At 36.0% G+C, this 113,147-nt stretch overlaps 4 protein-coding genes across 10 annotated transcripts; 1 reads left to right on the top strand and 3 right to left on the bottom strand.

Annotated features, from left to right (window-relative positions):
* Positions 1–927: 927 nt before the first annotated feature.
* pdpk1a (3-phosphoinositide dependent protein kinase 1a) lies at positions 928–25,985 on the bottom strand. Of its 2 annotated transcripts, XM_068217664.2 has the most exons (14): positions 25,871–25,985; positions 15,690–15,902; positions 13,348–13,390; positions 13,058–13,195; positions 12,802–12,946; positions 10,320–10,417; positions 10,023–10,098; positions 9,867–9,935; positions 9,368–9,464; positions 9,103–9,276; positions 6,860–7,056; positions 6,016–6,073; positions 5,708–5,860; positions 928–4,431 (listed from the first exon to the last, which is right to left on the bottom strand). In XM_068217664.2, the coding sequence occupies exons 1-14, from the start codon at positions 25,892–25,894 to the stop codon at positions 4,339–4,341; spliced, it is 1,578 nt and encodes a 525-aa protein (XP_068073765.1). In that variant the 5' UTR covers positions 25,895–25,985; the 3' UTR covers positions 928–4,338.
* Positions 25,986–32,206: 6,221 nt separating this feature from the next.
* Positions 32,207–55,823, bottom strand: il21r.2 (interleukin 21 receptor, tandem duplicate 2). 4 transcript variants are annotated; one of them, XM_073934658.1, is made up of 9 exons: positions 55,632–55,823; positions 49,484–49,602; positions 49,276–49,396; positions 44,488–44,654; positions 44,232–44,380; positions 43,942–44,113; positions 39,354–39,441; positions 38,815–38,899; positions 32,207–33,508 (listed from the first exon to the last, which is right to left on the bottom strand). In XM_073934658.1, the coding sequence occupies exons 2-9, from the start codon at positions 49,548–49,550 to the stop codon at positions 33,227–33,229; spliced, it is 1,131 nt and encodes a 376-aa protein (XP_073790759.1). In that variant the 5' UTR covers positions 49,551–49,602; positions 55,632–55,823; the 3' UTR covers positions 32,207–33,226. The 4 variants fall into 4 exon arrangements, with proteins under 4 accessions (XP_073790759.1, XP_073790749.1, XP_073790751.1 ...); XM_073934648.1 differs by lacking the exon at positions 55,632–55,823 and adding an exon at positions 55,020–55,182; XM_073934650.1 differs by lacking the exon at positions 55,632–55,823 and adding an exon at positions 51,764–51,813.
* Positions 55,824–60,078: 4,255 nt separating this feature from the next.
* il21r.1 (interleukin 21 receptor, tandem duplicate 1) lies at positions 60,079–79,147 on the bottom strand. Of its 2 annotated transcripts, XR_012396561.1 has the most exons (9): positions 78,993–79,135; positions 78,009–78,132; positions 77,009–77,117; positions 76,697–76,893; positions 74,006–74,151; positions 73,655–73,911; positions 69,350–69,440; positions 61,253–62,535; positions 60,079–61,065 (listed from the first exon to the last, which is right to left on the bottom strand). XR_012396561.1 is itself a non-coding variant. In NM_001113510.2 (8 exons), exons 2-8 carry the CDS (start codon positions 78,109–78,111, stop codon positions 61,867–61,869), a joined length of 1,572 nt encoding a protein of 523 aa, NP_001106982.2. In that variant the 5' UTR covers positions 78,112–78,132; positions 78,993–79,147; the 3' UTR covers positions 61,314–61,866. The 2 variants fall into 2 exon arrangements, 1 of the variants encoding a protein (NP_001106982.2); NM_001113510.2 differs by lacking the exon at positions 60,079–61,065 and having other exon boundaries at positions 61,314–62,535; positions 78,993–79,147.
* Positions 79,148–82,755: 3,608 nt separating this feature from the next.
* On the top strand, positions 82,756–91,194 carry ube2ia (ubiquitin-conjugating enzyme E2Ia). 2 transcript variants are annotated; one of them, NM_131833.2, is given in 7 exon segments: positions 82,769–82,897; positions 86,615–86,709; positions 87,150–87,233; positions 87,628–87,700; positions 87,813–87,922; positions 90,098–90,177; positions 90,275–91,194. In NM_131833.2, coding segments are annotated over 6 exon segments (474 nt in total). In that variant the 5' UTR covers positions 82,769–82,897; positions 86,615–86,643; the 3' UTR covers positions 90,336–91,194.
* The last annotated feature ends 21,953 nt before the right edge of the window (positions 91,195–113,147 follow it).

A 113,147-nucleotide genomic window follows, 5' to 3' on the forward strand; every position in this document is an offset into this window, starting at 1 on the left:
GGGCGGATTTTGTGATTTGGGGGCCCTAACAGGGGCATTGCTGGACATAAAGCTCTAATGGGGCACAGCACCCCCTTCAAATATATATATATATATATATATATATATATATATATATATATATATATATATATATATATATATATATATATATATACATATACTGATGATCACAGAGTGCTGAACAGATCTTTTAATCCCAGTTAATTTGCGCACATATTGTCTTGTGGGTATGATTATGCACGTTACTATGGAGATAAGTTAATATGCGGCTGTCAATCAAATCAGTGTGCAGGGAAACTGCACTCCAACATCACGTTGCGGTGGGCCTCAAAATGGGAGGGAATTGGGTCCTATTTTAACATCAGGAAATTTATAAGAGACTTATTGCGTTTCTATACTCCAATTCGACAGCGAACACACTATACCTACATACAGTTCTGTCCAAACAGCTACCAAAAGATGATTTTCATCAGAGGTGCCCGTTAAAAACAACATCAGCACTATTTAATTGACTGTGAACAATGTACTTCAATAGTCATTGGCTCCTAATATGATTCCCTTATAGAGAATGTACAAATTGGAAGGTGAAAAGTCCAAATGTGCGAATATAAAAATCAACTTTACCTCAATCAAAAACAGCACAGTCAACAGCAGATATTTTTTTTTAGCTGTCTACAACTCAACAGTCCTGTTATTGCTAAGCGAGAGCAGTGTGAAAGCCTGTGGAAAGCCGAAAAGCGAGTTGATTCAGTACGACCTCATTTCAGCGCCGCGAGTTGCTGAGAAATGTAAACAGCCAGCATGCATGAGAGACCCCACTGTAAAAGACAGATGAAGTCTACTGGGAGCTGTTGTCTTAGCACTGCTGTCTTGCACATGCTACCAACAGTCTGTCAGGAACAGAAACACACACACACATGTATATATCACTCTTCATATATACGCTTTTATTAGGAGACCCCCAATTAAAGGTGCAAAGGAATAAACTCTGAATCTGATATAATTAACGTGGCCTGATTAGGACACTAATATTTCGTTTCAACATTCAAAGGGCTCTTAATATTTACAGCACTTGGCCCCTGAATAGGAGTCGATTCAAATCTCTGAATATTAGACTTTAAATAACAGCGAATAATCTTATAGAAGAATAAACTTATACAAGGTGCAAATCAAGTAACAGCTTGTTACTTTCTGAATAATACATCATCTGTACATCACAGTTATGTTCGGTGACAAACAATCGGTCGAGTTATAAATACACAATCGAACAAAATGCATGGAGAAAACTTAGTTACAGCATTTTCGTTAGCCTGTGCTGGATCGACACCCCTTTAGATGTACGACAACAACAAAAAGAAAATAAAAAATGCATCTCCTTATTTACAGTTGCGATTCTCTTCACAGCTCAATTCCCAAAGGTAAAACACTGCAAGAGAGTGACACGAACAACACAACGTGACCGTCGACAGCTGGTCACTTCTGCTGCCGCTCGCTCACTCACTCGCAGTGCTTATGTTGTGTAACGTACCACATCAAGTACTTTCTTTCACTCTAAACCAATGTTTATAAATAAAATATAATAAAAAAAAAAACAACATCAACAGCAGATTTAACGACCTCCGAATGGCTCAGCAGTGATTCTGTTAGTAAAATTGATAATTTCATTAGCTATTATACATGAACAAGCTGACTAAGAGAATAAATATATTGTTGATTTGTGAATTATTGTAATATTTGCTTGACCTGTAGGATCATTTGAGTGTCCTCTATATAGTAGCTATCCCAAACGCATTTGAGTAAACATTTATACATACAGTACCTGACAAAAGTCTTGTGAGAGCAAGAAATAATAACTTGACTTCTAGTTGATCATTTGGAAAAGCGGCAGAAGGTCAATTTTTTTCGATGAATCATCTGTTGAACTGCATCTCAATCATCACAAATACTGGAGAAGACCTATTGGAACCTGCATGGACCCAAGATTCTCACAGAAATCAGTCAAGTTTGGTGAAGGAAAAGTCATGGTTTGGGGTTACATTCAGTATGGGGGTGTTTGAGATATCTGCAGAGCGGATGGCAACATCAACAGCCTGAGGTCTTTGCCTTTCATATAAGCCACTTCTGATACCAAATGATCAACTAGAAGTCAAGTTATTATTTGTTGTTCCTAAAACTTGGATAGTTGACAAGACTTTTGTGAGGTAGCATTTATACATTCCATCCATGGTCTGTTGAAATTCTTGTTGACTGGCTGAAAGATGTGCAATAAAATCTAATGTCACAGGTAGCTCCAGTCAGCTTTGATCACAGTTCAAGATAAATGTGCTGTCCTCATACATAAGTAGTAACTATTGTCACTCAGTGACAGTTGCCGGAATCTCCATTCATTTTTGTAATCTCGTGGACACCAACAACTTCCCCAGAAGCTGATGAGGAATAACCAACTCTCAAATATGCTCAAAATATTTGCAAAGAGGTAGCTAACACATGTTACTATGAGCTGTTATTAGATATGCCTGTGTCATATGCACACATACAATCCCTCTCTCTTCTGCACAGGCTCTGTATACCTGTGACTGCTGATTCAAAGCGGAAACTAGGAGATCTAACATGTCACAACTGATGACAATTCTGTCAAATATTGCACTGCAATGAGCAAAACTAGTTTAAATTTGTCTAGAACTTAGCAAATAACTAAGGAATAAGCGGGATAAGCAATGGCGATTCACGTCAGGTAGTTTTTTGCCTCCGCATCATGCATTTAAATGCACGAAACATTGTTTATCACACATAAAGTCATATACAGTATATATAGTAGAAGTCAGAATTATTAGCCTCCCTTTGAATTTATTTACTTTTTAAAAATATTTTCCAAATGATGTTTAACAGAGCAAGGAAATTTTCACAGTGTGTCTGATAATATTTTTTTCTTCTGGAGAAAGTCTTATTTGTTTTATTTCTGCTAGAATAAAAGCAGTTTTTAGTTTTTTAAAAAACATTTTAAGGTCAAAATGATTAGCCCCGTTGAGCTATATTTTTTTCTTGATAGTCGACAGAACAAACCATCGTCATACAATAACTTGCCTGATTACCCTGACCTGCCTAGTTCACCTAATTAACTTATTTAAGGCTTTAAATGTCACTTTAAGCTGTCTTGAAAAATATCTAGTGAAATATGATGTGCTGTCATCATGACAAATGGTAAAGATAAAATAAATCAGTTATTAGAAAAGAGTTATTAAAACTATTATGTTTGGAAATGTGTTGAAATAAATCTTTTTTTTCCCGTTAAACAGGGAGCTAATAGTTCTGACTATATATAATACATAGTGTACAAGTTGATGATTTGATTGATTTTATACTTCACATTTTGAATAGGACAAAAAAAGCTACAACCAAAACCAAAAAATTTTCAAGAATTTCAGTATTTCTCAGTATTTTGTCTGTTTTTTTTCTTAAAATATCAGAATGTTCTTAAATCATTATGCTTATATTTATATGTATTGCATCATATTGGGAAAAAAAAGATAAATCAATCTGTGATTGAAGTAAGAAACACTTAATACAAAGCGAAAACAAGATTTTTTTTCTGGCCCATGCATAAAGCACCTTCCTCCCATTTTTTTGTTTTCCTTTTTAGCATAAACTCACTTTATTTTCATGTATTTTTTTCAGAAACAAGACTAATTTACCCAAAAAGGAAACATTTTTCATGATTTACTCATCCCTGACTTGTTCCAAACCTGTTAGAGTTTCTTTCTTTTGTTGAACACAAAATAAGATATTATGGAAAATGTTGGAGGGAAGCAGCCATTGACTTCCATCCTATGCTTTGTTTCCACCATGGATGTCATTTGCTGCTTTTTTAGCCATTATTCAGAACTTGTTTGATGTTGAACAGATAAAAAGAAATTCAAACTGGTTTACAACAAATAGAGGATGAGTTTAGAACCACTTGATTGTAAATAAATAATGAATACATTTGTATTCAATCCCTTTAGGGGCCAGAATTCTGAAGTAATCCATCGGATGTGGATAGATTTATGAGAGAACTAAAAAACATAAGCGCGGTTAATTTTCATCCTAATGTCACCTAAATCAGTGTAAATTAGGTTTTAATCAAGCAAAATGTGTGCATGTGTAATCTAACACCAGCAGTAATAGTGGAAAACAAGACAAAAACTACAAAATAAGACAATAATTTCTACAGTTTATCAGTGCACTTGTCCCATAACTGAACAGTTGAGTCCCATTGGGACGTCCTGTTTTGGTAGCTGAATGGTGGAGGGCTTGCCTTTACTGCAGTGGTCCTGTAATGCCCCATCATGTCTGATGTTAGTGATATACTGTTCCCCACACCTCTTGAATCTTCTTGCACCATTTGTCTGCGTTCCCACTGGGATCCATTAGATAATATGTCCTGTTTGGCTGCATTCAAAGAAATCAAAGAAAGAAGTTAGCAAAGCCTCTGTGTTGTTATTATCTATTCTTTTTGTTGTAGTAAAAAAAAAAAGTTGGCTACATAGTAATTATTAGGCTTTTCACACTTTACAAAGTTAACGATGGGTCATTTGAAACCTCAGGTAAACAAAATCCTGAGATCCTGTTTCATGGTTTTCCTACTCAAAACTACCAGTTAATCTGGATTTTCCACACGGATTGACACAATATGATATAAACACTGGGTTAACGTCATTGTTTGAATATCTGCAGTGTCATTGTTTGCTTTTAGGATTCCAAAAGATATATGCTTAAAGTGCTAATCAATAACTGGGTTTCCATCAGTGTGTTAATGCACATTTTGAAGTACTGCAGAGAAGAGAAATGAGAGATGGAAATGCCAAAATCAGAATAAAAGATCTCTTCATTTGCAATAATATTAATAATAATAATAATAATAATAATAATAATAATAATAATAATAATAATAATGCTCCCTTGAAGTGTTCATTCAATAACTTTCCTTCGGCTAAGTATGGAAAGCATCGTCAATGCACCATGATGCACAGAGATTTCGAATTGAACTGAATCGATGATATCATGATAATCATAACCAAACCAAACCAAACCATGAGATCAGTGTAGGTTCACACCTCTAATATTTACCCTTGAGGTATTAATATGGAACTTTTAGGTACAAATTTGTACCTTTCGAAAAGGTAGCACCCCAGGGACAGCTCGCTTGCCTTTATTTCTGAGAGTATACTGAGAGAAGAGCGTTTCTACAGGTGGTTTGTCAGGCCCACTCACCTGTGTGAAGCCCAATTAAAGACAAAATGATGCAAAAAGGTGTATGGTGACAGGCTCATATTTCCTACAAAAACCTACCAGCATCACTCAAATGAGAAGACATTAATACACTGTGAATTGGTATAAAGGAGACAGTTTTGAACATTGGCTGTTTATGTACTCACTGAATTTTAGATCATACTTAACTAAAACAAAGTTAAAGATTGTAGCTTTAAATATAGCTTAATTTGATTACAAGAGTATTGTTTACTGTTCTTGCCATATTCCTTGTTTATTACAAAACCAACTTCCTCCAAGCATACAAAATCTGTGGAAACCCAGATCCAGTTTGATGCATTTATCAAATATTATTTACCATGAAAATTGATTTAAAACCATGACTAAACTGCTAGAGAAGATGAGTGTTACACAAATAATATGCAATGAGGAAACTATAAGTATATCAGTATTTTACCGTGTGGACAAAAAACGTCTTGAAATTCTTGGCCTCAGGACGCAATTCTGGAGACCACGGAATTTCCCCCTTTAGTACTTTATTAACAGGATCCACATAATACAGATGCGGTCCTTCAGTTAGTAAAAGCTGACGGCGTCGAGCAAACAGCCCCTGTGACAACAACAAACAAGAAAAAAGCTGTTATTACCAACTGCAGTCAAAAGAGGGCGCTATTTATTTACTCACTCGACTCTTTAAAGAAATCAAGCAGTCATGCACCTGTTTTTGACTCTAGATATGAGAGACAAAGAAAAAAAAAACGTTACCTTTCTTTTGTCAACTGGTCCCATTTTATATATCAAGTTATTTTCGACAAACTGGTGCCTTGAAGACAGAAAAAAAAGACATGTTAATGAATAACAAGCCAGCAGTTAGTGGCACTTGTGTTGTTGACCGATTGAAAACAGAACTATAATGATCAAGAGTTCCTTTTACAACATGCTATAAAAAGCTAACAGGAAATGTGAGAGATAAAGAGATCATTATTAGCACATACGCGCATGCACGCGCCCCATTACTGTGTACAATAACAAAATGTGCTGTCACTACAAGATGACCCTGCTGAAGAAAAACATACAAACAATAGAAACCATCATATATTTATATAGGTTATGATGGAGGTATATTGGTCTATACTGAAAATATTTTGCACTTTATTGGTGTCATTAAAGAAATATTTCAGCCAAACATTTCATTTTCTCTTTATAACACAAAAGATGTTTTGAAGAATGCTGGAAACTGAAGCAACTGAAATCCATAGTAAGATTAAGAAAAATAAATATTATTGAAGTCAAATGCCACTGGTTTCCAAATTTGTTTTTGTGTTTAACAAAAAAAAAAAAAAAAAAAACTCAGTAAGTAAAAAATGACAGAATTTCATTTTTTCGGGGGGTGAACTATCAATTTTTAACCAATAAATATGACTCAAGACAAAAAATAAAACATTATAATGAGTAATGTGTTCAAGTTTGAAGGTTTGTAAGGTTTCCAATGGTATTTGTAGTGAAAATCATAAGAAGTTCTATGATGGTCTGTTGTTTTAGCAGAGGACTGTTTAATATTAAACCAGAATGAATAAAAACAAATTTGTGAATGAAGCTGATAACACACCAGGGGTTGCCGCTTGTTTGCTTTTGCAGGAGTAGTCGTTTCTCCTCGCTGGAGAACTGCAGGTCCAGCTCAAAGGAGTTGCTGTCCAGGTCGTGGATGTACTGCTCGATGTTGCTGCAGGGTCTGGGTGGGACGATCTGCGCTGAGCTGGAGGGAACCACCTGCAGGCTGCTGAACTGACTGAGGAGATCTTCATACTGTGGGAATGAAACAAGCAATTGAGTAATGCACAGTAACAAAACCCTGAAAGCCGGTTCACAATTTTTATTCATAAATAGGAGAAAGGGCTTTTAAATAGATCTCCTCACCATCACTAGCACACAGTAGGCTGATAGTTGGAGAGGTGTAAGTTCTAGTAAGATCATTGATTAATTGTGAGACTAATTATGTGTGCTGTTTTAATAAGTTTAATAGGTCTGTTTTAATAAGTTTTTTTTTAACATTGTGTGTATCTTGCAAATGAAACAAACAAAACAAAGTGACAAAAAAACACAACAAAAGCAAACACGGCTGCATCAAAAATAAACAAATCAAAACTATAACAAACACAACAGTAAACTAACAAACAAAAAGGTAAACAAAAAACACAAAAGCAAAAAAAAAATTATAAAAAAAGCAAACACGGATGCATAAAAATAAACAAAACTGTAACAAACACAACAGTAAACTAACAAGTAAAGTTAAACAAAAGCAAACACAGCTGCAATAAAAATAAACAAGACAAAACTATAACAAACACAATAGTAAACTAATAAACAAAAGGTTAAACAAAAATAACCACCAATCTAAAAAACACAAAAGCAAACACAGCTGCAACAAAAACAAACAGGACAAAACAATAATAAACACAATAAACTAAAGATTTAAAACTACAACTAAATAAAAAACACAACTAAAGCAAACACAGCTGCATCAAAAATAAACAAAACTATAACAAACACTACAGTGAACTAACAAACAAAAGGTTAAACAAAGAACGCAACAAAAGCAAACACAGCTGCAACACAAATAAACAAGACAACAAACACAGCAGTAAACTAATAAGCAAAAGATTAAACAAAAAACAACAAACTAAAAAAACACAACAAAAGCAAACACAGCTGCATCAATAATCTACAAAACAAAACTATAACAAACCCAACAGTAAACAAACAAACAAAAGATTAAACAAAAAACAACAAAAGCAATAAGCAAACACAGCTGCAACAACAATAAACAAAACAAAATTATAACAAACACAACAGTTAACTAACAAGCCAACTATTTAACAAAATCACAACTAAAGAAAACACATCTAAATAAAAAAAACACAACTGCATGAATAAATCAACAAACAAAAACACAACAAACACCTCAGCAAACTGACAAATGAAACCTTAAACAACGTAAGTTCTAGTAAGATCGCTGATTAATCGTAAGACTAGCTGTGTGCTAATAGTAAATAGTTATTTTTTAATAATCTTGTATTTTGTGAATGAAACAAAAAACTAAAATGATCAATAAAACACTAAACAACAAATAAAATAGAAAAAAATAAACATCTTGTATCTTGCAAAAAAAATCAAACACAAAAAACTGATAAAAACACTCAAAAACAAATAAAATTGAAAAAAATAAGTATCTTATATCTTGCAAATAAAACAATACACAAAACAAACTGATAAATAAAACAGTAAACAACAAATTAAAAAGAAAAAAACAACAAAAAAATAAAAACAAAAAGCAACAAACATTAAGGCAAAAAACTAAAGGCACCAAAAATAAAGCAAACAACTTCGTCAAAAATAAACAAACAAAACTATAGAAAACACAACAGTAAACTAACAAACAGAAGGTTAAAAGCAAAGCAAAAACAAAACATGCAAAAAAAAAAACATAACACAAAAAGAAAATTGCAACAAACACCACAGCAAAAAATGTAACAAAACAAAAACAAAACAAGATTTTTTTTAAAGATGCAGCAAAAAAACTGCAAAAATACAAAACAATAGTAAAAACACAACACACAAAATAAACAAATAAACAAAATCATACAACCAAAAATAAAAACATTCAAAATAGAAAAAGCAAAAATGCACACAAACCGCTAAATAAAATGCAATAAAATAAAATAAAATGCAATAAAATAAATTAAATAAGCATTTCAAAATGATAATAAAAAAAAAAATCAACCAGATACATAATGCTAAATATTTAAATTTTAGCACAGTTTGGGAATAACGGGTCTGATAAATTGAACTAACATTGCCATAGTAGTCTTCATCATCCTCAGCCATGGCTGGCAGGTAAGGGGTCAGTTTGGGTGGAGTCTGAAGCGGCAGGTTCTCCCATGAGACAGTCTCAAAGAACATGTGGCCTTTCAGCGGACCGAACCCTCCCATTTCCTCACATCCCAGCCGCTTTCTAGGGTCCAAAGACTGAAAGACACAGGAAAAAACAATGAATCTCCTTCAACACCACCATGCAAAACAAACCGAAAGCATGTATCATGAAAACAAACATGATTACCAACAGACGCTGGACCAGATCTTTAGCTTTTGGGAAGAACTTCTCAGGGAATTCATATTCCAGCTTTATTATCTTCTGGAAAATCAAGTACTCGTTCCTATTAAAAGATAAAAGTAAATGACTAACAGTAGTGAATCAATACCAGCTTTCACTGTTTTTACACAGCTCGAGACAAACAACGGGTGAAATTTAGTCACGTGGCGGAGTGTTTTGTTTTCAACGGTCGTCCAGGCCAGTATATTGGTTGTAATGTAACTAAAAACGACAGGCGGGTCATGTGACCCGGTGGTTGGGGTTTCCTCAGAAGCCCTCTGTACTGTCTACACAAACAAGTCATAAACACCAAAGCCAACACTTCCTGTTATTTCACACCATGTTTTCAAAAACTGCAATTACAACCAGTGATCAACCACCAGCTCTTCAGCTACAGTGCAGAATGCCATCGTGACATATTTCACAATGTTTGATTGAACCAAAACCCAAGTGATCAGTAACTCACCCAGCTCTAAACGGAGGTAATCCAGCAACCAGCTGGTAGATTATGCAACCCATTGCCCACAGATCTGAACTAAAAGAGAAACAGCCATAAAAAAAAGAATGCATTTAATTTCAATCCGTCCCAAACTGCTAATATTTAACTGTAAACATTAGAAACCTTTTGCAGGCGGATTTTTCAGTCAGCAGCTCTGGAGAAACATACTGTGCGGTGCCAACGAAAGAATTGGCTCTAGCTGTAAAAACAAACGTAGACATGACATATCATACGAAGACGCAGACAAATAAAAATCAAAAAATGATAGGCTGGCCCATATTTATAGTGTTCAAGAAGTGCTGTCAGTGTATCTATAGATAACAAACATGTCATGCCTGACCTACAAGGGGGTTGATGGAAAAAAAAAGAAAACAACTAGAGCAAAGAAATTCTATGAAATAATCAGTAAGCGTGCATTACTTTGAGCGCTGTCCGATGAAAGCTGTTTCGCTGTCCCGAAATCCGTAATCTGAATGTGCATGTCTTCGCAGAGCAAAATATTCTCTGGCTTGAGGTCCCTAAAATATATTGATATATATATATACAGCATATTAAAAAAATGGCAACACTTAAATCGAAGTACCAATTCTCACTATTAACTACTGTTTCACTATTATTAAGATATTGCTTGTTTATTTGTACTGTAGGACTTTCCAGTATTGTTTGCATATGTATACTATTAAAGATAGATGTTATTATGCTTCAGGGTATTTGAAGAACAAATAAAAGTATGCATATTTGCCATGTTAGTTTAAATGCAGGCACATTTATGTTGTTTTTTTCATATACAGCTGAAGTAAGAATTATGAGCCCCCCTTTGATTTTTTTTTTCTTTCTTTTTTTAAACATTTCCCACATGATGTTTAACAGAGCTGGGAAATGTTCACAGTATGTCTGATAATATTTTTCCCTCTGGAGAAAGTCTTATTTGTTTTATTTCGGCTAGAATAAAAGCAGTTATTTTTTTAAAAACAATTTTAAGGTTATAAGGTTAAGGTAATAAGTTTATTATTTAAGATTATTAGCCCCTTTAAGCTTTTTTTTTTTCCAGATAGTCTACAGAACAAACCATCGTTATACAATGACTTGACTAATTACCCTAACTTGCCAAGTTAATTAACCTAGTGAAGCCTTTAAATGTCACTTAAAGCTGTAGCCGGCCTGAATTATTAGCCCCCGTTTATTTTTTTCTTCAATTTCTGTTTAACGGAGAGAAGATTTTTCAACACATTTCTAAACATAATAGTTTTAATAACTCATCTCTAATAACTAATTTATTTTATCTTTGCCATGATGACAGTAAACAATATTTGACTAGATATTTTTTCAAGACACTTCTATACAGCTTAACTGGGTTATTTAAGTCAACTAGGCAGGTTAGGGTAATAATTAAGCAAGTTATTGTATGATGATGGTTTGTTCAGTAGACTTTCGAAAAAATAAATAGCTTAAAGGGGCTATTAATTTTGACCTTTTGACCGTTTTTTTTTTTTTTTTCTAGCCGAAATAAAACAAATAAAACTTTCTCTGGAAGAAAAAATATTATCGGACATGCTGTGAAAATTTCCTTGCCCTGTTAAACATCATGTGGGAAATATTTAAAAATGAAAAAAAAACAAAACAAATTTTTATATAAAAATTTTAAAATAAATAGAGATGTCAAACCAAAGAACAAAAAACTGTGCAGGTCATGTGCTTCAAAGAGGGCTTTAGTCAAATGATCTTGAATGAGTTCCTTCAACTAAATAAAGTTTAACGTAATTTTCCATTTAAAATTAGCATATAGCGTCAAACCAGGATTTGAGTGAAAAATTGTATGAAGTACTATGTTTTTAGAAATGTATACTATGGATGAAAAAAATGATTGGCATTTTAATAAAATAGCCATGTGTTATTTATTAATGTTTTTACAATGTTCTTTTTAATTGAAAAGAGCAGTAATTTATTGAACTATCATTGAGACAGACACACCATAGGACAGTTTTAAGACTTGGCCCAAAAAAATTATATATATATATATATATACATACACATACGCACACACACACAGGAAGCTGCTGTATTAATAAATTTTTTGGGCAAAGCCTCAAAACACACCTATGGTGTGTCTATATATATATATATATATATATATATATATATATATATATATATATATATAGACAGACACACCATATATATATATATATATATATATATATATATATATATATATATATATATATATATATATATAAATATATATATATATATATATATATATATATATAAATCATGGGGAGCAGAGAGAAAGTGGAAGGATCTTTGGAGCCATGACTCGGACTCGGGTCTCCGTAAAGCACCTCACTAACCACTAAGCTATTGGCGCCAACAAAACACAGCCATTTTTATAACTAGACGTCCAAGGAAGGTAAGAAATGTTTAATGATTTACTGCATTTTAAATAATGAAAATACTAATTATGTTTATTTTTGGCATGTGTGACAGGGAATATGCAAAGTCACGTCAACAACCCACATATTCAGCATTATATTATTCTACATCCCTAATCCTACCCAATACCTAAACCAAAGTCAGCCCTGGAGGACTGTGTCCTGCAAAGTTTAGTTCCATACCCAATCAGACACACCTGGGCTAGCTACTCTTACTAGGCTTTCTAGAAACAGCGGGTGTGTTGAGGTAAGTTGGAGGTAAAATCTGCAGGACATCGGCCCTCCAGGACCAAGTTTAAACTTTTAATAAGCAGCAAATTAGAAGGGTATTGAAGCAAATGTCACAGTTACTGGTTTGTTAATAGCAAGAATTGTATCTTTAATAAAGTGTGATCAAAAAATAACAAAAAACAAATATTAATTATGCATTAAATATTCCAAGTCATATTATTAGTCGAAAGAGTCATTACCTGTGGATAATCCCCACTGTGTGCAAATACTCGAGTGCACAAACTATCTCAGCAGTGTAGAATCTTGTGCAAGTCTCATCAAATGAGCCGATTTTGCGAATGTATCTAAGCAGTTCTCCATTCTTTGCATAACTGAGGGCAAAATCTGACGGGATTAGAAGTTAAGAACCGTTTAACAACGTAATAATGAGTTTACCAAACACACTTGATTTCCATTTCACAGCTCAACACCACCGTTTTACAGTGAAAAGGATACATAACTTCTGCGAATCTTGAAATGTGAAGAAGAGCTTTACAAAAAAGGGATGATCTATGCATGATAATATATCCTTCTCTCTGATCACATAGTGTGCTTTATTCTCTTTTCTGATGTGATTCTTCTCGAGAATCTTCACTGAAAAACACATTTTAAATGACACCAGTTAGTTTAATAATATAATATAATATAATATAATATAATATAATATAATATAATATAATATAATATAATATAATATAATATAATATAATATAATATAATATAATATAATATAATATAATACATACTTGCATATTCTTTTCCGGTGGCCAGCTCTTTTGCAAGCACGACCTGCAAACAACATAAACACACTGCTAGTCAACTACCAAAAATGTCTATCTACTATACATTTGTCCACAATCTCTATATATTCTGACTCTAGCTTATTAAACAGTCAATTTTCAATCGTTCTCTTTTTCATTTTTGGCAATGTGCTTTGATATCCAGGCTACTGAACCTGAAATGTGAGTAGCAAACACAACAAATCAATAAAGCCAACACAACTTCTGCTGATCATCTATTAAAAATATATACATTTACAAATACTATATTTAGACCACTAATGATTCAATTGTAAACATTTTATTGCAAAATAATTACCTGGGCTTCTAAAACTGAAAATTCATATCTTTTATTACCAGTTAGACATATACAAAAACTAGTTATTTTAAAAATATTTTATTGCAAGATAATTTGAAATTTGTGTAACTTAAACTTGCAAAAGTTTTAATCAACGAAGTGCCCCCACAAGTCGATTTAATTACTATATAATAGACCATAGTTAATTAAACTTTTATAAATAATTTAAAACCTGGGCTACTGAAACTCAAATGCGCAAATATTCCAACAAATCAATGAAACCAATGTAACAACAGCAAATAAAATTCTAAAACATCTGTCACAATACTATACTATACTATACTATACGGTCACACTTTACAATAAGGTTCATTAGTTAATGTTAATTAATGCATTTACTAACATGAACAAATAATGAACAGCATATCTACTACAGTATTTGTTCATGTTAGTTAACGTTCGTTAAAGAAAATACAGTAGTTCATTATTAGTTCATGTTAACTCATGGTGCATTAACTAATGTTAACAAGCACAGACTTGAATGTTAATAATGCATTAGTAAATGTTCAATTAGGATTAATAAATGCTGTACATGTGTTGTTCATGATTAGTTCATGTTAGTAAATGCATTAACTAATGAACCTTATTGTAAAGTGTTACCTACTATACTATATTATACTATACTATATTATACTATACTATACTATACTATACTATACTATACTATACTATACTATACTATACTATACTATACATTTGTCAAAATATTAGCTATACCACACATATTAATGTTTTTATCGAATTAATTTTTGATACCAAGGCCACTGAAACTTAAAATGTATGAACAAACAAAAGATTTGCCCAAATGCTATATTTAATTCACATATTATTGATTTTTTAACTTTTAATTGCAAGATAATTTGTTAATTAAACTACCAAACATATCTGTTCACTGACTATACTTAATACTATACTATACTATACTATACTATACTATACTATACTATACTGCACATATGTCCAAATACTATATTTAGACCATAAATAATCAGTCACGGATGATTTCATTATATGAATTAAATGCAAGGTCAACACTGCACAACATTTTGAACATGCTCGAAAACTCACAAAAGTTTGCACACACACACCAGAATTGGAAAAAAATGTATGTTTGATATGGGTTTCAGAAGAGGGTGTGGCGAAAGGGCTCGACAGCACCACTTATAAACAATCAACGAAGTGGCCCATGAGACAAATCAATTTCTAGGGCTACTGAAACTTAAAAGTGTTCGTTTAATCCCAACATATCGATGAAACCAAAGTAACAACAGCAAATCAACTACCAGAATGTCACTTTACTATACTGTACTGTACTTTACTACACTATACTATACTGTACTTTACTGTACATCTGTCCAAATATTATATTTAGACCATAAATAATCAATCACAGATGATTTCATTATATTAATTAAATGCGAGGTCCCTTTCATTGCTGCTTGCAGCTTTAATTATTTTTGTTTGTTCTGAAATAAATCAAATTTTGAGAGTCTGAACATGCAAAGAAACTCATAAAAGTTTGCACACACACCAGAAGTGGCAAAAATTTACGTTTGATATGGGGTTCAGAAGTGGGTGTGGCAAACAGGCTCATTATATACTATACTATACTATACTATACTATACTATACTATACTATACTATACTATACTATACTATACTATACATCTGTCTAAATACTATATTTACAGCATAAATAATTAATCATAGATGATTTAATTACATCAATTAAATGCGAGGTCCCTTTCATTGCTGCTTGCAGCATTAATTATTATTATTTTGTTCTGGAAAGAATCACATTTTTGAGAGTCTGAACAAATAAATGAAACCAAACTTACAACAGCAAATCAACTACTAATAATAGCTGTCAGTTTACAATACATCTCTCCATGTATGTTTTTGTTTCATAATATCTGCTACCTGGGCTATTGAAAACAGCAAAATCACCCACCGTTGAAAAGGAGCCCTCTCCTAAAATTTTGCCAAAGCTGAAGTCCTCCTTCTTGAATGATTGCGGAGGCTTGAGAGCAGGCGTGCTGGACTCCCCCCCACGGACCTCCATGCCGAGATGCTGAGGAAGCCTGGAGTTCAGCTGAGTCCTTACCATTGATGAAGAAGCACAGGAACGCAACGCCACGCTAGGCTGGATGAGAGCAGCATCGTACTGAACGAGCAAAACACACACACACACACAAAGCAAACATGACACAGAGTCAGACATGCGGGTGCGTGTGCAATGAGGAACCAAACCACCTTAGAAGCAGTAAAACCAGCAGCTGATAAAGTACAGTAGAGCTTCCGCAGAGGGGAGGGCTGTTTGTGTTCAGCCAGGATTACGAGTACTCAAATTCATTCACTCAGACCTGCCTTTGTTTACGCTGCAGAGAGCGCAAAATATTTACCCTGTCGAAGTGACAAAAACATCTTTTTTTTTTTCTTTTTGTGCACAACAGTTTCAGTTAAGTGTAACCACAATTCTGAAGCTAACCACATGTACAGTAGCTGAATGAAAATGTTGAGGTGAGGGACTGTTTAAAGGTGCACCACTTGTTAAAATACTTGAATAAAGATGAATTGAAAGTTATATTCAGAATTGAGATTTGTTATACAGTGCTCAGCATATACGAGTACACCGCTCACAAATATGTCTTTTAAATTCACATTTTTAATAGGAAGATATACAATATTATATCTCTGTATATACATTAGTCAGTACTGGAGCCAAATCTGGAGCTTATCTAGCAAAATAACTTACAATAACGGTCCAAAAAATAGTACAGCCAAATTTATATATTATAGAAAAATATTAAATACAAATTTTAAAAAGAGGAAATATCAAGAGAATAAAAAAAAAATATTTAAAATTTAGTTGATTTTTTTTTTGCAATATTAAGCATGAATTTAATTATATTATATTTTAATTTCTAAATATGTTCATTAAATATTAAATGAATAATTAATGATTGATAAAATATTATTTTAATAAATATATCCGTTTTATACATCTGTTTTGTTTAAATGCCCCAAAAATGCATTGTCAATTTCACAGAAAAATAGAGAAAAATATATTTTTTTCAAAAAGGGATGTTTCCCAGAGATGGGTTGCAGCTGGAAGGGCATCTGCTGCGTAAAAACTTGCTGGATAAGTTGGCGGTTCATTCCGCTGTGGCGACCCCGGATAAATAAAGGGATTAAGCCGTCAAGAAAATGAATGAATGAATGAAAACTGGGTGTACTCAATTATGCTAAGCACTTTACAGGGTTAATAAGAATAATAAAGGGGTTTTATCACCATCTATGATACAATAAAGAACTTTTAACATCAAACATGTCAATGAACAATAGGTACTTGTTATTAAATGTCCTCCAGATTTTTTAAAATATTTTTTTTTACAAATTAAGTTTCTTTATGCCTTTTTTTCCCTTTGCCCCAATAAAAGTGGTTGCTTAAAAAACACTATTCCCCCTTGATTAAAACAGGGTTTCTTTCAAAATAATTGTTAACCAAAAAAGATTGAATGGAACCTTTTTGTTTAACAACAACAATAACAACAACAAAACCTCAAGAGTGAAAAAAAATAAAAATTAAGGGAATGAAAAATGGCTTATAATAAAATAAAAATACACTTAAAAATTAACAATCACTGTTGCCTCACAGCAAGAAGGTCGGTGTTTCGAGTCAGTGTACTCAATTACGCTAAGCAATTTAAGTAGCCTAGCTGTTTTTTCTGCAACACTATATTACAAAGTATTTTATGTTCAATTCAATTCACACACATTATATATATAGCAGCACACAAAAACACATTATATTATATATAAACAGCACAAAAACATGTCTAATGTGTTAATAAGACCCTAAGTGTCATTTAAAATACAATGTATTTATGTATCACCTGAATGCTGAATTAACAAGCTTTTTAGAACTGAAGGTTTAAAAAACATAATCAAAAGAATCTACGAACTTCTTTGCAATGTATATTACTTCACTTATTATTCCTGTAATTGTTATTAAATTAAAGGAAAATCAATCATTGTGATTCACAATGTATCTTGGCAAAAAAAAAAAAAAAAAAAAAAAAACCTAGAGCAGGTTCACACATTAGTATTACCACAATGTTGACATATTAGGCTGCAAAAATGGTTACCTTAACAGCTACAATACCAAAACATACATTGTTGTATAAATAAATATTCAGAGTAAACAACCGTTTCATACCATTTATTGAAAACCTCTTGACTCAAAGTAGGTTTGTCTTAATAACTTGATATTTAGCATTAAAAAAAAATCTATGTCCTTATGGAGTAACAAAATGGAATATTTTTTATTTATTTATTTTTTTTTTTGGTGGTGGTGGTGGGAAGGGGGTGGTAGCAGTCTATAGAAACTGGTTTATTTAACATGCAACTAATCGCCTCAAGGGGGCAGACATTTCATGATTATTACATGATCAGCAATAGTTTCACTTTTATAATCAACCCAACTATTGGATCCTAAAGATAGATTGCAGCAGAGCCTATATGTCAGATTGGGGTTTTATTTTTATATAATATAATATAATATAATATAATATAATATAATATAATATAATATAATATAATATAATATAATATAATATAATATAATAGAATAGAATAGAATAGAATAGAATAGAATAGAATAGAATAGAATGGCTGTTTTTCCCTACATGACAAATAGCTCACGCCTCAGAGCTTCAGATGACACACTCAATAATCAACTCAGTACTGAATTTAATCCCTTTTTTTGTTACATTTTTGACAGTTTATGCACAGCGCATTTATTTGATGTAATATTCTATAATGTGCATGAATGGAAACAGTGACTGTGTTAACAATTATGACTTCACTAAGAGCTGCCTCGAAAACGAGACTGATTATAATTCAACCATCCAATTAGTTGCAGCATGTTATTTATGTGTGCAGCGAGACTTATGTTGTAAGAATAAACATAGTAAAGATAAAAGGCCACGTCTATATCAGCAGAATGTCTATATCAGTTTTAGGCTTGAAGTCTAAGATAACAACCAAACCCATGCAAATAAACAAAGAGCAGTTTCCCACAGCAGGTTTATCACTCATCATTTGTTTACTATGAGAAATGTGGCAGGGGAAAAAAACTGATTCGACTAGGGTTCTGTTATTAGTGTAAAATCTGGTACTTTCCAGACACCTGTTACTTCAGGCACTTCTCCACTTTGCCAAATTCAACCACAGAAACTAAAAAGGACTGTCCCTCTAGCTTCACCTGACAAAATACATGGTATTGATGCTATTGAAGACAAAAAAATAGAAATCAGATACATACAGTTTAGACATTTTGAAAGTAAGTGCACAAAAACAAAACAAAATGGCACCAGAAAGGGTTTTCTCTCTTTCTTCTTCTTCTAATTATTTTAATTTTTCTGTTATTTTCATATTTTTGAATAACTGAATATGGAACCGGATCTAATAAAACAAGTTCATAAAGTTTAATGGATAATATTTTGATATGATTTGATGTCATTTTTTTTACATTGCTTTATTATTAACAAATTATTTTTAGTAATCAAGTATTAACATGCAACATTATTTCTGTAGCCTTTATGACAAGTTAATAACATAGATAAGAGTGGCATGAACACAATGACAAAAACAACAATAACAATTAAGTGCTGCGCCACACACCCTCACCATCCCCGAGATTAATGCCATCAAAACAGTGCCACGCTGTAATCTGATCGCACAACAGCCAGTTTTCCTGGTAATCGTATCCTAAAGCCAAATTAGAAAGTAAAATTTTAAAAGAGTCAACAAATGCCCTGACGCAGTAGACATGTCATCTTTAACAGCTGGTATAGGTGAAAATAGTGGCACTGTGTGCATGAGGGCAAAGTGTAATGAAGGCTGATTGGACAACAAAATAAACCAAAATGCAAATGAGTTGCCGATCAGAGTCATGAAGTGCCATCACAAAGAATATACGTTCATAAAAGTCTAGGCAAAGTGCATCTGCATTTAAAAACTAAAATCATTATCATAACCAAGCACAGCTAAATTGTGAATAAGCCTATCCAGTAACAACCTATAATGTGTGTACACAATGTCTAGACTGTATGGCAAACCATTTTTACATTAAGCTATCAAACTTACAAGTATTTGTTTTGATGTAACAACTATTTATTTTAGATGCTAGACTAGAGTATATTAAATAAAGTACTAGTACATATCTGTTGGATATTCAATCATTCATTCATTTTCCTTCAGCTTAGTCCAGGGGTGGGCAAACCCGGTCCTGGAGGGCCGGTGTCCTGCATAGTTTATTTCCAACTCTAATTAAAAACACCTGAACATGCCAATCAGTGTCTTCAAGATCACTAGAAATCTATAAGCAGGTGTGTTTGATTAGAGTTGGAGTTAAACTGTGCAGGACACCGGCCCTCCAGGACCGAGTTTGCCCATCCCTAGCTTAGCCACTATTTCAGACGTCGCCACATGTTTTACGCAGCAGATGCCCTTCCAGCGGCAACCGAGTACTGGGGAACACCCATATACACTCATTCACACACGAACTATGGTCAATTTATTTTATTCAATTCAGCTATCTCACATGTCTTTGGACTGTTGGGGAAACCGGCGCACATGGAGGAACCCCATGCAAACCTGGGGAGAACATGCAAACTTGCCAGAGAAATGCCAATTGGTCCAGTCAGGACTCGAACCAGTGACCTTGGTGTGAGGCGACAGTGCTAACCACTGAGCTTTATGCCGCCCTCTGTTGGATAAACTAGTGGCAATTCATTAATTACTAGTAGTGCTCTGCAATATGATGATATATGTCATATGGACCTCCATTAACTAACATTTTATTGTGGTGGATAGGTTTGAGTGCCTGAGTGATCCTGGGAGCTATGTTGTCAGGGGTTACATACCCCTGGTAAGCAGTCCAAAGTGCAGTTTAAAAACCCTTTAGGAAACAAATAAAATCAAGGACTGTGACATTGCCCAGTGTGGTGCAGCCTGAGACTCACCCTAGAGCCTGGGGTTGGGGCTCATATGCGAGTGCCTGGTGGCCAGGTTTTATCCCCCAAAACCCGTTTAACCCAAAGAAGCAACATGGAACCATCTACTTGCAAGCCTGGCATCTGCATGAGGACCCAAAAGGGGCTGGTGCATTGTTGAATCGGGCGGTGGTTGAAGATCAGGATCACGATAACCCAATCCTTGGACACAGAAACTGGCTCTTGGGACATGGAATGTCACCTCACTGAGAGAGAGAAGGAGCCTGATCTTGTGCTGGAGGTTAAGCGGTAGCAACTAGAGACAGTCTGTCCCTCTTTTATGCACAGTTTGTGCTCCTTCTTGAGAAAGGCTGGACTTTCTTTTACTCTGGAGTTGCCACAGTGAGATTTGGCAGGCAAGTGTGGGGTTGCTTGTATCTCCCCCGCTTCATCACCATGTGTTGGAGATTTCCCCAGTGAATAGTGCGAGTGTCACCTCCCTGTGCCTTTAGGTCAGCGATAGCTCTCCCACTGTAGTTTGTGCTTACGGGCCAAATACCAATGCAGAGTACCTGTCCTTCTTTGAGACCTTGAGAGGGAACGCCATTTTACGCCAAAATAAGGCGTGATTGGGAGGAACAACCTCCATGATCTGAATCATGATCTGAGTGATAATAAATCTGAAGGGAATCTGAGGCTGCTGATGGGTACCATCAGACCAAGTGGTTGTGGAAGCAAAAACTGGCCTGGAACGAGCCTGTGGAGACCTTAGAAAGAGACTACCTTTTGCCACAATAAGATTCTGGCAAACCGTCTGAATCCTCAGGAGGGGGAAGCAGTTATACATCAACACTGTTTACAGTGTAAGTGGGGAGCTGTTGACCTCGACTGGAGATGTTGTTGGACGATGAAGGACTACTTTGAGGATCTCCTTAATCTTACTGATACGTCTTCCATTGAGGAAGCAGAGATGGGGGATTCAGCAGTTTGCAACTACACTGAGGTAGTTTGCAAGCTCCACAGTTGCAAAGCAGCGGAGGTGCATGAGATCAACCCTGTGCATCTCAAGTCTGTGAATATTGTGAATCTGTCTTCCCTGAGAGTCCTCTACAACATCCTGCGAATGTTAGGGACAGAACTTCTAAACTGGACAACTGAGGTTATGGTTAAGAAGGGGAACTGGAGTGCGTTCCAACTATAGGGGGAAACACGCTCCTCAGCGCTCCTCAGCCTCTATGGAAAAGTCTACCCCAGAGTACCAGAGAGGATGATCTGGGCAATGGTTGAACATCAGATCGAGGTGCAACAATACAGGTTTTGTCTAGGCCATGGAATACTGGACCAGCTTTATACCCTCACTTGGGTGCTTGAGGGTTGATGGGAGTATGCCCAACCAGTCCACATCTGTAAACTTGGAAAAGACATTTGACCAAGTCCCTCGTAACATTCTACTGAAGATACTCTGAGAATATGGGGTAAGAATTACTGGTCTTTCTGGTCTCTGTATGAACTGAGCATAAGTTTGATTATCATTGCTGACAATAAGTCAGACTTGTTCCAGGTGCATGTTTGACTCCATAAGGGCTGTCCTTTGTTACCAGTTCTATTAATTATTTTTTTATGAGTAGAATTTCTAGACAGCCTAGGGCTGGAGGGGGTCTGGACCAGGGACAACAGGATTTCATTTCTGCTATTTGCAGATGATGTTGTCCTGTTGGCTTCATCGGACCCCCGTAAGAGGAGTTTTCTTTATAGTGTTCTGCAGCAGCATCTTCTAGCCGTGACCGTGAGTCTTAATAAGCAGGCAGGTAATGCGGGAAATTTACTTTTATCTTCTTCTAATGCTGTTGAATATGTACAAAATGTAAGCATGCAAGTTTCATGTTCATTTGTTTATTCATTTTCTTTTCTACTTAGTTTGCATGTTCTCCCAGCGTTCGCATGGGTTTAGTCTGGGTGCTCCGGTTTCCCCCACAGTCTAAAGACATGCAGTATAGGTGAATTGGCTAGGCTAAATTGTCCGTAGTGTATGAGTGTGAATGACAGTGTATGGATGTTTCCCGTTTCCCAAAGATTGGTTGCAGCTGGAAGGGTATCCGCTGTGCAAAACATATGCTGGATAAGTTGGCAGTTCATTCCACTGTGGCGACCCCAGATTAATAAAGAGAGTAAGCCGAAAATGAATGAATGAATGAAGCCTCATTTTGATTGGCTGCCTTGTTTCTGACACTGACATTTTTAAAATTAGTTTTATTCAAGAAAAGGCATTAAATGATGCCCATTGAACTATTTTAGATCAGTGGTTTAGCATGCTTTATGTCATTAACACGAGAAAATATGTTTATTGAGATTGAATTTAAATTCCAAGTGCAACTATTATGAGCAAGACATTTTGATTTAACGATAGCTAGCACTTAAATCCATGTAAGACAATCTAACTAAACTAAATATGATATCAACATGATTAACTTGTTGATTCTCTGTTATATAATGTTTAGTTAGTATTATTATCATCATCAACTTATGTCAATAGAATGCCAAAAAAATAAAAGATAAAAACTTTTTGGTCTTTCTTTAGGATTGTAACTTTCTCATGATGCTGTTATTCACGTTCTTTTTGATTCCCTGTTGTACTGTGCTCAAATAAATTATGAAAAAGTACTACTATAAACAATGTATTTTATAACACCACAAAATAAACAATAGAGCATAACATAAAACTATCGACTTTTTATTTTGTCCAAACAATATACAGCGTCATATTGGACAGCATTGAAATTATATACCAGTAATAAATAGATAGTAGTAGCTATTCACTAGTGCTTATTAATTCACTAGTGCTTATTTATTTAACACTGGGTTTGAAGGCTCTAGTCTTTCATTGAGTGTGTTTGTAGATATGTGATGCGGCATAAATTTCCTGTAATCACATCTGCAGCCACATAAACAACATCCTGATGCAGATGTCAGAACACAGTTTTTGCACAACTAACTTGAGTATTTATTAGCAATTTAGTATTTCCTTTTGGACCTCAAATTTCAGTGAGCAATTTGCAATAATGCACTTCTTAAAATCACTATGATTAAACTAGCATTGTAGATTATTTACACATTTATATATATTTACATATATTTAATCATTCTTAAAATAATGTTTATTCAATTATTATTATTATTATACTTTTATTTCTTTGTATCTATCTATCTATCTATCTATCTATCTATCTATCTATCTATCTATCTATCTATCTATCTATCTATCTATCTATCTATCTATCTATCTATCTATCTATCTATCTATATTACATTGTCAGTTTACAACAGCTTACAAAAGATGATTTTCATCATAGCTGTCTAAAATGTTTCAAATAAAATTAAATGTTTGAAATAAAAATATATGCCAATGTCCACTCTGTCATCTTGTTTTCCACCATCATGTTCAACTTTTAATATTGTTTGAAAGTTAGACATAATATATTAAACCTTGGGTTTTATTTTGAAAATAATAAGCAACGATTGCATATTTTATTGGGAACTAAATGTCTATTATTTCATGATTATAAATAAACTTTTTATATAATATAAAAAGTTGGGTTGGTAAAGAGACACCTTTCTGAAAATATACATTTTATAATCACACAGCAACGAAAATATACTCTACATACATATATATATATATATATATATATATATATATATATATATATATATATATATATATATATATATATATATATATACTACAGTGAACTAGCCCATGACACCATTTGAGGTTTGTTTACTGTTTGTCTGCTTGCAGTCTATTTATAAAAAGTGCAGGAGCTTGACCAACATTAATTTCTTACAGCTTTTGGTCTAATTAATACATCAAAATAGATCAAAAGGTGCCAATTTATGGTAATAAATATGCATGTTTCAGATAAATGCTGTTCTTTAGAGATTATTGCAGCAGATTTCATAAAAATAAAAGGTGACTGTTTTTAAATTGATAAGAATTGTTGTCTGAGCAGCATATCGCCATATGATTTCTGAAGGAGTAATGATGCTAAACATTTTAAATATATTTAAACACCAAAAGGTAATTTTATTTGCAATTTATATTTCACAACATTTTGGTTTTTACCGGATCAAATAAATGCAGCTTTGTTGAGCATAACAGATGATTATATGTAATAATATTACAAGTCTTTCTCAGAGATGGGTTGTGACTGGAAGAGCATCCACTGCGTGAAACATGTGCTGGATAAGTTGGCAGTTCATTCCGCTATTGCGACCCCTGATTAAAGGGACTAAGCCGAAAAGAAAATAAATGAATGTTACAGATCCCATTTTAAACGTTAATGTGTCTCAAAATCTTTAAACATTTGGTCTAATTGCAATTAGACATGTTTGATTTGTTGACCTTTTAAAAACATTTATTTCCTTCACTGAAAATACATGCCATTTCAGCCAGGATCAAATGACCTGAAAATGAAGAATATGTTTACAGGCTAATTTGACTTAATAAGCTATTTGTATGTCATATTTACATTTCTCATCTAACGTTAATATGAGTCCGAATTGTTTGACAAATATCTAATTTGACAATAATGTTTGTGAAGTAAACACGTCTCTCGAATGAGTGCAGTTTCATGAGGTGACTGTACAGACACCTTAAACAAATTAAACAAATCCATCATCTGCTGCGTCACTTCCTCTGCATGTTCGCGAGCACTGCTGTTTGTTTTTAGCCTGTCAGCTGACAAACTGCATGTCAAAACAAAACCCAGACAATTAAATATAATTATTTGTAATTACTGGCATCATTACACGCAATAACAACAAACTACGTTTAAACACATAAAGTGTTTTTTTTTTTTTTTACTATTATTATATAAGTACATCTGAAATCACAAGTCCAAGCTCTTCGTTTTCAAAAGCACCCAAACAAACAAACAAACACTTGATTAAATGACCTAATAACACTGACAGAATAAAACTTACTAAAGTAAAACCCCTCCCGAAACACTAAGCTGCTTAGCCAAGATAGCAAGTGGCTAATTTAAACACTTATAAATAAAGATACGGCTCCAGGACATGACTGAATGCCCTGTTAGTCGGGTCTGATGCTGTGTTCTTCATCATTTATACTCACGGCTGGGCTCTTGGTCTTGGCCATGGAGGTTTTCTGCTAATGTTTCATTACTGAGCTGTAGTGTAGTGGAGGTAGCCGCGGCTCCTGTTTCTCCTGCCAGCTCTGACGTCAGACCACAACAACAGCTCACGCAGTGAAGAATAACAGAGGCTGCAGTGCTCACGGTGGCCAGCAGAGCGCAGCACAACACAGACCATGAACTTGAGACGGTTGCTCAAGCCAAAGAAAAGATGCAGGCCATTAAATAAACCCACTCCATGAAGAGCAGTGCCAAATTCAACAAAAAAATAAATAAATAAAAAATAAAAATAAATAAATAAGTAAATAAATAAATAAAATAATTTATGTCTTGCAGTTAACATCGTTCTTGGTGACAGCAACAGGTAAACAACCAAGCACTGGTGTTGGATCACGGGAAACGTCACCAGTTTAACAGAGGGAGGCAGCAAAGAGTCGTTTTTAAAATGTGTCTCATACATAGACTTTGGCAGGATGGAAACATAAGACGCAGAATCCACAATCAACTCCACAGGTACTGAAGCAGAATCAGTCGTAATAGTAGCACTGTATCTTGTCAGTTAGCACATTTTGCATGTACAAAATCTGTAGCTCAGGCAACTCGAACGTGTTTGTTGAGAGCGACACACTCTTAAAAAAAGTCCCCTATTTTGACAACTATGGCACTTTTCTGTAGTAGCTAATATGGAGATATAAATTTATATAATCTAATTTCAAATTAGTAATAATCAGCATATAACTGAAAAGATCCACTGAAAAAAAAAGAAAAAACAATCTAAACCAGCCTAGGCTGGTTGGCTGGTTTTAGCTGGTTGGCCAGGCTGGTTTTAAAGGGGTTTTGGCCACTTCCAAGCTGGTTTCCAGCTAAAAACAGCTACAACCAGCTTGACCAGCCTGGTTTAAGCTGGACACAGCTGGTTTTGACTGGGCTCCCAGCCTGGCTAGGCTGGTCAAGCTGATTTTTTTACTGGTCATCTCCCAGCCTGACCAGCTAAGACCACACTGGAAAGGGCTGGAAACCAGCTTGGAAGTGGCCAAAACCCCTTTAAAACCAGCCTGGTTGACCAGATAAAGCCAGCTTAGCCTGGTTTAAGCTGTCTTTTCAGTAGGGATATATTCTTTGGTTTTTAGTTATATCATTTCATTATCAGCCAAGCCATGAGGGCCATTAACCTTTGTCTTTCTGACTTCTGGTTGAGCCAAAGTGATGCAAATGCTATATACGGCCAGGATTATAACGACGCTGCCTTTGTCTTCGGGTGATGCTTTCATGCTAAAGAAACCCTTTTGTTGATTAATTTAGCTACGTGGTCAGTAGCTGGGCAGGTTTCTATATGCCAGTTATCATGCTGACTCAAAAACTTAATTTGCATGCTTTGTTTAGTCGTCTTCCCTCCTCCTAAGAAGACATTATAGACAGGACATCTTTGTCCTGCTCCTGCAGATACATGGACTTCTTGAAGATACTTTATGACTACATATCAACCAACATGCTCATAATAAAGGAATTTTGCTTGTTTCAAGTCTCCTGGACTGGGTTCTCTCTCTCTTTCACTCATTGATTTTTTTTTACAACACTGGGCATCTAGGATCATTTGGAAGATGTTTTGTGGGTTCACAGCAATAACATGCATGAACTGATGAAGACATCTTAGCGGTTTTAGAAGTCTTACATGCTGAAGATTTAAAAGGCTTAGTGGATGCAGAGAATTTATTTTTAATCTGACCAACAGCTATTAACTTCCCTTGAATCGCTTGGACAGGCACTAAACTCTGGTCTGAAGTGGTTTTAACATGCTCACCAGCCGCTTCATTTTGAGTAGCAATTGTGATGGCTTTACTGAGAGTCATCTACAGAAGTCTCTCGCTAATTAATTTGTTGGCCACATTTTTGGCTAATTGATCACATAGCACTTCATCAAGATTGGATTGAAACTCACGTGGCTGCTAAACACTTCATAATATTTCCTCATTTAAACAAAAGTGGAAACGCAACAGGAGTTATTATTTTGCTGCCAAAGCAACTGTAAAGGCAGAATGCATTCACGTGCAGCTCTATCGAGGCTTACCCTGCTAAATTTACCCAAATATTTAAATTTGAACGGTTTTACTGTCCGTGTTTCCACCTGGAACACCAGTGTGCGTTTAAACCTCATGGCTTGAATCTCTATAGTAGTTAGCCCTACTATAAACATATAAACATATCTATCTCTGTCTATCTATCCGTCCGTCCGTCCGTCCGTCCGTCCGTCCGTCCGTCCGTCCGTCCGTCCGTCCGTCCGTCCGTCCGTCCATCCATCCATCCATCCATCCATCCATCCATCCATCCATCCATCCATCCATCCATCCATCCATCCATCCATCCATCCATCTATCTATCTATCTATCTATCTATCTATCTATCTATCTATCTATCTATCTATCTATCTATCTACAGTTCAAGTGAGAATTGTTAGCCCCCCTTTAATTTATATATATATATATATAAGTTTTTTTTTTTTTTTTTTTTTTTTTTTACAAAATGACGTTTAACAGAGGAAGGAAATTTTATCAGTATGTCTGATAATATTTTTTTTTTCATCTGGAAAAAGTCTTATTTGTTTTATTTCAGCAACAATAAAAGCAGTTTTTAATTTTTCAGAAACTGGGGAAAAAAAAAACAGGGAGGCTAATAATTCAGGGGGGCTAATTGTCTGTCTGTCTGTCTGTCTGTCTGTCTGCCTGCCTCTATATTGATGTTACCTTTGTAAAATGTATTCATTAAACGCTATTAAAAATAACTACATTCCATTATTTGCATACACTAAGTTTTTGTGTGTTAAATGGTACAAATAATAATAATAAGTAAACCGAACTAAACATAGTAAAACTACTTCCTTTCATATCTAAATTTATAGATTACGAGTTTTAATCATTGTGGTTCTTTCTCATTTCATCTGTTTGTATAGTAGTTGTATAGTAGTAGTAGCTGTAGTTTACTCTGATAAATATTTACTACTTTTGTATAAGGTAAAAGTAACGGATTTATATTTCAAAACTATATACAGCAATAGTATTTGAGTTATATGTCTGAGTTGCAACTACAATGTTTTAAAGATTATACAGTATACAATACAACAAGATGCATCAAAATCTAAATGTTTATGATATTTTAATAATTTGTTCATTTATTCATGTATTTATATATTTCTTTATTCATCACTAAATATAGAAACACTATTTGAAATTGAACTGTTCCTTTTGGTATAAGGGGTGTATTTTGCTTGTTTACTTTTTATGTACTTTTTTCTTTAACCCGCTATGTATTATGTGTTTGTTTGTTTTATACACTTTATGCATTAACATTTAAAAGTTTTTTGCTACATTATTCACTAATCCATTTATTGACTTTTGCATGTATGCATGTTTGAACGGGACTCCCATGTGCCTCTATCCTGCAGGAAAACCCTAAATTACCTAAAGCAAATATTAAAGGTGCAGTAGGTGATTGTCTTCAGAAGCAATTTTTGTTGTGCTGGTTGAAAGCCTCTTCACAGTCTAATAGTAATGATTAAAGTAAATGATCTAAATGCATTTATATGTATTTTTATATTTTGGGCAAGGCATAAAGCAAAAAAAATTTCATCCAAATTAAATAGAGTCAGACTGACATCTCTTATAATTCCGATACGTAGCCCAATCTGTCTGTCAGCAAATGCAGATTTGAACAACTGTGCAGCCGTTTGTACGCAGCTCCGCCGACCGCCACGAGTTCACGTGAGAGAGAGCACGTGCGCGTGATCGATAAAAGCCTGCCAAATCAAAACTTTTTTAAAACCTGAATCAATATTGGAGTTACCTTTGCACACTGGCGAAAAGATGAACGCAGGAATGACGAAGGAATGACACAACAGCTGAAGGATAGACAGGTTAGACAGGTAATGTTCTGTTTTAGCTTCACACAAAGCTGATGTAACATTAGATGTTGTTGTTACAAATGGGTTATATCTTCACAGAAGTGTTTTTCAGCCACTAAAATCTTCCGATGAAAGATTGATGAGACTATTTTCAGTCTCATAAGGGACCTTTTACAGCATCGATAATGTAGATTTTAATAAGTTTAACAACAAAACACAAGTAAATGCCACTATTCTGCCTAGTCTCTCCCTATATTGTTTAGCATTCAACTTTAAATATTTGATCTGAAATAGCATGTCAATTTGGCTTGCACGCTGTCGGACAAGCACTAGTCGCTTTTAACACGTGAGAGAGGGTTCTTTTGCTGTGCTCGTGTTTAAGGAGGCGTGGCTCTAGACGGCAGGGGAGGGACTGTAATTCTTGCTGCGTCCCAAATGGCACACTATACACTATGCACTAATGCACTATGTACTTATGCACTTACACACTCAACAGGATAGTATATGTATGCAGTGTTGTCCCAAATGGCACACTAATGTTTTTTTACTAAGCGGAAATTCAAATCGTTTCTCTGATGACGTTTGACGGTTACCAAATCAGTGAAATAAACAACCGAATTATCAAATAATACCTGCCGTAAGTATTCCCGCATTTACCATTGGGAGGCGCTATAATCACTCTCGTAGGAGAATTTTGCTTTCACCATCCAAAATAAATAAAGTTATTTAACATGTGCGTCCGATAGCTCCGCCCCTTCCGCTACGTAAGCAAACCTGCGGTCGTTGAGTGCGTGAGGTGTCCATCATTACACACTTCATTTTAGCGGCTAAATGAGTGCATCATCCGGGTAATTAAAGTGCACTTATTATTTTTGGAATTTTCAGTGTGAACACACTACTTACACTATTTATACTACAAAATGGTGTAGAATAGTGCATAAGTATGCGATTTGGGACGCAGCTTTAGAGTTTTATGCTAAGCTGTTAGCATCGTGGAATAACACCTACTGCACCATTAAATAATCTAAAATGTCTTCCTACTCTCGATTGGCAGACACTATTTGTTTTTGTTTTAATTTTATTAGTACATAATATCACAATTAGGGAAATATTCACTACTAATATGTCAAAATGGAGATTCATATCTGGTAGAAACAATACTCACGGTACACAATATACTCAGCCTTCATTTCACCTTCTCATAGCAACTTGTTTAGATAGAGAACCCAATGTTTTCAGGAGAGAAACAAATTGCTAACATTATTTCAAGTGTGCTTCAACATAACTACACTGTAAAGAGTAAAATCTAAACAAATTATTCATCTTGTTACAAAAAATCCTAATTCTTTTAGGTGTAAGTTATGAAGTAATGTTTAAAGGTGCTGTATGTACATTTTTGACTGCTTTAAAGCATATAAATGCCATAATATGTTTGCAGATATTTACAAAACATCCTAAGTAAACATTCTTGTTTATCTGAAAAAACAATGCTGAAGTCCGATATTCTGCTTTTAAAATGTGCCTTGCGTCTTTGTTTTAGTTCTTTTAACCCACTCAATGCCAGTTTAGCTGTCGAGAACAGCATATTTCATTCATTCAGTCAGTTACTGTGCGTTCACACTGAAGGTGGTGAGAACGTCAAACATAACTCTGGCCGCACTGGCAACAACGCTGTCTGCCTTCAGCTCTGGTGGCGAGAGCATCAAAATTCACTTAATTGATCTCGTATTTAAAGGAGCCGTTGAAGCATATCATATCATATCAGTTACATTCCCACATAAAACACGCTTTCTAGTTTAATAATGTTATGCACATTTTATTAAATTCATTTAACAAGGGAAGATCAAGTTGCATGTGGTGTGGCTTTGCTCTACTTAATTATCCAATGTGTCCATAAAATATTCTGTAGCATCAGTACTGTTTTGTCATGTTGCATGATATTCCCGCTTTTTTAAAGAAAAAAAATAGATATATAACATTAATGCACATCAGTAACTCGCCAGTAATTTTTTAAATGTATGTTAGAAAACATTGCAAGTAATTGGAAATCCGGCATCCGCAATAATTAAACACTTGGGAACCATTGTTGTTGGAACCAAAGTTCACAGGGCTGTGTTCTCTGGACTCCTCTTAAGCGGTGGACTTCTACATTCTGATTGCTTGCCACCAAACCACGTCATAGCTCATTACCATAAAGTTGACTTGATTTCAACTCTCCTCGACACCCACAATGGCGAAGATGCGCTGTTCCACACTGCTTATTGCCCCTGGTTCCCGTTAAAAATAATTGACTTCTGGCTACTTTGCGCTCTCACGGCTTTTAGTGTGAACGTACAGTTAGGCTCTCAAAGCATGCGTTCATGACCCAAATGTGACCTCCTCTAGCCAATAGTAGCCTCTGAAATGAGACGCAGATTCAGAGTTCCACAGAAGGTTATTAATTAGAAAATAACATAAATATTGCAAACAGAAGCATGAGGTGTGCAGATTACATTGTACACATGATTATAAACTTCAGTTTATAAAAAAGCGCCTTTTTTGTGTGTTTATTATAACAGACAATATATACAACAATTTTTTTTTTCAATTTCAACTGTATTTTATGAAATTTCAAAGGGTTTTCTTTCAAATGAGACCAAACTTTTGTATTTACACCTCTGCATGTGGGTATGGGAAGCTTTTTAAATCGGAAGGCCAAATTCAGGCGGAATTACCCCAAATAGCCTTAACTGGTTAAGCCTCTTTAACATTATTAAATGTAGATCCTGAATCACTGATATGTGTTGGCTTGCACTGAGTCACAGTTCTAAAGTTCAATTTCAAATGGTTTATTTTATTTTCAAGATCTGAGGTGAACTATCTGCTGCTGCTTTCAGTAGTATGGCAATAAATGTCATGTAATATGGCATTCAAACTCACATTATTAGCATTTAGCACATGTAAAGCACATGAGGTGTACCTGAGGTGATCATTGTCATAGTTTTCTGTTGTTTGGCAGCAAGAAATAGAAGCCATTTCTAAACTATACATTTCAGGTGCTGGTAAGGACAAAAAAAATCATTTGAATATGAAAAATATCTATCAAACTTACATACTGCACCTTTAAGCTGATCCAATTTTTGTTCAGTGTATATACAGCCATACTTCCAAGTGAAAAAAAACAACAAAAAGCATTACATGTCAGTTCCGAATGTCCACACATCCATATACAGACGCCCCTAATCATTTAATCACCAGAGGTATTTTCATCCAGCTCTCCCTCTCTGCTGAATGTGGGCACAGGGCCGCTGGGAGTTTCAGTGAGGGTGCAGTAGTCTTGTTTGAAGCACACAGTCACTGGGTTAATGATAACAGGTACTTGGGTAAACTCACAGTCCTCCAGACTCTCCAGACTGACCGCAGAGTCCTTCAGAGACTCCACATCATCACACGCCACACTCACCTACAGCATGAGCTCGTCCACTTTAACAGGCAGATCCTCACAGAAAACCGAGAAATCCTCACACAGGACACTCGTCTCGCTGCACGTTTTGGTCATTTGACACGGGGCCCAAAGCTCCGTTGAGGGGCCGACGTAGGTTGGATGGCACTGCGCTGGAGGATAAACAACCGTTTTCTCTGTTTCATCCTGAAATGTGCAGATGACCTCAGAAATCTTGTCTATAGTTGAGAAGTCTTCTAAAACATGAATGCCTTGTAGAGGACTTTTGGCCAAAACCCAGCACTTTTGAGAAGAAAGAAAATCAAAATAATTAAACTGATATAAAAAGTATACATTTGGGCAACTTTTAAAAATAAAAATAATATGCAGTCAAAGCATTTGTGTGCTTATATGGCTCAAATAGTGATCACATTAATAAAATATCACAAAAATGAATAAAAATATCAGCCCAGGCTCGATGGAAATATGCATCTTAGCTTACATATTTTCAAAATGGAAAATAAGATGCTCCAGGTCCATGTCTTTGCATGTTTCAGATGCCACCACTAGAGGGTGCTGTCTATGTTATTTTTTATTTATTTATTTTTTTGCTGAATCTGAAATAATTTAACTAGGGTACATTTTGGGGTACATTTAAGATACACATCCTTCTTGTGTACGTTCACGAGATGGCAGGCTTTGTTGTACATATGACCAAGCAAATCACTAACCTATAGTAAACTCTTCCCCAAACCCAACTAAAAGTGTTCAAATGTGAAAAAAAGTAAAAAGTGCACTGCAACAACATAGTTTAACCTTGATTTTACATTGCAATTATCGTTTTTTTACATCGCAAGTGTGCTTCATCGAACTTGAACCTGAGCACTCTGCATTACATCATACTAAGTAAGCTACTTAGCAAACTGACCAGAAAGTTGGTCCATGAAGATAGAAGAGTGAGGTAAAACAACATTAAGTTGTTTTAGGGTTTATTATTTTGCATTGTGCAAATTTTATTTGTTGATTCTGTTACTGTAAATATCATAAATATCAAGTAACAAAAGTTGCTGGCATCACTGCCACATTGCATTATTTTTATCTAAAAATGCAGTCAGACATAAGTTTAAGTGCATTTTAAATGTAGGCTGCAGCATATTTCCATATTTCCAATGAGCTTATATGGATAATGTTTTATCATCATTCAATATAAATATATTTATCACTGTTTGCAAAAATGAAACAACATGGAGTTAAATGCTAGTGGTGGGCAAAGCAAGGCCTCATAAAAGACTGACACAGTCGAAGCAAATGTGTCGAAGCTTTGAAACCCGTCTCTACATCCATCAGTGACATAGTGATCACTTTTATGTATTGCTTTAAAACAGCTTCAGCAAGGAAACAGTTAAGCAAATTGAGGTAATAAGCCTATTTAGTAAAGCTTTAAAAGTTCCAGACTAGCATTCAGAGATCATGGGTTTGAATCCAGTCAGATGGAGCTATAGATGTTTTTAGATGCTCTGTACATGTAACGTGTTTTGTTTTAACATTGGTCTGATATGCGAATGAAAACTTTATGAATAAATATGTCCTGTTTTGGATCATAAAAAATTTAACATAAAATACATTAAGCCATAATTTCAGAGTATTTGTTGGGTTGGGTTGGCTGTTTGAGATTTTTTTATTTGAGATTTGAGTTTTTTGCATCCCTGTCAGTCAAATCCAGATTCGCCAGGTATTGAAACCAATACTTTGAATTGCTTTAATCTTGTTACCAGGGGCCTCATGTACGAAGACTTGCATGGAAATCATACTAAAACATTGCTCACGCATATTCTTTTTGTACATCCCAATGAACGTGAAACTGAGCGCAACATGCACGAGCACAAAACCCCTCCCTGCCTCCTCCCCCTTATGAATATGCTAATGACTCTACTTTGGCAAAACCCAACGAAAAAGCAATGGCAAAAGCAAGCAAAAAGAGAAACTTTGAACAGAATGTGAATTGGAAGTGCTCCTTTTGGAGGTAGACCGGAGAAAAGCGGTGTTATTTGCAAGTTTGTTCTCCGGAATTAACAACAAAAGAAAAAAATAGAGTGGGAAAGTTTAGCTGATGCGGTTAACACAGCTGGGTCTGAACATCGCACTGAGTGAATTATAAAAGAAATATTGTGATTTATAGGTGTGAAATGTTGCAGCACCATCAACAGTCTCAGTGGCGCAGCTCATGAGACGCATGTCAACATGTTTTGACACATTCGAGCATGAACTCGGTTCGAATCCAGCGTCAGATGAACGCTCTTCTTTTTCCCCCCTACATATCAGATTTTGCCAACTATTTATCACAAGAAAGACAAGTAGGAATCATCAATAAGTTTGTGCATCATATTTTATTTGCACATTTATTGAATGGAAATGTTTAAGATTCACGCATGCAAATTCATCTTCAGATAGTGTCTTTATAGCAATGTGTGTGCGGTAGATTGCTCAGATTACATTGCGACTGCTGCAATTTGCGCTTTAATGTTTAGCTGGTCAACTGTATGATATGGAAACCTTATATACCTGCTAGATGAACCCGTCTCATACAGCTGCCATTGCAAGGCTCAGACACTTTGTAGAGAGGAACTTAACACAACTGCCTCTAGGAGTCGCCAACGGAAATAAAACAGACACGCACAAAAAATGTGCGTACGCCAGCCATAAAGCTGCCGTGGAGCTGCGCACATTCTCACGTTCAGTTCATCGTTAGTAAATCCAAACGTGAGCGATTCTGAGCGTGAAACCTGGCGTATGCAAAGTTTTTGTGCGTACACAACGTTGATACATGAGGCCCCAGGTGTTTCGCATCACCTAAGGCTACGGTCACACTGCAGGCAAATGTGGCACGAATCTGATTTTTCCCCCCCCATGTGACACAGGTGATGACAGTGTGAACAGCCCAAACCGCACAGAATCGGATCTTTTCAGGTCAGATATGTGCCACTTTCATATGTGGTCTTAAATCAGACACAGATCTGATGTTTTGCAATCCGACCGCAGTGTGAACGGTTATGTCGGATTTCATGTGACTTTTACGTAATCTTTGAGTGACATGCGTCATCATTCTGTGCTGCAAACATCCTCTACCTCTCAGCAGCACAGTAGAATGGCACACAGGGTGATTATTGTACCACAGAAAGTTGGTTGTTCATGTTGAAAAAGAATTTGAAGGCTTAACTGGTGCTTGTTACCTAATCTGGTTAACGATTGAGGCACGGGTTGATCGCAAAGCCGAAAAGGGTTGTGGGTGTTGCGGATGGGGGATCTGTGTGCAAATGAGGAGGAACTTTCTCTCCGAGAGAAAAAAAGGGCAGGTGCTCGAGCACCCAAACCTCCCTTCTGCACGTGTCTGTTGTTTATCCGCTTGTTAAGTGTGACGTCACGCGAAGCAGCTTCCGGGTCCAATCGCTCTATTCAACTGAATGGGGAGACTAGCGAAATGGTTATAATAAACGTTTACAAAGCGATTTGATACTTTCGAAAATCATGATCACAGTATATATGTCCATGCCTAATATCCAATGGCCAGAAAGTGATATTTTTTTTTATAAATTGTTAAAATTTTGGTATTTGTGATGCAGCAAGCCCAGAGATTGTTGTGTACACTATGACTTTATATAAAATTAACTTTAATGTGGGATATGAATAAAAAGCGATCAGAAACGAATGATTTCTCAACTCAAATGAGTGGCACTTGGACCCGGAAACAGTATTACATACGTCACCAACATGCACCACTTAACAAGCGGATAACGAAGTAAAATTAAATAACTACACAAACAGAGATAAACCAACTCCGCCTTCACAGCCCAGTCTGCGGCTGCTTATTAACCCTTGATGAGTTCACTACACCGCCGGTGGTCACAAATCACAAATGATCAGTGTTTTTTTATCACTGGAGACTTATTTTAGATCTCAAATGCCGAAATACACAATAGTAGTAGCAGAACAATCATTTACAGTTCATGAAATACACCATGGTTGTCTTTAAAAAGGGTAATAATCATATAAGCATGATCCGACAACGTGCTTACTCACTCAGCACTGACGTGTGTGGATAATAAGACATTTTGTGCTCTCCGTAATGCACTTTTGCGCATGCGGGGTCAGTTTGGGACCATGATCTGTTAACACTGCAAATCTAATATTGGGCACATTTACAAGAGCATTGTAAACAACCATGCAAAAAAATCAGATCTGAGAAAAAATCTAATTTGAGCAACTATCCTTACAGTGTGAACGCAGCCTTAGTCACGTGACCTGGGTGTTTTGGATTAGTTTTTCGAATCACTTGTGCTTCGCGTTCTCGACACTGTGTCGACACGTCAGTTTTAAGTCAGCCATCCCTATTAAATGCATTGTTTATATAATTCTCAAAAGTAAAGTGTTGATTGTGCATTGACGGTAAACACCTGCTGTTAACAAGCAGAATTCCAACTTTAGTCACAGCCTTAGATGGAATAAACTGAAATGAACAGTTATTAATAAGTGAAGTTGTTGATGCTGTTTCTGGAGTTGTTATTTATCCCCTGCTGAGATTTTGAGAGGTTGAATGTTATATTTCAGTGCATTTCTTCTAAGGCTGTGACTTATGTCATAAAAACCAGTGGTATGATGGAAATATGTCGGGGAGCCCAAAAAGTGACAAACCAGGCTGGTTTTGTTTAAAGTCAGCAGTGTTGTGGGAGATCTGAGAGGTGAGGTTTTTGATTATTTGAACGTCCTGGCGGTATACAGTTCCTTGATGTTTGCATAATTTTTGACCTAATAATTTGCTAATTTGCACAATTTCTGTTTACCGAAATGTTATTTTAATGCTGTGTTTGCAAGAATAACTGTAAGTTAGAGAAAAGCAAAATTAATGAAAACCTCCCTTATAGATCTCCGACAACACTGCTGACTCTAAACAGGGTGCAGTGGGATTTGTCAATTTTTAGGGTCCCCCCGCACATTTCCATTGTGGTTTGCGCTATTTGCAGCTCACTTCTACTGTGTATTTGCATGTGTTGTAAAAATTTATGTGCATGTGTGTGTTTTTGATGTAGATACTTTCTGAAATTTGACTGTTTTTCCATATGTATACAGTATGTTTTTTTAACTTACAGCACATTTGAGCTCTCTCTGCCACCATACATTCTAATGTACAGAATGTAACATTTTATTGATTGACTGATTCACTCATTCACTTATTTATTTATTTATTTATTTATTTATTTATTTATTGATTTTCTTTTTGGCTTTGTCCCTTTATTAATCTGAGGTCGCTACAGTAGAATGAACTGCCAACTTATTCAACTTATTTATGCAGCGGATGCCCTTCCACTTGCAACCCATCTCTGGAAAACATCCATACACACTCATACACTACGGACAATTTAGCCTGTGGGGGAAACTGGAGCCCCCGGAGAAAACCCACGCGAACGCAGGGAGAACATGCAAACTCCACACAAAAACGCCAACTGACCCAGCTGCTTTTTTTTCTCACAAACCATCATTTCATGAACCACAAAGTATTAAAACCATCAAATAAGAAGCACTTGATGTTTATGAATTGTAAATTGAAATCTTACCTGAAAATTGCCTTGGTACTTTTGATAAAGGGGCTGGAAGTAGGATTCTGGTGTTGGCACCAATGCGATTTCTTTTATCTTAAGTCTGAAATGCACAAATATAATATTTTTTTTGCCATTTATTTAACAAATACACTCCATCTCTAAACATACTTTCAAGAGTTCACACTTAGCTTATGATTGATAATTATGAAAGCCAGTTTGATACTAGTCCCGCAAGAGAGAACTGAGCTTGGAAGATAATCGATCTCAAGGCTCCCTCCTGTTTCATTAGGTGAGCTCTGGTAGGTCTTGAGAGCTCCACTGTATTTAGTTAAGAAAGAGGGGAAGGAGTAGGGGTGTTTGGGGATTTGTCAAGACGAGGATGGCTAAAGGTAAGGGATTCTGGCTTTTTAATACGTATTCCATTCATCTGATTGGTGTATAAAGTTATTGTTAATGCGGGACCCACAATGGTCAATCATAAGCATGTGATCCTCTCGAAATTATTTATATATAAACTTCACATAATAATGGGCTTAATGAGAAAATAAAATTACCTTGCAGCAGGAATTAGTATAAGCACAATTAAAAGTCCAAGCAATAAAAACATTCCAATGATTATCTTGCCAACTTGATGAGGCTCATCTTGAAAAAATAAGAGAAAAGAAACAGAACAAAGAGGATTGGATTAACTGTAAAGTCAACTTTAAAATAACAAAATGGTCATTTAAATATTGTCACTAAGCAACATCACATAAGAACAAATTATCCGGTCACTTCATTTATTTTATTCATACATTCTTACAATCTTTAATGAAAAGACTTCTTCCTTCTCTGTTCTCTTCTGTGAGGTAATATTCACTGGCATGGGAGTGCAGCAAACCATGCATCACTTACATGAGAAGATATTTTTACACACATTTGGCAAACAGCAATGGAATGAAGGACAGCCAATACTGCCAAGGCCATTCACTTCATTGAGGACAGACAAAAGCCAGAGACAACATTAAAGAGCTGCCCTGCTGGGTTGCTCTCCACAGCCCGAGACTGGGTGATGTCAGTTGACCTGGAGAGGCAACTGAAGATTCCACCACACTTCACCCAGTCCACATTGAGACCTGACATATTTTTGGTCTCTGAGGCCACAAGACAACTAATCCTGCAAGAGCTAACAGTGCCCTGGGAGGAGAGGATGGAGGAGGCTCAGGAGAGAAAGAAGGAAAAATATTAGGAGCTGGTGGAGCAGTGTCGAACAAATCAGTGGAGGACCAGATGTATGCCAGTGGAAATGGGCAGTGAGGGATTTGCCAGCTGCACCCTGAACAAGGCCTATGGTACACTGGGAACAACAGGCACCAAACGAAGAAGAGCCATAAGCAACAACGTGGAGGCAGCGAAGAAAGCATCCAGATGGCTTTGGTTGAAGAGAGGGGGGGGGGGGGGGGGTGAGGGCGGTAGCATGCCACATGGACACAAGCCGAGGTCTGATCAGCCTCGGTTGGGCCGCTTGAGGAGGGTGTCTGTTGCAAGACCCGAAACACCCCATGAGTCCAGGAAACAACACAGATGATGTGTCCAAGGTTGTGCATCAGAAGATGTTTCTGTAACTGTTTGTCCATTTTCAACAGCCAGCTATAAAACCACCACAAAAGCTACTGATGCACACAAGCACATGCATGCATATACAGAATTCTAAGGGTGCTTTCACATCTGTAGTTCGCTTCATTTGGTCCGCACCAAGGGTAATAAATGATACATTGTTGCATCTTCTGCCGTCTTTGGGTCGTTTTCACACCACACTGATTGCTTTGGTCCGAACCAGTTGAAACAAACCAAAATGCAGTCATCTGACAAAATCCACATCTCTCATTGGCCAGATGTTGTTGAACATATTTCCTAAACTGCTTATTGATTGGTCAGAATTCATGTGCGGGAAAATGCCAGTGAACTCCCGCAGGTAAACAAAACCTTTTACTCTGGAGGGACGACTGCGCTGGCTGATTGTATCCCTGCTTTAGACAAACTATACATTACGAAAATGAAGCGCGGCCGCGGCTGGAAAACAGTGTTTAATGCATCGCTCTTCACTTCAGGAGGAGACGTGAATTAATTTAGCTAAACTGCGACATGGTCATCTTGCGTAAATATTACCAACGATCCATCAGGTAATGTTTTCCCCTCTCTCTCTCTCTGTTGGTAAAGCGCTGTCAACAAATATTTTTCCTCCATATCCCATAATGCTCAGCGCATCGACCTACGGCAGCTGAATTAGTCCAAAACGCGCAGTACTTTTTACGGTTAGACCTGTTTTAGTACGGATCATATTCTCACCACAAACGAACCGCTCCAGGGTTCGTTTGAAAGCGTACCGAGACCACCTCTTCAAGCAAGTCTCGGTACGCTTATTTGGTCCGCTTTTGGTGCACACTCGAGTACGATTGCTGCATTCTCACCTGCCCAAACGAACCGCACCAAAAGGGGAAACGAACTCTAGTGCAATTCAATCGAACTAAATAAGGCAGGTGTGAAAGCACCCTAAGACAAGAGAAGGGTTAAGACTGTCCTTTATCCCAATATTTTGACATTCACTTAAAATGGGCCTGAAATGGGAAAAAAATGTATAACAGTGCTTGATTTTGTCTATTGGGAACTGATTGGATTGTTGGATGGACATTGCCAAAAAAAAAAGAAACAAAAGAAAAGATTGACGAATGGACAAAAGCACGCCAGCAACAAGACATTGTTTTCCCTGGTTATGTTGTTTGATTAAATATTATGAGGGCATATTCAGTTTTTGTTGTACATTGATGTGTGCTGACAACAAAGTAAAGTTCCAAAGGCAAGGAGGCAAGGCTCAAAACAGGAGCAGACTGTAGTGATTCATCAGACATTTCTGGATCCATTTGCACACTTTAATAACAGTAGTGAATCACAAGTGGAAACTCAAACATCGGATTCAATGGAAACTTTTCAGTAGAATAGTCGAAGAGCAGGCGTGGGTCGAGGTTAGTAGAAGAGAGTAATCTTGAACGAGAGACAAGCATCGATCTGGGGGTGGCGGCTGGCAGTCGGTATCGATATAACTAAGCAGTGGTCAGGGCAGGCAGATAGCTTCGTAAACGGAAAGACAGTCCAGGTCAATACACAGATAGGCAATAATCAATAGGGTAATCCTCAGAGATGATGGCCGGGGCTAATCAAAACTTTGCACTTCGCACAAGCCATGGGTCTGGGTAGGGAACAATCATACATGAGAGAACAGTCCAGGAATCAAAACACAGACAAGATCAAAACAATGAAGGGCTCGGAATTGCATACAACACTAAAACAAGATTTCGCAATGTGATAGAGTGACTGGAGGGTTTATATGACGTGTGTGTAATCAGGCCTGATCATCTGTAGCTATGTGTGTGTGTGTCAAAAGATTGCTATATTGTTGTGTGTCCTACATGTTAACAGCTGTCAAGGATGTTGAATGACGCAATGGATCTTTTGATTGTTGTACAGATAAATGATAAAGGAAGTGCTCTCCAGCAGCCAGTGAGGCCAACCCCGCGGGCGATCACAACAGATACATCGTTTATAGCAAGCACTACTATATATAAAAAATAAAGAGTTCACAAAATTTCCAGCAATCTTTTCCTTCCTTTTTGTTTTTCTGCACAACAGTATACCTTATATACCTTATATATCATCAACTGAGTCATAATTTCTTGTCTTTTACATCTTTCCTACAAGATATATGTCTCACTGTCTTATATTACTGACACTGAGTGCACAATTCTGATGGGTGTTTTCCTACAGTAAAAAAAGATTATATTTAATTACTGTCCTATACTCATTCTGTTTATGATAACTTGTTCTTTCCTAATTGTACTATTCTATTGAGAATGATAATTTATTGTCATGTTTTGGCCTGTGCTAATTGGTTGAACTGAGAAAAAAAAAGAAAAAAATATATATAGTCTAATGACTATAGTGGGGGAAAAGAGTATTCAACACGCATGTATTTTACTGGAGAAAACATGTTCTGAAGGAGCTGTGAAACATGGAATTGAACGAGATTTTGTCATAATCTGTCTTGTGATTTATATGTAGATGCTTGATTAGGTTTGTGGTATTACAACAGTACCTCGCTGTTTTGTTACACATGTCACAAACCGCATTGTTTGAGTTTTTGTATGTGAAGTAGCTCCACACATACTTCGCTTGTGGTCACCGATATCCAATGACAGCGTGACTGAACAACATGTGCCACGCCAGTGGACTGAGTGGCTAGCTAGCATGCTCTGCAGTTGTACAGTGCCATATTACGCACATGACTTTGCAGGTGGAAGAACAAATAGTTCCAACTAAGTTTACATTTTTCAGATAAAGTAGGGTAATTGTGGTTACTTTCCGCTGTATTTCTATTTCCAATAAACTATTTGCTCCAAATTACTGAAATATCAATATTTTGATAAGACAATTGATTCTAAAACAAACAAAGCTGGTATCGGATATATTGCATTGTTATTATCGATCAGCACATCACTATTTCCTGCTGTTACCAGTTTGCCTGTTAGCTCGCCATGTACATTGGCGAACTTGAGAAGTAGAGAGGAGTTGACGACGACGACGGGGTTCGAGTCTGGCAAAGAACGATTCCAAAAAGGGGGTAAGACAAACAGAAGCCAAAAAATAAAATAAGCAAGTAAATAACAGGGTGAGAATGTGGTAAAATCTGAAAATGTTGTAAAAATCAGACAAGGGCTTAGGGAAGTGGGTGGGAGGGTCAATCGTTGCTTTTGAAAAGCACTATTGGTTAGGTTTAATGAAGGAGGAGGGTGCGTCAGTTGATCGGTCAGATCGCATCAATCGACAGCGGCCTCTAATGGATTTACATGAGAACAGCAGGTGTGAATTGTACTCAGGAGAGACATTTAAGATCTTTAAGACCTCTGGTGGATTCACGAAAACAAACACTGCAAAAAATGTAGCTCCTGGTACATATTTGGTGCTCTCCAGAGATTTTTAAAACGGTACATTTACAGAATGAGCCTGGGTTTGTATAATGCAGCCATTGAACCAGATTTACTAGTATTTAGCTCCATTTGCACCAAATCAAGTTCACAAATAAACTCATATCAGTAGCACAGTACTAACCTCTGTATGCTGTGCTCCATTTCACTGGGCTGCTCCAGTCACTCCATGTTCCACTGTATTTAGGATGTGTCTCTATCCCAGTCCTCACAACAGCTGAGTATGAAGTCCCTGGATCAAGCTTTTTATTTTCGATCTCAATCTCCTCCTTATATACATGATGTTTTGCACTGACCTACAAAAAAAAAGTGTATATTCATTGTAAAACAATGGTGTAATGTTTACTCCTTTGATGTGGGTAAACCAGAGGATGTTCTCTATGAATGGAGGATATTCACTGTAATCTGCCTTACGTTGTGGTGTTCTCCGTCTTTGTAGTACAGGAACTGATATCTGAGGGGTAGGACACGCCAGTAACGATAAGCTTCATATCCACTTTTCCAAAAAAACTTATATGTTCCATTTTCCAATAGCGTCAGATTAAAGGGGGCTGGTGGTTTAACTGAAAAAAAAACAAAAAACAAAAAAAAACAAGACACAAATACAAATAACATTGGAACAAAAAATTATTTTGTTGAATACATCTCTTACATAAAAGGATCTACTCACTGTTCATTGCTGGAGCAAAATCAGGAACCAACACAGAAGAGATATTGTTTTCCTTTTCAATATAATGCAGTGTCACAATGTATTTATCAATATGCTTGAATCTGAAATTTGCTTGTAAAGTGCAGATGAGATCTTCACGTGTTGCCTGGAGTGGGCATCTATAAGTGCTGTGTGTGTAAATCCATTATTTTAGAACATTCTGGTTACACACACTTATATACACAATTGACATTTGTATATCTAATTAACCTTTGCAATCAAATGAATGTTCATCACTATACAAACAATGATAAGTCAAGACGGGTAATAACAATCAGGGTGCTGGAAATCCTGGAAAATGCTTGATTTTTCAAATAGTGTATTCAAGGTTAGAAAAGTGCTTAGATTTTGGACAGTGCTTAAACCTTCTTGAATTTGTAATTGCGCCTATTTTGGTTGCATTTGTGCCAGAAATTTTATGCGAGTTCAAAATATATTTGGGAGCATTTGTGCAAGCATAAAATTGTGGCTGTGCGACCAGTTTTCATTGCAAAATGTTCACCGCATGAGTAGATTTAGGACACATTCACGCAAAATGCATATTTGCACCTAAAAACACCAAACGCAGCGCTCAGAAATAGTTTAAAACAGTTGAAATGTCAACTTGCTGCTGTAAGCAAAGCCTGCAGTGCCTATACCCCACCTTAAAGCTCTTCTGATTGACCCACTGCTCTTGAACTGAACGCGAATTAATTGGTTAATATCAGCTGTCAATTACTCAGTTCAGATGACAGGGAGCCGCTAAAATGTAAAGGTCTTGATATGAGAGAATGAAAATAACACTGACACATTTTGTTTTAGAAACCACCTAAAGTTACAAATAATGGCACATCAGATCAGTGATCATGTGGTGAATGTTAATCCACCCTTTACATTTTTCAAAGAGTGGATAAAAGACATCCGGTGGGTTAAAGTCCGCTATGAAAATGACTAAAGCCATTCACTGTAAAGTCTGTGAATAAATGCCAATAAATGCTCCAAAGTATTCGACAATTTAAGTTGAAATATTTTATGGTGTTTTTTTTTACGGAATTTACAGTGGTTCTTAGGTGCTTGAAAAGCATAAAAATGCACCTTGAAAGTGCTTGAAAAGTGCTGGAATTTAAAGATGGAAAAGGTGTACGAACCCTGAACAATATTAATGCTTTAAAAGTCCGCTCTTTTTTGTAACTTTATGATTGGTTGTCAATGTGTTTTAAGTTCACCCCTTAGAAAAAAAAAACGTGTTACTCTATGCTAATTCGTAATGAGTTTTAAGGATGCTATATTGTCCTTTATTGTCCTCTACTCCAGAGAAGCTTTATTCATAGAAGCTGATCTAATGTTCAGGATAAAGCTACACTGTTAACAATTTCCTATAAAAATATATAATAACTGGCAGCAGTTTACAATCAATTACAGCAAAAATACTGTATTTGCATATACAGCACTATTTATCTTGGTCTATATGTTTTTACGGAATTGTATATACTTTACTGTACAATATACAGTAATTTTCACAATGTAACTTAAAAATACAGTAACATACTGTATAACAGTCCTACGGTAAAATACAGTTCATATTACAGTTAAATACTGTCTAATTTACAAAAATGGTTAACAGTTGTAAGCAAATGTGTGTGAACTGAGCAAATGGGTGCTGTCCAGATCTGAAGTCTTTTGCATGTAATAGGTTTTGCTTCTATTTTGTAAATATACCTGTTCTTTGGCCAATAAATAATACAATAAATATGTCTAAAAAAATATACACTCAATTTTTTTTGTTGCTTATTCAAACTACTTTTAAAATTAGCTGAATCTTGTTGAATTTTGTTAATTCTTGAGATTTTTTTTGGCACAACTTAATTGTTTCATGTTTAATCCACTTAAATTTGTTGTTTTGTTAACTCAATCAACTTGTGTTAAGACAGCATGAATGAATTGTGTAGAACCCAGCATTTTTTACAGTTTACTTTTGTTTAAAATAGCAGAGCTGATCTAAAACAAAACTACAATATTTTATAAAGTAGGCTAACTTAGACATATTTAATATTGATCATTTTCTTAGCACTCCCACATATTTTTTCTAGCATCCTTACCTCAGATACAGTGTAAATAATGCAGGATTTCACACAATTCAGTCATGTTGTCTTAACACAAATCAATCAAGTTATCTTAACAGATTTAAGTGGACTGAACATGAATGGGTGAATTGAACAACAACGATTGCAACAAATAAATCAACCAAAAATCTCAAGAATTGTGTTGTTTTAGCTCATTTTAAATAAGTATTTTGAACAAACAACTAAAATATTTTATGTTGAGCACAGAGAGAAATAAAATATTGCTTCAGCCAGATTACCCACGCTCACTTTTTTACTTGTTCCATCCACTTATTTAAAATGAGCTGAATAAACAAAATTCTTGAGATTTCATTGGGTTAACTTAATTTTTTTATGTTCAATTCACATAAATTTGTTAAAAGTGTTAAGTTAACTTTTTGATTTGTGTTGGGACAACATGAATGAATTATATGGAACCCTACATTTTTTACAGTGTACACTGTAAAACCCAACAGTCAACGTTAAAAAAAAATGAGATGAGTGTAGTTAACTTAACATTTACTGAAAGTTAGTTCAGTGTTGTCAGGTAATGAGTTAATTAAATACCTCATTATTTTAACTTAAATGGAGTAAGTTCACAGTACTCATATAGATATTTTTTTTTACACAAATTGTTTGCAGCAATCGGTTTCTTCAAACGGTTTGAGTTGCCTTAACTTATTGGGTTTTACAGTACTCAGTGGGCTTGAGTTCTCTTCATTTAATGGGTTTTGCTGATCTCAGATTGCTGTTTTTACTCAAAGTAAAAAAAGTTTACAGTACTCATTAGGATAAGTTTTTAAACTTAAATGGTTTGTTGCAATCCATTTCTTCAAATGACTTGAGTTACCTTAACTCAAGTGTACAATTCCCACACATCAGCTCTGCTTATTTGCCACTATTGGTTATTTGTAATGTTTGTATTGCCTAGGCCGATATGTAAATGAGATGTTATGTCTTTGTACTTTAATTTGCACTCAGTTTGTAAATAATCTGCAGAAATGTTCACCCCAGTCAACACTGTTTTAGAATCATGCTTTTAAACTGTCTGGTATCTGACCCTTTTTATTAGATAGTCTTTATTCATTAGACACTGTAACCTATTATAAAATACTATACTTTTTAGAAGATACTACTACTTATTCATTTGATACTAGCTCAATTAAATTTTAGTTGTTATTATTTAATTTTTTTTTTTTTGTGTGTGTGTGTTCCCAGACTTCAGTTCTCATCTCCTTTTCCTCCTCTGATCATTTCATTGTTGTCAGGTTTTGTTATTAGTTTATTTAGTTCTGTCTTTACAAGCCCTATTTTCTAGTTTTTGTTGTGTCTGGATTTTGTTGTCACGCGAGTTTGACTGTTTGATATTTCTGCCTTTGTTTCTTTGCAATGTTGTTTTTTTAATGCTGTTTATCTTTCTTTGATGTTTGGAAGAGCTTTTGATTTTGCCATTTTTTGTTTATGTTTTGCCCTTTGTCTGCACAGCAGACATTTTTTTTCATTATGAGTTGGATCCTCTGTCTCCTGACCCTCACATGAACCCGCTTGTGAACTACTTATTCATATATACACATATTCACATACTGTTGAAGTCAGAACTATTAGCCCCCCTATTTTTTTTTTCTCCACGTTTTCTGTTTAACGGAGAGCGGATTTTTTCAACACATTTCTAAACATAATAGTTTTAATAACTTATCTCTTATAACTGATTTATTTTATCTTTGCCATGATGACAGTAAATAATATTTGACTAGATATTTTTCAAGACACTTCTATACAGCTTAAAGTGACATTTAAATGCTTAACTAGGTTAATTAGGTTAACTAGGTAGGTTAGGGTAATTAGGAAAGTTATTGTATAACGATGGTTTGTTCTGTAGACTATCAAAAAAAAATTGCCTAAAGGGGCTAATAATTTTTAAAAAATTAAATACTGCTTTTATTCCTAACGAAATGAATCAAATAAGACTTTCTTCAAAAAGAAAAAAATATTAACAGACATGCTGTGAAAATTTCCTTGCTCTGTGAAACATCATTTGGGGAATATTTAAAAAAGAATACTTCAAAGGGGGCTAATAATTCTAACTTCAACTGAATATTATTAGATACTCATTCTGTTATATATATATATATATATATATATATATATATATATATATATATATATATATATATATATATATATATATATATATATATAAATACATACATACATACATACATACATACATACATATATATATATGTATGTATATTCCGACGCATGGATGGATTTGCTCTTCGGTGTTTGGACTTTCACCAGTGACATTTAAACCACACTGAACTGAACTCTGAAAACTGGACTGACACTGTTTCAATTTACTATAATCTTCTATGTTAAGCTCCTTTGACACAACCTACATGGTAAAAGCGTTATAGAAATAAAGATGAATTGATTTGAATTGATACATATCCAACAGTTTTATCTTCTCAGTGTTAGCCCAGGGCATGCGTCTACTAGAGTTATTTTTGTTCTATGTGTGCACAAAATTATTATTAGTATGTGAAACTTTAGATGGTGTTGAGTGGGTTTGTAATGATGTGTGTCATTATTCTATCTATGCACTATAATGTGGAACTGAAACATTAAAGACGTATTCTAATAAGTTATTTTCCTGGATCATGCTTACCTTTTGTCTTTTTGAAACCCCAGTGAGTATGATGTGTTTATAAAGGACATGACTGGTACTTTTAAAGAGCAGTTGATGGTTTTCCAATAATCTGTCACACAGATGGACGTATCTGTCGGAGCTGGAACAAGAAACAGGAAAACGGTTAAGTAATTATTTTGAATGGACATGTAAAAAATAGCTTTGCAGATTAAAAAAGAAAAAGTACCATGTGAACAAGGTTTAAATTCCATTGAAAAAGCCCAAAAGAGGCAGATTATTCCAATGCGGTTCATCCTTCTTGTATAGGACCTCACTTACATAATTTACATCATTCGGCACATGCACCTGAGAGAAAAAAAAAAAAAAAAAAAAAAAAAAAAAAAAAAATATATATATATATATATATATATATATATATATATATATATATATATATATATATATATATATATATATATATATATATATATATAGTCAGAATTATTAACCCCCCTTTGAATTATTATTATTATTTTTATATTTCCCAAATGATGTTTAATAGAGTAAGGACATTTTCACAGTATGTCTGATAATATTTTTTCCTCTGGAGAAAGTCTTATTTGTTTTATTTCGGCTACAATAAAAGCAGTTTTTAATTTTTTAAACATCATTTTAGGGACAAAATTATTAGCCCCTTTAAGCTAGATATTTTTTGATAGTCTACAAAACAAACCATCATTATACAATAACTTTCCTAATTACCCTAAACTGCCTAGTTAACCTAATTAACCTTTAAATGTCACTTTAAGCTGTATAGAAGTGTCTTGAAACATAGTCAAATATTATTTACTGTCATCATGGCAAAGATAAAATAAATCAGTTATTAAAGATGATTTGTTAAAACTATTAAGTTTAGATATGTGCTGAATTTTTTTTTTCTGTTAAACAGAAAATGGAGAAAAAAATAAACGGGGCTAATAATTCAGGCAGGCTAATAATTCTGACTTTAACTCTATATTTATCAGATACTGTTGAAGTCAGAAATATTAGCCCTCCTAAATTATTAGCCCTACTTTTTCCCACATTTTCTGGTTAAATGAAATAACATTTTCTCAACATATTTGTAATCATAACAGTTTTAATAACTCATCTTTAATAACTGATTAACTGTAAAAAAAAATATATATATATATGATTAATTAATCCTGACAGCATATGTTTTTAGGTCATCGTAACTTATTAAACTAAGTTAATCATGTTGTAACTTAATTTTTTAAGTTTTGCAAGTTGTCTTAAGTCAGTTTAACATCATATTAGTTCAACAGACTCATAAGGTTAATTTTATTCAGCTTAAAAAATTTAAGGCAACCAGGATTTTTTACAGTGTTTATTTTATCTCTATCATGATGACAGTAAATAATTCATTCATTCATTCATTTTCTTATTGGCGTAGTCCCTTCATTAATCCGGGGTAGCCACAGCGGAATGAACTGTCAACATATCCAGCAAATGTTCTACGCAGTGGATGCCCTACCAGCTGTAACCCATCTCTGGGAAACATCCATACACAGTCATTCACAATCATACACCCCGGACAATTTAGCGTACCCAATTCACCTGTACCGCATGTCTTTGGACTGCGGGGGAAACCGGAGCACCTGGAGAAAACCCACGCGAACATGAGGAGCTCCACACAGAAACACCACCTGACCCAGCTGAGGCTCGAACCAGCGACCTTCTTGCTGTGGGGCAACATCACTACCTACTGCGGCACCGCATCGCCATAATAAATAATATTTTACTAAATATTTTTCAAGATACCAGTATACAGCTTTAAGTGCCATGTAAGGGCTTAATTGGGTTAATTAGGCAAGTTCGAGTAATTAGGCAAGTCATCGTATGATGGTTTGCTCTGTAGACATTTAAAATATTGTATTGTTAAGAGGGCTAAAATTATTGACCAAAATTATTCTAGCCAAAATAAAAAAAACATAATTCTTTCTCCAGAAGAAAGGATTATAGGAAGTAATGTGGAAAAATCCTTGCTCTGTTAAACAACATATGGGAAATATCTGACAAATTCACATGACAGCTAATTTTGGCTTATTATTTTTCTATTATTACTATATATTACAGTTATCAAACAGTTATTAAAATGACAGAATACAAAAGCCAATCATTCAGCTCCATTCAACATTTCACATTTGCTGGTCAATTTTGCAGGGGTAAAGAAAAAACTAACAATAATGAAGCTTTAACTTTTAAAGTAGAACGACTGAAACAGTACAAATCTTGGTTATATTTAAAGAAAAACTTAGGTAAATTATATTTTACAGTGATAGTCAACAATAACAACAAAATTAGATGATCATTCTCAATCTCTTAAAAGCAAAAATAGCCAGCAAAAGAATAAAAATTTGTGATTAAATGAGTGCTGGGCACTAGATTAAATAAAAAGACACACATGTACAGTGTATGTACAGTCTAAAGAAGACATATACTGTATAGGAAACTTACATCAACTCACCAAATGTATTCTGAAGCATTAGGGATTACCTGTGAAAGTTTACGTATGTCACCGTGAAGGGCACCAAGTTGGGTTTTTATACTGAGAATTTCCTGTTTGCGTAGGAGGTCTCAACCTCAAGTCATATCTAATATCTAATAAGCTGGTTAAGATGGCACGAGCAGGTTTTCACATTACAAAAATTACATATAAAGGTGAATTACTACATTCTACTGAACTTTCTGGTTAAACTGACTGTATTTAACAGGATAGCTCAGCCAAATATTTTATTTCTTTTATCATTTGCTCACCTTTCACTTGTTTTAATTTTGTCTGAATTGTTTTTTTCTTCTTCTGGTGAACACAAAATAAGACATTTTGTAAGAACAAAACAAACTGGAGACCACTGACTTCCATATTTGTCTTTCTTTTTTTTCAGGTTTTCAGCTTTCTTCAAAATGACTTATTTTTGATCAGCAAAATAAAGAAACTACTAATGGTTTGGAGTAAATAATGAGTAACTTTTCATTTTTGGGTGAACTCTCTTTAAGAGATTTCTAACAATGTGTATGTGCTGCCTTGCATTATTAATATGAGTGTACATCAGTTTTGAATAGCCAAACTAAACCATTAATGTCTTCATTCTTAAACCCAATTCTAGAAATAATGACATGTGGCATTTCTAGAAAGACAAATCTTGATTTTTTACTTTCCCACGACAGATTCTAAAAATGACTGAAGCTGACATTTAGCTCAGTGACTTCAACTTTAATTTGTGGTTTCTACTGTATGTGAGTAGGCAGCCTGATCTCACGAGGAAACATAAGTATTTTACGTTTTGTCAGTTTAGTGGCTAATTCGTAAAAGTTCAGTCATACGAATTAGCCACTAAATATGAAATAGCCACTAGATCAAAAAGTTACGAATTGGCATGAGATTGCGTTGGAGTAGGACGTTTCAGATGCTCTTTTCAAAAGCTTCTGCATAGAAAGTGGGGCCACAAATCGCACATTCTTACTTAGATTTTGTCTTGTTTCTAATCCAAATATCTAAAAATTCTTAAATCAAGAAGAATTTTCTAGATAAGCAAAACATATTGTATTATTTTGAGAAAAAATATGCCAAAATTAAGAGAGTTTTTCTATAAAACAAGCAAAATAACCTGCTAATGGTGGAAGCAAGGTTTTTTCGCTTTGGCGTTAGACTTTTTCCATAAGGTTTTGCTAACCCTAATGCCAGATCATTTTGCTTTTTTTAAGGAAAACTCACTTAATTTGGCATATTATTTCTTAAAACAAGACTATTGTTTTGCTTGTTTAGAGAAAACTTCTTGGTGTACAAACTTTTCTATATTTGGATTGGAAACAAGACAAACAATCTAATTAAGAAAAGCGTTTTTGCAGTATAATAAGTCACCACAAAAGTGTCAACTCAGTAATATACAAACAAAGTGCATAAAATAAGTTCACGGAAATCAAGAAGATTTCCGTGAACTTAATTAATGAACATTAATTTTTTGTTTGTCATTAATGGAAAAAAAGAAAGAAAAAAATGAAAAGCCCTTGCAAGATACTCTATTAGCTGAGCTAATCATTAGATTGTAAAGATCTGATATGTAGAAATACCCGTATTTTTATCATATGCCGCCTGGCATTTTGAACCCTTATCTTGCTCAAAGTAGCAAATGCTGATAACTGACAGTGTGCAATGAGTGAAAAAACTGCAGCGCTCATGTATCTCTCACGCAAAAAAGTCACGAAATGTATAATTATCAGTCTTGGCTAGATAAGCAGAGCCTAAACACTGGTTGCACATCACTTTCCCATGCTTTGCTACATGCTTAACATGATATGAAGTTGCCCATTATGCCATATTAGCACATCATAAAATCACCAAAGAGCTCCTTTTTCTGGTGCTGTTTGTTTTAGCATGTAAACATTAGCATGTAGCATGCTACCTTACTGAAAACGCCAGCTTAAAGCAGCCTAGGCTTGTTGGCTTGTTTTAGCTGGTTGACCAGCCTGGTTTAAGAGTGGTTTTAGCCATTTCCAGGCTGGTTTCCAGTCAATTCCAGGCTGGTCTTAGCTGGTCAGGCTGGGAGATGACCAGCTAAAACCAGCTTGACCTGCTTAGTCAGGCTGGGAGCCCAGCCAAAACCAGCTATGTCCAGATGAAAACAAAATTGCCAAAACCCCTCAAACCAGGCTGGTCACCCAGCTAAAACCAGCCTAAACTGGTTTAAGGCGTTTTTTTTTCATATTAAATTCAAACATCTGTGCCTTTACTCAAAATACTGAGGTTTTAAGTGATGTATTCATACTTTAACTTAAAATATATAATAATTACCAGATGAATGCCTTTGAGACCCCTCTTTTATGTGCTGTTTTTAGCATGTAAACATTAGCATGTAGCATGTTACTTATATTAGGTTCTCATAAATATTTACATTAGATGTCGCCTACGCTATTGTTGTCTATTGGAAGGAATGCGTTGATAGAGCCACCATTTTAGTAAAGGGCAGAGATGGGAAGTATTGAAGTACAAATACTTCATTACTGTACTTACGTAGATTTTTCTGGTATCGGTACTTTACTCCACTACTGACAATTTTTTACTTTTACTTCTTACATTTTTACACAAATATCTGTACTTTCTATTTCTTACATTTTTAATCCACGCTTGTTACTTTCGTTTTCATGTGTTTTGTGGCGCGATCTATATTATTTCTTGTCATTGCGCAATATGAAAGCATTTTTGATGGAATCAATCTATGCTATCTGGGATTTTTCCTCATTATGCGCCTGCGTGCTACAGTGCGCTGCCTTTTCAAGTCCCGCACCCTAGGAGGGCTAGTTTATGAAGATTACTATGAGAAAGCCAAGGATGACTACACAGATGTGACGGCGAATTTAACATGACTGATGCTGCCCTCTTTCATGCTAATAAGACACCTTTTACTCGTTCGGATCACAGGTAAACAAGAGAGACACATTCCAGTTCAAAAACATGCTGTTTAATGCTTAAGCCTTTGTCCACTTCTGATCACTGCACGGGATTTCTCTGATCTTTCATTCTAATACTGCAAAATATAGTGCTTTTCTGTAAAGATTAGCACATTTAGTACTAAAACAATCAAATGCTTTATTAAAAAAAAAAAAAACAAATGCATTGCGGTTTATTTCCCTTATTTCTGATAAGTTCATATTTCCTAATACAGAATTGATGCTGTTTTACAGTTTTTATTGATTTTCCTTTGACTATATGTTTTTGTATATACCTGTTGTCAGGGTTCTGCCACTCTGATCTTGTAAATTCTTGTTTTGGTGGCGGATCTCTGACACTACTCGTGTCTGGTCCTGTTTCTGTCTCTGTGTGCGCGCGCGCCGTCGTGGGTGTACGCAGAGTGTGCGCGCTCCTGCTTGACGCGGCCGCGTGCGCTCTGCGTCCCTCAGACGCGTGCGCTCTTGTACTCGTGTTTGTGTTTTCGTCTGTCAGCAGCATGGTGTTTCATTCCCAGCGTCTCAGTCTGGTTGGTTTCGGTTTTGGTCGGCGCTGGGATGAAGCATGCATGCTGCATATGTGAGCGCACGGTGAGTTTTCATTCATCGTGTGCTCGTGTCTTGCGTCTTTTGTCAAAGCACGTGGCTCGGTGTTTACATTGTGGTCACGTGCTTTTGTCGTGTGCTTCAGTGTTGTGTTATGTGAGCGCATGGCTTGTATTGTCTCTCTGTGTCATGCGCTCTCCCGTCTATTGTCTAGTCCCACCCTCCTTGTTAACCCATTATTAGTTTGTCATGTTCACCTGTGTGTCAATTTACTTTTTGCTTTATAATCCCCCTCATGTTTTCAGTCCTTTGCGAGTTCGTCATCATATGTTGTCGATGTTTACCTGTCTTGCTGTGTCCAGTCCTGCCTTGTCGTGCCTGCCCAGTCAAGTTTGTTTGTTTGATTTATTGTTTGTTGTAGAAGTGTTTTCCCCCTCGGGGTTGTTTATTTTGCCTTTTATTTTATTTTTTAATTAATAAATCCTACTTCACTCTGCGCTTGGGTCCTTGCTCCTTTTTCCCTTTACCGGATCGTGACAGTACGAACTCGCCAAAAATGAGGACCCAGCAGAGTGAAGACAGCCCCTTCTCCAGCCGCATACTGCAGCTCATCAGTCTGCAGTCGCTGCGGCAACGTGGCATGAAGGTGGAAAGTTTTGCGGCTAGATTTTGTGTGGCAGCAGAGGGGCTGGGGTTTAATGATCAAGCCCTGGTGAACCTCCTTAACTATGCCCTCGACAAGCCCCTCAATATCCAGCAGATGCTGAAATTGGGAGGGCTATCTTACCATCAGTTTGTGGAGCATTTGGTTCATCAGGCTGCTTATGGCGAACATCCCAATCCCAGCTCTCTGTTGCCCTCTGCTCTGCAGCTAAAGGAGAGAGTGATCCTTCAAGAGAAGAGGATCCCTTACACCAGCGCCACCTCCCAACACATGTCCAGCCCGCAAGGGCTGACCCGCACTCAAAAGCGGAGGTTAAAGAGGAAGACCTCTGCTGCAGTGTCGGCTCCAGCCCCAGAGCGCCCTCCAGTGTCGGCTCCAGCCCCAGAGCGCCCTCCAGTGTCGGCTCCAGCCCCAGAGCGCCCTCCAGTGTCGGCTCCAGCCCCAGAGCGCCCTCCAGTGTCGGCTCCAGCCCCAGAGCGCCCTCCAGTGTCGGCTCCAGCCCCAGAGCGCCCTCCAGTGTCGGCTCCAGCCCCAGAGCGCCCTCCAGTGTCGGCTCCAGCCCCAGAGCGCCCTCCAGTGTCGGCTCCAGCCCCAGAGCGCCCTCCAGTGTCGGCTCCAGCCCCAGAGCGCCCTCCAGTGTCGGCTCCAGCCCCAGAGCGCCCTCCAGTGTCGGCTCCAGCCCCAGAGCGCCCTCCAGTGTCGGCTCCAGCCCCAGAGCGCCCTCCAGTGTCGGCTCCAGCCCCAGAGCGCAGCTCAGTGCCGGTCCCAGTCCGGCTCCTTGCCCTGCCGGCACCACCCAGACGTCTTGCCCTGCCGGCGTCAACCAGACGTCTAGCCCTGCCGGCACCAGCCCGGCTTCTTGCCCTGCCGGCATCAACCAGACGTCTTGCACAGCCGGCGCCTCCCAGACGTCTTGCCCTGCCGGCCCCAGCCCGGCTCCTTGCCCTGCCGGCACCACCCAGACGTCTTGCCCAGCCGGCTCCAGCCCGGCACCTTGCCCTGCCGGCACCTACCAGACGTCTTTCCCTGCCGGCACCTACCAGACGTCTTTCCCTGCCGGCACCTACCAGACGTCTAGCCCTGCCGGCCCCAGCCCGGCTCCTTGCCCTGCCGGTCCCAACCAGACGTCTTGCCCTGCCGGCCCCAGCCCGGCTCTTTTCCCTGCCGGCCCCAACCAGACGTCTTGCCCTGCCGGCGCACCCCAGACGTCTTGCCCAGCTGGCCCCAGCCCGGCTCCTTGCCCTGCCGGCTTCAGCCCAGCTCCTTTCCCTGCCGGCACCACCCAGACGTCAAGCCCTGCCGGCCCCAGCCCGGCTCCTTTCCCTGCCGGCACCACCCAGACGTCTTGCCCAGCCGGCTCCAGCCCGGCACCTTGCCCTGCCGGCACCTACCAAATGTCTTTCCCTGCCGGCACCTACCAGACGTCTTTCCCTGCCGGCACCTACCAGACGTCTTTCCCTGCCGGCACCTACCAGATGTCTAGCCCTGCCGGCCCCAGCCCGGCTCCTTGCCCTGCCGGTCCCAACCAGACGTCTTGCCCTGCCGGTCCCAACCAGACGTCTTGCCCTGCCGGCCCCAACCAGACGTCTTGCCCTGCCGGCGCACCCCAGACGTCTTGCCCAGCCGGTCCCAGCCCGGCTCCTAGCCCCTCCGGCTCCCCTCTGGTCTTCAGCCCCGCCGGCTCCCCTCTGGTCTTCAGCCCCGCCGGCTCCCCTCTGGTCTTCAGCCCCGCCGGCTCCCCTCTGGTCTTCAGCCCCGCCGGCTTTAGTTAAGTCGCCTCTAGACCAGCCGGCTCCCCACAGGCCTTCATCCCAGCCAGCTCCCTACAGGCCTCCTGCCTTGCTATCCCAGGCCGATCCTCCTTGGGTTGTCCCTCCTGCTCCACCTTGGAGCATGCCTCTGCCACCCTGGACTGATCCTCCGGCTCCACCCTGGTTCCCTGCCGGGGTCCCTGACCCATTGCACCTGTCCTGGACTGTCCCTCCTGATCCTCCCTGGTTTTGCCCTCCCATCCCTCCCTTGTTTGTCTTGTTGGGTCTGACTTGGCTCCCCTCCCTCCCCCCCTTCATGTCTTGCCTGTTCACCTCCCTGTCTTGTGTTTGTTGATGTTGCCTGTTTTGTTGTCTTGTGGTGTTTCTTGTCTGTCTTGTACCTTGTTGGATGTTCCCTTTAGGGACGCCAGGTGGCGTCCCTTTTGGGGGGGGGGTAGTGTCAGGGTTCTGCCACTCTGATCTTGTAAATTCTTGTTTTGGTGGCGGATCTCTGACACTACTCGTGTCTGGTCCTGTTTCTGTCTCTGTGTGCGCGCGCGCCGTCGTGGGTGTACGCAGAGTGTGCGCGCTCCTGCTTGACGCGGCCGCGTGCGCTCTGCGTCCCTCAGACGCGTGCGCTCTTGTACTCGTGTTTGTGTTTTCGTCTGTCAGCAGCATGGTGTTTCATTCCCAGCGTCTCAGTCTGGTTGGTTTCGGTTTTGGTCGGCGCTGGGATGAAGCATGCATGCTGCATATGTGAGCGCACGGTGAGTTTTCATTCATCGTGCTCGTGTCTTGCGTCTTTTGTCAAAGCACGTGGCTCGGTGTTTACATTGTGGTCACGTGCTTTTGTCGTGTGCTTCAGTGTTGTGTTATGTGAGCGCATGGCTTGTATTGTCTCTCTGTGTCATGCGCTCTCCCGTCTATTGTCTAGTCCCACCCTCCTTGTTAACCCATTATTAGTTTGTCATGTTCACCTGTGTGTCAATTTACTTTTTGCTTTATAATCCCCCTCATGTTTTCAGTCCTTTGCGAGTTCGTCATCATATGTTGTCGATGTTTACCTGTCTTGCTGTGTCCAGTCCTGCCTTGTCGTGCCTGCCCAGTCAAGTTTGTTTGTTTGATTTATTGTTTGTTGTAGAAGTGTTTTCCCCCTCGGGGTTGTTTATTTTGCCTTTTATTTTATTTTTTAATTAATAAATCCTACTTCACTCTGCGCTTGGGTCCTTGCTCCTTTTTCCCTTTACCGGATCGTGACACCTGTAGGCCTATACTGTTGTCTCCAATTAATATTTTAACTAATATTTTACAGCAACAAAAGTAACTATACTGGGAAATGTATTAATAAAAATAAAATGCAAAAGATCCCGAATTTATCACGTGAAAAAGATGATGCATGTGTTGTTGTATAGTCACTGGCCTCTGTCCATCATGGCCTCCTAACCCACCCCATATCATAATTGGCTTCATCACTCTGTCTCCTCTCCACCAATCAGCTGGTGTGCGGTCTGGCGCAAAATGGCTGCCGTCACGTCATCCATGTGGACGCTGCACACTGGTGGTGGATGAGGAGATCCCCCCATTGTGTGTAAAGCGCTTTGAGTGCCCAGAAAGGTGCCATATAAATGTGAGGAATTATTATTAGTCACGCATGTATGTTGCTTTTAGCAGAGAAAAAATGTATTACAGTACTTCTTAGTAACTTTGCCACATTTCTCAGAACAGAATTGAAACCTACAAAAGCCAGTCTCCTGCTCAGAATCCGAATCTAAGTCGTTGGCATCAGAATGACATGACTCAAATTATTTAGAAGCCATGTTGTCAATAACAGTGCACTCTGGAGGGCTGTTCTGGTGTAAACTATGGCAATTTTTGGGGGGGCTGTTTGTACTGTAATTAGTTGTCAGATCATGTCATTGTGACACAGAAAGGACAAAAACAGCACTGCACAGTATAAAGAACAAACAAAATAAATGTAAAAGGACAACCTCCTTTTAGAGCTTCATTAGAAAAAGTTGTAGACAGATTAAAAAAAAAAAGTCATCATGACAAAATATTATGACAACTTGTTCAGCCATTTTTCTTGTAAAGACTTAATCCATGAACAAATGATTAAATGTTGTGGGGAGTGAGACTATTCAGAAACCAAATACAGACACCAAAATGATACGTTCTGATCAACATGACATAAGCAATTGATAATGTAGGAAACAGCAGAGAATTGCTTATAATCATTTCCACGGATCTATAAAAGCATTTGCTTGTTCATAATGAGAAACTGATGTGCACAAGTGACACAATGATGATCTGAAGATTGAACAGGGAGTTTTTGAGAATTTTAATTCTGATCTGAGAAATGGACCAAAGTGACTGAGGAAAAACTGTAACAGAATTAATGTTTATTCATTAAATAAAATAACCACAACACCCTGGAAAAAACAAAACACTGGATTAACATTATGTATGAGTGCTACTTTTTAAAGAGAATAAAGCAGCTTTAGCGTAATGCAAAAAAGTAGTTTGCAGTTAAATATGGTAAGTATTTATATACACAGTTAAAGTCAAAATTATTAGCCCCCCTTTGAATTCTTTTTTTCTTTTTTAAATATTTCCCAAATTATGTTTAACCAAGCAAGGAAATTTTCACAGTATGTCAGATAATATTTTTTTTTTCTGGAGAAAGTCTTGTTTTTTATTTTTTTGTTTTTTGTTTTTCCGGCTAGAACAAAAGCAGTTATTAATTTTTTAAACACCATTAAATGTAAAGCATATGCTGGAGTAATTGGTGGTTCATTCCACTGTGGCGACCCTGTATAAATCAGGAATTAAGTTCAAGGATAGTGAGTGATATAGGCAGGTAACTAGACCTCACATCCTATTGATACAATAATATAAACAAACTTACATTTCCAATTTTTATGTAAAATGTTTGTTGGCAATTTTATAAAAGTAGCCAAGCAGCATCACTCCCTCAACACTGGACAACAACACTGCTCAAAAAGTCGGCTCATGTATTATCATCCTGATTTATATATACAGTTGAAGTCTGAATTATTTCCCGTTTATTTTTCGCCCCAATTTCTGTTTAACGGAGAGAAGACTTATTTTCAACACATTTCTAAACATAATAGTTTTAATAACTCATTTCTAATAGCTGATTTATTTTATCTTTGCCATGATGACAGTGAATAATATTTGACTAGATATTTTTCAAGATACTTCTACACAGCTTAAAGTGACATTTAAAGGCCTAAATAGGTGAACTAGGCAGGTTAGGGTAATAAGGCAAGTTATTGTATAAGGATGGTTTGTTCTGTAGACTATCAAAAACAAATCTAGCTTAAAGGGGCTAATAATTTTGACCTTAAAATGGTGTTTAAAAAATTAAAAACTGCTTTTATTCTAGTCGATATAAAACAACTAAGACTTTCTCCAGAAGAAAAAATATTATCAGACATACTGTGAAAATGTCCTTGCTCTGTTAAGCATCATTTGTGAAATATTAAAAAAAAAGAAAAAAAAAAAATCAAAGGGGGCTAATAATTCTGACTTCAACAGTATATCTCCACAATTGCCTTTTACCTGTAATTAGTTTTTACACTGAAACCTTATTTTACAGTTGTGATTTTATTTCTGATCATATTAATTTCATTTTCTCCTACATTGAGGTGTGAACAGAAATCATAGAATGTAGTTTAACAATTAGAAGTGAATGAAAGAGAAAGTGAAAGAACGTTTTAAAGTGCAAAACAGACTTGTAAAGGGAGGATTTGACGAGTTAGTTTCGATGCTGTTCATTACTGTTGCCACAAAAGTTCATGTTTAGGTCATTCAGAATCAACCATTACAATATATTACAGAAAAATCAAAGTAAAAAGCACAACAACAGCAACAAAAATGTACCAACAGAGAGACAAATAGCGATTATTTGTAGCACAGCCTCTGACTATAGGCCTATAGGACTGAAATTATGCAAATGAGATGCAGGCACACGCTGTCCTAATGTGCAATCAAACAAATTGAAACAAGCCCATTTTGCAGGGTTATGCCAGTTCAGTGTAAGGAGAATCATCTCACATGCAGTACCATGAGCAAAGTTATTCCAAACTGTGATCTTTAGTAGATGCTTCCTCCACGATGTAGTAATAGAAACTCCATGAGCAGCTAGTTTCCAGAGCTGTGGGCTTCGACTTGAACGGCTGTGAAAGCCACCCACTGTTTGACGTAATTTGAATGGGAGCCTTCCACGCCATCAAGCGATGCAGTCTCTATCTGCTCGTTCCCATCAAACGCTGACGGGCTCGAACACTCCGACTCCAGAAACCCACTGTCTATGGTGTCCAGATCCAACCCCATTTGTGGGTAACCATCATCGGACTGCTCATTAGAGCTGTAAGAGTCCAGCGAAACCTGCTCCATGTTCTCCAGATCGTGCTCTTGTAGATGCCAGTCAAAGTCTGAGCCCTGTAAGCTCCCGCTGGCGGCCCGTTGAAGAGGTTGGTCGATTTCAGGCGCTCTCTGATTGGCGTTAACGAAGCCATCGAGGCTCTGTCTACGGCTGTTTCCTGACCAGTCTCCCATGATGCCCTCCTGATCAGAAACCGTGACTGTGTCTATCGATATGTGCCCGCCGGAGTGTTCCTGGCTGCTGTTTTCCAGGAAGTAGAGTTTAGATGCGCTTTGACCCTCCTGACCGAAGTCCCTTTCACCGCTCTGGTTGTTAGCAGGCTCCTCAGGGCTCTGGTTCTGCTGCTTCTCACAAAGCACCTGCAGCAGGGTGCTTTTCTCCAGGACATCAAAGTTGTTGAAGGTCAGGACTGGTCCGACCCATTTCTGCAAATGAAACACAAGCAGAGGCTTAGTTTTGGCGCTTTGAGTAAGATGGCAGAGATCAACAGCACACCCAACCATGTTTCCACCTATTGAAGAGATAGTTCACTCAAAAATGAATATTATGTTATTAATTACTCTCCCTCGTGTAATTTCAAATCCTCTTTGTTAATCTTCGAAACATAAATTAAGATATTTTAGATGAAATCTGAGAACTTCACAGTTCTCCAGATGGCAACATTTTAAACAGTGGTTCAATTGGAATATTATTAAGCTACGACAAAGACTCTAGAATACACAAGACGTGTCACTCGTATAGTTTTGAATGGGGAAAAGTGTAACGGTTAATATGGCAAATAAAGCCCCGCCTACTAGTACAGGAGCCAATCATCGATCGCTATAGACTGATGTTTCTCCTGAGTAGAAGCTTGGACCAGATGTGTGCTTTTACAACAGTTTGGTGGTCAACAAACACACTGCAATCTTAGCGAATACTTGCTTCACAGACATAAGAAATATATCCACATAAGGCTTAAAGTGCGTACTTTTAAATTAAATGTTTTTTTGCAATCGTTTTGTAATCTGTATGAAATGAACACAAGGTACAGTCCGTTCTGTCAAACTCACATTGCATGAAAGCAACTACTCAAACGCCCACAAACTTTTACACGAAGAGTCGTAGTCATTTCTGGAGGCGATTCCACATCAAGAGCAAGTTGTGGATTACTTAAGATGACCAGCGCAATAGGGTATATGCCGAGCTAGTGTTTTTCCCATACTGATAAACTTCCGGTGACCTGTTATTGTGAACTTTTTTCCATTTTATACGGTTCCTTTTACAGCATCGATGTTGTAATGTCATTACAATACATTCAGTTAAATAAACTTTGGCATTCATTTAGTTGCTCAAGCGTAAAACGAGACAAAAAGCCATTTACTCGCACGCGCCAGTCAGAATTGGCAGGCTAGCACACATGGCGGGGGAAAATGTTATTTAAGGCAGTGCTTCTTGAACAATCTGAGACCCAATTTATATCGGATATCACTCAGCTAGTGGAGATAGCTGATTTTTAAAGAAAACAGACCATAAACGCGCCGGTTTTTGCATTGGCATACAGTTCGCCAGAAGCGCTTAACCCACGTTACTGACAAATTAAAAGTCCCATTAGCATGCTTCGGCATATACCCTATCAGGTGAAACATTATCCAGAGGATGATAATATGTAGATCGGTTATAAATGAGGTTGGTGTCGTGATCTCGTTTATTTCTAGTGTGCATGTGCATTAGCTTAGGCAACCTGTAAATATGCAGAATTTGTTTGCTACAAACGTTTAGAAATTAAACTTATAAGATGGTTGTTGTTTAATTTTATTGGTGATTCTGATTATGTAATGTAATCGTACGCCTGGCTAACAGTTTTGGCGAATTTGACGTTTCCCCGTTCAGACAGAATCCTCGAGCATACTGCCCGAGAGGCGTTTCAAAATAAAATGACTTGCTTTAAAAGGACTTTATTGAACAGTATAGTATAGTGTGCACGTTCATGTGTCCAGTATGCACTTCTTCTGTTTAAAACAAGGCACAGTGGTATTCGAGGTGTATGTCAGCAATGTTACCAAGTGTAACCAACATGAAAGTGCACCCTATACTGACACTAAGGAGAGTTTTTTTTTACTTATATGTGTGCACAAAAGTATTCTTGTAACTTGGTAATATTCAGATTAAACCACTGAAGCAGGCATATGGCCTGTTTTGAGGATATTGTTTGTTATTTTTCTGGACTAACAAGTCGAAATCATTGCTGTCAAAGGGTCAGAAAGTTTAGATTTTATCTAAAATATTTTTAATTAACTTTGAGTTCCAAAGATGAATGAAGGTCTCGGGGATTTGAAACGACATGAGGGTGAATAATTAATAAGTTTTAATTTTGGGTGAACTAAGCTTTTAAAACATAAGTTCACATTCAAATGAAATCAGAAAACTGTTTTATTACTTATTGAAATGGTTAGTGTGGAGGCAAGGTGGCTCAGTCGCATTTGGCATTTCTGTGTGGAGTGTGCATGTTCTCCCCGTGTTTGCGTGGGTTTCCACCGGTGCTCAGGTTTCCCCCACAGTCCAAAGACATGCGGTGTAAGTGAATTCATTTTCTTGTCGGCTTAGTCCCTTTATTAATCCGGGGTCGCCACAGCAGAATGAACCGCCAACTTATCCAGCAACTTTTTCCAGTCGCAACCCATATCTGGGAAACATTCACACACACATTCACACACACACTCATACCCTACGGACAATTTAGCCTACCCAATTCACCTATACCGCATGTCTTTGGACTGTGGGGGAAACTGGAGCACCCAGAGGAAACCCACGCGAATGCAGGGAGAACATGCAAACTCCACACAGAAACGTCAACTGAGCCAAGGTTTAAACCAGCGACCCAGTGACCTTGCTGTGAGGCAACAGCACTACCTACTGCCTCGCCGTAAGTGAATTGAGTTAACAAAAATTAGTGTGTGTGTGTGTGTGTGTGTGTGTGTGTGTGTGTGTGTGTGTGAGTGAATGAGTGTGTATGGGTGCGTCCCAGTACTGGGTTGCGGCTGGTAGGGCATAAGCTATGTAAAAATATATGCTGGAATAGTTGGCGGATCATTCCACTGTGGCAACCCTTGATTAAGCCGAAAGCTGAAATGGTCAGTCATTTTACTTATGTTCTTTTTATCAAAAAAAAAAGCTTATCTGGCACACACTCTGGGATGCAGTCTTTTGTAGTTAAAAATAACAATTTATATTTTTTAAAGACAATGACAGATCATTTCACCAGATAAGACCATTAAGCCTCTGCTGAGATTATTTGAGCACTTTAAGGCTGCAATAAAACTGCAGTTTGAGAGTCCAAACCACTGAGCACAACAGATGTGGTGAACAATCTTGGTTTTCCCTCTTTTTAAAAAACTAAAGAAAGAAAAAGCAAGCAACTAATATCTCAGGTCGCCAACCTGATTTCACCAAGAGTGACATGTTCCTAGATTAACATCTACTGTATGTTGATCCAGGAACAACATTTCAATCAGCCAATCAGAATTAAGGGATGTGTTTACAGTATTTGTTAAGTTTAGGCTAACGGTTGCACATGATTGTTATTCCCTCTGATTTTGGGAATAATTTATAGTTATGGTTGGGTTTGGGGGTAGGGAATAAATATGGATTACATTTCCAAACAAAAATGATCTTCCAGGATCAACATACGTGTTAATTTAGGATTGTGTCATACTTTGCAAAATAAGGACGTGCTATCTTAGGTCAGTGGTTCTCAACCACATTCCTGGAGAACTCCTTCATCTGTCACACCCATTTCAGGTCTTTCAGTGTCTGCTAATGAGCTGATGATCTGAATCAGTTGTGTTTGGTTAAGGAGACAAGGAAAATATGCAGAGCTGGTGGTCCTCCAGGAACATGGTTGTGAAACAGCTTAAGTGACAAGGGTGTGAAGAAATGATTACTAAATACTTTAACATGCGTTTTCAGTGATCTAATGACATGGTCGGTCAAGACACATTGCAGTTTCCACCTAAGAATTAACATTAGGTCAAATGCATACCTTATAGCCACTTGTGTTCAGATTTCACTGAGACCCTTTTCTCTTATTTCTTCATGCTCTACATCAGAGAAATGAACAAAGCTATCGTACATGACTTGAGGAAGCCGAGTAGACGAAAACAATGCCAACGAGAAATATGACTTTAACTCTAAACCAAGTCTTTCGGTACTGTTTGAATATCTCGTTTTGAACCACTTTCTCACAATATGTTCTCTAACAATCACATATTCGTCAGTAAACAAAGAGTAAGTGGTCTTTTGAAGGCATTTAGTGTTCACACTATCAAAACAATCTGATCTGACCTGAATGTCAGATGGAAACAAGGCCTCAACAACAGAAGGTTTTTTTTTTGTGTTTCGATTATGCTTGAGATAAAAATCGAACAACAGTGTCTAGTGGCTTAACACTTCTAATTAAATGCATTGCATCCTTTCTGAGTTAAAGAAAAAACACACACACTGATCTCAGACTTTACATCTTTAAGCTGTATGACATTCTAAACCACTAAATGAACCTGATGAACTGCTGCGATTAAAATCATTACTTCTTTACACACAGAAAAAATAACATCCCTCCTTATCACAATCATCCTGGCCTTTTAAATGTCTCAATTAAAAGAAGAAGAAAAAAATCATTCACTGAAACCCTTTTCACTTTTATGAACAGCTCACATGCAATTACACACAAATCAAGATGAATTGCAAAGCAACAATTTGCAGGTGTTGGTGAGCACACAATAAAAACTAAAACTGAGAACACTTCAAAGATTAGTTCAGCCCAAAAAAAAAAAAAAAAAAAAAAAAAAAAAAACATTGTGTCGTTCCAAGCCCCCAAGACATTCATTCACCTTCAGAACACATTATTTTATATGAAGATATTTTATATGAAATCCAGGCTCTTTCATTCTTCATCAAAATATTGTCAAAGCTTCAGTGATTCAACTGTAAACATACGAAGCTCCAGGAACAATTTTGTGCCCCAAAATAGCTGTGAAAACATCTTTGTTTGCCTATATCTTTCCTCCCATGTCAGGTCAGGGTGTGCAGTTACTATGAGTAATTTGACTTGCCATTACAGTCAGCAGTGCTAACCACAAGGATTGCTTTAGCCCATAATAAACATGCACCCTAACCTGACGCTGAGTACATGGCCCATTTTTACAGATTTTGGATGCACAATTATTTTTGGGTTCTTTGTTTGATTACAGTTGAACCACTGAAGGCACATGTAAGTGTTTTGACAAAGTTTTTGGATCCTTTTCTGGACTTTGAACATCTCAGACTGTTGTTGACTAAGGTGGATCAGAGAGGTCTTCATCCAAAATATTTCGATTCATGTTTTGAAGATAATCAAAATTCTTAGTAGATTGTAATGACATGAGGGTGAGTAATCCATAGCAGAAATTTCATTTTTGTGTCAACTAATCCATTGAAACGAGACACCTCCGGCGAGTAGGGTACAAAACGACAGAATAACAAAATATTCATCATCATATTTGCCCAGTTCTTTATTGTATTACACATTTACTAGTTATGTTATAGTTATATTTTATGTTTAAACATGCGAATTTTGCAATCATAAAGTACAATGTTTAAAATAAAGTCCAATGTTAATTCTAGTTTCATTATTTTGACATTTTAGACTCAAATGTTTTTACCTGGGGGATTTTATAAATCCTTTTAATCGCTCTGTAATTCAAAGAAATACTGTGAACAGCCAGAAAAAAAAAAAAAAAAAAAAAAAATATATATATATATATATATATATATATATATATATATATATATATATATATATATATATATATATATATATATATATATATATATATAATCAGGCAAAAATCCATGAAGAAATTCTTCTATAAAAACCTTCAAAATATAGATATGGATAAAATGGTGAAGTTTGGCGCAGGTAAGTGCTACTAATGTAGCTTTATGGCAAAGACAAATTAATAAATTAATAAATAAATCTATAATACGTGTGCGTGTGTGGTGGGATGGGATATTTTCATCACTTAAATTGAAAAAAAAACATCAACAGCTTCACAACAAAACCTTCAAAAATTCCAAACCTTGTTTTTGCCTGCAGTGTTTCACCTTAAAAAGGTAAAAACTTAAATGTTCATTTCATTAATAACAAGTCATTTAAAAACAAACAAACAAAAAAATCCCCTATTTAGGTATATAGCAAATTTTCATATCAGGTCAGGGTGTGCAGTTACTACGAGTAATTTGACTTTATGCCATTACAGTCAGCAGTGCTAACTGCAAGGATTGCTGTAGCCCATAGTAAACATGCACCCATAACCTGACGCTGAAGACATTGGCCAAAATTTTTTTTTTTTTTTTTTTTTTGATGCACAAGTGTTCTTGGGTTCTCTGTATGATTACAGTTGAACCACTGAAGTCACATACAAATGTTTTGACAAAATTTTGAATCCTTTTCTGGACTTAAAGTTTCACTGAAAAAGGTAAAAACTGAAATGTATTTAAACATTAATAACCAGTAATTTAAAAACAAACAAACAAAAAAAATCCCCTATTTAACGCATAAAGTTAATAAAAAAAATAAAGGGGTTGAATTCACACCCAAAAAAAAAAAAAAAAAAGCAGTGCAATGAAGCACGTTACTGCCCCCTTCTGGAATAAATCTACCTTTACAGTCTGATAAAAGAAAACGCCGGGATTTCATCAGCAAATGGTGGTTTCTGATAACGTGAAAACAACACTGCCACATTTCTGTGCCTAGATTTCAGATAATTCCTCATAAACATTGCGACTATTAATATCCATTAGTTGCTACTAGGGACAAAAATAAACATCTCCTTTTTTAAATCTGTGTTTTGCCAAGCTCTAATCACATGGTAGTATTTTCAGCTTCACATTACGCTATAGTGGAATATTCAGTAAAATCCCCTTTAGTTAAAAACAACCATTTATAACTACCCACCTTATCGGAGTTTGAGTTTGAACACATAGTACTTTCCATTGCAGGGGAAAACTGTCACTTTCAGTTTTCACATTAAAACGCGCTCTCAAGCAAATGTTAAGTGAGCCCTCCTGTTCCTTTGAAGCCCCTACAGACTGACTCATTCGACAAATGTCACATTACCCGTTTATGAGCGAGCTGAAGCAAGTTGCAGATGTGAAAGTCCCCTTATTGCACTCACAGAGACTTCTGCTTATGACTGAGAGAAGAAAAATGAAAATAAGACATACCTTAAAGTCTCCTTGATACGTGTGATAGAGGGGTGTGAAGTACTCTTGCGGGCTTGGGATGTGTTGAAAAGTCAGCTTCTTGATGCCCCCTCTGCAAAAGGGAAATTTGTTTGTATATAATACAACTATATATATATATATATATATATATATATATATATATATATATATATATATATATATATATATATATATATATATATATATATATATATATATTATTATTATTATTATTATTATTATTATTATTATTACATAAAAAATTGTTTACAACATATTTCAAAAACACAAAAAAACACCAAGAAATGCAGAGTAATAGAATGTGAAATACAACACATTAAGGTAAACTTTTTATAGCCTGAAATAGAGATTGATGTATTATCTGAAAATGGAGGTTTTGGTTTTGTTAGGATATGACAATACTTGGCTGAGATACAACCCAGCAGCCACCAGATGTCACACAGATGTAAAATTGACGTTGGACTCCCACGTCAGACTAATTTTGAATTTGGGTTGTCCCTATATGAAAATTGGGTTGACTTCATTTTTTGGTCAGACTCCAACATCAAGATGGACATCATGTTATGACATTGAGATGATGCTGGATTTTTCTTAGTATATGACACAACCTAAATTTAACCAAAGATCAATGTCTCCTGATGTTACACTGAATAGACGTCACACCATGGTGTTTGAGTGATGAACCGCCAACTTATCCAGCATATGTTTTTTTTGCAGCAGATACCCTTCCAGCTGCAACCCATCACTGGGAAACACCCATACACTCTCATTTACACACATACACTACGGACAATTTTAGCTTACCCAAATCGCCTGTACCATAAGTCTTTGTACTGCGGGTAGAACATGCAAACTCCACACAGAAATGCCAACTGACCCAGCCAAGGCTTAAACCAGCGACCTTCTTGCTGTGAGGCGACAGCACTACCTACTGCACCACGCGTCGCCTGGATGTCATATCATGACGTTAAAATGATGTTGGAGTTTAGTTAAGTAATTACACAACATAAAACTAACCAAAGATAAACGTCTACTGATGTTAGACTTTTACATTGGATGGATGCCATATCATGACATTAAAATAATATTGTATTTAAGTTAGGTAGTTTGGCGACGTAAAACCAACCAAAGATGAACATCTACTGATTTACGTCTTAACTAAGATCAACATTACATGACGTATGATGATGAAAATCTGCAATCTGATGGTTAAAAATTTTGTTTAAATATTGAGTAAATCGTATTTAAATTGGTCAAATTAAGTTCTTAGCAACGCATGTTAATAGTCAAAAATTAAGTTTTTGATATATTTATGGCAGGAAAGTTACAAAATGTCTATATGTAAAATAATCTTTACTTAATCTAATAAAAATACAATGTTTTTTTTGTCTATTCCTACAATATTGCTGTGCAAACATTTGTGGTTTGTATCCCAATTAAAAAGACCAAACTTTTTGTTTCTCTTGTAAAACACTGCAGTACACTTGAAAGATTACTTTTGCTGCTTGTTCAAACTATTTATTTAAAATGAGTTGAAACAACACAATTCTGAATATTTTTGGGGGACAACTTAAGAGTTGTATGTTCAATCCACTTAAATTTGTAAAAATGCTTAAATTGGCTTAATTTGTGATGGGGCACAATTTGTGTGGAACCATTTTTTACAGTGTAATCTTCATTTTAGTTACAAATTATTGGGGAATTTTTATAAATATACACAAATTTTTTATATTGTTGCTGCTTGTTCCAACTACTTATCTAAAATGAGCTGAAACAACACAATTATTGAAATTTTTTTGGGGACAACTCAATTGTTTTATGATCAATCCACTTAAATTTGTTAACTTAATTGATTTGTGTTGGGACAACAAGCATAATTTGTGTGGAACCCTGCATTTATATGTGTGTGTGTGTGTGTGTGTGTGTGTGTGTGTGTGTGTGTGTGTGTGTGTGTGTGTGTGTGTGTGTGTATGTATGTATATATATATATATATATATATATATATATATATATATATATATATATATATATATATATATATATATATATATATATATATATAATTTTATTTTATTTTTTATTTATTTACTTGTTATTTTTTTTTGCACAAGTAGGTTGTTATTGTAACTGTTACTCAAAACAGAGAACCAAATGCTTCATGCACTTGCAAGAGTCTGACTTCCTCCAGTTTTTGACCTACATGAAAATAGACCATCTGCAAAAACATCTCTCGCTGTTTCTGCTGTTGTGGTTTTCATGTACGTGGGCGGTGAGAAAAGAGCTATTCATATACGGTAAATGTCGTCATATCAAATTACTGGAAAATAGCACTATCAACATAAAAGATCATGCTTGGCGCCTTATTAAGCCCGCCACTGGCATGTGGGATATCAGGCAAACTTCTGAGCACATTATCTTTCAGATTTTTTAAGAATGAATGAGCTGATCTTGATCACTTCCAAAGGTTATTATAGGCCTCAGAGACATCAGAGACATATGACTTGCCGATGATAAACTTGCGTGAGTCAGAAATGAAGAAACGGTCATAATGAGAAAGGTTAAAGTTTGCTTCACTTCTGCATATCCCACAAATAATGACTTTTGTGCAAGTTTGAACAAAAGGCTTACAAAGCGAGACGTAACATGTCTTGTACTAACATTTTGCAAGCGGCAAAAGTATTTAAGATATCCAAAAATTTACAGTAATTCACTATTTTCTCTCCCTGAACCGTTATGTGTTTCTTTATTCTGTTCAACACACACAAAAATTATATTTTGAAGAAAGCTGAAAACCTGTAACCATCAACGTCTATAGTGGAAATAACAAATATGGAAGTCAGGTTTTCAGCTTTCTTTAAAACACCTTTTTTTGTGTGTGTGTTCAACAGAATAAAGAAACTCATAAAGGGTCAGGGAGAGAAAATAGTGAATGAATTTTAATGACAAGTAAAAAGCGATTACTTCAGAAAAGGGAGTAAATCCATTGCCTTAAAGGTGACAAGTTGATTTTGCATGAATGAGTCAAGTCTGTTGTGTTACGTTCACTTAACTTAATTTATTTAATTCCGCACAGTTCATCTACTAAATGATTTAAGTCAATGGGTTTACTCAGTTCTTTAAAGTCAAGTCAACTAATATTTTTTTACAGTGTAAAAGTTAAATAAATGATGACCGAATTGATAGTTTTGGGTTTTAAATCTCTTTAAATAATATATAACTTTCTTTTATCAAGCTATTTCACCTCAAACATTTTTCACTTTTTATTTGGCATTATTCTGTGTACTTAAAACGTCACTAAAGTCACTAGAGTCACTAAAGAAAAATCATAGATAGTGAAAATCATCATATTAAATGATACAATCTCAAGAGTATTTGGGTTTTTCTTTTTTTATGGTGGAAGCAAATGTAGATTTGTTTGATGATTACATTGTCATACAACCATCTTGAGGTTCAGTTCAGTTCTTAATTTTGATCATTAGGTGAACTATCCTTTTAAATAATATATACTATCCATATGTTAAGCTAATTCGACCCCAAACGAATGCTCAAGAGTATTTAAGTTTTTCTTGTTTTTCCCTCTTTCTTTTTTATGGCAGCAACAAATGAAGATGTGTTTGATGATTACATTGTATTTTATTACATTGAATTGTATACTTTACGTTGTATAACTGGACTGACATAGTTTCAATTACTATGTTAAGTTACTTTGACTTTCCCAGAGATGGGTTGTGGCTGGAAGGGTATCCGCTGTGTAAAAACGGGCTGGATAAGTTGGCGGTTCATTCTGCTGTGGCGACTCCTGATTAATAAAAGGACTAAGCCGAAAAGCAAATGAAATGAAGCTGCTTTGACATAATCTACACTGTAAGAGCACTATTTAAATGAAGATAAATTTAATTGAATACATTGCCATACAAGCAACCTTGAGATTTAAAACAGTTCAGAATTTTCATTTTTGGGTGAACTATCCCTTTAAATAATGTATAAGATCCCTTTTAATTTGCATTTTGTATTTTATTTGTGAGCTATTCAGGTATTATTCTGTGTAATTAAAATATCTGAGATCTCGAAAGAAAATAGATAAATTATGAAAACCATCATGCTAGATTACATTTACTTTTTTGTAATGGCAGCAGCACAGAACATGTCAGACCTGATTATAATGTTATACAAGCATCTCAAGCTTCGGTTCAGTATGTGATGTCAGAAATGTCATTTTTGTGTGAACTAACCCTTTAAGAATGTCATATCAATGAAATGAAATAAAGTCAAATGGCACTCACAGTTTCCCACTGAACACAAGCAGCAGCGCCAAAATAATCGCAATAGGAATCGCCAACAGAACGAAATAGTACTGTTCTGGAGACTGTGGAGATTCGACCCCCCATTCAACACTGTCACTCCATTCGCTCCACATAGAGGGGAACCACTCTGGATTCACAGCAACCTGAACATCTGCAACATGTTGCAGTCCTGGTTGCAGTTTTTCACTGAGGATCACCATTGATTGCTGGTTCTGCTGCAGGGTGTAAATGTTCTCCTTTCGGGGAATAAAAAAATACAAATAAGCATTGGATGTTTTGGATACATTGGAAAAAAAAGTGTTAACTGCATTTAAAAAAAATATGATCTACCTTCTCTGGGGAGCTTTTAGATAGTACTCTTACTCTGTAGATCAACTTTTCGTACAGAACGTTATCTGTATAAGCCACATCCCAAGTGAGGTTAAAACCACCGTCAATGTTCCTAATTGTGAGGTTGAATGGTTGCTTTGGTTTAGCTGTAAAAAATTAAAAGAAAAGCACTGTTAGTGGATGCCATCAAACATGCATTAAGTAAATGAGACCTGAAGAAATCTGAAATAGCAATGAAACTTTGACCTAAGAAAGGTTTTGATGCTAGATTACATACATACATACATACATACATACATACATACATACATACATACATACATACATACATACATACATACATACATACATACATAGTATACACATATATAAGATCCTGCACTGTTTCCTTTACAAATCAGTGAAGTACATTTTTTGATCTTGTTACTCAAGATATTCTTCGTCAACTGAACCTCAAGATGCTCATTTTCATATCGTAAGGGAAAATATGATCATCAGGTCTTACACATCCTTAAAAGCCAAATTATTAATCATTTAAAATGATATAAGATTAATATATAAGATTTGTCACTAATGATGTCTGACTTTCTCTAAATTATGTCTAATATCTCTAAAACAAACAAAAATAAATAAATTGCTAGATTTGGATCATTTGGACAACAACAGCTTGATAAAAGCGCTATTTAGCCATAAAAGTTCATCATTGTAGCTTACAGGGATTGTTCACACAAAACTGAAAATACTGATATTAGTCACTTGTCACAGACCTGCTTGTTTTTTTCCCTGCTAAACCAAAAGTAATTTTGAAGAATGTTAAAAACCTGTAACTATTGACTTCCATAGCTTTTGCTTTTCCTGCTGTGATTACAGATGTCTAACATTCTTTAAAATATATTCTTTCGTGTTCAACTGAAAAAAAAGAATCTCTTAAATGTTTGAAACCACTTGAGTGTGAGTAGATTTTCATTTAGGGTCTTAAAATGTACCTCATAGTAGCTTGCAGAAAAAAAAATACTCTGGGACATACCCTTTTAAAAGGGATTAACATTGTTTAGATATAACACACAAATCAGGAGTAGTAACTTGTAAATAACTTTAAGGCACTAAACAATTTTTCTCTGCCCAGCAGGCACAGGACATTAACATGACGTCATGTTGACGTTATACCCCAATGTCATAGGGATTTTGAATTTTGTTTGGAAATGTAAATCGGGTTGACATCAGAACTCAACATTAGGCCAACGTCAATGTCCAACAACAAACCTAAAAGTCAACCAAATGCCTAATGATGTTACAGCTTTTGTCGTGTGGATCACTATGAGGTCCATCAGACATTTGATTTTGGTTGCCATACCTGACAAATAAATGTCGGTATTTGACGTCGATATGATGTTGGTTTAAGATGTTGGCTTGACATTGCATTTTGGTTACTGTCCAACACAACCTAAAAATCAACCAAATATCAACGTCAATTCACAACGTTAATGGACGTCAAAATAATGTAGTCCTTGGACGCTGGCTAGACATTGAATTTTGGTCACCTGATATCATATCCTAAATCTAACCTATTATTAGCATTTTATAAAGATTTGTGTGCCTGCTGGACTGTTTATAGTCCGACTTTCAAAAAATGTTAAATCAAGAAGCATTTTATAGAATTTTGAAGTTGTGTGCTTTTCCTTACACTCAAATTACAATGAGTTGAAGGAACACACTTGTTGAGTTTTTATGAAAAAAAAAAAAAAACTGTTTATATGAAAATTGAATTGTTTTATGTTTAATCCACTTAAATTTGTATGTAAATTGTTGAAAATAAGTTAACTTAATTCCTTTGTGTTGACCTAACACAAATCAGTTGTGTTGAACCCAGCTTTTCTTTTCAGTGTACAAAAAGTAAAATCTTAGTTTTGGATTAGAATAATATGCTATTACTTGCCCATTGACAGATTATTTAGCTTTTTTTTTTTTTTTTTTTTAAAGAGAAACCTAATATTTCTAAAAACAGAGCATTTTACATGTCTAGATCAGAGATGCCTAAACTAGGGCCTGCAGGCCAAAGTTAGCCCATTTTAACTTTTGATTTTGCCCCTACTCCTATCTGAGAAGAGAGTGAGAATGATGGGCATGGCTAAGGTATTTTACAGCGATTATCGTTTCTAATTTAATGTAACATTTACATTTGTTTGTTTTTGTTGAGCTACAAAAAAAGCTAACTGAAATGAAATGCTGTAACATAACCAGATTTTAAAAAAATATAAATACTGACACTCATCAGATACAGGCCAATGCAGCTTGACTAGTATAACTGCCTTCTGTTATAAATTAGATTGTTTTGTTTTACTGTACTAACTTAATTTTATAATTAAAAATATATATATAGTATATTAGTTTATATAAATCAATGAGTTATTTTTATATCTATAAAATAAATAAATTAGGAAATTACCCATGGCAACTTGTGTAATTTCAAATCACCAAATGTAATACAGTTTGGTATATTTAAAAGGATTCAAATCAATTCAAATTTGGTTTTTGGCATTTCATAAGAAGAGGTTTGGGCACCCCTGGTCTAGATTATGCATTTCTAGATATTTGGACTACCAAAAAATGCAAGAAAAGCATATTTTGCAGCAAACTATTCTACCATTTCGTCTCAAAATGTGTGGCGTTAAAGTAGAGTAAGGAACGTACTAGATTTGTATAAAACGATATTTTTAGAGTATCTCTGAGTTGGGATCTCCATATCGCCTTCTTTGTCCATTTGTGTTACAGTGATGAAGCAGTTGGTATCGAAAGACATGATCGACTCCAGTTCATAGGGCTCCATAGTGCACCAGGACTGTGGTGATCTGATGCTGCAGCTTCCATTGACAGTTGAAAACTCATCCCTGCAAGATGCGCATACATCGATCAATACATGCAATCTACACAAAGGTTTCAGCAACAAGATTCACACAGTGTGCAACACTCAAAGTAAGAAGCGGATGTTCTAGATTTGTGTACCTGCAACTGGCCACAACATCACATGAAGCTGTTCCTGTCAAGTCAGAAGCAGAGCAGTTGAGCGCTGAGATGAAGTCTGTGGTGCAGTTCACACTGCATGCAGCATCATCTGCAAAGAGGAAATGTGGTCAGTCGAGCTACAGAGAAACAGAAGCGTTTCTTCTCAATGCGGCACCTGTATAGGTCAAAGCTCACGTATGTTGTTGATTTTATTTAGAGAGGAGCTTGTTTGGAAATGCTTGAAAGAAAAAGTTGACTCAACTCAAAATTGTAAGGCAACTTGCAGCAGAGCTTTTTTTTTAAGTTGACTCAAAAATGATTCAAAAATGTCCTGAAAATGTCTACCGTCAAATTTTAAGTTGAGTCTACTCTTCTTTTTTTTACAGTGTTTAGTTGAAGTCAGAATTATTAGCCCCGTTTATTTATTTTTTCTCAATTTCTGTTTAACGGAGAGAAGATTTTTTCAACACATTTCTAATCATAATAGTTTTAATAACTCATCTCTAATAACTGATTTATTTTATCTTTACCATGATGACAGTAAATAATATATGACTAGACATTTTCAAGACACTTCTATACAGCTTAAAGTGACATTTAAAGGCTTAACTAGGTTAATTATGTTACCTGGGCAGGTTAGGGTAATTAGGCAAGTTATTGTGTGAAGATGGTTTGTTCTGTAGACAATCAAAAAATATATAGCTTAAAGGGGCTAATAATTTTGTCCTTAAAATGGTGTTTAAAAAAATTAAAAACTGCTTTTATTCTAGCTGAAATAAAACAAATAAGACTTTCTCCAGAAGAAAAAAATATTATCAGACATGCTGTGAAAATTTCCTTACTCTGTTAAAAATCATTTGAGAAATATGTAAAAAAGAAAAACAAATTCAAAGGGGGCTAATAATTCTGACAAACTGTATATGTGATTATTATTAGAGGTTATTAGGATTATGCTTTGATTTTTTAGAAACCAAATGTGCTGCAATAGATGTAGACTTACAGCACTGTAGAAGTCCACAAACAACAAGCAAGAATGTGGCTCGCCATGAAGCCATCATGGAGGAAGAGGGAAAGAAACTGTGGTCAGCCCTGCTCAAATGCATTGTACAGAGGCCACATGCACACTGCAAGGAAAGTAAACACGTAATTTTAAAGCATTGGTTTGGTTCAAATAAGTGTGTCGGGTTTTATCATGTATAAATTAATAAGTCTAAATAATATTTTCAAATTAAATTTAATTCTATATTATGAGTAATTTAATACATCAACTTAACTCAAAAACAACATAAATACCCCCAAAAAATAATAATAATTAATTTACTCATTTTCCTTGAGCTTAGTCCCTTTATTCATCTGGGGTTGCCACAGTGGAATGAACCGCCAACTCATCAATCATATGTTTTACACAGCGGATGACTTTCCAGCTGCAACCCATCACTGGGAAACACCCATACACACTCATGCAAACACATACACTACGGACAATTTAGTTTATTTATTCACCTAACGCATGTCTTTGGATTGTGGGTAAAGCGGAGCACCCGGAGGAAATCCACATGAACAGGGAGAACATTCAAACTCCACACAGAAATGCCAACTGACCAGCGAACTTCTTGCTGTTATGCGACAGTCCTAACCACTGAGCCACAGTGTCACCATTAAATAATAATACATATGCAAGCTACATATACAGCCTAAACTAATATAAATATACAGATGTGGACAAAATCGTTGGGACCCTTTCATTAAAAAAAAAAAAAAAAAGCAACAGCGCTGAAATACCTTAAAAAAGTAATGAATAATCAAAAACGACTACAAAATATGCCTTTAAATTGTGGTTCAACTGAAGCGTTAATGAAGACAAACTGAAACTGCTCTGGACAAAAACAGTACCAGCATCTGTACATTCATACATACGCATACATTTTTGATTATTTTAGCTTAAAGTATCTTTTAAAATAAACAGAGAAGTCTTAAATCTTACCTTAATAATATTCCCATTGAACCAATTTACAAGAATGAATATCCAAAATGATCCAGTTTATAATCAAATAGCAGTTGTGCATAGCATGGTGACATTTACACTGTGTCAATCTGCCCATCTACACGCACAGTCAGAGAGCTTGTGAAGAAAGACTGAGTGGATGTGGTTGTGGTAAAGCAGGCGCATACTAGGCTCCGCCTCCATGAGACCAACTAAGGACTTTCCTGTTGTGTAGACGTGACTCTTCGGGGGCTTGATAAAAGAAAAATGCAGCGTCAAGATGTTCACATTTCAGATTACTGTAACATAGAAATGATGACCTGGCATGAAATTGAAACTATAAATAAAGTCAGTGATGATGTTTGTGATTTTATAATGCTGAAATAAACAAACTATTACAAAAATATTAGCCCTCCTGTGATTTTCCCTTTCTTTTTCATATATTTCCTAAATTATGTTTAACAGCGGAAGACAATTTCACAGTATTTCCCATTATATTCTTTCTTCTGGAGAAAGAGTTGTGTTTTATTTGGCTAGAATGAAAGATGCTTTAATTTTTGAACCATTTTTGGTCAATATTATTAGCCCCCTTAAGCAATGTTATATTTTTTGATTGTCTACAGAAGGGGTTCCCGAACTTTTCAGCCCACGACCCCTAAAATAACAATGTTAGTGACTTGTGACCCCCAAAATCCTCTTAGGTGGTTATAAATATGCAAGCGTTGCACATACAACAATAGGAACTACAAAACATTAGCATATTGACAACAGAAACAAGTCTATTCTTGGTTTAATTTTGGAGACTGCTATAATCAGAGATCATCCTCAATGTTCAGTTGTGGTCTGTATTAATATTTAATGTATTTGACTGCCATAAAGGTGTCAGAGAGTTTACCCTGGTGCTATAATATCAATTTGCTGCAGCTGACGCTATTGCTGAGTTGTTAATCTAACGTAAACACACTAATCTTGTGAAAAAAAGTAATTTAAGGGCTGACGGATTTTCATTTGCATGTTGTTGCTTTTTTCTACTATTTTATCTTCTGTGGGTTATGGATAAAATAAAGTGATTCTTATAGTTTAAGAAAACTGTTTGACTTTTGGAAATCACCAAGCGACCCGGTCAATGTCCCGCAACCCTCCAGAGCGTCCCGACCCCCACTTTGCGAACCAGTTGGCTGCGTCCGAAACCGCCTACTACTCATTAGGTACTGCATTTGAATTTAAACTTACTACTCAGCCGTTAGAAAAGTATGTTCTATAAAGTATGAATGTGAAAAGTACGAATGGAAGTCGGACGTACTACACCTGCCATTTTGTCATGGTCATGTGACCTACCTGCGTCATTTGCACTGCTTCACTTCCATTCATAAATTGGCTTGCGGGGCATCATAGGATAGAGCAGCGTGCATGGAATGCGCACTTCAGAATCTCGCTGGAAGTTATAAGTCATCCGGATACTTCTCGCATACTGATTTTCGAATTCTATGAATTCGGACATACTACTCGGCTTGCATACTGATTTTAGCTTACTGTATAGTATGGAAGTATGCAGTTTCGGACAATATTATCTGGATGCAGCCTTTATGATGCAGGCTGAGATTGCATCACTCAGCGATGCAATGTCAGACACAATGCACTCAATGGAGTGAGTGACGTCAGTGTGACCGGTAGGGTTAGGGGTGGCGTTAGGTGAGCACATTAAAAAGCATTGGATGCAGCTCACATTGCACTGTACCGAGTCTGCAGCCAGACCCCTCTTTTTTTCGGTTCTTCTTCTTGGTTTTATGGAGCGTTGTGAACCAACTTTAGAGGTGCATATCATCACCTACTGTGATGGAGTGTGAAAAGACTGAACTTTAATTTCTATTATAAGAATTAAAAGTTCTATTTTATAATCCACTATAATTGAATCTTATAATTGCCTTAATTTGTCTCCCTGAATTTAAACCATCTTTTAAAAAACCTTTTATTAAGAAATCCTGATATCCTAAGGTATGCAATTCCTCTTTAAGATTTCTCTTTTCATTTTTATATGCTTTGCATGGAACCACTGGTCTACAGAACAAACTACATGACCTCACATGGGTTCCTGGTTGCAAAAAAAAGACCGGTTGCAACAGCAAAAATGGATGGCGAATTTGAAAAATAGAAAACATAGCTTTTACCGTACACCACACTGCTTTTAATGCCAACCACAGACGTCTTTGACTAAAAGGGAGCTGAATGGAGTGAGGACCCAATTAAAAATGCTTGCCTCTGCAGTTCTCATTTGAAATCAGGTAAGTTCACGCTATGCTAAATCATACACATTACTCTCTGCTGAGTGCAGCAATGATTTCTGCAAAAACACTTAAACATGGTGAATTAAACTGCGGACACTGAATGCTAAGAATGAAATGTAAAAATGTACGTTCACATGCCCTGCCCCACAGGTGCAGTTCACTGTAAGAATGCAGTTCGTTTGCTTGCTGATGATTGTCCAGGCCTTGTACAGTTCCGACTTCTTTCCTTGTCTTTGGCTAGGCAGAACCTCGGTTTTTAGCACTACAAAGTTTTGAATCTGGTAATCATGGAAGATTATTTATTTCGCATGACCACACAGAACAACATTGTTAGCATCCAAAGACTTGTAGGCCTTTAACTTCTTTCTTGTAAAATTACTTGGAGCTTCAATGAGATTGTATATTTCGGGCAGGATGCTTGGCCATTTTGTCTTATCCAATATTCATTGGAAGGGTGCTATCCCAAATGAACCTATCAGACAAAAGCCACTCACTTTAACATTAATTTTACCGAATAACTGTGCTTATCACTTGGTGACAAGCTGTTATAATGGGCTGAAAGCATTATGTAAATTATATATATATATATATATATATATATATATATATATATATATATATATATATATATATATATATTATGTAATCAATATAACATCTCTACAACAAAAAACTCTGTAGCGCATCGGATGTCATTCCCTCGCTGTAAATGCTAGCGCTCCCATTTTTTTTTTTTTCTGCAACCTCGCTGCGCGCATCCTGAACGTTTATAAACAAGTAATTTGTCTATTTACAACAACTAGCCTAATTAACTTTTCCTAACCTGCCTAATTAACATAATTACCTTTTAAATTGCACCATAAGCTGAATACTAGTATCTTGAATAATTTCTAGTAAAATATTTATCATGGCAAAGATAAAATAAATCAGTCATTAGAAATGGGTTATTACGTTTAGAAATGCTTTGAAAAAATGCTCTCCGTTAAACAGAAAGTGGCAGGAAAAAAAATCTAAAATAAAACTAATTTATAATATTTCAAACCTTACTTGTATATTTAAATATCAGACTGTGTTTTGAACAGACTATTATACTTAATTTATTCACGTACATAACCATGTTTACAACGAAAGTTTCTGTAAAAGGCATAAGGGCTAGACATCATATAGCTGTCTAAATAACGCCTGACTAAAACTAAAAGTAGAGTATCTTTGCACTTACTATTTGTGGGTGGTGATTAAAATGTGTTATTCCACTAATTACAACATATAAACGAGTATGGTTTGAATTATTTCATTAATCAGTTAATTGTACGTGGTTAACCTTAAATTCAAGGTTCAGGTGAAATCCATCAGCTTGTGTTTATTGGAAATACCACGCGGTTAATTAGCATGTATTTTAAAGAAACATTTCACTCGTTTGGCCCGGTATACATGGACTTAGTTAAAACTTACAGTCAGGCATCTGAATGCGCTTACACGGGTCCTAGTTATCTTGGGTAAATGTCTGTGTTTTCTTTTTACCAGGAGGGAAACTTCGCTAGATTTTTGCATTGAGCTTGACGCGAATTCCCAGTTAAACAGCTGCTAATTCAGAGTACGGCACTCATCTTGGCTGAAAAGGTACGTCTGACGTGAAAATGGAGTTTATATTGGGCGTTCGCTGTAGTTTGCGGTGTTTTTTTGTTTGCGGTTCTTGTTAGCTAGCCGCTATGCTAGGCTAGCAGCCGCTCCACACCGCACACAACGAATCAAAAAACGCCGCGCGCACGTGTTATAATATAGTAATTGCACACATTCGGCTCAAAGTACAGTGTTTGCGCTATTTAAAGCGGGCAGCAAATCGAAACAAGCGTGGTTTGGCTCAATCCGCGAGTGAAGTGCGCAGTGAGGATGCTGGTTTGCGGCATCGCGCTGAAAATGCGCATCTGACAGCTCTAGCCATTCAGTGCGCATTATTTTCTTAATCCTGTTATCAAACATGGAGCAGTTCATTCATTACGGAAATTGATTCCCTCGAACTAACTACAGAACTATATAAATCATTAAAGTGGTTCGGATATATATATGTGTTTTTTAATTTGCGCTTTCTGCCTTATTCGTTCGTGCATTGTTCTCTCTCTCTCTCACTTCGTTTTCATTATATATTCATTTTGCGCAATTTAAGTCCCGCGATGTACGGTTAGTCTTTTTGTTATCGTGGCTATCATCAACTCGTCTTAGTCATTTTAACGGAATTGTTAACTTTAATGTTTCGTTAAACGATCGGTTTTAGGATGTGTTAATTTCTGCAAACATTATGAGAAAGGAATGCATACTCCTATCCCTGGTCACTATTGTTATTTAGGTGTACGCGTGTTGCGTATACATGTGTAATAACTGTCAGGTCATCTTAAAGTAGCCCTTAGCACGGGCTATTTTATAAATAAATAGTGTAGATCTTATTTTGAACAGCTCGTCTGCATTTGAGTGTTTTTTTTTTTTATTAATGTATGTTAATTTTGAAATATAAAATTAAAATGGCCTGTTTAATCTCTTAACCATGACACCAGTTTCACCCCAATTTTATTATTTAATACTATTTATATACATGTAAACATGGTCTGATATAATATTCTGATGGTATGGTAAACTTTGATAAAAAATATCATGGTTTATCAGGTTCAGAGTATTGTGATTACTGCTCTAAAATATGATTTTCACTTGAACATCATTAATTTTATTTTAAGAAACATGTCAAATATTTTGGAACAGTTGCTTCTGATCTGGAGGGTCCTTTTCTGCTGGAGATACTGTTGCCCTTAAAAACAACAACAACAAGTATTATAGGAATGGTATAACTAAAGTTTTAGGGTTTTAAAACCTTGACTTCAAGTTGAGTAAACCCTGTAACCGGTTATCATCTTATGCCTAATGTAAACACCAAGTTCTGGTTTATTTGTGTGTAATTTAAGTGTTGGGGATCTTTAAAAATGTAATACTTTGAAATCTTTGGAGAAAGTGTAAACATTAAAATAAGCTATTTGAAATGGGTTAATGGATATAATAGGATACATGACACAATGTTTTACTATGATGAGTATAAGTAATGCATAAATATAAAAATTAAGTTTCAAATTTTCTATTAATTGAAAATGGAGTCATCTCATGGAGGTAATCCCTATGAATAAATGCAAGAATGAAAATAAATGTGCATTACATTAACACATGCAAATGATTGATAATGTCAAATCAAAATGTAAAATAAATAAATAAATAAATAAATAAATAATTATAAAAGATATTTCCCAAATAGTATTTGAGCCACATTTAGTATTTGTCACATTGATGCTTTACATATTGATCTGGGGGTCCTGGCTAGGCCTGCCACAATATCTATTTTTTGTTTAACGATATATTGCATGATTGCGATTAAACAATATAATTGTCATTTTAAGACTATTTTATGCCACCCATTATATAATAACAATATCATCACAATGCAAGTATGAATCTTTCAACTAATTCTAGTCATTTTAACAATTTTAAACTGAGGCTTTGGAATCAGAATGTAAAAATGCATATCCTAAACAAATAATGTTCACAAAAAAAGTGTAAGGTAAAAAGTAACAGAGGCTTTGATATCTGCTACCAGATCTATTTTCAGTTGTCAGACACACACATGAACATATACTAAAGTAATTTATAATAAATACTATAGTGTTTTTTTTTTTAAACCATACAGACAACTGACACCTCCAATAGAGATGGCAATCAGCTAAAATGTTTATGTATGGGCGATATACATTTGCGTAATCCAAATTTTATAGGTCATTCTTCCATGTGTTGTGCGATAAGTCGATAAATTGATTATTGGGACAGACCTTGTCCTGGCATTATGGTGGTCATATTTAAGGTTCCTACATTTGAAGTGTTCAAGTGTATAATCTAATTTAAGATGAAGGGCCCATTTCTCAAGATCTCATTAACAACTGATTAGTCCTCCCCAAAACCCCAACCTAAACCCCCCAACCACCCGCCCTCAACCTAACCCCCTATTTATTTATTTTTCTGTTCAGCTCAAATCTGCAAGATCTGTCTACTTTTTATATCATCACAACCCTTAATAACATTATCAGCCTCTGAAGCCAGGAAAGCTAGATTTGATAAAATCTAATTTTAGCATCACTTTGTAATTTTTGCATTCGTATTTGTGCATCTAACATCACACTTTGATGTTTTCTAGATGCAAACTTTATTATTATTATTATTATTATTATCATTTCTTTTATTTATTTTTCAACTCATGATGTTGTTGATATTAATGGGGAAGTTGTCTTGTTTGTTTTGGTTGTTTTGACCTTCTTTGCACTGAAATGAGAGTGGCACTATTCCTCATTTTAGAAACCTCAGAAAGCGAAGAGAAATATTGGAAATAGGAAAACATGTCAGATGATCAGTCTGGCATTTAAAAGCGAAATCTTAACTGCTGAGAAAATTAGTATAGAAAAAGTAATATTGAAAGTTCTTTTTATCCTCTGTATACTAACACTCGTGTTGGTCGACTTGAGGACTGAGAACCAGGATTTATATGATTCAGTCAGATCATTTGTGTACTGACTGACATGTGAAATGTACAATCATTTTGTATTGGAACCATAAACCACAAAGCTTTGTTTGCAAAATGACCACAAAAATCAGTTTTCTTACACCATAACATTGAATCTCGCCAGACTTTCAGTCTTTCGCCTAGTGTGGTTTTAAGTTGCTTTATTTTAAGTTGTTGTTGTTGTTGTTATTATATTTTATAACACTTATAAATAAAAAATATATTAAAGTAAATTATACAAATTTGTATTTAAAGAATTTGACTTGATTAAATAAAGATTAGATGGAAGTAGATGCTTAATGAAAATATTGTAGTACTACATTACACAAGTTCACATGTATAGTAAGGAATAAATAAATGTATTAGTTTTAATGGTCAGTGCGAGGAGAGTCTTTCAAAAATAATACATTTATAAACGTAAAATAGTTATTTAGTGAGATTTTTGAAGTAAATTGGTTCTTGAGATGTTTGTGTATTTTTACAGCAAAACACAAGAATTGAAGCAAATAAGAGCATAAGTTGAGACAGAACGTCATAACAACAATAATGTTAGGATGATGATGATGATGATGATAAATTTTAAATAAAAAATGTCATGTCAAAATCCTAGAGGGACCCTTTTTTTCTAAAATGTGTATTGAATATGGATTGTGAATACTGAGGGGAAGTTGCATGCATACTGATAAGTTACAAGCATATAAAATTACAAGCATATTTTGATAACACTATTCATTTAAAAAAATTTTTTTCAGGTTTTCAATCATTTATTGGACCACAAGTCATGTCTGGTATAGCATTGAGTCGTCTCGCACAAGAACGAAAGGCTTGGCGGAAAGACCATCCTTTTGTAAGTCTGCAAAGCTGCTTCACATCCGTGATCGGAAACATTGCATAATTTCAGCTTTAGTTTAGTTTAGTTCTTATTTATTTTACACTTTAATCAAATTCAACCGTCCTTTAGATCTGCGACATGAAGCTCATAAAAAGACATTTTCTAAAAAGTTATTTTTAGAAGTGTTGTGTTCAACTTTCAGTGGAAAAGCAGTGAAGAGGTGGACTTTCCATTTTGTGGTGAAGAAAATGATATTTTAAGATGTCTCTCATTTTAATTAATTCTGCAGAGATGTCACTATTGAAAGTGTTGGGGGTGTATGTGCTCGCACAAACGAGGTCGTCCATCAAAACACTTTACAGTCTGACATTTTTCAAACTTTCACAGCCACCCACGGGGTTTAAAAAATATGTCTGTTCATGTTTATAATGTGCTAATTTATTTAATTATTTTAGGGGTTTGTAGCCGTACCAACAAAAAACCCTGATGGAACCATGAACTTAATGAACTGGGAGTGTGCCATACCAGGGAAAAAAGGGGTAAGTGCCAATTATTTTGGGTTTTAATTCAATATTCAAAATATACATCTTTTTTGTCAAAATACTTTTATATGTGTATTTTAAATATAAAAAAAAATCCCATACAAGATCTAAACTTTTGTTGTAGTAGTAGTAGTAGTTTACTTCAAGTGTGTATGTGTGTGTAATAATAATAATAATATTGTTATTATTATTATTATTGGTGTTTAAATATTGACAAAATAATTTTTTATATAAAGTATTTAAATAATAATTATAATGATAATTATTGTATATATTTGTAATAATTATATATATATATATATATATATATATATATATATATATATATATATTTTTTTTTTTTTTATTAATTAATTTTTTTTTAAATAATACATCACCTTTTTCTATTTAGACACCGTGGGAGGGAGGCTTGTTCAAACTTCGGATGCTTTTCAAGGACGACTACCCTTCCTCTCCACCAAAGTGTAAATCAGATGTTCAGTGGAGATGAAACTTTAATTTCCTCATCTTTGTTTGCTGTTTATTTAATTTATCTTAAAAATATAATGCGGAATTTGTATCCTGTGACTTCTCCAGGTAAATTTGAGCCTCCTTTATTCCATCCGAATGTATACCCGTCTGGTACCGTATGCTTGTCTATTTTAGAGGAGGACAAAGATTGGAGGCCTGCCATTACGATCAAGCAGGTAAGCGGTGAAGGTTGCTGCCCTGAAACCTTTTGTGAAACGATGTTAAATGAGCCATTTAATTGAAACATCCAATAACCAGGGTTTCTGTGGGTGTTGGTTTTAATTCAACCTTTCACAATTTATATCTGTGGAAAGGTCTTAAATACACAGGAGATGGTCTTAAATTTAAATGTCATGGCATTAAAGGTTGCATGCACTCCTTGCACTGCTAAGAAACATTTTATTTATTTATTTAAACGTTTAAAGATGTTTACTGATCAACATGAGGAAATTAAGTTTAGTATTCAGGGAAACTAAATGAGTGTGTTTAAGCTTAACACATGTCTGTCAATGAGCATTTTTTTGTGAAATTATTTTCAGTTCAAAATTCAGTGTAATTAATTTAAGTTCAGGGAGTACATTTTAGGGTGCATTCCTTTAAATGAGTCCTAGTTTTTTTTTGTTTTAATATATTTTTGTTCTACTGCAGGTTTTGCTAATATACTTATGCCTAATTTTCTTTTTTCTTTGTTTTTTTTTAAGGTGTTTTTTGCATCTAATAGTCAAGTAAATTATTTTTATTATTAATATTATAGAATATTTGAATTTCAAGAGTGGTGTTGTTGAATTTATTTAAATTTTATTTTACAGATTTTAGATAAACTGTGCAAAAATTTCCATAGTATCCCATACGTAAAAAGAAAAAGAAAAGCCAAGTATAAACAAAGCCCTGGCCTTGTTTACATTGTGGTTCTTGCTGTTAAAAAAATCTAAGTATGGCTGCAAAATGCAATAAATGCGTGAAACAAACAGTACCTATACAATTTAATACTAGAACAAAATTATTCACAATACAATATTCTTTTTTTATTTGTATTTTTTATTTTGGTAATTTGTTCCACATGATTGTACCCCCCCAACACCGCTGTATTTTTTTCCCCCACTACACTTCTAAATTTAAATAAACTAATATTAAAATCCCAACCCCTACCAAATAACTAGGAACTATGTTAATTAAATATTTTACGTAGCATTCCCAGTTTTTAAAAAAGTACTCCTTTCATTAAAAGTTAACATGCTTAATTGTGCTGTAAAATGATTTTTTTATTATTATTATTGATCCCATTTATTAGTTTATTTTTTAGTAGGTTTTTGGTAATCAAAGGCTGTCTTATTAATTCAAATGATAAAACCTTTTTAAAAATAATTTTTATTATATAATTTCTTAGGGAATTTAATTATATATATATATATATATATATATATATATATATATATATATATATATATATATATATAATATATATATAAAAAAAAAAAAAAAAAAAAATATATATATATATATATATATATATATATATATATATATATATATATATATATATATATATATATATATATATATATATATTTTATTTATTTTTTTTTTTTTTATTTTTTTATTTTTTTATTTTTTTTTTTTTTTTGGTCATGTAAATGTTTTTGTACATGCATTTTGTGATATTTTTGCCCAATAAATTCTTAAATTGCTCACTTGGATGGAAAAATACTTTTAGAGCAGTCCTAAGTCACCAAGTTTTTTGCATCATGAAAATCTAATGTCCCAGTAAATCTGCAATTCACATAATATATTGTTAGAAATTAGTTATTCAGAGATTTTAACATCCAAAAAGGAAAATCCTACAAATGCATTTGTGATTATATCAGACACAAAGGTTTATCCATTTTTTTTTTATTTATTAAAAAAAAAAATAAATTCTTTATAAGTGTCATGCATGTATAGACCATTTTGAGGCATGTAAACAAAAAACAATGGTCCCATACATTTCCTTTTACACTTTATTTTATTGTTTATCATTTTTATATAGATATTTATTTCTATAGCTTCAGAGAATCCACATATTGATAAACAATGTTATGATAGCTTTTCTAACATTTAAGTTATGATTGAATTGCGTCTTGTTACAGTTATGAAATAGTTTGATAACAAGCAGGTTCATGGGCAAATTACAAGACCACATTGAAGAAATGGTCTCAATTAAAGGTACACAAATGTGTCTTTAATATAATAATTCATACTGCAGTCAGTTTGGAAATTTTGTCCCTTCCAAATCTTTTCCACAAAGTCTCTATTCCTGAAGAGGGCAGTATTGCCTAACAAATCACCACAATGTTTATTTTAATATTTTTCAGATCTTGCTAGGAATCCAAGAGCTCCTAAATGAACCAAATATTCAGGATCCCGCACAGGCCGAGGCATACACGATTTACTGGTACGCTCCTCCGTTTCAAACTCGGCAGTCCTGCCTATCGAGACCCCAGATGCTTATTGCCTTGCTTATGAACCTTGTGTTTGCATTTCTGTTCCAGCCAAAACAGAGTGGAGTATGAAAAAAGGGTCCGAGCACAAGCCAAAAAGTTCTCTCCGTAAACCTCAAGATTTTCACACTGTAATGGAAATGGGTTTTTGACCAGGTCTCCTCACCCCGTCACACACACATACACACACACACACACTCTCTGTCCCCACACCTTTTACAAATCATATCCACTTCATACTAATTTACTGCTGGGCTTAAAGAAATGAATGTGTCGTGCCATTGTTGATCCACTGATGCTCGTCCTGACAAATTTATTATTATTATTATTATTATTATTAGGGGTTTTAAAATTTGGCCTTTTGTATAATAGTATAATTTCCCTCCCCCCTCTTGTTTGCGCAAACCCACAACCAAGGAAGTTCACGCTAGATTTGTGGCTTATTTCTTATTTTATTATAGTTTCATTTTGTGTGAGTGAGGTTATTTGGAAACAGTGCTACCTTTTCCAAAAAAAAAAGGCACAATAAACATCCTCAACGTACAGAATTGATATTCCACAGATGCAGAGGTATGAGCCTAAAACAGCTTTTTTTTTTTCCTTCTTTCAGACTGGCCTTTAGTCTCCTTCATGGTTTTAATGATTTAAAACTCGCTATTAATGTCAGTATTTCGACTGCTGTAAAATGATACTTTTATACTTTCTTTACTTTTGAACTAGTGTCTGTAGAGGTTTTTCTTTTCCATTCCTGATGCAGGCAGTGTACTAAGCATGTACCATTCAGTATGATAGCATTGTGCTGCCTCGGCCGTCTGTGTTTCACTTTAAAAAAAGAAAAAGAGAAAAAAAAATAAACATAAGTAAAAGGCCTCTGAATCAAATGGTTAGTTAACCGCTGCATCAGTCTCTTTGTGTTTATACGGTGTTTTGTTCATGTAAGTGTATAGAGTAAATAAAAATGTTTATACAAATCCAGTGGCGAATGCAGGTGATTTCGCATACTTCGTGTGGGGGACTTATTCGAAAGGTAAGTCTTTTTGTGCTGCTCCATGTTGGAAGACATAAATTCTTGTGCTTTTTACACTGTAATGGAAGTAAATCAATAAGTGGATCCTACCTAGCATTCTTGATTAATTAACATTAAAAATGCAGTTAGAAATATGCATTTTCTCATAAAAATATAGACCTTGTTATAAAATAAAAAAAGGCCAAGCTTTGTTGGTATTTTAGTAATAGATGTATGGAAACATTTTTTGCTATGCATTAAAAGGCAATAACAGAACCACTAAATATATGAACTTGCGATGACCAGAAGAAAAGAAAGAGGAAAAAAAAAATCCCAGGATTGCTGTTTATAATGGTAAGTAATATTTTAAAATCCTGTGGTGGTGACGGTAGTGCTAAAGCAATGCGATTTATGAAATTAGTATTTTAAAAATGTGACCCTGGATCTAAAAACTAATTTAAGTGTAATTTATTTTGGATTTTGAAATTAATGAAAGTTTAACGAAAGCAAAATCCAAAACTGTTTAGCCCTATCTGAAACAATTCGTCACATCTGGCTTCAACTTCTCTAGCCACACCCAGGCCTGATTACTGCTACAGCTGATCACAAACAAATTACTTCAATAACACCTGCCTGACAAAGTGAAGTAGACCAAAAGATCCTCTAAAGCTAGTCATGATGTGGAGATTCAAAGAAATAAAATAACAAATTTGAAGGAAAATTATTGAGATCTACCAGTCTGGAAAAGTGGTCTACAGATGACCACAGTGAGATTCATTATTTACAATTGGTTAAAACATGGAACAGTGGGGAACCTTCCCCACCTAAATAATCTCAAGAGCACAGTGACAACTCATCCAAGAAGTCAAAAAACATAAAGACTCTACAACAACATCCAAACAATCTCACTTGTCTAAGTTAAGGTGAGTGTTCATGACTCCACCATAAGAAAGACTTGGAAAAATGGTTTGCATGGCAGACTTCAATGATTAAAACTATTCATCAGCACATGTTTTACACAGTGGATGCCCTTCCAGCTGCAACCCATCTCTGGGAAACCCCCATACACACTCATACACTATGGACAATTTAGTCAACCCAATTCACCAGTACTCCATGTTTTTAACAAACGCGGGGACAACATGCAAACTCCACACAGAAACGCCAACTGACCCATCAGAGTCTCGAACCAGGGACCTTCTTGCGGTGAGGCGACAGCACTACCTACCGTACCACCGCATTACTTGATGAAAACCACTGCTAAGCAAAAAGAACATAAAGGATTGCCTCTTGTAAAAATGTCTTTAAGACAAAGGTTGAACGTTTTGGAAGGTGTGTGTGGCGTAAAAGTAATTGCATTTTAGAAAAAGAAACTGGAAGAGTTGCTGTGACAAATGGAACCATTGTTATAACAAATTATCCCAAAGGAAAATCTTTGGCCATCTGTTAGTGACCTCAAGCTGAAGCGAACTTGGGTTCTGCAGCAGAACAATGATCCCTGCCCTAAATCCAATTGAGACGCTGTGGCATGATCTTAAAAAGGCAGTTCATGTTTCTCCACAGCAACTTTAACAAACTCAGTGCAAGTTATCAAAAGTGCTTGATTCCAGTGGTTGCTGCTGAAGGTGGCCCCAACCATTTATTAGGTTTAGGGGCAAACACTTTTTCATACAGGGCTATGTAGTTTTATATTTTGTTTTCTTTTAATAATAGAATCTGTAAAACTGCAGTATGTGTTTACTTGTGTTATAACTAATATTTACATTTGTTTGATGAACTGGATCATTAAAGTGTGACGATCATGCAAACTTCAGTAAGGGGGCAAAGACTTTTTCACTAAGGGGGCAAAGACTTTTTCACACCACTGTATATTTCAGTACACCAGGCGTGACCAACCCTGTTTCTGGCAATCGACCTTCCTGCAGATTTCAGTTGCAACCCATATCAAACACGCCTGCCTGTAATTATAAAGTGTTGTTCAGGTCCTAATTAATTGGTTCAGGTGTGTTTGAGCAGGGTTTGAGCTGAACTTTGCTGGAAGGTCGATCACCAGGAGCAGGGTTGAGCACCACTGCACTACACTAACAATAGTTAACAAATACAAAACAACTGATAGTTTGTTTGGTTATGATAAACCAGTTGGAAAACTGCTGATCGGTAAGCTAATTTGTGATTATTGATGATAATATGAAAATGTATGAATATATATCATATGTGTTTGTATTTTTGATTCAAACATTGCTTTCAGAGATCATCTTTAAAGCATGATCATCCTGCATGATGACTTCAGAACTGCAAGATGATTAATTTTCAAATATGTAAAAAATACATGTTGCTTTATGCTTACAATATCAGTTTTCTTACAAGATACTTGATGGTCATATTGGTGGTCAAAGCTTTGAGAATCACAGCTCGATTACTGATGATGTAAAAAGATGTTCTTGTTTGCGACTCTAGGCACTAGCAACACGTGGACTTTACAAAAATAATGCAAACCAGCCCTTTGTAACTTGGAACTGTTAAGCTGACTTAATTTTTATTATTATGCTTATTGTACTCACATTTTTAAAAGTCAACTAATCCTGTTTTATACTGTCATACTATTTTAGCACTTCTGTTTTCAAATAATTACTGCAATTTTTACAAAATGACATATTTGGTGCTTCATTAAGTCTATAAAATCTACAATTAAATTTAGAAGACACTGGAGTCTGGAAGAGTAGATTTATTTTAGTTACTGTCATTTCGCCAGATACAGAAAAGCTGGAATAAATATAATAAATGTGCATTGGAATAAAAGGGAATACAATTTGCAGAATTATAAAAATTGGCAACTTAACAATTCCAAGTAACAATGGGTTTACTTACATTATTTTTGTAAAGTCAACTTGTTTCTTTTAAGGCAATTAGTTTTCTCGCTTTAAGTAACGAATCACTTTTTACAGTGCATAAGCTTACTATTAATGTTTTTTTTTTTTTACAACAATAGGGTATATGCCAGAGCATGCTAATAGGACTTTTAATTTGCCAGTAACCTGGGTTAATCGTTTACGGTGAATTGTATGCCAATGCAAAATCGGCGCGTTTAAGGTCTGTTTTCTTTAAAAGTGAGCGATCTCTACTGGCTGAGTGATATCTGATATAAAGCTTGTCTCAGATTGTACAAGAAGCACTGCATTAAATTACATTTCCCCCCGCCATGTCTTTATAATATGAGCATTTATTTTACCCCAGTATATTCAATGGAGCTTCTGCGCTAACCTGCCGATTCTGACGGGCGCGTGCGAGCAAATGGCTTTTTGTCTCGTTTTACGCTTTAGCAACTAAATGAAAGTCTGTTTAACTGATTGTATTTTATTTACATTACAACATCGATGCTAATAAAAATATGTTTTAATATATTTACAGTTCAGGGAATTTGCTAAATGTATTCATGGAATATGATCTTTACTTAATATTTTAATGATTTTTGGCATAAAAAAGTACTCACACAATATATTTAGGCTATTCCATCAAAATTGATTGATTATGTGCTTTCTGTAATAGTAATCTAACAGCCTGTATTAAACGGTAAGTGTAACAGTGGCTTGCCCTGAATTTGATCAACCACCTTTCATTGAAATGAGATGTTAAAGCAATAGAATTTCCACGCTAATTATGTATTCTTCCTCACAGAGGGATTTAATCGCACCGACATGATCTTGCGAAGCTGTTCATTCCTGTGAGCTTGTCAAGACGAGGAGAGGGAGAGAGAGAAAAAAAAAACACTGGATTCCAGGCTTTTCATGGGGGTCAGCACAATTATAAATATGAATATGGTTTCTACTGCAGGAGTTGGAAGGAAGCTGGCTAGAAACTATTAGCAGGGGCTGGTGTCAGTGCAGAGACAGAACGAGGCACTTAAGATGCTATTCTGCTAATTGCAGGAGGAGGTTTCTGGAGCGCAACTTCTTGGTAATTACCGGTCTTATTTAATTATTTGTGAAAACGTATTTTGATGTTTCACAGTTTTTTGTTTTTTGCTAAATGCACTTCAGTGTAAGTTCAAAAATCACAGCATTAGTATAAAGCTGACACTATAATTGGTCAAACAGTGGAAAACATGTTGTTTTTTTCCAATACTGTATAAACAGTTTTAAAGGGATCATTTACAAAACTACAGAAGATATATTAAAGAATGTTGGAAAATATTAATGATTGCATACAGTGCTCAGCATAAATGAGTACACTGCCTTTTGGAAATGCATATTTGTATTAATTTCTCAGTAAATATGGGCAATTTTGGGGTACATTTAAACAAAACAGTTCTGCTAAAGGTTATTAGCCATTACAGTTTTTTTTTCAAATGCTTTGGCTCAAATCTCAATTGAAATCTTGATTTTTCAAAACAGAAGGTTAAGGTCTCCGAACAATTAGCTTATTGTTCACTTCAGAGTAGCATTTATTGTTGATTTATGCAAATTGCAAATGCTTTGGCACATGTGTGCAAACAATTGCCTGTAGATTAGTCAAAAACTAATAGCATATGGCTTGCTGATCAAAACTGATGAGTGGATTCTCATTGAAACCGTCAAACTCTTCTTAACTTGTCAATAATTTTTCATCATGCGAGCCACCACACTCAAAACTATTTCTTCAATTATCAAACATTTGTGTACACCATAAATATCTGATATTGTTTGCAATGTCTGCTAAATTGGTAATTGACTGCTGGTTGCAAATACAATTGGCTTGTTTGGTAGTATATATATATATATGTTCACAAGTTTGGGGTCAATAGGATTTTTAAATGTTTTAAATTAGCGTCTCCTGCTCACCAATGCTGGATTTATTTCAGCAAAAACACAGTAAAAATGGTAAAATTATGAAATGTTATTGCACTATAAAATAACTGTTTAAAAGTAGTTTATGGTTTAATTTAATAATTTATTCCAGTGACTTATATGATGAATTTTCAGCTTCATTACTCCAGTATTCAGTCACGTGATAATTCAAAAAATCACTCTAATATTGATTATTATTGTTATCATTATTATTATTATTAAAGTTTTTCTCTATTGGTTGGGCTCATTTCTTGAAACAGGAATTACATTCTCAAAACCACATGGACAAATCTCCAAACCACTTGGCAATTGATCATTGATTTTATATTTGCAAATGATTAAGTACAGGTAGCCGACATTTAGCACAATTTCCAAGTGAATAGATCTTGTTGATCTAAACTGATTGTTGATTCTCTGTCTAAAGGTTGTTCTCTCCAAAATATGTCCTTGTCAAAATTAGTCAAGAACACCATGAATATGAATCCGTGGAACCTTTGATATATTTATTACAGCAACTGACAGTCAGGTGAAGCTAGAACTTGACTAACAAATGAGGAATTTCACACACCTCAGATGACCAATCAAAGACTGTAGGCTGCATATCATTTTCATGTTTTTTTTTTGTTTGTTTGTGTGTTTATATTATAGTATATTTTGTTTTATTCTGAGGTATGGAAATGACTTTATGTGTGTGATTGATATTGGTTACCATTTCCTTGGCAGTAAGAGTGCAATGCGTGATGTCAAACCTATGAGGCTACTATTAAACCAAAATCCTTTTTAAACATTTTATAAATCCTATGAATTTATTTTATTTAGTTTTATACACAATTGCATTCTGTCAAAAAAAAAAAAAAAAAAAAAAAAAAACAGTAGAGTAACCATTTTCAAAAACACAGCTAAGACTGAAAGGTGGACATGAGGGATATTTCAATGGTCCTCTGCAATAGTGGCAAAACAACTAAACATTTTGACGTGTGCTTACGCAATGCCAAAGGTACAAATGATTTTGGGGGCACTAACTGTTTAAATAAGAAGGAAATTTAGGTGTGACACACGAGTGAAGAGAAAGATATGAGCTTTTGCAAGTGAGCTATAGTGTTGTGCTAAACTGTAAGAATGTTTTTGCAAAACAATCTTAGTGTTGAGAATGTAATTCCTGTTTCAAGAAATGAGCCAAACCAATTAAGAAAAGCTGTAATATTATTATTATTAATGTTAATAGTATTAAATGCAATAATATAAAAAGTAAACAGAGCAAATATAAAGATTCCCTAATGCAATTTTTACCCATAAATAAACGGAAGAATCTGGGAATCACAAAGTACTGAACCTGTTCATTAACTAATGTTGTTTTTCTTTACCAGTGTGACTTTTCATTTGTTCAGTTCACTTAATCTGTCAAGTTAATGTTTCCAAATTTAATTTTAGGATTAGTGTAGAGATATTTGTGCGATATATTAAACAGTAGGATATATGTGTTACTATATTTCTACACAAATCAACTTACCATTTTGCCTGTGAGATGATAATTGGGTGAAAATCCCATTGATCCGGAACCATCTATAGGGTATATAATAGCATAGAGGCTCTTATACTGTAGCAACAAACCAGCGTTCCATAGCAACCACTCAGATCACCCTACCAACCACACAGCAATGTGCTTCCATTGTTCCCCTTATATTCAGAATAAAAACAAATCACACGTATTAGGATATAATTTGCTTTAATGTTCTCTATGCAGTTTCTTATGACTCAATAGGCTTTTTCATACGCATCAGTCTGCATTTTGCTAATTGCAGTGTATAATAGCACACAAGAATGTCCCCAGAAGCTTTTAGAGTCATTTGTGTGTCTTGGGGGATTTCTTACAGTAACCTTGTTGATTGCCATCTTTAAATACGATTAACACACAATGCAAATGACAGTTTTGCAATGCAAATTGAATCATTAACGCTGCTCTACACACATCCTCAACACTGAAGCTATTCATGCCTCTCTCCCTCACTCTCTGGAAAGGTGACGTTGATTATTTTTCTCAGTCACGTTTGCTAAATGCTGATTGCCATTTGGAGACCTTTTACTCCAGACATTGATTTCATTTTTAAACGACTTATTCTCTCTGTATCTTCAACCGCTGCACATAATGTCTGTTTTAGGGATGCCCCGCAGGGAAATTACATGCACTCTAAAAATCTGTTAATTATCAGATTATTTTGTGTGTCATGAGGGTTTTTAAAGTGCATTATGGGACAGACTTCTGAGACCTGGTTGCATAAAGCCAGTTTTGGCTTTTACCCAAGTAAGTTTGGGTTTCGTTTGAACAAACTTTGAGTTTTTGGGTTTCATTGCATGGTATGACATGCTATTTGGCTATCCTGCTCCAGTGCAGTTTTTGGCCTCTTTTTGCTTGCAATTTATTTATATTATAATTAATTATACTTTATTTTATATGTATCAAATACTCTACCTGAAAAACGTCTTGTCATCTATCTCAGTTGTAAGAGCAACAAATAATGACTTGACTTCATTTGTTCATTTGGAAAAGTGGCAGAAGGTGGATTTTGATGAATCATATGTTGAACCGATCACAATCTTCACAAATACTGCAGAAGACCTACTGGAAATGACATGGAGCCAAGATTCTCAGTCAAGTTTGGTGAAGGAAAAATCATGGTTTGGGGTTACATTCAGTATGCGGGTGTGCGAGAGATCTTCAGAGTGCATGGAAACATCAACAGCCTGAGGTATCAAGACATCTGTGCTGCCTATTACATTACAAACCACAGGAGAGGGCAAATTCTTCAGCAGGATAGCGCTTCTTCTCATACTTCAGCCTCCACATCAAAGTTCCTGAAAGCAAAGAAGGTCAAGATGCTCCAGGATTGGCCAGCCCAGTCACCAGAGATGAACATTACTGAGCATGTCTGGGTTAAGATGAAGGAGGAGGCATTGAAAACGAATCCAAAGAATCTTGATGAACGCTGGAAGTCCTGCTTTCTTTGCCTTTCCAGATGACTTTATAAATAAGTTATTTGAGTGATTGCAGAGATGTATGAATGCAGCCCTCTAAGCTCATGGGAGTCATACACAATATTAATTATTTTTTTACTTTATGTTCTATACTGTACATTATTTCTGTTAAATGAAAAGACTTTTGTCTCTTTGACTTGAAATGCAGAGAGGAGTTGACCACGACGACTGGGTTCGAGTTCGGGAAGGTTTCAGAAATCAGGTAAAACAAAATCAGAATCCAAAAAATAAAATGAGAGAGTGAACAACAGGGTGAGAATGTGGTAAAATCCGAAAGTGTGGTAAAATTTTTGACTTTTCAGAGCTTTTCTTTTTCTGGACGGCTTTTGTAAACCGATGGTTGGGTTTAGGAAAGTAAGCCGGTGGGCGGGTCAATTGGTAAAATTGTTTTGGTTGGTCCATTGGCCGATCGCCCAGGCAATCATTCAGTCGGTCGACAGCGGCCTTTGGTAGGCCTACGCAAGAACAGTGCGGGCGTGAACAGCACCCGCGAGAGACATTTGAGATGCGAAAAAGCGCACACAGCAGCCTCTCTTGGATTTGTGAAAACAAAAACTGCAAAAATACGTACCTCCCGGGATGTATTTCGCAGTCTCCAGAAAGGTCCACTGGAATATGTTTTCAGATTGAGCCTGGGTTGGGATATTTTGTTTTGGTAAAGTAAGCATAATCTAGAGGCCTTTGCCTTTCATATAAACCACTTCTGATACCAAATGATCAACTAGAAGTCAAGTTATTATTTGTTGCTCCGAAAACTTGGATAGGTGACAAGACTTTTGTCAGGTATAGTGTAGTATTGTACACTCAAAAAATGATACTTCCTTTTTGTTCAAACTACTACTTTAAATTGAACTGAAACAACACAATTCTTGAGTTGTTTTTTTTTTTGAGGGGACAACTTAATTGTTTTCTGTTCAACTTACTAAAATTTGTAAAAAAAAAAAAATAATAAGTTAAATTAATTCCACAACACAAATCGATTGTGTGGAACCCAGCATTTTTTACAACATATTCTCAATTAATATTACTAATCACTTGTAATTAAAATGTGCATTTCCATATACATTTGTATATGGAAATAATATTTAAGGCTTTTTGATGAGATGCTTGTGAACCTATAAAAATTAGTTGATTAATTTGCATTGATATATTGATATATTTGCACTTCTCCTCTCCATCTACACGACATCTCTAGGACCAGTCATCCAGAAACATGGATTCTCCTACCACTGCTATGCTGATGATACCCAGCTATACCTCTCTTTTCACCCTGATGATCCCTCGGTTACAGCTCGCATCTCAGCCTGCCTGTTGGATATTTCACACTGGATGAAAGATCACCATCTTCAGCTTAACCTCGCAAAAACGGAAATGCTTGAAGTTTCTGCCCACCTGACTCTACACCATAACTTTTCAATCCAGATGGATGGGGCAACCATTACTGCATCTAAAATGGTGAAAAGCCTTGGAGTAACGATTGATGACCAACTAAACTTCTCTGACCACATTTCTAGAACTGCTCGATCGTGCAGGTTTGCATTCTATAACATCAGAAAGGTCCGACCCTTCCTATCTGAACATGCAGCTCAACTCATTGTTCAAGCTCTTGTTCTCTCCAAACTGGACTATTGCAACTCTCTACTAGCAGGGCTTCCAGCTAACTCTACCAAACCTCTTTAGATGCTTCAAAACGCAGTAGCACGAGTGGTCTTCAATGAACCTAAAAGAGCAAATGTCACTCCGCTGCTCATCCGTTTGCACTGGCTGCCAGTTGCTGCTCGCATCAAATTCAAAGCTCTGATGTTTGCTTACAAAGCGACTTCTGGCTTTGCTCCTTCTTATCTGCTCTCACTTCTGCAGATGTATGTGCCTTCCAGAAACTTGCGATCTGTGAACGAACGTCGCCTCGTCGTTCCATCCCAAAGAGTAAAGAAATCACTTTCCCCAACTCTCGCATTTAATCTGCCCAGTTGGTGGAATGAACTCCCTATCTGCATCAGAACGGCAGAGTCACTCGCTGTCTTCAAAAAACGACTAAAAACTCAAATATTTAGTCTCCATTTTTCTTCCTAATCTGCAATTGCCTCTCTGGCTCCACCGCTAACTGTTACTCAAAAAAAATAAAAAAAAATAAAAACACATTACTAATGCTTTGCTTCTTACACTTTACACACCTGAAACTCGCCTACAGCACTTATTCATTGTTGCTCATATAGTTGTGTAAATTGCTTCCTTGTCCTCATTTGTAAGTCTCTTTGGATAAAAGCATCTGCTAAATGACTAAATGTAAATATAATAATTGCGTTAAGCTGCCTTCTGAAACTTTGCCCCATCAGTAGTCTTGTAACACATGACCCTCTAGTATTGTGTGATTGGCTGTTTGCTGCATGTGTCACACTTTCAATTGCAGGTGGTACACATTTAATCACAAACGGTGAGTTAAACCCTTAAGATTTATATGAAGCATTGTGAAACCACTTAACTTGATCTTAACCAGAGACCTGTTACACAAAAAAAGTTGAACAAACTCTGGGTTGCAGAGTAAGTTTTGTGTTGACAAAACAAAATAAATATTGGCTCAAAAATGTTTTTTAAAATGCTTTAAATTGGAAAAAAATGAGGCAGTCGGAACAGGGAGTAGGTTTATTGCATCATACAAATGTCACTTTACTCACAACTTGATTGGTCTAGTTCGGGATAGTAATCTTTAACCCAGAATAGGAGCAGGTTAGCCAGTGAATGCTAGCATGGCGACGGAACAGGATCAAAACCAACCCTCAATCTAAAACAAGAAAAAGAGGTTGTTCAAATTAAACAAAAACATACACGAGTAAAAACCCAAACCGTGTTCAACAGGCCTCAGGTGGGATTTACTTGGTATTGTCAATCCGAAACTTACTTGGCTACCTGGAGTTTGTTTAATTCATTTTGTGCAACAGGTTAACAGCAAAAAGTTAACAGTTGACTTTACAATTTAACTTACACTGTAAAAAATACTGGGTTTACACAATTCATTCCCGTTAACCTGCTGCTGTCATTCCGGGCCGAAAGCGGTTTGTAATCGTGCAGTGCTGTTCCAAGCTCAGTGGAGAAACAACCATAACTGTTTTGGCATAGCGCAAAACAGGGGGAGGAGGGGGCATCAAAAACTGAAACGGCAGTGGTAAAGGGGTCGATCAATTTGTGGGTGCGATGACACGGGGCCCCCTGATCACTGCGGGCCTGTTCGCTATGCCACTGGGTTCGGCATAGAGGAAAAGCGGCTGTTGTCCCAACTCAAATCGATTTGGTTAACAAATATAAGTGGATTGAATATAAAACATTATGTTGTCAAATAAAAAATATAAAACATTAAGTTGTCCCAAAAAAGTCTCAGAAATTGCTAAAATATCTAAAAGTCTCCTTGTTAAAAGTTTCAACATGACAGTTGCAGCAGGAAAGACCAACATCCCTTTAAAAAGTGAATCGCGGGATGTTATTTTACAGATGTTTTTTGCATCGTTGAATTTTCTTGTTCAAATTCTTTCCGACATTTGAAGATCTTAATGCAGGCTTCATTTCCCAGTCCATTTTCAAAGTATAGCTGTAGTTTTAAAGGTGCTGCACTTCAAAAAGTCTAGAAGGGTCATTGTGAACCTTTTCCCTCTAATCAAAAACCAGCTGATATCTGCACTCGTCCACCCGAGAATATCGACCGCGCGTTATATAATGTCAAGAATAGCTGTCATTTATATTGTGGGAGCTGAAATAGTCTGCAAATGAGTCATTTGACTATCAAGAAATAACTCTCGTCTGACTGTTTATAGTGCAAAGATTTGTTATTCATCAACTTAGACATGACATTCGTGATGCCTCAGGAATTAACTAGATTTTTTTTGCATGAATGACTCATGAAATGTGATTTCAGCTGCATCCAGGTGCTAATAACAGACTTATTTAATTAGCTACGTGCACAGCATTTGACAGTGCTGTGTTTTTAATGAACAAATGCTTTGTACCACCAAAATAATTAATGGGAAAGTATGGGGGCACTTATATTTGGAAACTGCCAGGGCTAAATTGCTATTGCCACTGATTAGACCCCTGCAGTGCAGTTGGTGGGAGTTACTGTTATTTCTTCTGTTTTATTTTCCTTTTCAATATTTATTAATCACTCTCTTTCCTTCTGTTTTGTGAGTTTACAAAATCTGTTTCACTGCCCTGTAGTTTACCTCAAAATCGTGCTTTTGCTGTTTCTCTTATAACGATTTTACAATGTAATTATGATGTTCTTACTACATTATTATTGAACATTATCGCCTCATTATTAAATGTATTTTCTTGAAATGATGTATTTTACAGAAATGCAGTCTAACTGTTTTTGCTTTACTGCTAACAAATAAAACTTTGGGTTTTTAATAAGAGCATCAGTAATGTTGAAATAACATTAACTATGATTAATAAATTATGTTAAAGTATTGTTCATTCTTAGCTCATATAAGTACATATGATAACTAGTACTAACCAATGCAACCTTATTATAAAGTGTGACCAAACACTACTGGTTACTCAAAAACACTAGTAAAAGAAAACAGTGTTGTGCTAGTTACTGAAAAATAGTTTCAGTTACTTCATTCAAAAAGAACTCAATTACTTTATCGATTACTTGCACCAAAATAATGCATTACTGATAAAAGTAATCTTTGAGTTACTTTTCCAAAGAACATTTTTAATGCTGTCATTTATGTCCTTATAATGTCAGTTAAGTGCTGCATAGAATACACTGTTGATCAGCTTAATTAATTAGCATTTTCACAACTAAAACACAAGACAGACTTAAACAAAAAGTATTTTTTTAAACGTTAATTTATTTAAGTCAGACCAGCAGCACTAAAAAATAAAAAATATCACATGATAAACAATGCTAAATAAAGCTAAAGTTACTTCATCGTCATAAAAGTTTGTATTTAACCCCTTCAACATGTACCTTCACAGCTTGAGTATGAACACTAGCAAAAATAAACAACAAACACAAAACCTTTATGAAATAAATCAATTGAAGTAATCTGAAATTATCATTCAGGGCTCTATTTTGACGGTCCATGCGCAGAGCGCAAAACGCAGGGGGCAAATGCTTTCAGGGCGTGTCAGAACGCATTTTTGCTAATTTAAGGACGGGAAAATCCGCTTTTGGTCTAAAAGGGTTGAGTTTATTTTCTTAATGAGTTATAGGTGTATTTTCAGAGTAAACCAACCAGAGTCTCATCTTCCATTACCTTTAAGAGCCAGCTGCGTTGCGCAATAAGCGCACATGACGTAAAGTAAGTTCTCTTTCACTTTTGCTCTCGTGGATAGGAAAACCTTCCTGCACAGACATCAATTAGCCTATAAATAATTAATTTCGTTTGTTAAGCGCAAAGATTTGTTTCAAAACTATTTCTAAATTCAGTTCTAATTTTCAACAAACGAATAAATGATTAATAGTAACAAAGTGTGGTCAAAATACTGAGTTATTTCCAAATACACCTGCCATGCCCCTGAAACCTGACAGGTCGACAAATCTAAGCTTGTTTTTAAAAAAAAATATATATATAAATATGGATATAATAAATAATACTGCTAATAATAATAACATTATACAAAAGCAAATTGAATGAACTGAAAAAGCCTCCCGAGATGAAGAAAGTATGACGGCAGTGGTTTTTAAATTCATGTAGGCTAGAAATTAATATGTTTTGTAATTTTTTAATCATTTATATTTATATCCTATATATATCCTTATATATATATATATATATATATATATATATATATATATATATATATATATATATATATATATATATATATATATATATACATCCTTAATATATTATATCTTTTTCATATGTAAAGATATTTGCGTATTGCTCTACATCTTGTGTGTAGTGTGTAAGCCAGGCGCAAAGACAATAGACAGATTTGTTCTGGTCTAAAGAACAGACTATTTACAGTTTCTCAAAATAGCAACGCGCCAAAACAAAATGACCGAGCTGAAAGTAGCAAAATACTATTGGGCCGCGCCTTGCGCCACATTGTGCCGGGTGTATGATAAGGCCCTCAAAATCAATTTAATAAAACTCGGCAGCAAAAAACTGCTATTATAGACAACAAGCTAATTAATTTTGTTATATAGATAACAAACGTGTGCTTATATATTTGAAATAACAAACATAACAGTATAAGTAATAGTAATAATAGTTGACAGTTTATTCCGCTGTGGCAACCTCTGATTGATAGAGGGACTAAGCCGAAAAGAAAAATGAATGAATGAAGGAAGGTTCCTGTTTTAAAATGTGGAGGTACTGTTTGTTTTATGCATCATCTGTATTTTGAAGCCATACATTGTTTTATTTAACAGCAAGGTCCGCAATGGAAACAGGCCCAGGGCTTTATTTTGTTTTTTTTATCCTCGACAGTTTTTATTTCTAAATGTATGAGATACTTGTATTTTTGTACATCTTGTCTAAAATCTGTCAAATAAAATTCAATTCATTTAATAACAGTAATGTTAATAGTCTCTCGCGCACACACTTGGTCCACCTCGCATGCATTTAGTCTTGAACACGATGCTTCTTCTTTACGATGTTCGGTTGGCATGCATCAATCCTACAATGTGTTGCCGCTGTAAACAGGAAGATGTGAGCTAGACTGCAGCCAAAATTTATAATTTTACCAAGTAACGGAGAAACTCATCATATTGTAACAATAACAGCGTTACTATATTTAAAAAGTAAAGTATTACACTATTAGTTACTGTCAAATGTAATGCTGTTACAGTAACGTATTTCTAGTAACGCATTATTGCCCAACACTAAAATAAATCTTAGAAAACAAGAAATATTACTCTAGAATGTAAATCTGGAAAAAGTCCCATTCACACCACTCACATTCATACTATAGAACGAGCTTACTAATGGCCGAGTTGTACATTTAAATTCAAATGCAGTACCTACTGAGTAGGTGATTTCAGATGCAGCCATGTTTGAAATCATTGTATAACCATTTGTTTTTCTTATGTCAGTGGTTTTCCAACAGTCTTTAAAATATCTTCTTATATCATGTTCAAAATAAGAAAAAAAATTTGAGTCAGGGCTGAGTATCAGCTGCATTTATCAACACAGTGCTCATTTTCTGTGTGAAAGAAATAAATGACTGGTTCATTCAGCTCTTTTCGGTTTACCTTTAGAAATGTGTGAAATCCTGTTTCTGCGGCAAGATATAATTGCAGTTATATATTTTATATACATTAACTCATCGTTTGGAAAATAGATAACCGCAATTATATCTTTTACTCTACTTTTTTATTGATATGTGATACAGCTTTCTCTGTATCTTGAAATGAAGGTTTAATTTCCCTCTGAGGTAGGAATTTTTTTTATTTCTTTAAGTTGTGTAATATTTGTAGAGGCTCTATCAGGATAACTTGCGACGGCGTTGAAGAAGCGGCTAATAAATGAATGCGTGCGATTACACAAAAGAGACGACGTCTGTGCGATGACGATTCGACCCATGAAAGCTTCGAGTGCGGGCTACGAGGGAAGCTTGAAAGAAATATTTTCCATTTGATCCTTTCAAACTGTGATGTATTTTAATACAAAACAGTACAAGTGGGCTGGTGGAAGTGGAAACCTCTAGAGCTTCAAAGGACCCATCAATTGCGACGACTGGCTATTTATAAAGTGCATGCTTTAATTCTCCCCGTTACAAGCACTCAGCGATTGCTGGAACACAACGCAAGTAAGCATCCTGTGCAAATCTAATTCATTCCGACCTGAGCACTTAGCGTGCACTCAGAAAGAAGAAACCTGCGTGTTGTGATCCAGCGGACCTCATTACATGGTTTATGGCTCAATAACAGTGGCTCTTACTCTTAATTATGTCGTTTTTAAACATGTTTTGGTTGTTGCAGAAAGTCTGTTTCGATGTTGATGCATCTCTAAATGACTGAATTGGATTTTAGATGTAGCTACTTAGCACTGTCTGCCAAATGTTTCAGAACAAGCTGTAGGCTGTGGGCTTTCTGTGCTTTTTATAAGCTGAAGAGTAATTAAGTAAAATGAATGATGCTGGCATGTCATAATCGGACTACACACAGAATGGCGCTAAAACTCAATGATGCTGCGTAAATGCGTAAATTTGTGAAAGTGCTCAATCTGAGTAACGTGTTTTTACTCTCCAAATTAATCTGGTTTTGGCATATAAACATATGAATATACTTTCATTTCAAGTTATTTAATAAAGCTGTAAAAGTGTTAATTGTTAGTGTTGTTATCATGTTATTACCATGTTAATTGTCACAATTATGTAGACAAAGGTAACTATCTCTATAATATTAACTGTATTATATTATTCATTCATTTTCCTTCTGCTTAGTTTCTATTTCAGAGGTTGCCACAGCAGAATGAACCGCAAATTTTTCCAGCATATGTTTTACGCAGTGGATGCTCTTCAAGCCACAATTTATTGCTGGGAAACAACCATACACTCTCACATTCACACACTATGGCCAATTAATTTTAGCCAATTCACCTATAGTACATGTCTTCGGACTGTGGGGGAAACCCACACGAACACGGGGAGAACATGCAAACTCCACACAGAAATGCCAACTGATCCAGCAATCTTTTTGCTGTGAGATGACAGTGCTAACCACTGAGCCACCGTGCCACCATATTATAATATATTATATTATACATTATATTATATTACATATTAAATTATATTAATGTGTAAGGCATCAGCTTATACTCAGCAAAATTGATTTACATTCAATCCCATAGTGTCGCATGTTATATAAAATCTCTGAAGTTCTTACAAAACAGGCAAATAGATAAATATTTATAAAATAAAATAAAAGGTTGTGTATTTTATTAGTTTTTCCCACCCCTAAGCATTTCATATACTAAGACATTTTATGTGCGTTTGTTGTCGAGTTTTATTCATTTATTAATTTTCCCTCGGCTAAAGGCTGATTTAGGCCCCGTTTACATGTCAGGTCTTGATGCCCAATTCCAACACAATCTCACAGCAATTCTTAACTTTTTGATTTAGTGTCTAATTTGTACAATTTAGTACAATTTGCTCATCCCCCAATGACGGTTGGGTTTAGGGTTGGGGTTAGGTGCCACACCTCCTTTTTAAAATCGTACAGTTTCGTATGACTGAACACGTATGAATTCATACGAATTAGCCACTAGACTGGCAAAACGTAAAATACTTACCTTTTCTCGTGAGATCAGGCTGCCAATTCCGATTTGTTGCCTATATCATATTTTTTGTCTGTCTGTTTACACGATGTTTTAATTGTGACCCATATCCAATTCATGTTTTTACACTTGCCATGCAATTTACGATGCTTGCATAAACGCGGGTTCTAGCATCTGGGCCACACTAGCCACGATGGAAGATATTGTCTTGTTTTTAGCAGTAAATGGTTCAGTCCAGATTTACCCCCACACAGTTTATCTAATGGTATAGCCCTGATGTGTGTGTGTAGTAGAAGATGTAGCCTTTGCCTGTGTGCACACTTGTGTTGGAGAGAATAAAGTTGTTCTGAGTGTAGCCCACAGTGCGTGTATTAATAGCGACAAAAAGCAAAAGTTACAACACAGTTCGCCCAACTTTAAAATGAGTTTGAGGTGAAGGTGGGAAAGTGCCGTCATCGCAGCTTGTGTCTATGGTTTATATGCTGTATGATGTCCTCCACCATTCAGAGGAATATATGGGTACGAGAGAGATCTCAGGTCTGATGGGAGCAAATTGTGGCGACTGACCACTTTCCTCCATGTTTCCTCTGTTGTTGTTGTTGTTTACCGCGTTGGAGTCTCCACACACACTCTTCCTTCTACATCATTAAACCGCGGAGAAGCACCACATTGTCACAAGTTTAATGATGTACAGAACGGAATGCCTCAATAAATCCGATTTGCCTGTTTACATGACAGTCACATTGTCACATTTTCAATTTATATCTGATTTATTTCCACATATGAAGGAAGCCTGAAACCGATCTCTGAATATCCGAAAGCATGCGTTTTTTTCGTGTTTGCACAGTGATAGATCCGATCTGTCTCACATATGAGCAAAAAATACGCCAACTATTCTGGCATATTTTTTTACACAGCAGATGCTCTTCTAGCCACAAACCCAGTCTTGGGAAACACCCATACACTCTCGATTTCACACACACACATAGAGGTGTGAACCTACACCAGTCTCACGGTTCGGTTCGGTTACGATTATCATGCCATCGATTCGGTTCAATTCGATCTAAAAAATTTGAGATCTCAAAAAGCATACACAGCACCCTCTGGTGGATTCGAGTAAACAAAAACAGCAAAAAAAGGTAGCTCCTTGGATGTATTTGGCACTCTGCAGAAATGTATAAGGGGTACTCAGAATGTAATCAGAATGAGCCTGGGTTATTAAAGGTAGTTAGCTACATGTACAGTACAGAACGGCTTGTTTGAAACAGTAACATGACTGTACATTAATTATAAGATTACGGTATCTTCAAGCTGACAACCTGCATTTTAAAAAGCAGCTTCCCAAAGATTTCCCAACCCATTCCACCATTCAAGCCAGGTGCTGCGATTTCAGCACAGCTGTGAAATCGATGAAAGTAAATAACCATTGGATGCTTCCCCCATGCCAACCTGCCTGCATGCAGGTAAAAGCGTTTAGAGCTTCTTCCAGCCATTTGGAAATCCTTCGCTGGGAAAAGATGCCCGGCTGGTGCTTTGTTTTATTGGCTCAGCCAAAGAATAATTTCAGTGTACTGAGAGGCACCTCACACCAGCAGCTACGTAATTAATGTGTCCGAGCCTATTTATAGTACAGAGGGAAAGGCTGTGGAGACGTGGGTGGTGTCGATGGGTGAGGGGTATGGATGGTGGTGGGATACAAGGAATGAGATGGAGGAAGGGAAAAGTGACACTTCATTGTGATTTCTGAAGCTTTTTTCTTGGGCTGCAAATAGCACAATGTCCTGAGAGAGGGTCTGATGTAGTTAAACACACAACTTGAAATATCTAATCTTCCGAGGGCTTTCTAATCTATATTTGCAGATCAATTTCTGCTTGTGCACAGAAAAACCCCAGCAAACACTTGTGCAAAGGGGTTGAGAATCATTCATCAGAGTTCAACAGTTATCAGATGTGAGTATCAAGTTTTGCTATTAGAGGTAGAAATGCAGCTGATATGGTAATCTGAATGTGGATACCTCCATCTCAGAAAATATGGTTTGGAAGAATTCATATTAGATGCTTTCACACAAGAGGACATTTTTCATTTTACCATGTTCACACTGCAGAAACCTGGAACAGATTTATTTCTAAGTTAGCTCCAACTTCAAATTAGGCTTTAAATTCAGCCCAACATGAAATAGCAGACATTAACATTCAGAAAGCTAATCTTAGCAGCATTTACCTGTTGCTTTTGCCTTCAGCATTGCTTTCTTTTCTCAGCTTCAATGTCTAGCTCTGCAGGTTTCCATAGGTAATATGAATTGCATAACGAAGACATGTTCCATCTCAATTATCACAATACTGACAACACAAAGCTTCGATCACAACATCCTCCTTTCCCTAGATTGTTTTGAATGAGGCTTTGATGAATGCGCATTTTGAAGTATCACATGAGAAAGGAAAGATGCAAGTGCAAATTTTGAGTAAAAAAAGATGACATGCTTGTTTGAAGTGGTTTTGGACTTGTGTTAAAAAGGGTTCATGCAAATGATGGAAATGCATTTGCCGAATAAACTCTGATGTATCGCTCTCATGGATGAACATGCATGCCTTGCTTAATTTTATCCTCTATACACTGGTTGCCTGCTAGGTTCTGTATAGTTTATAAAATATTGGTTCTTACCTATAAAGCTTTAAATAATCTAGCTCCTATTTACCTAATCAACCTTCTGTATCGCTACAATCCAACCTGCTCTATTGGATCTCAGAACTCAGGGCTTCTGGTAGCACCCAGAATAGCAAAGTCTTCTAAAGGAGGTCGAGCCTTTTCATTTATGGCTCCTAAATCTGGAATAGCCTTCCTGATAATATCCGAGGCTCAGACACACTCTCCCACTTCAAAACTTGATTAACGATCTTTTTAGTACAGTATACGCACAATGCAACACATAATGGTATGATTGACAAGTGTGCTCTATGCAAGTAAGTCAGCCTGATCTCACGAGGAAACTTAAGTATTTTACGTTTTGTCAGTTTAGTGGTTAATTTGAACAAAATTGTACGAATTAGATCATATGAATTCATATGAATTAGCCAGTAAATCAAAAAGTTAAGAATTGCCGTGAGATTGTGTTGGGTTTGACAACCACCTGTAGGTAGTTGCCCTAATGCACCAGACATTTTGTTAGAAATACTTTTTTGCTTTACATGTTTGTTTATATGAATCCTAATTTTATGTATAGCACTTTGGTTTTTCATTGATATTTAATATCTTTTGTTCAAATACATTTTAAACAGCAGCTACACTAAAAGCTACGCTGGGGATACTCATCCTGAGCCCTCTAGAGATTGTGTGGCACCATTGATCTGATCCAATACCTGTGTAGAGATGATGCCAACCATCGAAAGTAGTGTTAAAAAGACCAGCAGGGGGCACTCAACCTGTGGTCCTAATGCCCCAGTAAAAGTGAAGGGGACACTGTATTGTCAGTGGGCGCCGTCTTTTGGACGAGATGTTAAAAATCCCATGGCACTTCTCGTAAAGAGTAGAGGTGTAACCCCAGTGTCCTGGCCAAAATCCCTCAATCTGCCCTCATCAAGGCCTGCTAATCATTCCCATCCCCAAAATTGGCTGTATCGCTGTCTGTTCACTCCACCAGTAGCTGATGTATGGTGAGCAAACTGACGCGGTTGTCCTGTGGCTGCCATCGCATCATCCAAGTGGATGGTGCACACTGGTGGTGGTTTTGAGAGAATATTTCTCGCTACTACCAGTTTGTCTAGTGGCTCGCAGCATGTGTAAACAGACTTGAGATGCAGAGAGGAGTTGACTGCAATGACGGGGTTTGAGTCCGGCTAAGAAAAGTTCCAAAATGCAGGTAAGACAAAAACAGAAGTTAAAAAATAAAATAAACAAGTAAATAACAGGGTGAGAATGTGGTAAAATCTGAAAAAAAAAAACCTGGCAAAAATCAGGGGACTTATCTTTTCATGGATTGCTTTTTAAAACACTGTCAGCCAGATTTAGGTAAGTGGTTGGGTACTGCTTTATCAGTGCTTTTTAAAACACTATTGGTTGGGTTTAGGAAAAGGGGTGGGTTGGTCGGTTAGTCACACAGTAAGTCAGTCGACAGCGGCCTCTGGCAGATTTATGCAAGAAGAGCAGGCGTGAATGGCACTCGCAAGAGAAATTTGAAATCTCAAAAAGCATACACAGCAGCCTCTGGGGGATTTGTGAAAACAAAAATGGCAAAAAATGTTGCTCCTGGGATGTATTTTGCTATCTTCAGAAATGTATATAGGGGTAGGTTTTCAGAATGAGGCTGGGTTGTTCCCAACTCTGATCCTCAGGACCCCCCACAGTGCACTTTTTGTATTTGACACACCAGATTCAGATCATCGGCTCATTAAAAGAGAACTTCATGAACTGATTATCGTGTCAACACCACAAAAAAAAATGCTTTTCGTAGAGATTTTGCATTCAGTTCAGTCAGTTTCAGTTTTCTTTATTTTTGTCATTCAAAACATCATAATTAAATGTAATGCAGAATGAAATAACATTGCATCAGACCCAACAAGAACATAAAAACACTATAAAACCTAACATAATGAATAAGCTTTTATAATTTCATAAATAGGCGATGCGGTGGCGCAGTGAGTAGCACAATCTCCTCGCAGCAAGAATGTCGCTGGTTTGACCCTCGGCTGGGTCAGTTGCCGTTTCTGTGTGGAGTTTGCATGTTCTCTTCGTGTTCCTGTGGGTTTCCTTTGGGTGCTCTGGTTTGCCCTACAGTCTAAAGCATAGACTGTAAAATATAAGGACGTAGTGTCCGTGACGTCACCCATAGGTTTCTAAA

This window comes from Danio rerio, chromosome 3 (genome assembly GCF_049306965.1).
Source record: "Danio rerio strain Tuebingen ecotype United States chromosome 3, GRCz12tu, whole genome shotgun sequence".
NCBI classification, from domain to species: Eukaryota; Metazoa; Chordata; class Actinopteri; order Cypriniformes; family Danionidae; genus Danio; species Danio rerio.

Bases quoted from the DNA above. Each gene is read 5' to 3' on its own strand.
- pdpk1a (XM_068217664.2), bottom strand. From the start codon at position 25,894: ATGGCCAAGACCAAGAGCCCAGCC. The intron at 13,391-15,689 runs GTGGGTGATTTT...TGTTGTTTGCAG, and splicing joins GAGAGGGCTCCTTTTCAACG to GTCGTGCTTGCAAAAGAGCT. The intron at 12,947-13,057 runs GTATCCTTTTCA...TAATCCCGTCAG, and splicing joins TCAAGATTCGCAGAAGTTAT to ATTTTGCCCTCAGTTATGCA.
- ube2ia (XM_073935565.1), top strand. From the start codon at position 87,189: ATGAACTTAATGAACTGGGAGTGTGCCATACCAGGGAAAAAAGGG. The intron at 87,234-87,627 runs GTAAGTGCCAAT...TTTTCTATTTAG, and splicing joins CCATACCAGGGAAAAAAGGG to ACACCGTGGGAGGGAGGCTT. The intron at 87,701-87,812 runs GTAAATCAGATG...TGACTTCTCCAG, and splicing joins CCCTTCCTCTCCACCAAAGT to GTAAATTTGAGCCTCCTTTA.
- il21r.1 (NM_001113510.2), bottom strand. From the start codon at position 78,111: ATGCATTTGAGCAGGGCTGACCACAGTTTCTTTCCCTCTTCCTCCATG. The intron at 77,118-78,008 runs GTAAGTCTACAT...TCCTCTTTGCAG, and splicing joins TTGTGGACTTCTACAGTGCT to ATGATGCTGCATGCAGTGTG. The intron at 74,152-76,696 runs GTACGTTCCTTA...AATTTTTTACAG, and splicing joins TATCGTTTTATACAAATCTA to CTAAACCAAAGCAACCATTC.
- il21r.2 (XM_073934658.1), bottom strand. From the start codon at position 49,550: ATGAACCGCATTGGAATAATCTGCCTCTTTTGGGCTTTTTCAATGGAA. The intron at 49,397-49,483 runs GTACTTTTTCTT...TTCTTGTTCCAG, and splicing joins ATTTAAACCTTGTTCACATG to CTCCGACAGATACGTCCATC. The intron at 38,900-39,353 runs GTAATTTTATTT...TGTGCATTTCAG, and splicing joins ATACTAATTCCTGCTGCAAG to ACTTAAGATAAAAGAAATCG.